A 144,179-nucleotide genomic window follows, 5' to 3' on the forward strand; every position below is an offset into this window, starting at 1 on the left:
GTTGGGGTGCCCTATTTTACCTCTCCTTGTCAGCTGCGGGTGTCAAGACGGGTTGAGGGAGGAGAGCATCTGCACCCCGCTCCAACAAATGGTCAGCAGCGCGGGCTCCTCGGAACGCTCCAGACAACCCGGGCGCCCAGTTCACCCTGGCTTTCCTTGGCTCTGCAACGCGGCCCGCGCGCTCGCGTCCCGGCGGATTGGAGCCATGGAAAGCGCACTGGGCGCCTTTAAATGCTAATGAGAGTCCAGGGCCCGACTCCAGAGCTAAGTTTCCCCACCCTCTCCCCTCGCCCGCCCTTCCCTCCCGGGTCGGTGCGCCGCCTAGAAAAACTTGTGCGGGGCCATTTTTGGGGCAGTAAGATCCAGCGAGGAGCCCAAGAGCGAGCGCGCAGCACGAAGCTCGAGCCGCCTCCGCCGCGCGACCCCACCTCGGCCGCCGCCGCCTGCGCCGCGAGATCCGCCCCGGCCTCCCCGAGAGCGAGCCCCGGCCGCCGCGACCACCAGCCGCGCTAACCGCCGACCAACCGCCACCGAGGCGCCTGAGCGAGAGCAGAGGAGGAGGAGGCATGAGCGAGGCGGGCGAGGCCACCACCACCACCACCACCACCCTCCCGCAGGCTCCGACAGAGGCGGCCACCGCGGCTCCCCAGGACCCCGCGCCCAAGAGCCCGGTGGGCAGCGGTGCGCCCCAGGCCGCGGCCCCGGCGCCCGCCGCCCACGTCGCAGGAAACCCGGGTGGAGACGCGGCCCCAGCAGCCACGGGCGCCGCGGCCGCCGCCTCTTTAGCCACCGCCGCCGGCAGCGAAGACGCGGAGAAAAAAGTTCTCGGTGAGTCAGGCCGGGAAGAGCAGGGGCTGCCGTAGTGGGGCGGGCCCAGCCGGCCGCGGAGCACGTGTGGGCAGCTCGCGCTACATCTCCCACCCGGGCTGGAGACGCTGACAGCACGGGGTCCCCAGGGATCTCCGGGTCCCCAGCGCTGGCCGCCTCCCTTGCGGGCGCTCCCAGGTGAGCGCGCTGCGCCCTGCGCTCCTCGCGGCCGTGTGCACCTCCCTTCTGGTTCCGGGCCAGAAAATTTAGGTCTTAACTTCTGTCTCCCAGACGGGCACTGTCGAGGATTCCCGTGGTGGAAAATGCCTGCGTTTGGAGAGGAAAGGAGAGGCAGTCTGGGAGAGGGGACCTTGGGTAGGGATGGATGTAGGGGAAGGACCGACACGTGTGCCTGGCACTTTGGGGTCCTTGCTTGGGATCTGGGAAAGGAGAGCGTTTCCTTTGGGGAAGAGGAAGGCGCTAGAAGGAGACGGGGAGGGAAAGATAGAAAAGCTTCTTGCCAGGAAGGGTCAGGTGTCTGTCCCTGACGCCCTTCCCACATGGGCATGGGAAAGACGCCATGCTCCTGTTGGCCACATGCCAGCAAAGAGGTGTTGCAATAGTCTCCGGGAAACTTGGGTCTTAGTCCCACGTCCTCCTCCCCCTCTCCGTGCCCACTGCTGCAAACAGCCATTCAGTGTCCACCAATGGCTACACGCTTCCCTCTTCCCGGACTGTGGGAACGCACGTGGTGTAGCAGCTGAAAAAACTTCGTCGGAAGTGGGGGTATGACGTTAGTTCAAAACATTGTTACCTTGGCACTTGTAACCTAGGAAGGGAAACAGGAAGATGAAATGTTGAGATTTGGGGGGGCAGTGGATGGAAAGGGTTTCTGTGATGGTTGTTGGTTTAGTCACACAACTTAAGCGTTCTCTTCGTAAGTAACGCCCCTGTGTGAGTTCTTAAACGCTTGCGAAGCAGGTGGGTGGTGAATAACCTCCCTAAGGGGTGTGTGTCCATATCGTTCGCTCTTATAAACAGGAACGTTAACAGATGGTGTAGGATGCTTCGGAGACAGCTTCACTATTTGGGGTGGGGCATGTTTGTCTCATCTCTCTGAGCCCTACTTCCCCTTTGGGAAGAAAGTTGAGGAAGCAATGTGAGAAAAGTGTAACACCTTTCAATATTCCCCACTTTGAGAGGACTATTTTCTCGTTTTTTTTTCCAGGGCTTTTACTAAGTCCCTACCAAACAACATGCTAATTGTAACCTGTGTAGGTTAAGAAACAAAATAGGCCTGATTTTGCTGGACTAAAAGTTGCTTAAATCTAGTCAGTAGTACATTGTGATGTTGTTTCTAGCAAATATTTCTTGGAACACTTTCTGCCAGATGTCTGAGAGAGACAATCTTGTGTTCTCCAAAGCAGTGTTAAGATAACATGCTTAATGATACCTTATTTTTGTAGAAGGCTTTTGCGGTTTTTCACTTAATCCTGTACTGTTCTGAGATTGGGAAAGCAGATACTATCTTTAAAGATGAAGGAAACAGATAAATGAAGGTTAATTTCCTCAACCAACTGCCTCTGCAGATCCCTGGTGATGAGTCTGATGACTTTTATCTTTCCACTCTTACTGCGTCTCTCTAAAAATGAAGGACAGCCCTTTGTACATGACACCTCAACACTGTTTGTCTCTGTCTGGTGTGTCCTGCCATCCCCTTTCCGTTGCCAAGCAAGCACATGGATGCCTAAGATGTGCCAGGCACGGTGCTGACTAAAATGGGTATGTTCTAGTATTTGCCAGTGGGCCTTAACTTGAGTTTGTAGGCACATAGGCCAGGAAAAATAGTTTTCATGAATGCAAAAAAATTTTCCTTCTGATAAATATTATGGAAATCTATGGTCTTCCTTCCCAACCCCTCCCCTTAGTGTATATGAAGTGGGTTTATGGTTTAAGGCAAGAAGTGGGAATGAATTTGATCATAAGAAGTCCTTGGAGAAGTATTTGTGGAATTACGAAACTTTTTTTAAACTACATTGGAGAGTAAAAATAACCTTCAGCTTGGATTGAGGTTAGACCTGAGAATTATTTATCATCTTTTTCCTTTATTATTAGTATTGCCATTTTAATAATATTATTCCTTCAACAATGCTAAATATTAAAAACAGTTCCAGTCTTTATATTTTCCCAGGTAATTAATTTTTTGGGCAAATGAAAAGAGGCACTAAACGCATATTATTTGGAATATTGCCTGACTTAAATGCATATAATGTATCAAAAACAGGCCTCTTCTGTGTACATTTGCATCTAAAACATCAACTGTTTTTTTCTCCTTTGCCTTGCTGCTCCAATTAGAGTGGCCTGTAACGTAAGATTGCCTGGGTTTGATCTCTCCTTTGGAGAGATGAGAGATCTTTGGAATTAAAGCTGGAGAATGCCTAATCAATGTAGACCGCATAACTTTGGAGATATAAAGACAAGTTTTTTTGTTTTTTTCTTTCCACCCACAAAGAGAGCTAAAGTATTTTCCCAAGTATATCAGTCTAGCAAAATTCAGAACTAACCCTGCCTGCAACAGAGCAAGTCCTAATTACTATTTTAGTTTTGAATTTAAAAGTGAAGCCTTATTGTTTATCCTTGGAAATTATAAACTTTGTATTTTATGGAGAGACAGCATGGATTGATGTTAATAATTAGTTTCATTCTCTACTGAGCCTTTTTTCTTTATTTTTTCTTTAAGGTAATCTATTATCAATTTTCCTGTTTCATTGAGTCTTGATAATTGCTTTTTGCACTTCCTGAATTGAGACAGGGGCATTTCCTAGAAGTACTGAATTTGTCATTCACAACTGATTCCAAAGATCATATTTGAAATAATTGAGATAAATATAAACCTACAAAATACAAGTTACATGAAGTTTTATTTTGTTTAGATTCCTTCTCTTAATTCTGCTAAAATCAGGCATTGTAGAGAAGTGGTCCTGCTCATGAGGTAGACACAACCATCACGGTAAAGAGGGGGACTTTATGGAAAAATGCTTAAGTTTGATTCACACAACTGTAGAGGGCAAGGTAAACAAAGAAACAAGCCCAAATTCATCATGTGGTTTGAAAAGACCTGTTATATCATGTCTCAGGGTGGTAAGTACAGAACTGGATTGAGACAGCAGCAGTTCTGTTATTATTCTTGACTCCTCTGATGGGCTCCCATTTGGCAACTGGACAAGTTGCTTTACGTCTTTGTAGATTGCCTGCTAACAAGGAGCCACCTTGTTTCTCATTAAAGTTTGCCTAATATTTCCAAGTATGAAAGTGATGTGTTAAGGTCTTTCACTCTTTTATTGTAGCTCATCTTTTGAACTTATAAAATTTGTCTAGGTTAAAACTTGGAACATTCATCTTGAACATTCTTTTTTTCCTTCAGTGTTTCTCGATTTTAATGATTACAGAATTGTATAGACTTACAACCACTCCTATCTTGTGACTTTCCTGAAAAGTTGAATAAGGAAGAAAGGTTTAGTCTTCTGAAAAGTATTTCCTTATGAGATCTTGGCTTGCTCCATTTTCTTTTTCTAATGTATTTGGGAATTAAGCTTTTAATGGTTTCTTTAGGTATGTTTAGGCTTTGTCTAATGTTATCAAGATCTTAGTGATATGAGCTTTATCTCTTTGTAGGTCAGGTACTAATTTATCTGCTTAATCCTATTTTAGCCACCAAAGTCCTTGGCACTGTCAAATGGTTCAACGTCAGAAATGGATATGGATTTATAAATCGGTATGTGTGTGTGTATATTTGCATGTTTTAAGTTTATACTTACATTGTGGCACCAGCAGTTATAAATCCCTTAGCCTTCATTAATGGTTTATATAAATTTTTTAGGTTTCTAAGCACTGTAAATATTCTCATTTCTAAGCTACTGGTTGTTAAATATTACTTAAAATACATTTCCAGGACACTAATAAATAACTTATTTCATAAAATCTAGTCATTAAGGAAAAAAAGGAGGGGGAGATAAAATCAGAAATGGGAAGGGCCTTAGGATAAATGAGACCATGTCCATAATTTCACAGATGGAGAAATGGAGTCTTACACTGGTTAAGCAGCTTTCCTAAGGTCACCCAACTAGTGAGTAATTGAGCTGGATCTGTAACCCACTTCTGGTCCAGTCCTATGTAGAAACTGTAAACTGTGGTAACTTTTAACCGTACAGGAATGAGAACACAACTACAAGATGTTGGGAATATTATGAGGTTTTTACATGATATCGGCATTTTCTTTGCTTTCCCACCCTTTCTTAAAAGTTCCTCCAATTTCTTGTCTCCTTTGGTGGGGTGGGGGTGGGGGGCTGTTTTAAGTTTCAGTGTAGGGGGGCTGTTTTAAGTTTCAGTGTAAGGAGAGCCTAGTTCACAGCTGTGCCCTGTCCTTTTAACTGTCTTGCTTTGCTTTTGCTGGGAGGAAATCTAAGGCTCTGATTACACACCATGTGATTCAGAAAGAGACAGAGGAAGGGGATGTTTCTGTATGTTGAGTCTATGAGCTTGGATCTAAGCACTGTGGCAATGTGGAGGAGGAAGGTGGGTGGCGTGTGGGGTTAGAAATGTTCAACAAGGATTGATTTGAGGTGTCTGAATTGAGTGTAGAAAATAAGTGAAAATATGTGTTGTGTTTTGAGGACTTGGGATTTAAATTCATAACACATAGGTTCTTTTAAGTTTTTCCACATACCTACTACCTTTAATTGTGAGCTTTTTGTCTTTCAACAGAAATGACACCAAAGAAGATGTATTTGTACATCAGGTAAGAGGGATTATAAATACTACGTTTGCTATGTGAGGAGGGGGTGTGTAATCTTCTGTCAGCCCTTTCCCAAAAGTAAGTCCTATGGATTATTATTTTAATCTAAACTCTTTCTGTGATTTATTTTGCAACCAGAGCTCAGTTCCACATTTTAAGATTGGCAAATAAGTTCTTCTACCCCATCATATTAACTGTTTTCAAATAGTTTTATTTTTGCAGTTGTATAAAGTGATATTTGGTTAGACCACTTTCTAATTTTTAAAGCCTTTGAGTCCTTAGCAAAAAAAAAAAAAAAAAGTCTATTTCCGTTTTAGCATCCTGTTCTCCCGATGTGGTTCCTCCTTAGTGTTTGCCTAGAGCCAATCTGGCTTCTGCCTGGGTAGGTATTGGTTAAAGCTCCTCTATCAGAGCAGCTCTGAATTGAAGTAAACAGCACAGAGAAGCAGACAGTAAGATGAGAAAACTTCCAGTTCCCAGGGTAGCCCTCACTCTTGTTAAATGAGGCATGTTAGGACATGTCCAGGTCAAAAGCTGCAAATTCCCTTAGATTTGCAGGAAATAGAGGAAATGGGTAAGATATGGAGCTTCTCTGCTATAGGTGCCTCAGTTTCTCTTTGCTTTATTAGCCTAGGGTGTTATTTATTCTGTTACTAATATGTCCTAGACTTCCTTTATAAAATAGGTTAAGAGAAGGAATACTATCCTTAGTGTTCTTTTTGTTTATTTAGTTTTCAGTGAATTGTCTGAAATATGCGTTCTCAGGGTATAACAATAAGGAAGATAGAGCAGCAGGTACTAATGCCAGCCCATTCTCTTGCAATGCAGAAATCCAGAATACATCTGATTTTCTGTGTTTTTGTTTCCTTCTGTTTAGGTTTGTCTGTGTATTGGAGTGACTGTAGGATTTGAAGATAGTGGTATCTAGCTGTGGTTTCTATTGTTTATATTTCTACTTGACTGGATATATCTCAGTTGTATGTAGATAATTTGAGTAGATTTATTTTGTTCAGATACAGTGACTTTTAGGGTCATAATAGTGTTGTTTATAATACTTGGAGGTTTGAGGTTAATAGACCTTTTGGGGTAAGAATTCTGAAGACTGCTAGCGTGAAGGTCCTCAGAAGTTGCTGTATTGGTGGCTGGCTTTATTAGCCTGTGAGTATATGACCCGATTCCAGCCCCCGTGAGGTTGTGTGGTGAGTCACCTCAATGTGTTGAGGCTTGCCCAGTTTAACAGGAAAAAGGGAGCGAGCCAGCAGGGAGGGGCTGTTTTTGGAATGGCTGAATGTTCGTGCTGTGTGCGCATATATCCTGTCCTGAACTGCCTTTTTTCCTCTGTGGGTGAGGTCTCTGCTCTCTTGGCTCACTATTTCTTTTGCCTCCTACTCAAGAGTTAGGGGACGGGCTGGATTATGCATGCTTAATCGCTTTATAAAGTAAGGTTGACCTAGTTCCATAGAAACTCAAGCCCCTTTAACTGTTTAGAGATACCAGCCAAAGAAATGGAAATGCATGGCAGGAATTAACTTTCTGCCTTCATTGATTGAAAAAGAGAGAGCAGCACCTATTCATAAGCAGATATTTAGGTGTAGATGTTTAATAAAGAATAGCATCTTCACTAACCTTTTAATGTATTATCAGTGAACATAGGATTTGTTGAAATATGAATTGTGTGATGGGGGAAATGTTGAATAAATATCATATAGGTAGGGTACAGGGATATGAATTCCCTCTCCTCCACTTCCCCCATCATCCCTGGGGCTGTTATGTTTGTGACTTCAGATAAATCACTTTAACTGTTAGCCTCATATTAACTCATCTGCAAAATGGGAGGAGAGGGGAGGCCAGATTATTACTTATACGTTCTGATTCTTGAGATAATTTTGTTTTACTCTGTCAGAAATATTTATCCCCTTGGCATTTTAATTTGTTTTTCTTTATCACTGCCTCCTTTTCTCCTCCGGAGATTCAGAGAGTCTCCGAAGCTTAATGGTTTGAGGTAATTAATACATCTGATATGATCAGGTGACCAGCCTGCAACAGTAATGTGTAGTCACCGCATACACTGCAATTACAGAAAAAACATGTTCTGTTTAATCCACCTGTCAAGATGAATAGCACAAATCAAGAAAGTAATGTGGAATATAGTTTTATAGTGGTTTCTTGTTGTTGTGTTGGAGATCCAAGTTAGTGGGAGAATGGTGGAAAAATAAGAATTGGTCAACAGTTTCTTCAAGTTCACTCTGGTGTACTTGAAAGCAGTGAAATCTGTGGCCAATATTGAAATATACATCGAATAAAATTTTCTATTGTCTTTCCAGACTGCCATCAAGAAGAATAACCCACGGAAATATCTGCGCAGTGTAGGAGATGGAGAAACTGTGGAGTTTGATGTGGTTGAAGGAGAGAAGGTGAGAGGAAATTGTGGTTGGGTATCAAAGTGCTGGCACATAGTTTTGTTGCACAATAAATTATCTGTCAGCCCCTTATGAATTGACATGACTTTGGAATTTTTGTACAATAGCAGGAAGTGACTTTTAAATGGAATTTTTGTTTTGTTTTATTTTGTTTTGTTTTTTTAGATGGGAGTCTCCCTCTGTTGCCCAGGCTGGAGTACCTTGGCGCGATCTTGGTTCACTGCAACTTCCACCATCCAGGTTCAAGCGATTCCTCTGCCTCAGTCTCCATAGTAGCTGGGATTACAGGCACCCACCACCATGCCCGGCTAATTTTTGTATTTTTAGTAGAGACAGGGTTTCGCCATGTTGGCCAAGGCTGGTCTTGAAACTCCTGACCTTAGGTGATCCACCTGTGTCAGCCTCCCAAAGTACTGGGATTACAGGTGTGAGCCACCACACCCAGCCAGCAGAAATATTTTTGACATTGTCATTATAAACATTCTGCAATAAAGATACTTTAATTTCTTATTTAATAAATGATCAACTCTGATTATGGAAAGAAAAGCTGATTTCTCAATTTAAAGATAACTTATATTTTTATACCAAAGGTACATATTTCGAAATGCAGATTAAAATTTAACTATCTTATCCTTTAACAATATATTAAAACTGCTTTGCAGCTGAGCGTGGTGGCCCACACCTGTAATCCTAGCACTTTGGGAGGCTGAGGTGGGCGGATCTCCTGAGATCGGGAGTTCGATCTCAGGAGATCGAACTGGCCTGGCCAACATGGTGAAACCTGTCTCTACTAAAATTACAAAAATATCTGAGTGTGGTCTCACGCCTGTAATTCCGGCTACTCAGGAGGCTGAGGCAGGAGAATCGTTTGAACCTGGGAGGTGGAGTTTGCAGTGAATTGAGACATTGTACTCCAGCCTGGGCGACAGAGCAAGATTCTGTTTAAAAAAAAAAAAAAAAAAAGAAAAGAAAAAAAACTGCTTTGGGGCAAAAGATTTCTTTTATCAAAGTAAAGTTTTCAGGCTGACTTGTAAGCACTTCTGCCTACAAATAATACATGGTAAAGAATATTTTAATCTCAATAAAAGGAGATTGAAATTGAATATTAATCATTTTGTTTTCTGTTTGGCTTGGATTTTGGGAAGCTGAAGGTACCCTGATAGACCCTAAAATAGCTTTGTTCAGGTGAATTGAATCCAAGAAGTTAAGGGATTATCCTGAAGACTAGCTACAGAAGTTTTTAATACTGTTACATATTTAATTCCGTGTCAGTAATGTCCTTTATGCTGTGTGTTTAGTCTGTTATAGATATTAGTAAAACAATATTGAGTAAGATTAAAAACACACTAAAACTACATATAGCACAACTGCCATGGTAGCTAATCATGGCAGCTGAATTATAAATTAACTGAATGACAGGTTAGCTCCCTGTATGTGCTCCCCCCACATACACGTATACCATTCCATAGTTCATGTTCCCAATGGCTCTCAAAGCATTGTGTTTTCAAAGAAAAACTATTTCATTTGATGCAGAAATTTAAGTGATTATCTTTACCAGTGTGATCCCCAGGGTATCTTGTAAGTCTTTTAGATTTTCAAATCACTCACCAGCACATGCTGGTCTATGAGGATCTCTTGATATCCCATCCAATTTTTAAAAAACCGTTTTGTGTTGATTTTTCTTCTGTATGTTTTCAGAACTCTGGGTTTTACAAATTGATGCAAGGTGTGAAATACACTCTCTGAAATCTTCTTGGTCTACATTTTTTTAACATTTTTGAAACATTTTCCATTTGTCCATATGAGAATAAGAATTCTAAATCTGTTTCAAGGATAATAGGAAAGGCTAACGAAGGACTACATGTGTGGAGAATATTATTCATCAAAGACCCTTTCTTCTTGTTGCTGCCAAAATGGGAGAAGTTTCACTCAGTACCTCTGTGCTGGACAGAGAATCATGTGAGCCCATGAGTAGGGATTGTCCTCTTGGTACCTCCTAGAATAACATAAGTTTCAACACATTCTAGGAAAATAACAGTATCTCAGGTCTTTCCCATTGAGGAATATTCTTCCTGGTCTAGCATTGCTTCTACTTTGACAGTTGTATATTTGCTAATTTATGTTCTTTAAAGAGGTTACACATTGCTTTTGCGATTGACATAACCAGACAAGAAAGCAAAGCTCAGGTTCTGTGAGCAAACCAACCATACACGTTTAAATCAGGATGTGAAGTACCTTGCTCACTTTGTTTAAAACCTAGATCTGTTTTTAAAATCACAGTGGGAATTCTTAGTATGTTCTGCCAGTCTTATACTCTAGCAGTCCAAGGCTGTTTTTTGAGTTAGTTTATGTTCTTTTTAATTTTGAGGCCGTCTTTTTATTTTCTTCTCAGGGTGCAGAAGCTGCCAATGTGACTGGCCCGGATGGAGTTCCTGTGGAAGGGAGTCGTTACGCTGCAGATCGGCGCCGTTACAGACGTGGCTACTATGGAAGGCGCCGTGGCCCTCCCCGGAATGTACGTTGTCTCTGTTACTTGCCAGTGATTGAGAAATTCTTCATGCATGGAATGAAGTGTATGTACTTGGAGCAGATAAATACCTTGTCTTCTCCTGGAGACAAATGATTTAAGTGATTTTTATTTTTTCTTTAGAGGAAATTTTTATCTTTTTTTTAAATGTTCATTATTTATTTCCATAGGTTTTTGGGAAACCGGTGGTGATTAGTTACATGAATAAGTTCTTTAGTGGTGATTTGTGAGATTTTGGTGCACCCATCACTGGAGCAGTGTACACGGTACTCTTAAGGGGAAATTTTAGCGCTCAGAATTTTTCCAGAGCCACTGGTCTCATTAGAAACTTGCCATTCATAAGTTGTATCAGTTAGGATATATTTGGCTACAAGTAATAGACATTTAATTATCTTGTAACAGGAGGACTTAAGGGAGACAGTGCTGAGGTTTTAACAAGGTTTCTCTTCATTTGGCCCTTTTTTCTGGCCAGAACCTAGTCACAGATATTCACTGGCAAAGGGGAATGGATTTCCATCATTGACTTAACCTTGTTCATTCCTTGGTGCCTCTAAGAAAATTAAAATTTGGTTGGTGAAAGAATGGGAAATAACTTGTGAATAGGCAATAAAAGTTCAGGCCACAGAACTATTAACTAATTGCCTTGGTTAAGAGGCTGTTTTATTTAGCATAGCATTTTTCCATTATTTCAAAGTAAAGACACAATAAGTGATTCTGTGGATTTTTAGTTCTTTAGGTTGGTTTCAGTGCAGGGGAAAGAGTTTGTAAGCAAATCTGGCTAGAGCTTTCTTGGGAGGCTCAGTTTATAGGAGTATTCTCAAGGCACCCAAAGTTGACCCAGTATATTTGTGGTCATGAGGATTTTACTAGATTTGAATCAGTTCTTGGTGTGTCTAGAAATAGAACCAGGTATTGGCACATTGAAGAAAACTCCGAATGTTTGTCCACACAGGATTGTGACTACCTATCTCATCCAAAGAAAAACTCATCAGAATTAAATATCTGCAGATCGAGAATGACCTATCTTTATGTTTGATAGATTTATATCTTTCTGTTTACCTAATTGCTTTTCCTCTTTATTCTGCCATCATCACATCCTGCCCAAATTAATTCTATCAGATTCCTTAGGACTTCCCGCTTGTTTCTTTGTTTTTGCTTATTTGATTTTTAATAAACTATGAGAGGGTAACTAGGAATGAGCTGCTGTAGCATTTCCTACATCATGTTCTCTTTCACGTTCATCAGTCACAGAGCTCTAACTGATTATTTTGACTCCCAGGTTAGTTCAAAAGTAAAAGTGGTAGGAAAACATTCAGTGAAAAATTTTTCTTAAAGACTTTTCCCCTCCAAAACCTGAAAATTCTAAAGTCATGCAAATAAAAGATAGTTAGAAACAAAATTGTTTAAATGCTTAAGAAATAAAATTGTTAAAACTCTTAAAATATACATAAATGAACTTTTTTGTTGTAATATCTAAGTCCCAACAACTTGTTCAGTATCTCTCAAAAGAGCGTGTTCAGCAGTGCTGATGCCATTAGTATGCTTTGTAAAACTCTTAAAGATTTGATTGTGTGAAATGCAAAAGAGGAAGATAAGCCCAAGAAGAAAAACAGTTTATGTTGTCTCACACTTAATATTTTGGTAAGCATTTTCTGTGCAAATAAACGTTTACATAATTGTGAATCTCTTCTTTGCTAGAGGCTTTATGAAGAGTAGAATGACTTGATTTTTTTTTTTGAAGTTAGACTAGTTGAGGCTTTTTTGGAGGGGGAGCTTGGTTGCACATGTGGACTTGTTCTGGAAGGGTCCAAAGCTTAAATACACTCCTGTAAGAAAAAATAATGGGTCATTATTTTGCTTTTTTTATTTATTCATTTTTAAAAACTAGTTACTTCCCATTAAAGACATTTGCGTATCCTCTTTAAAGTAAGACTTGAAATCATGTAGTCTTTGTAGGATGTTTGGTTTTTTAAAATGTAAAATGGTCGTATATGATATAATTTAAACAGAAGAAAATATAAAATGAATCAGTAATTTCCTTTGTTAACATTAATAAGGTCTATATTTAGAAACCTCCAGGATCAGGGCTTACTACCATCAAAGTTCGATTAAAGCTTTACTCCTAAATGTATAAAGGGAGTCATGCCATAGGTCAGTGGTTCTCAAACTTCCTGATTTTGGGATCTGTTTATATGCTTACGTGTTATTGAGGATTCTGGAGTTTTCGTCAATGTTTATTTATATTAATATTATATTAGAAAGCAAAATAAAATGTTAATTGATTTAAAATAACTATATGTTCATGAAAATAATAGTTTTTATGGAAAAAAATATTTAAATTGAAAAGACTGGTATTGCTTTATACTTTTGCAGATCTCTGATGTATGGTTTAATAGAAGATAGCTGGATTCTCACAACTGTTTCTGCATTCAGTCTGCTGAGAGACCACATGTCATTGTACCCTTTGGGAGACCCCACCATATACTTCTGAGAGAATGCCTGGGAAAGGCAAATAGCATCTTAGTAATATTATGGCAATAGTTTGACCTCGCAGACCCCCTGGAAGTTTTCAGAGATCCCATCTAAACTTTACAGACTGTTGTAGGAAGAATACCACTGGGGTCAAATACGTTGGTAACGTCATAAAATGTATTCTTTTTTGGCTTTTCCCTGACATTGCCTCAGTGGATGGTAAATGCTGGGAGACACGCATTTGATGGAGCTAAACATTATAAACCTTGCAGATACTGTTCGGGTGGTTGCTTAGCTGATAGCAGTTCTAATTAGATGACTATTGAATTGATTGTAGATTGATTGCTCTTGCTTCTCTGCTTCTTGGTATTTTATCTGCACAGATCTACTCTAATCTTAATGTAGTTTATCCCAGGCAATCACATGATAATCTGGGTTAAATGCATTTTGTCTGTATAATGGAGAGGATTATATTGCTTTGGGGAGATTTTCTTTTGGTGATATCCTAAATGGTGTTCTTTGGTTCTTTCCTTGCTAAAACTTCTGAATCTCTTGTTTCTTTGCTTCGCTAGTACGCTGGGGAGGAGGAGGAGGAAGGGAGCGGCAGCAGTGAAGGATTTGACCCCCCTGCCACTGATAGGCAGTTCTCTGGGGCCCGGAATCAGCTGCGCCGCCCCCAGTATCGCCCTCAGTACCGGCAGCGGCGGTTCCCGCCTTACCACGTGGGACAGACCTTTGACCGTCGCTCACGGGTCTTACCCCATCCCAACAGAATACAGGTAAAATTGCAACTGAGACTTCTCTTCAGCAATCCTCACCCTTCCGTCCTTCTCTGCCTCCTCTTCCTCCTCCTCCTCCAACACCAGCTGCCAGAAACCTTGCTTATGGCTTCCTGATGCTACAAAAGCTGAGGCAAGGCCTTCAGTCTGCTTTTTCAAAGCAGTCATTCCGGTAACATTTCTAAAAGCAAAACCACGTGATCCATGCCTATACTAGGGAACCCTCATGGCTAAAGTTTCTAGTTGATAGAAGAACAGAAGAATTAAGGTAACAAGACAGGTGGAATGTGTAAGAGCTTGGACTCTGAAGTCAGGCTGGATTTGAATCCTGTTTCTGCTACTTATTTGTGAGGTTTTGAGAAAACCAAGTTTTAGATTAAGTTCATCCATTAAATGGGGGCATTAAATGCCTGCACCATACGGTTGTGATGATTAAATATAAAGGATTTAGCAAAAGATGTCTGCAGCATAAATAACGTTTATAAAGTATTGGATTTAAATGAGACAGTGCTGATTTTTAAAGGCAACCTACCAGAACGGAGGTTGTTGATTATTGATTCTCCTTTTTTACTGCAAAATATTAGTACAGCTGTTGTGACTTTGTTTTGTGCTTAATAAACCTTACATCAACTTTGCAGTTCCTAGGGAGCTTGGAAAACTAGGGATAGGTCATCATTTTTGTTATCACTAGCCACAACTTTTTTCTCCTTAGTGTCCTTGGGTATTTCTTTTCTTTCCCCCCACTAGATGTTTTGACTGAACATTATGTTCAGTCTGTTGTTTGCTACCCTTCTCCTGTCCCATCATGCATGACTGTGTTCTTTCTTGTTTTTTTCCTTCTACTCTTCAACAGCTGTCTCTGACAAATGTGCTAAAAATAACAAGTAGACTTACATATATGGAGAGATTGGGTACATGAGACATAGTAGCTTTAGGGCAGCACTCTGGGCTTCTAGGAAACAAGGACAGGAAAAGTCAGTGAGATTGTAATGTGCACTTATTTTTAGTGTCTTAATAGTGCTTTCCTGAAATGCTCCTCCTTAGTGTTTGGCCTATACAACATACATCACGTTTGCTGAAAGCATGATGATTCTTTTTCATATCTTTTGAAATAAAACGTATTTTACCTTAGGAATTGAAGTTGCAGAGCAAAGTCATTCCTTAGTGCCACGTAAAACATCGTATGCAGAAGCTAATCGAAAGCTACTTTTGAACATGTACACTTATTCCTGTAACTTAACTGCATTTAGTTGTTGACTGAATGGCTGACTTTCTTACCTATTCCATGTCAGAAGTAAAAGTTGTCTTGATCCTTTAAACCATATTTTTTAATAATCTTTATAATATCTACTCGTTTCCTAAGTAGTCTGATCAAGCCAGTCAAGAGCATCAAAAGAAAATTCCTAAAGCTCTCATCCATATAACTAAGCTGCTTCAAGGTTGTCAGTGTGCTGTCTTAAAAATATATAGATGGATCTCTAGGATAGTAAAAATTATTGAGATCAAATAGAAAAGTCTTCGCCAACATTTTCTACTATTACAACGCTATGAAATTTATTGGGCAGAATAGAAAAAAAATTAGGAATATATAAGCCAGTGGTGTTTGCCTTATGCACTAAGGACATAATACAGCATGATTTATTAGTGACTGAATGACTTCCATTTTTAAAGAAAATAGTTTTATAGATTTGAGAATTAAGTAGAATCATTCACTGAGCTACTATGTACTTGTTGTCTTTGAGAAAATAATTATATGATGGAGGGAAGGGAGCAACATTGTGGCATCTACCAGGTGACAGATATTTGCAATTGGTTCTTTCTTTAGTTCTCTCTATAGCCTGAGGGAAGCAGCGGTTTCCATAGTTTTTGTTGTTGTCACAAATGAAGGAATTTGATTATTTTTAAAAATCAGCAACTTTTATTTTACATGGACAAGAAGTGGTAGAACTTAATTTCAATTCATTTTGTTCTTGTCATCCAGTCTTTCTGGCAGACTCTCATCCTTTGTACACGTTAATTGCTGTTTCTCTCAGTCTTTTTTTGTGACTCAACAGTTTCTGAGGAAGAAATGGTCGAGCTTACTTAGGAAACTAAAGAGAGGCTCTTGTGATGGGGATGATGTGAGTGAAGCAGGGGAGGGTTTGAGGTGAGATCTCGGGAGGTCAGACATGCTGGTAGACCATTGTAAATACTTGACCTACTGTAAATGTGATGAGAAGCCAGTAAAGGGATCTCAACAGAAGAAAAACATTTAGGAGATTATTGGACTGTTTTGTTGGGACTAGACCACAGGAGGCAAAAGTATAAAAGTAGGGAGAACAGCTGCTATAATCTTTTCAGTAGAGAGATGAACATGGGTTGTATTAGATAAGCTGGCAGTGGAAGGTCTAATTAAATGGTTAGATTTGGAAAATGTTTTAAGCATATAGAGGTGTCGGCATTTCATGATGGATTGAGTGAGGAGTATGAGGAATGGCAATATATTGTATGAGGAGTAAATAATACCTCTGCAGTTTTGATTTAAACAAATACGGGAATACTGAAGAAAGATTGGGTTTGGAGGGAAAGGTGAAAATTCTTTGGAGGTCTTTTTCTCACATTAAATTCACCTACAAGTGGAGGTGTTAAGTAGGCAGAAAAAATAAAGCAGGGGGAGGAGGTAGAAAGTGGCTGGAGGATGGAAGGTGTAGTCTTAGATACAGTGGTTGACAACATTTTTGGGAGTTCATTAAGTTGTATTTGAGAAGACACTTAAATGGAGCAAGGGATCAAGTCCATCAGGTCCCAGGAAAGGCGTGAATGGGAGTTTGAAGGGGAGAAATGGGACTGTAAATAATTATTTGGAGTTATTTATTTATTTATTTATTTTTTGAGACAGAGTCTCGCTGTCGCCCAGGCTGGAGTGCAATGGCACGATCTCGGCTCACTGCAAGCTCCATCTCCTGGGTTCATGCCATTCTCCTGCCTCAGCCTCCTGAGTAGCTGAGACTACAGGCACCCACCACCACGCCCGGCTAGTTTTTTGTATTTTTAGTAGAGACGGGGTTTCACTGTGTTAGCCAGGATGGTCACAATCTCCTGACTTCGTGATCCACCCACTTTGGCCTCCCAGAGTGCTGCGATTGCAGGCGTGAGCCACCGTGCCTGGCTGATTTGGAGTTATAAAACAGGATATTTAAAGCCATAGGGGCAGGATGATATTAACTATAAAGTGAGTGTAGGTGGAAATAGGATCCTAGGATCAAGTTCTGGGACACACCAACGATTAAAAAGTAGGAAGATGAGGATTGTCTAGCAAAGGACAATGAGAAGGAGCAGCCAAGGAGAATGTATTTCAAGAAGGAAATGTGTTAAATGCTTGTTGATAAGTAGAGGAGATTAAGCTGAGAATTGATTATTAGATTTGGTAACTTGGAGGTCAGTGGTTTGGCGAAGACAAGTTTAAATAGAATGAACTTAAGAAACAGCAAAGGGCAGGAAGAGGAGACATATTCCCCATTGAGGTTTCTGTAGTGGTGGTCATGGTATTTGGTTTTTCTTTAGTATGTATGTCTGTAAAGAAATGGGGTAGTAGCTGGAAGAACATAAGGGATCAGAGCAAGATTTTGGCTTGATTTGATTTGCTTTTTACAATGCAGAGTTGCCCCTGGTCTCTCCCTTACCCCTTATCTCAGCAACTACTTCTAAAGTCATTAAATGGGCAGATCAAGGTAGGCATGTGTGTTTGCCATAAACCCACATACATATATATACACACATACATAGACACATATATATGTAACATTGTGTGTGTGTGTTCCATAGTTCTGTCTACTGAAAGGTCCTGAAAGCAGTGATACCTTAGAAATAGCATTGAACATACCTGTCCCCCAATTTTTTGTTTTTAAATAACATGAAACAAAAAGAATTCCCTTTGGAGAAATAGCTGATTTCAGAGCTGGGACAGAGAAAGTACAATATGAGCCTGGAACATCTTCCGTTGTGCCAGAAAGCGAAGTAGTACTCAAAGAATGTGGGAAACACATGAAAAGGATATGAGCCAGCTTGAAGGGGTTCCCATTGGCCAGTAATGATAGTAAGAGATTACAACTCGTTGAATAAAATAGAAAACCATGAGTCCATACAAATATAAATAAATAGACCAATATATTGAAAAATTTGATAAGGAATAGTATATTTACACACTTTGTAAGTACTTCCTCACAAAGTACTCATTAATTACAAAGAAGGAAAGAGTCAACTTACAGTGGAGGACTCTGGTGGCAGATACCACCTTAACCAATTATCAAAGTGAACAGTATCAGTAATGGCACAAATTGAAACTATATGCCACCTGACAGGATGCAGTGAGGAGAATGCAGTGTCACTTTGTTACATCCCCCTGGGGATGCAAAAACAATATCTAATCATTAGTGAACAGCAATAACCCAAGTTGAGGGATATTTTACAAAATAACTGGTTTGTAATCTTTAAAGAAACATCAAGGTCATGAAAACCAACGTGGTGGCTCATGCCTGTAATCCAGCACTTTGGAAGTCTTGAGGTGGGTAGATCACGAGGTCAAGAGATTGAGACCATCCTGGCCAACACGGTGAAACCCTGTCTGTACTAAAAATACAAAATATTAGCTGGGCGTGGTGGCACACGCCTGTAGTCCCAGCTACTTGGGAGGCTGAGGCAGGAGAATCGCTTGAAACAGGGAGGCGGAGGTTGCAGTCAGCTGAGATTGCGCCACTGCACTCCAGCCTGGCGACGGAGTGAGACTCCATCTCAAATACATAATAAAAAAAAATGCTCCAAACAAAAAGATATAACTTACTTCAGTGCATAATTCGAAATGGTGTCTTTGCTATAAAGGGCATCATTGGGACAAATGGTGAAACTTGAATGGGCTCTGAGAATTACATGTAACTTTTCTGTAACTTTGTGCTTATTTCAAAATTTTAAAAAATTGAAAAGGTTGGGTGCTATTTCACTGGGTATATATGCTTGGATGGAAATGATAGAAAAGGTAAAAATATATAGTGAAGGGATAGAGTTAACATGCTGTGTCTAGTTGATGAGAATAGAGAGGCTGTTGGTTTCAGATATAAACTTGGACCACTTATCCAGGGTAATGGGAGAGAAGAAAATTCTAATTTAAATACAGGGAGCTGGGTAGATTTGCTAATGAGAATGTGGAAATTGTCTTCTGACTGTTTCTCTTGATGAAATATGAAGGACAGTATTTGGTTCTTAGGGGGAGGAAGGGATGTTTTGAGAAAAAAGAAAGTTGAGATATGGCTGTATGGTAAAGAATTGCAGACATTGTTGGTGGGTTTTTTTGTTTTTGTTTTTTAAGTTGTTCTTTCTTTCCCCTGGAAGTTGTACAATAAGTTAATTTTATTCCACTGGCTTAAAGTAAGTTTGTTGTAAAGAAAAATAAAAGAGTATTTTATTTAAAGAGATGAATGAAATGTATCCAATTTCAAAATGTAAAATTGATAGGTGAAAATAAAGTTAGGTGCTCTGGGACTAAGCACGTGACTGTTTTAGTCAGACTAGGTTTGTCTTCCTTTTCAGTTGTTCACGAAGATTTACTCATAAACAGTTTGTGTTACAGCTGGGAGTGCCTAGCTCTGTAATGAAGCATTTTGTTTTTTACTTCTAAAAAAATTCTGAGCGTAGCTGTATGCACTGTATCTTATCCCCTGTGCCGTGACACTCACTGTCAGCTCTCATTGCCTCTCCAGGCTGGTGAGATTGGAGAGATAAAGGATGGAGTCCCAGAGGGAGCACAACTTCAGGGACCGGTTCATCGAAATCCAACTTACCGCCCAAGGTACCGTAGGTATGTCGCGTTTTCCACTAATGGCCAGTTAAAGGACTTGTGTGCACAATGATAGAATGAGGACTGTGTGGTTCTGTTTTGTGGATTTATTACATATCTAGAAGATGTGAATGCTTTGACTACATGCCAGAGTTTTCAGGTGGTGGTGTGACATTTCCCACCTACTTAATACTAGAATTTTTAGTTATCTCTGCACCAAAGCATCATTTTGTATTCTGGAATTATAATAAGATGTAAATTAATACTTAATTTTTATCAAAAGAAATCAGATAAATTATTGGTGGGCAATTCCATGGTAATGCTGCAAATGGAGGAAGAATTGAGTGTCAGAGGGTATTTGGGAGAGTGAATATTAATCACCGAGGCAGTCCACTAGAGGGGTTAAATCAGGGTATGATCAAATCGCCTGAATTTATCTTCCTCCTCTATAATTCGTTAGATGTATGTTCTTGGACTGCATTCCAGCCTGCGCAACAGAGTGAGACCCTGTCTGAAAACAAAGAGATATTCTATAGTTGGGGATTAAAAGTACTAATGCAGCTAAGATCATTAGTGTGGTACCTGATAAAATAAAGGCCTCACTATGTATTAGATATTATCACCACCATTGAGGTTAATATTAGTGTGAATGCTGGGTTATTGTATTTGTGCTTTATTCCTTTTGAAGACTGAATTAGGCTAGACACCTTCCATAAGATCCCTTTGAAGCTTTTTATAATATAAACCTGCCCATTCTTTTATCTTACCCTTTGTGGTAAGTGGAAAAACCACAACTTCCTTCCTGAATGATGTTTATGCTATCTTGAAATTTGTCAGTATGGGTTTATTGAAGGATAAAAAGTATATTATATTGGGAAAGGATTCTACCAATATAATTATAAAAGGATTGTATCCTTTTTCTTCACAAGGTTCCCTCCAGCTTTAGGCATAATCACTAATGATTAAGTACTAAGGACTTTCAAAATAAAAGAGACGGCATAGAAATGTCTTACTGGAACAAAAAGGATTCAGTAGCGTGTGTGAGGCTCAGCTTTGTCAGTCTCTGGATATGTGATCTTGGAAAGTCATATTTGACCTTTTTTAACCTATAAAAGCAGCACTTTTATATAGCTCAGCCATATACTTTATCGTCTAAACCTCTTGGTTTTCTTGTTATAAATCTCATCCACAGAATTACCATTCAAATTAAATATTTAATTTTAAAACCGACTAGCACAGGCTCTGGCACATAATAATGTTTCTTCTCATGTTTAATTCCCTTAGTCTCCGCTAAATTCTGTTCATGGAAGGCAGATACCAGACGACTTTTCTTTTCTTTTTTGATTTTCCTATTCTTAGTGCTTATCAAAGGGCCTGATAGGAACAGAGTATGTGTTCGGTATATGTATGTTCCTTACAAATATGTATTCAAATGAAAGGGGAAAATGATGGAAAATTAAGATTTTTTTTTTCATGAAACCTCTATTCCGTTTGTTGCATTGACCTGTGAATAGTTCTAGCAATAAGTACTCATCACTTGGCTTTTTTTTTTTTTTTTTTTTTTTGAGGTGGAGTCTCCCTCTGTCACCCAGCTGGAGTGCAGTGCCAATCTCGGGTTGCTGCAACCTCTGCCTCATGGATTCAAGCAATTCTTATGCCTCAGCCTCCCAAGTAGCTGGGATTACAGGCATGTGCCACCATGCCTGGCTAATTTTTGTATTTTTAGTAGAGATGGAGTTTCACCATGTTGGCCAGGCTGGTCTCGAACTCCTGACCTCAAGTGATCCACCTGTCTTAGCCTCCTGAAGTGCTGGGATTACAGGGGTGAGCCATCATGCCTGGCCCTGATCACTTGACTTTTTAATTTTTAAAAATAAAACCTTATTTTCTGGAGAAGCCCTGTCCCGTTGGCACTTGTTCTATTTTATTCTGTGTTCCCTACAGCAGGGGAGCTCCTCGCCCACGACCTGCCCCAGCAGTTGGAGAGGCTGAAGATAAAGAAAATCAGCAAGCCTCCAGTGGTCCGAACCAGCCGTCTGTTCGCCGTGGATACCGGCGTCCCTACAATTACCGGCGTCGCCCGCGTCCTCCTAACGCTCCTTCACAAGATGGCAAAGAGGTAAATCCAACCAGTCAGGGCAGATGTTGCCAGATTGTCTTTAATCATGTCAAACTTTAGCATTCTAAAAGTGGTTTTATCACATGATAACCTGACACTTAACAAATACAAAAACATTTTGCTCAAGATCCATATATATAGGGTATGCCTTGCACATAACACAGACCACATAGTTGAATCCAGTTAACATTCTCTGAAAGAATGACCCATACTAATGGGGATTCAGAGCTAAAACATTTAGGGTTCTTCAAAGAAGAGAGGCATTTATCGAGAGGAAGCTGCCTCTAAGCATGAGTTGAAAGCAGTTGTATATCACAGACTTTATGGAGAGTAGTGGTATTTGGTTGCCGTTTGTAAGCTGTTCTTCTATGGTACTAATTTTGTTTTGTTTTGTTTTTTGTTTTTGTGGGTTTTGGTTTTGTTTTGTTTTGGTAGAGATGCCAGGGACTGAATATGGTACTAATTTGTGACTCATACATACGAGTAGTTAAATTTTTGCATGCTAATTTTCCTTCACAGGAAAATTCAAACTTTTAAGAACTTTCGGTCTTGAACTTTCCACTGTCATCCGACTTTATCTGATTTATGGCTTTGTTTTGCATTTTAGGCCAAGGCAGGTGAAGCACCAACTGAGAACCCTGCTCCACCCACCCAGCAGAGCAGTGCTGAGTAACACCAGGCTCCCCAGGCACCTTCACCATCGGCAGGTAAGAGCTGGGGCAGCCCAGTCTTGAATTGGTATTTTCTTTTTAGTATCACTGGTTTCTCAACAAGAGTACAAATTAGTCTAAACTAGTTCTGCAGTTCATCTGTGCCATCCCCTTGTCTCTATTGGGATTCTGTAGAAAAAGTGATTTGGTGGTTAAATATTTCTGGGATTGACCTCATTTTGATAAGCTTTGGTAAGGGTATAAGCATTCAGACAGAGTTGATGATACTCAACTTCTTTTTTCTAGACACGCAGTTTTTTATCTACTAGTACCACTTAGGAAAACTGATGCTAAAAGTCCCTAACAAAGGCCTGGTTTTAGTAATCAAACAGTTTCAGAACCTGTTTAGTAATCAGAAACAGTAGAATAAACTGAAGGATTTTTTTTTCCTTCCCTTTTTCTTTGATAATCAACTTTATTTATTTTGAGGCGGTGCAGCATAGTGTATAAGAGCCAAGGTTTTTCTACCCAATGCAGGCTCTGCTGCACCTCTCATTTGCTGGGTGATCTTGAGCAGTTGATCCTCTGTCTCAGTACTGTCTGCCGCTGGTAAAAATTAGGATACTAATTATACTTACTAGGGTTGTGCAAGGATTATTAAGTGAAAAAACAGGAAGTGTTTACAATAGGGTATGGTAAAGAATAACCTCTCATAAAAGGATAGCTTGTTATTTTCTTGTCATTTTCTACTTTTTTCTGTCTTTTAAAGGTCTTGGGCATTTTATTTACATAGAATTATAGCTAGAAAGATCAACTCAATTATAAATTCTGGGTTTTTTGTTTTTTTAACCTATAACCCTTTTAGTTCTTATACTTCTTGGTTATCACCCTTTCCATTGGCTTTTAGTTAAGAGAGAGGTTGTAAACTCAGTGTCAATGCTATTTTTCAAAAATTGTTAAAATTTCATAAATGAAGTTTTGAGATTATTATAAGTTCTTGTGTCTTAAGGCCATCTGCTTTTATATCCAGTGATGTGGGATTTTAATCAGCCGTTAATTAGGTAAGCATTCGCTATGAGGACAATATTCTGTTTTATCTTGGGTAGCATGGACAGTTTGTCACAGAAATAAGTTCCCTATTCAAACTTGGAATTAACTGATTTAGAGTAACATATTAATCATCTAAAAATGGCCATAACCTTTTATGGCGTAACATTATTTCTAGGTATTGTTTCTAAGGAAATAATTTTAAATATTGGGAAAAAATATTTTTACAGTCTGTCTGACATTTGGTAAATAGCTAACTAATTGTGATATATTCATATTAAGAAATAGGGTGCAGCCACTAAAATGATTTTGAGTATTGTTCATTAGTAATGGTACTTTTCTTTTATACAATTTTATAAAATCTTTGCTCTTATGTACTGACTTTTCTGGTTTATAAAAATACTTTATTAAAAAGTGAGAGTTTCCATTTAATTAACATATAGCTTACAGATCTATACAAGATGTGATTGTATTTAGAGCATTTGAAGTACTCTTTTTCTAATTATATGAAAAGCAGATAATTTCTTCCTTTTTATTCTTTAACTCATGGTTACTTTGTCACTCTTTATAAATTTGATTTTAATTTTTCCCAGGTGACCTAAAGAATTAATGACCATTCAGAAATAAAGCAAAAAGCAGGCCACAACCTTACCAACACCAAAGAAACATCCAAGCAATAAAGTGGAAGACTAACCAAGATTTGGACATTGGAATGTTTACTGTTATTCTTTAAGAAACAACTACAAAAAGAAAATGTCAACACATTTTTCCAGCAAGCTGAGAATCTGGGAATTCCTGCACAGAAGACAAGAGAGCAGCGTCCCCAGTTTCAGCAACCGCTAGGTTTATATTTTTTTTCCTGGTTTTTACTGTTTTGGTAATACATATATTGAAACAAGAAATATTAATACCACATGGGGAGAACCCCAACCAAAGAAATCTGAAATATATAGTAAATGCTTTTTTTTCCGTTTTTGTTCATTTTGGATGCTGGTGCTAAACCTCCAAGTGTCATGATTTAAAAAAAAAAAAAAAAAATTTATGTCCTCCTTATTTATTTCTAGGATGAGGGGAGGATAACATTTTTGCTTTCTTATGTGACTCTCTTTGAAAATGTGCGGTAAGAAGTTCCTCAAAAATAAAATTTTTACCCTTCAAAGGACAATGTTTAATGGGAGTGTATTTTTGCCGACCTTAGCGTGTGTTTGTCTTCACCACCACTTCATTTACTTGACTTGATTAATAGTAAATTCAAAGCCAAATGTAAAGTTAAATTAATGCTATTTCACAAATTTAGGCATATAAGCTTGAGATGATAAAAAAATTGGATTTCTGTTGAAATGTACAGCTGGAAATTGACAAGTTCATGTCTGAGTTCAGTAGTAGGCATGAATTATTTGGTACTGTCTCTTTTTGAGTAATCTTCATTCAGTGAGGTGACGTGATGACCTTTAGATTAATGAAGGAGTTAATAGTTCTAACATCCTTAAACTTGAGGGTTTTTACCACTAACTGCTGTGTTGTAGGTATACAAGGGAGCTCTTTACAACTACATTTCTCCCACCTTCCAGCCATGGTGACCCTAAGTTGAGAAAAACTATAGCAGCTCTCAGTGCCGGATAGTTACTTTTCAGATCTGCTGCAACAGTACATATTGAGTCTAGGTTTGTGCTAAACATTATTCTAGTGACTAGGATGGAACAAACCAACAAAATACCATTGTTTCAATGACCAGGCACATACAGAAAATAAACAAATACGGAATTTAATTTAGATGGCAATAAGTGCTATTAAGAAACATAAAACATGGTAGGAGGATAGGGACTGGCATAGGGGATATGTTGATTTTAAATACTGGAGAGGGTCTCCTATTTAAATGGAGTCCTAAGGTGAGGGATCATTAGACATTTGAGTATCTGCAGGAAAGAACACTGCAGGTGGAGGGAGCATTCTTGGCCTAATAAATGGCAAGCAGGTGAATGTGAACTGTTCAAGAACCTTGTATTATCTTGCAAGTTAAAAGGGTTGGTAAAAATTGGTAATAGGCCAAGGCAAAAAAAATCAACTATTTTATTCTATTAAAAAAGGCTCCCGGCCGGGCGTGGTGGCTCACACTTGTAATCCCAGCACTTTGGGAGGCCGAGGCGGGCAGATCACGAGGTCAGGAGATCAAGACCACGGTGAAACCCCGTCTCTACTAAAAATACAAAAAATTAGCCAGGCGTGGTGGCGCCTGTAGTCCCAGCTACTTGGAGAGGCTGAGGCAGGAGAATGGCGTGAACCTGGGAGGCGGAGCTTGCAGTGAGCCGAGGTCGCGCCACCGCACTCCAGCCTGGGTGACAGAGTGAGACTCCGTCTCAAAAAAAAAAAAAAACAAAAAAAACAAAAAAGGCTCCCATCTTGGTTCCAGTTTCCTCCAGGCAACCAGTTAGCATATCTTAAAAATATATCCATTTCACATATTTCATGTGTTTGAGTCTGGTGTGTATGTGCGTGTGTGATTGGCCGACTAATGCAAATTTGAGAAGAGAAAATGAGCTTAAATTGTGCTTATGTTAACAACTTAAAAACAATCATTAGACATATCCGTGTTTAAAATTCTATGGATAGTTCAACTATACTATTTAGCCAGTCTTCTTTTTCCTAACTTCCTTTCTCTGTTCCTGCTCACTTTAAAGCTATTCTAGTATAGAATATTTCAAACATACTTTTTAAAATGTTTTTAAAATGTACCATATACTTTTTGGCACTGATTTTCTTTTTCACCTAGTATTTTTCCTATTATCAACTGTATATGTAGAGTCCTTTCATCATTTGTACTGACTATATAACATTCCATTACATAGCTATCCATAATTGTACTAGCCTTCTATGATGGGATATTGAGGGTATCTTAATTGCCATTGCAAACATTTTGCCTGATATAATCCCAACATCCTTACTTTAAATACTATCATCTGTTTCAGGATGGTAGCTATTTCTGGGAAAAAAAAAAATGGAACGATGAATGCAGAGTTGGGGAAAACACACTGGTTGTAGGTACAGAAGTAATGCAAATTGGATGTGATGTGAGGATGGGTCAAAAGTATGTTATTTTACTGGTGAGGGACCTTGGATTGCTTTATCAAGAAATACAGGCTACCAGGGTGAGACCACAGCCAGAAATTAACTAGAAGGCTATCTGTCATACGGCAATCACAACTTAACTCTGTGGTTGTTCATATTTGATGGCACTGCACCTATCAGAAAATAGCACTGCGCAAATCTGTATTTGTCTCCTACTATGTTTTAAGAGTGATGGGTGCTTTCAGATCACAAGTAAGTCAGCTGTAACAGTGTTATAAGGGCTCTTGTGTTTATTGCAAAGATGCAAGTTTTGAAAGCTTTTTGCTCAGTGGAGTGGATGAATGTGTTTATAAAGACTAATGTTTTGAGATTTTAAAGAAAAATTTTAGAGCTAAATTTGAAGCTAGTTTCGGTTAAAAAATGGAAAACAATCTCAAGATTGATTTTGTATATTATGGCATAAGCATTTTGTTTAATAAGAAAAAGTCTAGAAAGGATACAGGTGCTGATATAAATCTCTGGAAATGTGATCTTGTGCAGTAGCAGAAATAAGAATTCATCAGCTTTGTGATTTTCCCAAAATGCTTTGTGAAAGCATTTCATTTTAACTGATGAGCTAGCTCCAGAATCACCCAGGCTTTCAGAATGGGGATGGTAAGCTCTAATGAATGATCCACACTGGTCAAATAACACAGGGAGCTTAGTTTGCAGATCCCTTCCTGTGCCTCTAGTTTGACAGTATTCTGGTAAGAGAGGTATAGAATAGAGGCATGTGATAAAAGACTAGAAATCACCACTTTGTTGTTGCCATGGTATTGTTCTTTGATGCATTGATCTCATTGTCAGATTCATGAAGGCTTGCACATGAGGGGTTTCAGGCAACGCCCGTGCCTGCCACATGGACTTGGCACCACTGGTGAAAACTCCCTCTTATCAGTTGAGAACAGAATTTCCCGAGTAATAAAAATTGTGGGAAGAAGTTTGTGTGTGTGTGTGTATGTGTGTGTGTGTGTGTGTGTTGTTATTTTAAAAAGTTCCTAAGATGTTTTCCAGAATGGCTGTTAAGGGCCAAATTGTGTCCCCCTAAAACTCAAATGTTGAAGTCCTAACCTCCAGTACCTCAGAATGTAACCATATTGGGAGATAAATTGTTTTAAGGGGTGATAGATGAGTTTAAAATAAGTCCATTTTAGGGTGAGGTCTAATCCAATGTGACTGGCGTCCTTGTGAGGAGCAACACCAGAAGCATGCATGCACAGGGGGATGACCATGTGAAGAAGCTGCAAGAGGAAGGCCATCTGCAGGCCACGGAGAGAGCCCCAGTGAACCAAACCTGCCAGCACCTTGATCTTGGACTTCCAACCTCCAGACCCGAGAAAAGGAATTTCTGTTGTGTAAGCCACTAATCTGTGGTATTTTGTTATGGCAGCCCTAGCAAACTACTACAGAGGCTCTGTCACTTTACGTTCATGGCAGACCTGATTTCTTAACATCTTCATCAGCATTTGGTATTGTTACCGTTATTTGTTTAACTTTTATAGGTGAGGCGATATTTATTGTGGCTTTAGTTTGCATTTCCCTAATAGCTAATGATGAATATATTTTCATGTGCTTATTTACCATCTCTATCATCTTTGGTGAAATGTCTTTTCATGTCTTTTATCAATTTGCTGATTGGGCTGTTTGGTTTTTGTTACTGTTTGAATTTTGGGAGTTCTTTATGTAACCTAGATATGAGTTCTTTGTCAACGATGTGGTTTGTAAACATTTTTCTCCCAGTTTGTAGCCTGTCTTGACTTTTTTTTTTTTTTTTTTTTGAGACAGAGTCTCACTTTGTCGCCAGGCTGGAGTACAGTGGCACAATCTCGGCTCACTGCAACCTCCGCCTCCCAGGTTCAAGCGATTCTCCTGCCTCAGCCTCCCATAGCTGGGATTACAGGCACATGCCACCACGCCTGGCTAATTTTTGTATTTTTAGTAGATACTGGGTTTCACCATATTGGCCCAGATGGTCTCTCTCTCTTGAACTTGTGATCCACCCACCTTGGCCTCCCAAAGTGCTGGGGATTACAGGTGTGAGAACCATGCCTGGCCGTCTTTACCCTTTTAACAGTGTCTTGTGCAGAACAAAAGTTTTTAATTTTGGTGAACTCCAGTTTATTGTTTTGTTTTTTTTTCCTTTATTGATTGTGCTTTTGGTGTTATTTATGTCTAAAAACTCTTTACCTAGCCTCGGTCTTAAAGATATTCTTCCATGTTTTTCTCCATCTTTGTGTCTAAGATAGGAAGTTTAAGTTGTTCTCACCTGTTGTCTGTCTAGTTGTCCCAGCACCATTTGTTGAAAAGACTGTCTTAGTTGAATAGCTTTTCTATACCATTGCCAAAATCAGGTTGGCTCTGCTTGTGTGGGTCTTTTTCTAGGGTCTCTATTCTGTTCCACTGGTCTTGTTTGTTATCCCTCTGCCAATAACACATTGCCATAATTACATAAATCTTAATATCAGGTAAAATCAGAACCTGTGATTATGAGGCAGGAGAACAGGGTCTGAAGGCAGGGAACCTAAGACCGACTGGCTCTGACTTCCTAGAACTGAATCAAAAGGAAAACCCCACCTCTCCACACCTAAGTAACAAAACTATCAGAGGCTACTTCCTTTGCAACTCCCCGCTCCACCCTTTTCTGCCGTTGCAGATGAAAAATGAAAGGACCTCCAATTGGTCCCCTTGTGCAACCAATCAGACTGGTTGCAGGCCAAGTCTTCATGTGTAACTTTGTAACTTCACTTCAGCCTCCGACTGGTCATTTTGCACCACCAGTCAGACTGGTTGCTGGCCACTACTTCATTTACATAGGGTTTAAACCAAGTAACCAACGGGAAACCTCTAGAGAGTATTTGAACCCCAGAAAATTCTGTAACCAGGCTCTTGAGCCACTTGCTCGAACCTGCTCAGTCTGTGGAGTGTACTTTTATTTTAATAAATCTGTGATTTTCTTTCATTGCTTTGTTTGTGCCTTTTGTCCAATTCTTTGTTCAAAACGCCAAGAACCTGGACACCCTGCACCGGTAACAATTATGCTACGTTTAATGGCAAAAGTGACACTGTAGATGTGAATGAGGTTATGGAGCTTCAGAGAAGAAGATTATCCTGTGGGCTCAATCTACTTATCATGTGAGTCCTTAAAGGTGGAGAAACTTTCCAATCTGTGGTCAGAGAGAGAGCAGGACACACAGCAATGACAGAATGGTCACAGAAACACACACCTCATGTGAGGGGACTCAACCAGCCACTGTTGGCTCTGAAGACGGGGGGAACAAAAAGGCTATCAACCAAAGAATATGGGAGACCTTTATAAGCTGGGAAAGGCAAGAAAACATATTCTCCCCAGGAACCTCTAGAAAAGAATACAGCCCTGCTAATACCTTGATTTTAACCCACATAGAATTTTGTTGACTTCTGACTTACAGAACTGTAAAATAAAAAATTTATATTGTTTAGGCCACTAAGTTTGGGTAATGTGTTATGTTACCAATGGAAAACTAATATATAAGGTAAAAAGAAACAACATATACATGGAAGCTTACCAATGATCAATATTCTCTAGGGTATACCAACCAGGGTTAAACATGAGGTCACATGAATAGTGATTTCCCATACTCTGTCGCCACCTTTAGTTGGTTGCAAAACCTCTGTTTTTTCTTAAAAGATCCTTTCCCCAACTGTCCCTGAAGATCCTCAAGATAGTAGAGGACCTCATAAATTTTCACAATCCCAAACCCTAGCTGCTACATAGAACCACTCTTTTTCTTGTCTTAGATTTCCTCTGGTGATGTCTACTGTTCTCTAAATGCCTGGGAACTCCATTTAGATGCCAGGCATTGCTGCAGCAGTGACTCTATCGCTGACCCTGTTTATAGCTTTCATCAAAGTGACTCTGATCCTCTGTACCAGTGCAAGCCTTTCAGGTAAGCCTCAGGCCCATGTGGAGCTACCTCCTACTGATAACCACTGCTTGCCCTTTTGTGAAAGTTGAACTGCATTTCCAGATACAGTTGGAAGAATTCACCTGCTCTGCTTTTGTGTTATATTCCCTTGAAAAAAGTTCCAAAGCAAAGCTACCTTGTGTACACAAGGTCTCATACAGTTTTGTTGTTGCTGTTGTATTTTTCTGTGAAATAACTCTACCTGTTGTACTTAGAGTCCCCTCTCACTAGGACTCTGTTATTTCATAAGGGCTTGGCCAAAGGACATTGAGATGCAGACACATTGCTGAACCCTAAGCTATTCTTGTTAGTGGAAAATACCTTTGTGCTTTGATTTTCCTTTTTCTTATAACGAATGAGTTTCCAGGAATTCCTCCATGCCTTCCGTAAATAGATTCCATCCCACTAAACCAATAGATTCCTTCCTCACAACTGTAGAATCGTACAAGAGGGAATATACTAAGTAACACATGGATGGATGGCTTTAACAGTTTAGAGGAGCGCAGGATCTGGCAGTTAGGATTCATGTAGACTAAACTGGAGAAGGAAGAGACCTCCAGTGTATATTTCAGTGTGACTTCCCACTACTGTTCAGTACTTAATCTGGACAGAGAGATAATGGGCATTCAACCAATTCCTATGGAATTAATAATGAGGCAGAAATAACGATCTGGTAGAAACACTGGGGCCAAAGCATTGTTGACAATGAATTGGAGGCTTATAAATTTGAGACGGAGGTAATAATTGAAATTACAAGGAAATGAAAACTTGAAGAGAAAAGAGAAATAATGGATATTCTAACCATCTTATTAATGAGTATAATGTGTGGGACTAGCTATACATATATACCTCCTTGAGTATGTCTGCTGTTTAACTCAGACTATGTGGTACTTAGTTGTTTCTGTGTCTGGGCATTATCATTTCCAGTGTTTAATCTCAACAAAATTGGAGAGAAAAATTTTGCCTCCCCTTTCTGGATTGTATTTTGGTTTCTTTTTTAATTCTAGAGGTTAAAACTTCTATTTCTATAATAGTAACTAGATTTTAAACAAAATTCTGTGCATCAGAATGAGTATCTAGCAATACACTGCAGAAGTTTTAAAAATGAGTAAACCACTTTATCTGTCACGGAGGAGCATGCTTGGGGAGGTAGAGTAGAAAATTACATAATATGAAGTTCCAATCAGTTCATTTGGATTTGATGTACCACTTATGACATAAAGGATGGAAAGAACAACTAACTGATGGATGTCTTCCTTTCTCCTTTTGAGGTAAAATTCACATAACATAAAACCAACCATTAGCCATTTAAAAATGAACAGTTCAGTGGCATTAAGTACAATTCATCCTGTTTTTAAAAAGCCCTGAAGGAAATGAAAATGCCAATAGAGAAAGCTCTAGAGAATTGACACACCTCAATCTCTAAATATTCCACATTACATTGACCCAAGTTCTTTTTGCTCTAACGACTGTCAGTTTGTGTTTGGTATGCGTTCAATGCTGAATAAATTGGTCACATATTCAAGTTACCTATGACTCATATTTCTTTAATTGAATTTGTATTCGGTGTTAATATCTAACAGAATTCCTTCAGCTATCTATTGTCTTAAGTATTTTATATTATTTTAGTTTCCATGTGGGCAGGTAACATAACTACTTTGTTCACTGTTTCCCCAGAGGAGAACCCAGGACATAATGGGATATATATATATATATGCGAATGTGTGTGTGTGTGTGTGTGTGCGCGCGCGCGCGCTCTAAATGAATGATCTATTACGTAATCTCGGGATTTTAATTCTCATTAATTCCTTATAGGTTCCCCCACGTCTCCGCAGTGGTCAGTACTTTTCTTTTTCTTTTTTTTCTTTTTCTTTTTTTTTTTTTTTTTTTGAGACGGAGTCTTGCTCTGTCGCCCAGGCTGCAATGCAGTGGCACAATCTCGGCTCTATGCGATCTCCGCCTCCTGGGTTCAAGCGATTCTCTTGCTTCAGCCTCCTGAGTAGCTGGGATTATAGGCGCCGGCCATCACGCCCGGCTAATTTTTGTATTTTTAGTAGAGACGGGGTTTCGCCACGTTGGCCAGGCTGGTCTCGAACTGCTGACCTCAGGTGATCCACCCGCCTTGGCCTCTCCAAGGGATTCTGGGATTACAGGCGTGAGCCACCACTCCCGTCCCGTCAGTATTATCTTGTTAACACCCTGGCAAAGCCTTCAGGTGGAGAATGTTCCTGGCGCGGAATAATCCCCCTGAATGTGAATCCTGACCGTTTTTAGGCGCCCATGGAGGCCGCTGCTATGGCGCCGGCCGTGAGGTGGCGCTGTTGCCCTGTATCGTGACTCCGTTTTCACCTGGACTGGAGTCACCGTGATACCTGACATTTAGCGATCACTAGAGTAGGAAATGAGTATAGATCAGCAACAAGTCCAGCCTTCACAGTTGCAGGAGAGGTTTCCTGTGGCTCGAGTGTGGCGAGTCCCGGAAACCTCGGAGCCCGCAGACTTCCCTTCGCGGGAGCCCGCCCGAACTCCATCCTTTGCCGGCAGCCACGCCCAGCAGTGGGAAGGAGGGACTGAAAAGCATTTCCTTGAGGCTGGCACACCTTGCCCTACCCAACCCGGTCATTCTTTCGCCTCCGACTGGGCCGGTCCCATCTGAAACCGGAGTGACCAGAGGAGGGACACGGTAGTGAACGGGGTATGGGGGGCGGGCGCGGCGGGGAGGGTAAAGAACGGGGGAGGGGAATGGCAGCGAGGCAGCTGGGGGTAGACTGTGCAGTTGGGGAGGGAGAAAAAGGGAAAAGGCTGGGAGCGGAACGGTTGTGATCTGCTGTTTGTGTTTATGTGAGCAAACAGAAATCACCAAGTGAATTAACCTGTGTTTCTTCGGAACAAGCATCTTGTGGGTTTGGCTTCTGTGTTTCTGTATGATAAGGGACTAAACCTGCCTCAGCAGATTTGGTGCAGAGGGAAACATGAGAAAACCCAGGAATGGGGGACCTCTGTTTATTCCTGGAGAGGGGGCCATCAGGAGAGGGAGGAGGGAAAGAATGAGGTTACAGGAATTACTTGTCAGAGGACTGCATAGCCTTTCAGACCACGGACTCATTGCTTTTAGCTTCGGCTTCCTCATCTGCAAAGCATAAATACGGTAATTACTTTCCAGGGTTGTTGCGATATTTAAATGAGATATCAATAACCATGCTTTAAAAGTGTACAGCGTGATGTGCTATCCCTTGTTGACCAAATCTCTGTTTTCTTTCTTTCTTTGTTTTGGCGAGGGGGGGGGGAATGGGGGGCGAATGGGGGAGGGAGTCTTGCTCTGTCACCCAGGCTGGAGTGCAATGGCGCGATCTCAGCTCACTGCAACCTCCGCCTCCCAGGCTCAAGCGATTCTCCTGCCTCAGCCTCCCAAGTAGCTGGGATTACAGGCTCCCACCACCACGGCCGGCTATTTTTTTTTTTTTTTTGTATTTTTAGTAGAGATGGGGTTTCACCATGTTGGCCTCTGTTTTCTTTTTAATGTCCTTTTTCCTTTTTCATTTTTCTCTATCAACCCTTCATCCCGCCTCTGTCTCATTTCTTTCTTTCATTTATGCGATTGTTGCTTCCTTCTGTAATGGGTCCTCTCCACATTGGAGTTTCTTATACCTGTGAGACCACACTTCCTTCCCACTGGGTGGGAAGTAGTTGTAGCAATAAAGGAGTCTAGTTATTGTAACGTGCAGCACAGCTCAACTGAAATACACCTGGAAACGGAACTCTGTGCTGTCTACCTGGTTTTTCCCCCTCAATGCACCGGAATCTCCACTGACAGCTAGCTAGGGGACAGCTAGGTCTTTCAATGAGACATCATGAAGTATTTGCTTCAATGAAAATCATATACTTTTTCTTTCAGTGCCTCTATTACTGTGTGAGTTTGCTAGGGCTGCTGTAACAAGGTACCACAAACTGCATGGATTTTGGCACCAGGCATCAGGGACTGATTTTGTGGAAGACAATTGTTTTCACAGATGCGGATGAGGTTGGTGGAAGATGGTTTCAGAATGAAACTGTTCCACCTCACGTCATCAGGCATTAGTCTCATAAGGAATTTGCAACCTATATCTCTCACATGAGCAGTTCACAATAGGGTTCACGCTCCTATGAGAATCTAATGCCTGTGGGCACGGTGGTTCACACCTGTAATCACACCACTTTAGGAGGAGTTGGTGGGTGGATCACCCTGAGTTCAGGAGTTTGAGACCAGCCTGGGCAACTTGGCGAAACCCGTCTCTACCAAAAATACAAAAGGAAGAAAAAGAAAGAAAATCTAATGTTGTAGCTTATCTGACAGGAGGAGGAGGTCAGGTGGCAATGACAGCGATGATGAGTGGCTGTAAATACAGATGAAGCTTTGCTGGCTCACCTGCCTCTCATTTCCTGCTGTGCACCCTGTACCAGTCGGCGCCTCGGGTGTTGGTGACCTCTGGCTTAAACAACGAAATGATTGTCTCACAGTGCAGTAGGCTAGCTATCCAAAACTAAGGTGCTATGAAGCCTGCATCTATTCCAGGCCTCTTTCTTTGGCTTGTAGATGGCTGTCTTGATGTTTATGTGGTGTTCTCCCTGTATATATGTCTCTGAATTTCCCCTTTTTATAAGGACACTAGTCTTATTGGATTAGGGTCCATCCTAATTACCTCATTGTAATTGATTATCTCTGCACTATCATCTCCCAGTAAAGTTACATTATGAGTTACTGGTGGTTAGAATGTCAGCATATGAATTTTGAGAGGGTGTACAGTTCAACCTTTTAACAACTAATGTCTTTAATTATGCACAAGTTAGTTGAGCATTGCATCTATTTCAGTTTTCTCTGGCAGAAACTATTTCCCACCTTTCCCAAACCCTCACACCCAGTCCCAACCAACATGTGCTCCGAAGATCTGCCAGGAGTTATGTGATTCTGCAGCTCCGTTTTCTTTTAACCTGAGTGTGTATATTTCCTGTTGCCACTGTAATAAATTGCCACAAAGGTGGTGGCTTTAAACAACGTAAAGTTTTATCTTACAGTTCTGGAGGTCAGAAGTAAAAATGGATGGGCAGGTCTCCAGATGGATGGTTGCTTTTGGAGGCTGTAAGGGAGAATCAATTTCCTTGCTTCCTCCAGTCTCTAGAGGCTGCTACAATCCTTGGCTCATGGACCCTTCCTCTATCTTCAAAGCCAGCAATGGCCGGTCAAGTGTTTCTCATGTCTTCTCATGCTGACACTCACTTTTGCCTTTCTCACACTTAAGGATTCTTGTAATTGCACTGGACTCACTGAGTATTCCAGGGTAATCTTTCTATTTTAAGGTCAGTTGATTCATTCCATCTGTAATCTTAATTCCCCTTTGCTGTTTCAACACTATTAAAAATCAACATATTCATAGGTCCTGGAGATTAGGACATGGACATCTTTGGGAGGCCATTATTCTGCCTACCATACCTGAGCTTTCCCAACTGGGTATTCTTTATTTTTGTTATATATATATTTTAAATTTATGTTTAATTTTAAAAAATTAAAAATTATATATATATTTATCATATACATGTTGTTTTGAAATATGTATATATTGTGGAATGGTTAAATTAAGCTAATTAACATAGTATTATTTCACATATTTTTGTGGTGAGAACACTGAACATCTACTGTCTTAGCAATTTTAAAGAATACAATATATAATTATTAACTATAGCCACCACGTTGTACAATAGATCTCTTGACCTTTTTCCTCCTTGTTAGGAGGAATAAGGTCATATCCTTTCATATCCTTCAACATCTTTCCAACCCCTCTAATTCCCCCAACCTCTGGTAACCACTTTTCTATTCTCTACTTTTATGAGTTCAACTTTTTTAGATTCTACATGTAAGTGAGATACTGTGATATTTTTCTTTTTGTGCCTAGCTTATTTCACTTAACATAATATCTCCTGGGTTCATCCATGTTGTCAATTTCCATTTTTCAAAAGGCTGAATAATATTTCATTGTGTTTATACTGTATGTATTTATACTCTTTTCATTTCTCCATTGATGGACATTTACATTGATTCCATCTCTTGGGTATTGTGAACAATGCTGCAATAAACATGGCGTGCAGACAGCAGCCTGTCTGAAATCAGACACACTGATTTCATTTTCTTGCCATCTATACACAGAAGGCAAAACATTGAGCCTTCAGAATAAAAGTAACATAATATATTCAATAAAGAACACCATATACAAAAGTCAAATCACTATTGGATGTATACCCAATAGTGGGATTCCTGGATCATATAGCAGTTTACTTTTAATTTTTTGAGGAACTTTCATACTGTTTTCCCTAATGGTTGTACTAATTTACATTCCCACCAACAGTGTGCAAGCGTTCCCCTTTCTCTATATCCTCTCCAACACTTATTTTTCATCTTTTTGATAATAGCTATTCTAACAGGTATGAGGTAATAGCTCATTTTGGTTTTAACTTGCATTTTCCCTGATGATCAGTGACGTTTTTTCACATATGTGTTGGTCATTTGTGTGTCTTCTTTTGAGAAATGTCTATTCAGATCCTTTGTTCATTTTTAGTACAGTTATTTGTTTTCCCCCTATTGTTTTAGTTCCCCATGTATTTTAGATATTAATCACTTACCAGATATTAATCACTTCTCAGATATTTTTCCCATTCCATGGGTTATGTCACTCTGTTGATTTTTTCCTTGGTTGTGCAGAAATTTTGTAGTTTGATGTAACCCCATTTGTCTATTTTTGCTTTTGTTGCCTGTGCTTTTGGGTTTATGTCCAAACAAACATTGCCTAGCCTAATATGATGGAGCTTTTCTCTATGTTCTCTTCTAGTACTTTTACAGTGTCAGATCTTACATTTAAGTCTTTAATCCATTTTGAGTTGATTTTTGTATATGGTGTTCTTTATTGAGTATATTGTCTTATTTTTATTCTGAAGTCTCAATGTTTTGCCTGCTGTGTATAGACAGCAAAGAACTTTAAATCTTTTTTCTGAAGGAAAACAACCTGCTTAATGATGGAACAAAAAATGTGTCCCTATTGAACAGAAACCTGGGTACCATGTACTTGCTATATACACTGTTAAAAATTACTCCCCATTCCCCCTTGTACTTTTAGTATTACAGTTTAATCCTTTATGCCCCATTAGTTTCTATAGGTTATTTTTCTATAAAAACGTCTTGCAGATCCAATGCTATTTTCATAGATGAATTAGGTACTTATTTATTCAACAATCATATGAATTCTGATATATGCCAGACAATGCTTTTGGTGCTAGGGATACAGCAATGAACAAAATAGCTGGTCCCTAAATTTTTATTCTCATGAAGGTTTCATGCTTTTTCTTCTTCCTTTGCCACTTCATTTTTGTCCTCCCCACCAGCCCAGGCTCAGCCAGTCTCTAGTTCTCCAACATGCTTTCTGAATTTAGATGTGGCTACTGTTCTGTGCCTACTTCTGGGCTGGGCTAATGAGGGACCTAAAGAAGCTGACTGTGCTCTCCAGGAAATCACAGTCTTGTTGGGAAGGAACAGATAATCATAGGCAAACTGGTTAAGTACTGAATAAGTAGGTTGGGTATTAGCATATCATGTCTTGGCATAGTTTCTAACTGGAGAAAGTGAAAGTAGGAGGAAATGAATATGCACAAAGGTAAAGAAGCTCATTACGGTCGGGTGCAGTGGCTCACGCCTGTAATCCCAGCACTCTGGGAGGCCGAGGCAGGCGTATCAACTGAGGTCAGGAGTTCGAGAGCAGCTTTGCCAACATGGTGAAACCCCACCTCTACTAAATACACACACACACAAAAAAAAAAAAAACCAGGCGTGGTGGCAGGTGCCTATAATCCCAGCTACTCGGGAGGCTGAGGCAGGAGATTAGCTTGAACCTGGGAGGCAGAGGTTGCAGTGAGCTGATTGTGCCACTGCACTCCAGCCTAGGCAACAAGAGTGAAACTGTTAAAAAAAAAAAAAAAAAAAAAAGAAGAAGAAGAAGTAGAAGAAAAAGCAGCAGCAGTAGCAGCAGTAGCAGCAGCAGCAAATTACACAGACATCAGTGTAGAGTGGACAGCGTCCTCTCTCAGTCGGGGGGACCTGAAATCTGTTTTAAGCTCTGGTTCTCTCTTTGTGAGCAAACAACAAGGCACCTACCTCAGGGGTCCTTAATTGTTTTATTATTATTTTTATTCCTTTTGAAAACTGAAGGGTAGAGGTTGACTGGGAAATTGCTGGAGTTTCTTCCAGGTTAAGAAAAAAAAAGTCTTTTATTGTTGAACTTCTCAGAATTTCTTTGAGATTGCTAACCAGAATAATAATAAGATAGCTTAGAGTTTAGAGGAGACAGTCACCTCTGGATACAGAAAGGATAATGGGGATGGAGTAAGGGGTTTCTATCCATCCGTTGGCTTAAAGCCTCATTTCCTGCAGTTGTTCTCACCTCCTCAGCCCAGGTGTCCTTCTTCACTAGCTTTTCCTCTCTATACCTTCCGCTGAATTGGGCAGTTAGAGTTCAGCCCTATCATAGTGTGAATACTACCTCCTAAGTGTGAGTCTTCAGGAAACACAAACATTTCCTGATGCTCACTCTTTCCTTAGCCCCGAGCAGTTTAAGTCGTATCCAAGCCTCTGAGCATTATGTGCTTCCCTGAAAGCCATCTCAATCGGTTTTCTCATATTTCTCATTCATAATAACCCTTCTTGGCATAGTGACAACAAGGAATATCAACAGTTAATTTGTTTTGTTTTGTTTTTTGAGATGGAGTCTTACTCTGTTGCCCAGGCTGGAGTGCAGTGGGATGATCACAGCTTGCTGCAGCCTTGACCTCTCAGGCTCAAATGGTCCTCCCATCTCAACCTCCCCAGTAGCTGAGACTACAGGTGTGCACCACCACGTCCAGCTAAATTTGTTTTTTTTTTTTTTTTTTTTAAAGAGACAGCGTATTGCTAAAGACCCTGGCTAACCAGGCTAGCCTGGAACTCCTGGCCTCAAGTGATCCTCATGCCTTCATCTTCCAAAGTGCTGGGATTACAGAAATCAGCCATGGAGGTCAGCTGACAGCTAATTCTTAACAATTGCCATGGTCAGAGCAAATCGAAGGTAGTGTTTTAACTTTTATGACCCGAAATTTATATTTTTATGCTTTAAATTACTGGCTAAAATAAAAAATGAAAAGGAAACCTGTTTTAGTTCTTTCCTCTGTAGCTGTTAACCTTTTATAACCTCAATAACTGGCCCCATCTTTATACATTTAAGGGTATTTTTAAAAATCGTTAGATAACAATATATACGAATATGGTATTTTTAGAATATTGATCTAAATTAAAATTATTATATGTATATTATTCTAGGCTAAGTTAGAATTCTAGTAAGACACAGTAGTAGATGCCAAAGGTTTAAGGGAAAAAACGTGTTTCAAACTATACATTGTGGTTATAGAAAAATCTCAGTAATACACATGTGTATTAGTCCTTTCTCACACTGCTATAAAGAACTGCCCAAGACTGGGTAATTTATAAAGAAAAGAGGTTTAACTGACTTATAGTTCCTCATGGCTGAGGAGGCCTCAGGAAACCTATAACCATGGCAGAAGAGGAAGCAGGCACGTCTTACATGGTGGAGGTGAGAGAAAGCATGTGAAGGAAACAAAGGGGGGAAGAACCCCTTATAAAACCATCAGATCTTGTGAGAACTTATTCACTATCACGAGAACAGCATGGAGGAAACCACCCCCATGATCCAATCACCTCCCACCCGGTCCCTCCCTCGACATGGGGGATTACGGGGATTACAATTTGAGATGACATCTGTGTGGGGACACAGAGCCAAATCATATCAACATGTAATATCCATATATGAAGTCAGGTGCCTTTCTGGAAAAAGCCTTGAAAGGATTGGTTTTAGTTGTACACTCAGACATTGAATGATTTAACCAAATGTACTGTGCTGTGGGAGATGAATGCAGGGTTTGTGTTGGACAACTTTAGGAGACAGGATTATGTTTTGTTCATATTATGCTACCGAATAAGTGGTGAAAAATATTTGCCAAAGGTGCTAATTTTGTGTTTAGAGAAGTTGATCTCAAGTACTTATTTTTTCTGACAATAGTCAGCTATCAGGACCAATTGTATGTTAAGTCACCCCTAGTTTGTGTCAGTGAAAAAAGGCTTAAAATCAACTTCTCCAAAGTCTCTGTTAAGTCAGATCAGGCTGGCTTCACCTAGACAGGAAAAGCTCCTGGTTGACCCTCACCTACATGCTCTTTGACACCTCTTCAGCCTGGGCCCAACTTTAGTACCACTTCTGGCCAGTTAGAAGCTATAACAGCAAGAAAGGACTTGTTTAGTAGTAGAATTAACAGGTTTGGCTTAAGGAAGGAGGAGAGAGGCAAACGGAATGCTGAAAATTGATCCTGACTTCCCTGTGGTCAGATTTATTCTATAACACTTATTCGCAGATTCCACAAATCCAGCCCATCTGATGTGAAACCACATGGCTTCCCTGATTCCTACTTCTGTGGTCTTTCCTCACAGGGCTCAAGGCCTGACTCCTTTAACTTACCTTGGGGCTGATATCTTAGTATAAGTCAGAGTGAGTTCTGGCTGAGGAAGAAAAAAAGAAGCAGAGTATTAATTAGAATATTCTTAAAGCTCCATCGGTGAAAACACAACTGGGATATAAATATTGTAGCCTTCATGTATCTGGTAGAGATTAGCAGAGGCTAGTCTGGACAGATGTGCATCTCAAAGTCCCAGAAGAAACTGTGAAAGTGTATGCACATTGTGAATTGCAAGGGCCAGGATCTTCTTCCTTGTTCTCATCCCTACAAAACTCAATCGAAAAAAATAGATGGAATATCCAGTCGGCCTTATGAAGGGTGGGAAACTAGTGGGAAGAGCATCAGATGGAGATTCAACACACAATGCTTAGGTACTAATTAACTGTTGGGAGGTATCTGAACTCTGTGCCTTAGTTCCTCCACCAGTAAATTTGGAAGTTAGGTTTTTGTTGTTGCTTTCAAAGCACCCTTCTTATTGTACACATAAGGCATTCTGTGGCATTTGTGAAGCATGTGCTGCATTTCATAGTGTATTTGTTAAAGAGATCAAGAAATAGACAACAGGGTTGCTGTTCTTATGTTTTTTTTGTTTCTGTAACAGGGAGGTGTGATTATAGTGGTATAGAAAGTATGGGATGGTTATCTCACTTACAGTGTGTGAACGGCATGGCTTTCTGACACTGAGAGTTGAACCTGCTGTGTTTGCATTCTTTCTTGAAGCCCAAGCAGCTCCCATAACACCAAGTGACCTTGATTTCACTCTCTGTCTCTTTTCCTCACCCATGTTTCATACTTAGGGACAGTCTAATAATGGATTCATGATTGGAAGTCCCCACATCTGATTAGATCTCTGATTCATTTTCTGACTTATGCAAGTCACCTTTTCACTTAAACTTGGTTTCCACATGCAATATGAAGTTGGTAAAATAGCCATGAATTATTGTGAAATGGTTTTCTATTACAAAGATGGGGATAATTTTGAAAAATATTCCAGTTTTGCAGCATTAGAAAAAAAGGAATGTAGGTAAACCAAATGTGATTTATAACTACAATTATAATCTCCCCTCCCACACCAAAATCATTTTTCTAAGTCTGCTTTTATGGGGGCTAACATTAAAACAAATTATTCTTAATTTGCTGAGTTAACATTTACTAGGAAATAGAGACAGGCTCACTTGAACTAAGGTCATAAAAGTGTGACCTTAGGATATCTACAAACGGACGGACAATAAAGATTTGACAGTATAACTAGTGACAGGTTGTGGGTTTATAAATATTCAGATAGTGTGTGAGATAGATTGCTCACAAAAAGAAGTTCATTGATCCTTGGCATAGAACTCTCTGTTCTGTGCTAGATGTACTAACATCTTTACACCTGAGTTTAGGGTTTAGAGGTGATATTGGGGGCTGCATCTTTGTGGGCTTTTACTTAAATCTCAGTCAGACATATTTTGGGGGCCTAGGGAGCAGTGATCTCTGTAGGAGCATGGATAAATAGAAGTATTTATGTTAACAGGAAGTTAGGGATGCGGATTCTTTGGACACACTCTCTTGTCCCTGCAATTCATGACAACCTGAGAAATTTAGATCATCCCCTGTGGGCTGTCAGGGGAAAATGAGCTGGGTTCTGACACCAAGACAACTACAGAATGTAGTGCCCTATATTTTGTCTACTTATCCAGGTATGAGAAGGATCAATAGTGGCCTTGTATTACACCATGCTGCTTCACATAGAATGCATTTCTGGCTAGTCTCTGGGACTGGGAGGCATTTGTTGCCTGACCTGTTCTAGGACAGATTCTTTCAGAGACAGAACATTCTGTGGTCTCACCAAATCACACACAAATTCTGGTTTAACCTTTAAAGGCCATGGAACTATAAAGTTTATTATCAGCAAATGTTACTTGTACACCAAAAACTACAAAATATCCCACGTATCCTTGAAAGAAGCTAAAGAAGACCTAAATGAATGGAAAGACATATTGTTTTCTTAAATGGGATGACTTAATACTGTTAAGATAGTGGTCCCCAAATTGATCTACATACTCAACATAATTGCTGTCAAAATTCCAGCCGTTTTTTTGTTTTGTTTTGTTTTGTTTCCGAAATGGTCAAAGTGATTCTAAAATTTATGAGAACACAAGGGACTCAGAATAGCCAAAACAGTCTTGAAAAAGAACAAAGTTGGAGGAATCACACTTAATTATTATTATTATTATTTTATTTATTTTTTTTTTTGAGGCAGAGTCTCGCTCCGTCGCCCAGGCTGGAGTGCAGTGGTGCCATCTCGGCTCACTGCAAGCTCCGTCTCCCGGGTTCACGCCATTCTCCTGCCTCAGCCTCCCGAGTAGCTGGGACTACAGGCGCCCGTCACCGCGCCTGGCTACTTTTTTGTATTTTTAGTAGAGACGCGTTTCACTGTGGTCTCGATCTCCTGACCTCGTGATCCGCCTGCCTCGGCCTCCCAAAGTGCTGGGATTACAGGCGTGAGTCACCGTGCCCGGCCACACTTGATGATTTTAAGACTTACTACAAATCTACAGTAATCAAGATTGTGTGAGCTGCGTGCTGTGGCACACGCCTGTAATCCCAGCTACTTGGGAGGCTGAGGCAGGGGGATCCCTTGAGTCCAGAGCCTGCGGCTGCAATGAGCTCTGATCACACCATTGCACTCCAGCCAGGGTGACAAAGTGAGACATTATCTCTAATAATAATAAGGCTGAAAAAGACTATCTTTAATAATAATAAAGAGCAGAAAAAGAGTGTCTTTAACAAATTGTGCTGGGACAATTGGATATTCACATGCAAAAGAATGAAGTTGGACCTTTACCTCTAATTCAAAATGAACCAAAGGCCTGAATATAAGAACTAAAACTATGAAATTCTTAGGAAAAACGTTTAAGTGTAAATCTTTGTGATATTGGTTAGGCAATGGTTTCTTAGACAGACATCAAAAGCACTAGCAATCAAACACACAACTGTCAAAATTAGAAACTATTATGCTTCAAAGGACATTATCAAAAGTGAAAAGACAACATACAGAATGGAAGAAAATATTGCATATGATATATCTAATAAGGGTTTAGTTTCTGGACTATATACTGGGTACTTACACAATAAAAAGACAATAAAAAAATGGTAAAGGATTTGAATGTACATTTCTGCAAAGAAGATGTACAAATGGCCAATGAGCACATGAAAAGATGTTCAGCATTATTTATCATCAGGGAAATGCAAATCAAAACCACAATGAGATGTCATTTCACACCAACTATTTGGGCTGCAGTAAAAAAGACAAAAATCAAGAAGTGTTTGTCAAGGATGTGGAGACACTGGATTCCTTATAAATTACTGGTGGGAGTATAAAGTGATGCAGTCACTTTAAAACACAGTTGTCCGTTCCTCAGAATTTAAACATAGAGTTACCATATCAGCAATTTCACTCCTACATATATACCAAAGAAAAAGTAAACATGGCCACACGGAAACTTGTATGTGAATGTCCACAGCAGCATTTTTTATAAATGTGAAAAAATGAAAACGATCCAAATGCCCACCCACTAATAAATGGCTAAACAAAATCTCTGTGTATAGCCATACAATGCAATATTATTTAGCCTCAAAAAGGAATGAAGTACTCATTCATGCTACAACATGGATCATCCTTGAAAACATTTGCAAGTAAAAGAAGCCAGCCAGATACAAAAGTCCACATACTGTATGAGTCAATTTATATGAAATGTCCTGAATAGGCGAATCCATAAAGACAGAAAATAATTCATGATTGCCAGGGGCTGGGGAAGGGAGCAGAGTAGGGAATGACTGCTATTGGGTAGGAGTTTCTTTCTGGGGTAATGGAAATATTGTAAAATAAGATAGTGGTGATGGTTGCATATTTTTGTGACTATAATAAAACCACTAAATTGCACACTTTAAAAAGGTAAGTTTCATGGTATATGAATTCTATCTTAATTTAAAAAACACAAGTAATATTAAAGGTAATTCTAATTTTCCAAAAATATACTGGTTTTTGAGAATTTACTGGACAAACAGTATAGGACAGATTTTTTTTTTTTTTTTTTTAAAGATGATAAGACAGACTTTATTCAAAGGGGTCCATGGCCATAGGTATAGGAGCACTGCAACAGGTCCTGGCAGTGGGGGAGACATTGGACTCAACTCTGATTCCAACAAGGTCAAGTGGGGATTTATAAACAAGGAGTTGGGTGGGGCCAGGGGATGGAAAATCACAAAGAAGAAACATCAAGGATTAGCGGTTTCTGGCTACCCAGACTTAATGGGATTACTGTTGAAGGCAGGCCAGGCTGGTCAGACAGCAAGGATGGGTGATTTTCACTAAACTGACTTAGCAGGATGCTTACTTAAACTGGATCTACAAGGACAGAGAGGGAAGCCCAAGGACAGACCCAATCAAGCAGAGGCTTCAGAGGAGCCTGACGACGTTTTGGTTTAAGTCAAGTCTTGTCCCTAACTGTACTGTTGTCTTTTTTTGTTTTGTTTTGTTTTGTTTTGTTTTCTTGAGACAGAGTCTCGCTCTGTCACCCAGGCTGGAGTCTGATGGTGTGATCTTGGCTCACTGCAACCTCCACCTCCAGGGTTCAAGCAGTTCTCCTGCCTCAGCCTCCCGAGTAGCTGGGATTCCAGGCACGTGCACCCGGCTATTTTTTGCATTTTTAGTAGAGACGGGGTTTTGCCATAGGACAGATTTTTAAGCCAAATGATCTGGGTTGGAACCCATCTTCGCTGCTTACTAGCTGTGTGATCTGGAGCAACTTACTTAAGCTCTCTGTGCCCCAGTTTCTTCATCTGGTAGAATTAAATGACTAAATATTTGTGAAGTGCTTGGAAGAGTGCCTAACACATGACTACCACTATATAAATGTTTGCTGTTATAACCGTGTGCAATAAACTGTAATAGTGGGAATCAAAACCAGTATTAAGGAAGTTTGTATTAAACACAAATACCAGTTAAGGAAGAGCAGAACAGGGTGGATTCCAAAGCAGATTGCTTCACTTGGTTTATTGGCTGGACTCCGCTCCATGCCGATGTGTGAAAAGAGTCTGGGTTTTGTGCAAGAGGAGGAAGAGATGATATGGATCGAGAATATAACATCTACATTTTGCCATCTTACTTGGGTCCTGGGAAAAGGTTCAAAAATATGTTAGAGGGGACATATGGAGGAGTAGCAAGGAATGGTTAACAGCACTTAATATATATTTGTTGTTTAATGTAAATAAAAATTAGGCAAAAACTTTTTAGGATTTTCCTCTGGAATTTTGGTCATAAACTCATGATGTTTCTTCTCCTGTTCTGATTTGAAGATTACTTTTTTCTTGAGATGTTTTTAGTACTTCATTTCAAAAAGTAAAGGTCAGACTGTTACCGGAAAGGGGTCCCAATTCAGACCCCAACAGAGGGTTCTTTGACTTCACTCAAGAAAGAATTCAGTGCTAGTCCATACAGTAAAGTGAAAGTAAGTTTACTAAGAAAGTAAAGGAATAAATGAATACTCTCCATAGGCAGAGCAGAGGCGTGGGCTACTTGACTGAGTATACTTATAGTTATTTATTGATTATATGCTAAACAAGCAGTGGACTGTTCATGAGTTTTCTGGGAAAGGGGTGGGCAAATCCCAGAACTGAGGGTTTCTCCCGTTTTTAGACCATATAGCGTAACTTCCTGATGTTGCCATGGCATTTGTAAACTGTCATGACCCTGGTGGGAGTGTCTCTTAGCATGCTAATGCATTATAATTAGTGTATAATGAGCAATGAGGACGACCAGAGGTCACTTTTGTGGCCATCTTGGTTTAGGTGGGTTTTGACTGGCTTCTTTATCACATTCTGTTTTATCAGAAAGGTCATTGTGACCTGTATCTTGGGCTGACCTCCCATCTCACTCTATAACTAAGAATGCCTAACCTCCTGGGAATGCAGCCCAGTAGGTCTCAGCCTCATTTTACCCAGTTGCTATTCAAGATGGAGCTGCTTTGGTTCAAATTCCTCTAACATATTTTCCTCCTCCCCTTTACAAGGGGACCCTTAATCCTAAGGGTTGTAGAGGGATGATGATCCATCTTCTGTAACTTCTTCTGGCTGAATAGTGGCAATGATATTGATGCCTAACTATTAGTGTCTTTTGTATTCAGGGTAGAGAGAAGCTTGGTCAGAAAGTATCAGTATGGAGAGGGCCATTCATAACTCTTGATTTCCCACAAAAGATAATATCTGGAAGATTAATAAGTGTTCAATTTAAGAAAACATTCAGTAAGCTTATACTGCATTCCTACACAAAGGGTACAAAGCAATATATTCCGCAAGAGTAGAGCAAAATAAGCAAAACTATCCTAAGTAAACTAACAAGGCTTTTTGTGAAGTGGGCAACTGTTAGAACCAAGATGATATGGGGTCACTAACTAATTCCAGTACTTGCCCAGAATTAGAATACTGATCCAGATTTTTATATTACCCATCCATCTTGTTTCTTCTGAGCTGCATTCAGAGCTCACTGGTTGATTCACAGGAATAAGCAGGGTCAGTCTAAATTGCAGAAAAAAAACTAAAAACTGATGGGACTAGAATCTAACAACAGGTGTACTATAGTTCTTGAAACATAATTTTTCTATCTCCTCATTTTTACTAAAGACAAATCATAATAGAACTGATTTGTTTGCAAAAATAAGCTTTAGTATTATACTTGGCCTGATTATTTATATGAAGTTCAGCAAGAATAATTATTTTTCACATAGGTTCTTTTTAAATTAGCTCTGATGAAACTTTATTCCATAAGTAATTTCAGATAAGACTTTTTAAAAACTCTTTGATCTCAGCCATGGTTTTGTACCATAAAATACCTAGGAGTTGGATAAATTCCCCTCCTCTTGAGGTCCCAAGATAACTTGGGGCTCCTGGGCCCATCAGAAAATGATATTCTTCACTTACAGGAACCCTGTACAGGGACTACATAGACAAGGTATGAGGCCAGTTTTCCCAAGGAGCTTTTATTAGCTCTAAAAGTCAAGTTTGATTCCTTAAAGGAAAGCACTCTATTCCAGTCAAAGACTTGGTAATAAAAACAGTTTATCCAATTGTGTCCTGTTGCAAAAGAAAGCATTCTTTTTGCACTTATGCAAGTAACTATATTGCCGTATGTTAAGCATACTCACAAATAGTTTCCAAATTCTGGAGAAATAAGATAGAGAGAAATATGCTTTAAAATTTTGTTTACAGGAGTACTGCCACAAGCTACAGATAACTCAAAAATGTTCTTGACTCTGAAAAACAAAGCAAAGAATTAGCAATGTTTTAAGCAAAAAGTCATAAAAGGATTATTTCAGTCTTTCATTAGTTCAGTCCATGCAGTTAACTCCTGTTCTGTTTGATATTCAAGAACATTTCAGCTCTCCATGAGGATCATGAAAGTTTTCTCCTCTATCCTAATGTCACAATCTCCAAAGTCATCAGAAACCTGCATTCAAGAGCACCTGTCAAAGTCCTAGAGCTGATTATAAGGCACCTTTAAAAGAGGATCAAAACAAGACAACAGTTGTCTGTGAATGACAAAAAGTCTTAGGGCAGCCACAGTCAGACATGATTGACAAGGAAATGTGGTTACCTCTGTGGCACACAATAATATTATGTAACAATTATAATTACTAATAACACACTAAGTCATATTAGAATTCTAGGAGTTTCCCATAATTTTGGAACACATAACCAAGAACATATTTATTCAAATATAGCCCAAAGAAAGCCAAACACAATTTTGTATTTTATAATGCTTCGTGTATGATTTCTACAGATTTCTATACCACATTAAGCCAAATACATCTCTCTTGGACTTTAGGGGACCTAATATGAAAAGATTAATTAGGTCAGAAAAGACATAATTTATCATTTGATTTTGGAAAGTTTGTCAAATATTGAAGGTTTAAGCACTTGATTATTACAAACATAGAATCTCAGGTCACCGTAAGTCATTCATTTAGCCAAAACAATAACTCAAAAATTTTAAAAAGACAAAAAACTCTACTCATTAATAGAGGGAAGACAGCTTTCCACACAATGTCTCTTTCCTTCCTTTCTTTTTCTTATAGTTTATTCAAAAGGCAAACAAAATTTCATTTTTAAAAATATTACACAAAAATCTTATTCAAGAGAGAAAGCCAGATTTTACAGTGTACTGTTAACATCAAGTCCAATTCTTAATAAAACATTATAGACAAATCTATTCAATCTTAAGCAGTTAGACCAAAAGGTAAGATTCCCATAAACCTTTTTAAACTCCTTACAAATTTTTGTTAAGGAGCAGATCAGTGCTCTAAGAACACCCTGTTGTGCTTTTATTCCAATGTTCAGTTTACAGAAAAGCTGAGTAAGACCCCTTTAACTTTAGCCAATATGTTCACAAGAATTTCCTTCACAAGATTAATTTTTCACAAATCTTCCACAATTTGCTCAAACCTTCAGCTTTATCCTAACTTTTAAGTTAGGATAACTTAACTTAGAACCCCTTAGCCTTCTAAACTAGGCTAAAAAAATTCACATTCCCATGCCTTCTTATAATCTTTTACCAAAAACACATTTCACTTTCCTTACACACCTTGCATGTTAAAACTTTTTCCAGTAGTCTCAATTATATGTTACAATGTTAACTCTTAGCAACTTTTATTTTTGGTGAAAAACCTGGTAAGTAAGTGATTTTAATTAGGTACTAGATGTGAAGCCTAGGATACCAGACAGAAGTACAAGATAAGGTCTGATTCTTCCCAGCATAGCCAGGGGGCATGGCTAATTCTACATATCCCCAGGCCTTATCTAGAATCTAATGGCTCTAAAGCAGGTATACCAATTCTCAAAAGTCAAATAAGCAGTTTATGACCTTATAGCATTTAGCAAATCTATTATCTGATCTGCCTAATTTAAACCAAATCTCTAAATTTGGAAGACATTTTTATTTTACCAATAATCTTTAAAACTGTCTTTATTTCCCAAAGCTTACTAAAGTCACATGAACTAAAAAGCATTATAGTTTTTATTTTTCTGACAAAATATTTGATTTAATTGCTTATTATTTTTAAACCAATTAATCAGAGCTCTTTCATATATAAACGTTACACATACAACACATATGAATACACAACAGACAGAAATCCAGTAGTTGTAGGATTTTTCATTTGCCAATTTTTAAGTTTCTTAATTGAATTACTGTCTTCAGGGAGGAGCCCTTTGAGGAACAGGGCCAGGAAAGCATGCAATTTCTAGAGCCTAATAGGCAGGCACAGCTGGAAGGCAAAACAGATTTCAAAAAATTAAGGGCCCCATTTTTATACCAGATCTTGGATCCCAAAAAAGAGGAAATCAGCCCACCTCCTATGGGACTCTTATCTCTCAGTGTGGCAATGGGGACACTTCCATATCTTCCAGGTGGCCAAGGATATGCCTCTCTGATCCATACATGCAAACAGCTGAGTATCCCCCCATAACTTCCATTAGCCATCCCTAAAAATATGTTTCTTACCTAGTTATTACAAACTGAAGCTCTCTCATAATGAGAAGTAATTTCTGATACCCACAAAAGTCAAAACCATCAGATAACACAATACAAAATGAAACACAGCATTAGATTTTGAGAGGGATTTATTTATCCCCTTTCAATTCCAGTGGTTTCATAAGGAAAACAGAGGCTTTTTTCCAAAACAGGATCTGTGGCAACTCCTCTATTTTTCCCAAGGAGTCCCAGGCTGTTAGAAATTGTCTTAGATCCCCTCATGTGTATCAAGAGTGGCAAGAAGACAAAATGGAGAAAAACAATTGTATTCATACAGTTTTTTTTCTTTTTTCTTTTTTCTTCTCTTTCTTTTTTTTTTTTTTTTTTTTAGGATGGAGTCTTACTCTGTTGCCCAGGCTGGAGTGCAGTGACACGATCTCGGCTCACTGCAAGCTCCACCTCCCGGGTTCACGCCATTCTCCTGCCTCAGCCTCCCGAGTAGCTGGGACTACAGGTACCCGCCACCATGCCCGGCTAATTTTTTTGTGTTTTTAGTGGAGACAGAGTTTCACTGTGTTAGCCAGGATGGTCTCTATCTCTTGACCTTGTGATCCGCCTGCCTCATCTCCCAAAGTGCTGGGATTACAGGCATGAGCCACCATGCCTGGCCCTGTATTCATCCATTTTCACCGCTGCTGATAAAGACATACCTGACTGGGAGGCCGAGGTGGGTGGATCACAAGGTCAGGAGATCGAGACCATCCTGGCTAACATGATGAAACCCTGTCTCTACTAAAAATACAAAAAAATTAGCTGGACGTGCTGGTGAGTGCCTGTAGTCCCAGCTACTCTGGAGGCTGAGGCAGGAGAATGGCATGAACCCAGGAGGCGGAGCTTGCAGTGAGCCAAGATCATGCCACTGCACTCCAGCCTGGGCAACAGAGTGAGACTCCGTCTCAAAAGAAAAAAAAAAGAAAGAAAAGATATGTTAATTGACTTGCCAAAGGTCACACAGGAAGTCATTGACCCAGTGTCATAACTGAGATCTCCTGACTCCTTTTCCTATTTCAGGAGAAGTTTCTTCCTTTTCACCAAGCATTTCTCCTAGAACTTTCTATTGAGAAATAATTTAGGTGAGGAAAACAAGACGAATTTCAGAGCAGAAGGAAGTTGAAGCCAAAGTGAAGATTACTGTCAGGACCTCATCGTACTGGAGACCATATCGGTGCAAATATAGCATTATTTTAAAGTTCATTTATCTTAGGTTTTTTCCAGAGTGCATCTCATATTGCCTCTCCTTAGACTCGTTAACCATTTTTCTCTCTAAGAACTATAATAGTGATACAAGACAAGATAAAAAGTGTGGTCAACAAATGATACGGCCTTGAGTAAAGTTGGCTTAAAAGTCTGTGAAAAAAATACCAAAGCCTTAAGGATTTAACAGATCCTCAAGTTATTCACCATAGAAGAGCTTTACTTCAGGAAGCAAGGGTACTTCAGAAGAGATGGCCTTGCGCATGTCTACATGACAGGAGAGGGAAGGATGTGGGGAATATGATATTTCCACCTTGGATTTCTGAAATACTTATATTCTAAAACTTTAAAGTACTTTCACATGTTTTATCTCATTTGTGCTGTCAAAACATCTCTGATTACATTGCGCAAGACTATGACCCGTTATTTTACAGATTAGGAATTAAAACCCAGGGAAGTGATCCAACTTGCTGAAGATTACATACAAATGAGGGAGAAATGAATGAAGGGAGGAGGGGGAGAGAAAGAATGTGTGAGAGAGAGAGAGAGAGAACTAGAATAGTGGCTGCCAATGTAGAATCTTATCTAATAAATTAGAGTCTGGTGAATTTTCTCTGGATTAATTAAGAAAAGGAGATAACAAGGGTTTAAGGCGGGGTTCCCAAACTTGGCCGCATATTGCAATTACCTTAGGAGCTTTACATAAATCTCAATACCTGGTTCCTGTTCCCAGAGTCTGATTCTGATTTAATTGGTTTGAGAAACATCTCAGGCAATGGGATTTTTAAAAAGCTCCTCAAGTAGCACCACTGGCTTAAGTCTTGGTTGTTAGAACCTAGGAAAAGAATAGCATGAAATCTGCTACATCCACTTTAATACTCATATGACCTTTTAAATTTGAACACCATGAAGCAATTTACAAAAAAAGAATAGAACAATTGACAATTTAAGATTTAAAAAAGTAGATACATTGCAGAAAAATGGTAAGAAAACTGTATGGAAGCATAAGTAAGATTTTCTGTAAATTCAGGTGTCAGGAAATAATTATCTTATTCCTGTGGAATATACAGAAATGTGAGTGGTATTATGTCATCATATTGATGTTACATAGAATGAAGTTCTTACCCACAAGGAGAGGTCGTTCAAAAATGTCTTAATTTGAGGAATAATAATAATGATATGGTAATTATTATAGGAATATTCTTATTATTATAGCTATCATAGGAATAATTAGTAACAGCTACTGCTTACTATGAACTAGGTATTGTTCTGAGTGCATTATCATGTAAAATTGTTTAATTATTACAATGGCTCTTTGTGTTAGATAATATTGCAAACCCAATTTACAGATGAGAAAACTGAGGATTAGGAGCGATTAAGTAATTTGCTCAAGAGTACAAAGCTAATTATAACAGTAGGAGAGATGGGTATACTGGATTTCAGAAACGGGCTGGGCTATGCTTCTGAGACTTGTAAGAAAACTGGAAACTGAGCAAAAACATAGGAGTCTGAATAATAAATATGCCTTTATCATGGCAGATATAAAAGACCATAAGGAAAGAAGTGAGTGAGCCCAGAATTACACTCACGCATTCAAGTTCAGAGCAGGAAAAGTGCAGGAGCAAGGCAGGAGGCTGTTGGGCTCCAGCGTGGTCCTCTTAAAATAACAAGCTAGCTGCAGTAGAACTGCAGACTTCAACTTAGGAAAATACACACCCCTGCATACACACCTCACACACCCAAAACCACACTTGCACACACACTGCTCCTGCCCTTTTTTTTCTTTTTTTGAGATGGACTCTCGCTCTGTCACCCAGGCTCGAGTGCAATGGCACGATCTCGGCTCACTGCAACCTCCGCCTCCTGGGTTCAAGTGATTCTCTTGCCTCAGCCTCCTGAGTAGCTGAGACTATAGGTGTGTGCCACCATGCCTGGCTAATTTTTGTATTTTTTTTTTAGTAGAGACGGGGTTTCGCCATGTTGGCCAGGCTGGTCTCAAACTCCTGACCTCAGGTGATCCACCTGCCTCCACCTCCCAAAGTGCTGGGATTACAGGCGTGAACCACTGTGCCTGGCCCTGCTCCTATACTTTCTGTTGACTGAATTGGTTTCCCAAATTTACTTAACATTTAGCAAGTCTTTGGGCACTCTCATTTTATTGTGCCTGTGGTAAGAAGGAAGAAATTTTAGCTCCATTTACGCTAATGCATTGAAGGAAAGCCATACTCTCTTCAGAGCATCGTGGTGGAGCAGTAGTAATCAAAAAGGGAACCTTGATCGGGAGCACAATGTTGGAACCACTGGTCTGAAAAGTAATTATGTTATACAAATAAATTCTTGCTAGAAGAGGCACTTTTAGCTACTATCACTGAAGAACAATTTTACATTCTTATTAATTCTCACTAGAATCCTCTGATGTAAGCAGGCAGAATTATCTCAGCTGTATAGGTTAGTAAACGAAGGCTTCAACAGATGAAGATAAATCCACCCCTAACTCTGACACTGGTTCTTTTATTCTTTCTCCTTTACTACAGTTGGATGAGATGATACATTAACTTTGTTCCTGGGAGTTCCAACTTGGCTTTCTCCCAGGTCGGCAAGATAATGCCTTTAGCAAGCAACAATGAAGCTTGTTAAACTCCAGATCTTCACCTTGACTTTAGGCCAGGAGAGCCCTCTTTGAAGCCATTAATCTTGATTTAACGATTGTACTTCGTCTTTAATTCTAAACACTAGTTCTTTAGGAAGATTGTTTTCCCTCTTGGTCTTTTTTTGTTATCCTCAGCCAATTTTCTCTTTTGTAATTCTGCTATCAAACTTTTCTGCCCTGTAGACTTTCTTCCTTTGGATGTTCTTATTATAAAATAACTAAGGCTTAATTCATTCCATTTGGAAAACAGAAAATAGAGGAAAAAATTATTCATAGTAACCATCATCACTGTTTCTGTAACATTCTAATATATTTCTCTTTGGGATTCCCCTACACAGGTGTTTTTCCCGGTCAATTTCATTGTACTCTTGCGGTATATACATCATTAAAATGTGCCTTTTTACTTAACCCACTAACATTACAAATTGCCGTTTATTAAAAATTTTTGTGAACATAAATTTAATAAATGTGTAGTATTCCATGGTCCAACTATATAAAAATAATTTGAAACATCCCTCCTTTTGATGAAAATTTAAGTTATTTTTTCTAGTTTAAATTTTTTTTCCAGAAAATTTCAAATATATACAAAAGCAGCAAAAATAGTAGAATGACTTCCCATGTATATCCCCTGAATCTGGCAATCTTGAACACATGGTTTTTTTTTATATTTACATCTCCACCTATTTCTCCTCTTTCAAGTCCATGAATTATATTTTGAAGCAAATCCCTATTTATATTTTCAAAAAAATTAAATAAGTGTCACAGATTTTTTTTGTGTGTTCAGAAACATCTTCCATTTTTAAAAAACATACATATAATTGACACTTGGGAGAGAAATTACGGAGTCAAAATTATGAATGCCATTCAGGCTTTCAATTTTCATAGTGCCAAGTTATTTTTCATAAATGTAGACATTTAGATTCTATGTCAATCTTATAAGAGTGGTCTTTTTAAAGAAAACTCTTTAGAGCATAAACATTAGTTTTCAAATCTTCTTTTTTGCTGGGTGTGGTGGCTCACACTTATAACCTCAGCACTTTGGGAGGCTGAGGTGGGAGGATCACTCAAAGCCAGGAATTTCAGATTAGCCTGGGCAACCTGGCAAGTCCCCATCTCTACAAAAAAAATTAAAAATTAGCCACATGTGGTGGCAACTGCCTGTGATCCCAGCTACTCAGGAAGCTCAGGTGGGAGGATCACTTGAGCCCGGGAGATCAAGGCTGCAGTGAGCCAAGATCACACCACTGCACTCTAGCCTGGACAACAGAGCGAGGCCCCAGCTTAAAAATAAATAAATAAATAAATAAATAAATAAATAAATAAATAAATAAATAAAGTTTTTTCTTAAATGGATTGGCAAAAAATGTATCTTGTTTCACTTTGAAGTATTTTTTAAATTACTAGTTAAGATAAAAATCTTTCATCTTAGTTCACCATGCTTCCATATTTGTTAAACATTTTGTTTCGGTGAACCAGTTTTCTTTTGTTTTTCACGTTCCTTGACTATTTATTTACTGGCATATTAGTGGTTTTCTTATTACTATGAAAGTACTATGTTTTTATTTGTTTATTGATTCATGTTTCCATTGTGATTTTTTTTTCTGTTGGAAGAAAGTTTTTTGTTTAAGCTTAGGAAGTTATCACAAACCCAATATAATTTATAATGTCAATTTTTTATGTCTCTTAAAACATCTAGCTTTTTTCCCAAAATTTATTTCATGTACAGGTGAATCAAAAATATAATTTTTGTTATCAAACAAGTATTCCATTGCCTAAATTCCATTTGATGAATAATCTATCTTAGTAGTTCTCAACCCCAGCTGTACGTTAGTATCTCCTGAGAAGCATTTTCCTTGATTGAAGCTGATATCTGAAGTCATAATCTATGGGGTTTATAATCCTCATAATCTCTAAGAGGAGTGGTGTATTAGTCCGTTTTTATGCTGCTGATAAAGACATACCTGAGACTGGGCAATTTACAAAAGAAAGAGGTTTAATGGACTTACAGTTCTGAGTGGCTGGGGAGGCCTTACAATCATGGCAGAAGACAAGGAAGAGCAAGTCACATCTTATGTGAATGATGGCAGGCAAAGAGAGAGAACTCTCTTGTGCAGGGAAACTCCCCTTTATAAAACCATCAGATCTCGTGAGACTTATTCACTCTCACAAGCACAGGAAAGACCTGCCCCCATGTTTCAATTACCTGCCACTTGGTCCCTCCCACAACACATGGGAATTTAAGATAAGATTTGGGTGGGGACACAGCCAAACTGTATCATTTTACCCCTGGCCCTTCCCGAATCTCATGTCTTCACATTTCAAAACCAATATTGCCTTCCCAGCCATCCTCCAAAATCTTAACTCATTTCAGCATTAACTCAAAAGTCCACAGTTCAACATTTCATCTGAGACAAAGCAAGTCACTTCCACCTATAAGCCTGTAAAATCAAAAGCAAGTTAGTTATTTCTTAGATACAATGGGGATATAGACATTGGGTAAATACAGCTGTTCCACAGGAAGACATTGGCCAAAACAAAGGGGCTACAGGTCTCATGCAAGTCTGAAATCCAGCAGAGCAGTCAAGTCTTAAAGCTCCAAAATGAACTTCTTTGACTCCATGTCTCACATCCAGGTCATGGTGATTCAAGATGGGGGTTCCCATGGTCTTGGGCAGCTCTGCTGCTGAGACTTGACAGGGTATAGCCCCATTCCTGGCTGCTTTCATGGGCTGGTCTTGAGTATCTGCAGCTTGACCAGGCACATGGTGCAAGCTGTTGGTGGATCTACCATTCTGGGGTTTGGAGGATGGTGGCCCTCTTCTCATAGCTCCACTAGGTGGTGCCCCAATAGGGACATTGTGTGGGGGCTCCAACTCCACATTTCCCTTCTGCACTGCCCTAGCAGAGGTTCTCCATGAGGGTCCTGCCCCTGCAGCAAACTTTTGCGTGGGCATCCAGGCATTTCCATACATCCTCTGAAATCTAGGCAGAGGTTCCCAAGCCTTAATTCTTGACTTCTGTGTACCCACAGGTTCAACACCACACAGAAGCTGCCAAGGCTTGGGGCTCTCACCCTCTGAAGCAACAGCCCAAGCTGTACCTTGGCCCTTTTAATCACAGCTGGAGCAGCTGGGACACAGGGCACCAAGTCCCTAGATTGCACATAGCAGAGGGACCCTGCACCCAGCCCATGAAACCATTTTTTCCTCCTAAACCTCTGGGTCTGTGATGGAAGGGGCTGCCTCAAAGTTCTCTGACATGCCCTGGAGACATTTTCCTCATTGTCTTGGTGATTAACATTCGGCTCCTTGTTACTTATGCAAATTTCTGCAGCTGGCTAGAATTTCTCCTCAGAAAATGGGATTTTCTATTCTATCACATTGTCAGGCTGCAAATTTTCCAAACTTTTATGTGCTGTTTCTCTTTTAAAACTGAATGCCTTTAACAGCACCCAAGTCACCTCTTGAATGCTTTGCTGCTGAGAAATTTCTTTGCCAGATACCCTAAATCATCTCCCTCAAGTTCAAAGTTCTACAGATCTCTAGGGCAGGGGCAAATGCCACCAGTCTCTTTGCTAAAACATAACAAGAGTCACTTTTGCTCCAGTTCCCAACAAGTTTCTCATCTCCATCTGAGACCACTTCAGTCTGGATTTCATTGTTCATATCATTATCAGCTTTTTGGTCAAAGTCATTCAACAAGTCTCTAGGGAGTTTCAAACTTTCCTACAGTTTCCTGTCTTCTTCTGAACCCTCCTAACTGTTCCAACTTCTGCCTGTTACCCAGTTCCAAAATCACTTCCACGTTTTGGGCTGTCTTTTCAGTAGCACCCCACTCCTGTTACCAATTTACTGTATTAATCTGTTTTCATGCTGCTGATAAAGACATACATGAAACTGGGCAATTTACAAAAGAAAGAGGTTTAATGGACTTACAGTTCCAAGTGACTGGGGAGGCCTCCCAATCATGGTGGAAGGCAAGGAGGAACAAGTCACATCTTACGTGGATGGTGGCAGGCAGAGAGACCTTGTGCAGGGAAACTCCCCCTTATAAAACCATCAGATCTCATGAGACTTATTCATTATTATGAGAACAACATGGGAAAGACCTGGCCCTATGATTCAGTTACCTCCCACTGGGTCCCTCCCACAACACATGGGAATTCAAGATGATATTTGGGTGGCAACACAGCCAAACCATATCAAGTGGGAAATGACACACCACAATTTATATTTTTTAAAAACGCCTCCTAGGAGATTCTAATGTGCTCTCTGGTTTGAGAACCACTGATCTGCTTATTTTGATTCATGCTGACTTCTTTATATTAAAGTCCTAAATGTATGTCTTTTTTTCTGGGTTATTTATGTGTTTTATTAATCTATCTCTCTGTTTTTCAGTGTGTGTGGGGGGGGGGAGGGGTGTTTAGGCTTTGTAAAACATTTATGCCTGATACAGGCCTCTCCATACCAAACTTTGCTTTGTTTTTTTAGAACGAGAGATTACTGCATGTTGGAGTATTACCAGTTCCCTTTCTCATCTTGCTGGGGCCCTAAGTTTTCAAAATCAACTACAAAATCTCTCTCTGAACTCCTCTTTTCAGTCCTCTCATTCATATAGGTCTCAAAGATCATAGAAGAGCCCCCTAAACACATTTTCTCCACATCCTCACCACCCATTCATTCCCAGAACCACCCTGCCCTCTGGCCACTACACTATAGCTATTCTTTCTATGACGAGTGACCTCCATGTTTCCCATATCTGCTACGTATTTTTTTCCTGACTTCTCATCAGATTTTAGCCCAGCTGTTGTCCATGCCCCTCTCCTTTGCTTCCACAACAGCACAAACTCTTGGTTCCCCTTTTACTTCTCTAGTTTTTCCTTCTTAGGCCCTCTTTGAGTTTCCTCCTGGACCCCAATTCCTCTTCTTTCATGTAGCCGTTACCCATTGGAACTCCATGCATTCTTTCCTAGGCCCTCTTTTCCTCTCTTCTTTTTTTCCTTTTTGTTCATTTTTTCCTCTTTCTCTCTTATTCACTTTCAAGCTTTCAATATTATCTAATGACTCCCAAATATTTATCTCTGGTCCAGACTTCCCTTATGAGTCCTAAGAAGTGTACAACCAAATGCTTATTTCTAATATTCTACTTAAAAGTCACACTGGCATCTCAAATCAAAATGTCCAGAACAACTCATCATCTCCTCTTGATTTCTCCTTCTCCTTCTTACCTTCTACAACCACTGTGTCCTGTTGGTTCAATCTCCTCAAGGTTTCCAATACATTTTTTTTCTTTTTTTTACTGTCACTACTGTAATCCAAAAAATGATTATGAAATTATTAGTTTCACAATTGATATTCTCATATGTATTTATTATCACCTGCAATTTATTACTCAATGGCTGCAAAAATAATACTAGTTTTTACTTTTCAATTTGAAATGATTAGAAGTTCACAAGTAGTTCCAAAAATAGTGTAGAATCCAATGTAACAATTACCAATTTTCCGAATGGGAACATGTAAATAACTGTAGCAAATTATCCAAATGATAAAACTGACAATGGCACAGTATAATTAACTAGAATGTAGAGCTTCCTGGGATTTCAGTTTTTGCATTCACACATTATCTTTTTCCTCTCTGTGCATAGTTCTTTGATATTTTATCACATGTATAGACTCATATAATTATCACCACAGTCAAGATACAGAATTGTCTGTCACCATAAAGGAACTCCCTCATGATACCCCTTCAAAGTCACACCTTCTCCCTGTTCCTACTAGTAAACACTGATCTATTTTGTGTCTCTCTAATTTTGCCATTTTGGAAATATTATACAGATGGAACCACACAGCATGTAACCTTTTGAGACAGGCTTTTTCCACTCAGCATAAAGTCCTTAAGTTCCATCTAAGTGTTGCATGTAGCAATAATTTGTTCCTTCTTATTGCTAAGTAGTATTCCAAATAATGTTTTTTTCTAAAATACAAAATGGACCATGTCACTCTACTTAAAGCACTTCAGTGATACTTAGAATAAAACAAACAATGTTTGGCATGGCCTAAAGGCTCATTATGATCTGCCTCTCGCCTACCTGCACAGTGCCATCTCTTCATGTTTTCTCCTCTCTTGTTACTATCCAGGCCCACTGACCTTCCAGTTCTGAGAATGTATCAAGCTCTGTTCTCATCTAAGGCCTGGATATTCCTCCTCTCTTGCCTTGTGCCTGTGCCCACCTTTATCTAGTCAGCTGCTACTCATCATTTGCTTAAATACTGTTTACTTAGAGAAACTTTTTTTGACTTCCTTCCTATTGCACTTTTTTTATAGCACCCTAAACTTCTTCTTCATAGCAAAACATATTTAATAATTTTTATGATTAATTATTTAGCGTCTGGGTGAATGACTTGGAAAAAGGCTTGCCCCCCTCAAGGAATGATGTGTTAACTAGATTGTAGAAGTGGAAGAAGTAGAGCTGTCTCGAATGGACAGTTCAGTCACAGAGTAAAATTCAGGCAAGAATTAGCAACTCAGGTCTTCTGTGTGGTCGGCAGAACATAAAGGCAGTGGGTTCAGGGGTGTGAATGAAGTAGGAATGAAGTAGAGTGGAGCAGGATGATGGTCAGTAAAGAGGCTTTCGACCTTTGTGGTTGCATTTATCTGGGAGGCTTTTATATTAGTAGCAAGAGCTCAGTAATCAGAGTATAAAGCAAAATTTCAGTCTCACTTAGGATTGATTTAGGCAAAGAGAGGACAACAAGGCTCCATTGACTTGTGTGGCATTCAGATGAGGGGTCCAGATTTGAGAGGGTTTTGTTAATAGGCATGAGTAAGTGGGCAGATTTGGGGAAGTGGATAAAGGCTACATCTTCCCCAAATTGGGGAGTATGTAAGATAAATAGAATGAAGAGGACTGAGACTGCTGATCTCCGTAATGCCCCCATCAGAATTGGTTCAGGAACTGGGTGGAAATTAGCCAGCATATAAGTGATATCAGTGGAACCAGTACAAGGAGCTGAAAAATTTAGAGACAGAAGAAATCAGGCAGGTGCTGATACATTTTCCCTGATAAGTACCATACCACTATGTAGCATTCTTTCCATTTCTATACCTTACTTTATAGCATTATGCTATTTGATTTATCGGTTTAAATCTCTCTTTCTCAACATGATTGTTAAATTCAGATATCTACTGGCAGCTGTACTATTTCTGCTGTCAAATGACACCTAGTTGAAGTATAAGAAGTTTTAAATCCTGCATTAACTTTTTGATTAACTCCCTCTCTGTACATAGAGTATACTTACATCTACAAATATTACAAATATTTAGATGAAAGATTTTTTGTTTCATTTTGTTACTTTTGGTTATACATGTTTACCTGATTGATACAGCTATGTGACTGTTTCCCAACTGGAAAGGCAGATGAAGAAGGAAGGGAGGAAGAGGGAGACTAACACATATTGATGGTCTGCAACGGCTCTGGTAATGTTCTAGGTATTTTACAGAAATTATGCTGTATAGCTCTCAACAACCCTGGTAGGTAGATATCATCAGCAGCACTTTACATAAGGGAAAACACCTTCACAAAGTTAAAATACCTTATACAAAGTCATAATGAATGATAGGAATGAGATTCAAACGGAAGCCAAACTCTAAAGTCCCTTGTCTTACCATGATAGCACAGGAAATTGTATGCAGGGTAAGGGTAGGAATAGATACCTATCAGATTCCAGGGCTGCCATGATATGGGAGGAAAATGCGGATGAAAGGAAGCCTCCAAAATTTGGGAGCTCTTGCAGGCACAAGGAGAGGTAGCATAACTGGCTGAGGGTACTTATTGATTGGCATGCCCGTTTTCCAGTTGATAAACTTCCTACTGCTCTCTGCAGTTCTTTATTACCCTGAGGAGACATGCACGTTTCCTGCTCCCTAAACTAGGAAGGCAAGGAATAGCAAGGTCAGGTGACATGCTTCCGGATGCTGAATGAATCACCCACCAAACCAGAACTAGAACTTCCAACCTCTCACTTTGTTATTACAGCACTAAGTCAGGGCTGACTCCACTTCCCTTAATTCCTGGACTGCTCAGCTCTGAACCATGCTGACCCACTCCCTAGGGAGGGGAAACTGCCCTTGGATCCTGGCTGTGCAGAATGAGGCAGGAGGTTATGTGTTCCCAGAGGTGTCTTTTTCCTCTTGCCAGGAGTTTGTTATTGTTTACCTGGAATTACATTCTACATATAGAACTTTTATAGTGACACACTGTATGGCACAGCACTGAGGTAAACAGGAGCTGAGTTAGCTTTCTGATGGTGAAACCTCATGTCCACATCTCTCTGTCTGCCTGGGCCTGGGACTCATTTATCAGAGAATGAGAAAGTGTGTGTATGTATATATGCGCCCCTACAGCCTGTTGTAGCCTGTCCTCCTTCAGTCCTCCTCAGCTTGGGCCCTCCTCTGCCAGAGGGCAGTGTGTTAGACACGCTGGAAGAGTGGCCAGAAAACAAAACAGATCTCCTCACTTACTGGGGGAGACTTGCAAGAGAGTTTTAGAGAACCCAAAATCTTCCTTAGAAGGAAAAACCCAGCAGGCTGAATACCAAAGAAGAGGGCTGATCCTTGGAAATGCAGGTCACTGACAACAGTAGGAACAAGGTATTTGAAAGCAGCCCCAGCCCGTCTTCTGGCGCATTAATCAGGTAGGAAAAGGAGACACAGATGGATCAGAGATAATCCTGTGCTGAGTGGGGGTGGCGTTCTGAGTTCTCGGCTTTTCCCTCTCACTGATAGCCCTTATTCTAAGCTGGGGAATCTGAGGAGCTGGGAAAATTGTTATTGATCAGGAATCCCAGGAAGAGAAAATAATCAGCAGGAGAATATTTAATTTAAGATATGCTATTTCTGGGCTTTTGTTTGAAACCGGTAGGTGAAGGATTATGGAATTGGGCACATACAAAATAGCAAGATAATTATAATAAAAATAAGCTGTTTTGAATTTGTATAATACCTCCAAGGAAATAAAATGTGTTTATCCATGAAACCATATTTAAAATTTGATGCTGTTTGTAAGTATCTGTGAGCACTGCATTTCTTACCTAGATGTTATGGGGCCTGTCTTGCAATCAGTTTGCTCCTCTACAAAGTAAACTTTTGTGAGGTACCAGGATATAGATTAAGCTTCCTCATCTCAACTGTATATCACATATGTTTCAGGAATCTCTAGAGACAGGTAAAAATAGAAGCAAGAAAAACTGATAGCCCTCAGATTTCATAATCTGGTGAGTACCAGTGAGTCAAAAGATCTGTTGAAACAGGCTCAGGACTCGTAGGCACCATGGTGGAAAGGGGTTCCCCTTTGAGAACCCATTTGAAACACTTTCTCTAGGGTTTCAAACTTCATTTTGATCCCTGGGTCTCTAGGAAGTGGGAGAGGGCAAAGATCAGAATAAGCACAATTTCTCAATATCTGAGAAGAGTGAGAGGACGAGATAACCTCTCTTAGGTAACCTCCTCCCTGCCCCACCCACACTAAGAGATATCACAGGGCATAAGGCAAGTTATCTACACAAATACGCTTCTCTGGATTTAAAAATAATCACCTCTCCATTGTGCCCTTCCATGCACTCTGTGTCCTCTTGCTGGTTTGTTTCCCTAGAAAGGTAGAGCCTGGGGCACTGAGAGAGACAGCACGAAGACCCTAATTCCTAAGCCAGTGCCCTGTCCCCTGCAATTTCTGGCCTCTTCCTGACCCTCATGCTCACAGTGAAAGATGGCTAGTCCTAAGAACCAGGCGTTTTTACTCAAAAAGCGGAAGATAGAAATAGGATTGGGGATCAGACCCAGGAAAATGAACAAAGAAAACAACCCAAGATGGTATAATCTGGTGAATACTAGGAAAAAAATTCTGATTCTACTTCTATTTTCAGAATATACTTTAAAGACAGACATGCAGATGTCATCTATGTTCCTATGAGGTTCCTGTATGGACACCCTTACAGGCAGATTCAATTCATCCATTCTTTCCAAATTAGAGTGTATTTGTTAGTAAAATTTGGTTTCAGCCTTGTGGTTTCCATGATTCTTTTGGATTCTAATGTAATTCCTTCTTGACTTTGTTGGTCTTGCTCATTTGAAAGACAAGTATATATGCACAACGAAGTAGTATAAAGGACATTGGGTTTGTAAGTAAAAGACCTGGGTGTGCAACCTTGCTCTGCCTTTTTTTAAAAAAGTGGCTAATTTGGTGGGGTACGGTGGCTCATGCCTGTAATCCCAGCACGTTGGGAGGCCAAGTCAGGTGGATAACCTGAGGTCAGGAGTTTGAGACCAGCCTGGCCAACATGGTGAAACCCCATCTCTACTAAAAATACGAAAATTAGCTGGGTGTGGTGGCATGCACCTGTAATCCCAGCTATTTGGGAGGCTGAGGCAGGAGAATTGCTGGAACCTGGGAGGCGGAGGTTGCAGTGAGCCGAGATCACGCCGTTGCACTCCAGCCTGGGCCGACAACAGCGAGACTCCATCTCAAAAAAAAAAAAAAAAAAGTGGCCAATTTATAACTTAATCACTGATTCATAACTTAATCTCTCAGTTTCTGCCTTGCCTTCTTTGTATGAAAGTGCCTAGCACAATACCTGGCACACCGTAGTTGCTAAACACAGGTTTATTAGATCTGAAAACAGGAAGCTTGTTTTATAGGATGTTGGTAACAAGTAATTCTCAGATTCCCTAGATCTGAGCATTGTTCTCTATCTCACTTCCAAATTAATATATTCAGCCCATTAAACATGTTTTTTGTTTGTTTTGGTTTTGTTTTTTGTTTTTGTTTTTTTTCCAGATAGCTCAAGGGTAAGGGTGAAAGACTAACTATACAAGAAGGCAGACTGTTTCAGGCTAGGGGCTGCTACCTCCATATATTTTACCCTCCTCACTTTTAGTCTTTGAGTCCTCTGCCCCATAGCCCAAAGCCATTAATAACTTCCTTGACCCATATGGCAGCCACCTGGGAGAGTGGATCACTTGTCTATCTAAAAAGAACATGGCTGGAAGATCCACATGTGTTGATAAGCAAGCAGTAAGGTTGCAGGTGAGGCTGGCACAACAGATTTAACTGTACCTTACTGGAACAGGGCCAGATGTTATACTGAATTCAACCATGGAATTTTTTATCACACATAAGCAAGCAGAGTGTAGGAAATCTGATTTTAGAAGTCTTATATCTAGGTATATTTTGGTAAGAAGAGTTTACTCTGGAAAGTCATGGGTAAATTGCAGATTGTGTCCAGGAGACTGTATTGTGCTAACTGAAAAGAAATGCCACTTAATAAGAGTTGTGTTATGGCTGCAAATAGAATATAGTGTGAACTAAAATAGATGCCTAAATGCAGTGTGACACTATGCTTGTACTGTATGTGTAAAAGTTTAGAGAATTAATATTACTATTTAGTTCAATTTTGTTATAGTTATATTCATGAGCTTTTATGGTCTTCAGACTATAGTCTTGTAAAGATTTAGCGTGGACTTTACTCCTCATTTCACTTTCATTCTCCTCCCCTTTGTATCTCCTTCATTGCACTGTTTCTCCTCAGGATTCTCAATGAAAGAGGGGAGTTAAACCTTTAACATGCTAAGAGAAAGTGTGAAGCAACTGATAAGAGAAAAATTAAGGAATGATAACTACAAGTGAGGCAATATTATTGTTCTAATTAGAACCCTGCCTGAAGAGATTTGGCTCTGTAGATATAGGATTATGTAAACTAGAGGCAAAGTATATACAAACATATTTTACAACTATCAAACATATTTATCAGAATAAAGTATATTGCAATTTCACTAGACCCTTGATTCCAATGCCATGGATTTCATTATTCATAACATTAAATAGAGAACTGTGGATAATGCTTTACATTGTTAAGAATTTTACAGTTCAGCTAAGAGAAGAAGCAGTAGTCTACATATTTTTTTTTACATAGTGGGAAAAGTATTTAGATATAATGAAAGGGAGTGGAGTATTGGTCAGATTGAACAGGAATCTTGGCCAGAAGTATCCTTCTAGTAGTCAGGTGGGCCAGAGTTGAACCCATGGGAAAAGTCATCCTAGAGGGTTTTGGCATTAAGGCATGCCTTTTCTCAGCTTGACAGAGTGGGCAGGCCAAGCCATGTGGTTTCTGAGTATGAATTTCAAGCTAAAAAGTGATCTAGAGAGGAATATTGCTGTTACAAGTAAATATAAGCATCCTCTGATGTATGAGTTTTGGTGGCCTCTGTGTGGTGAGGTTTCCCACATTAGCTTTCATGGATATGTGGGTATGCCCAGTGTGTATGCCTTAAAAATCCTAGAATCAGCCGGGTGCGGTGGCTCAGGCCTGTAATCCCAGCACTTTGGGAGGCCGAGGCAGGTGGATCACAAGGTCAGGAGATCGAGACCATCCTGGCTAACACAGTGAAACCCCCTCTCTACTAAAAATACAGAAAATTAGCCGGGTGTGCGTGTTGGTGGGCGCCTGTAGTCCCAGCTACTTGGGAGGCTGAGGCAGGAGAATGGTGTGAACCTGGGAGGCGGAGCTTGCAGTAAACAGAGATCATGCCACTGCACTCCAGCTGGGTGACAGAGCGAGACCCCGTCTCAAAAAAAAAAAAAAAAAAAATTCCTAGACTCATCTGGTACACTCCATATGCCTCTACCTAAACTGTAACCATTAGAAAGGGCTTATTGTATACACATATGGAAAGCAATTTCATTGAGTGGGCCTCATCATTCTATACATTTATCTCCTTGCTCTAGCATCCAATTTCATTGGGCTGCGAGATATCAATAAGCCTTGCCTCTTTAAACTACTTATGTACAAATAAAAGTGATGGTGAGAACCTGGCTCAGGAAATGCAGTAGCAGGCCATATTGCATCCAAAGGTGAGTGCTGTGTAATAGGTGTGATAGTTAGTGTAAGGGTATAAGCATGAGTTTGAGTTATCAGGGATCGGTGTGTTTGGCCTGGTGCCTATAGTTGAGTATGGATGGCCCTCTATGAGCAGTTCACTGTATCCATGTGGGGGTACACGTACACATGGCTTCAAACGACTCCCTTCAGTATGTATTAGTGGGTGTGTAGTTTGTTTTCTGGGCAGAGCTCACGAGTCTGTGCTAGCTGCTGACTGACCCTTTTTTCCACCTGTGCTGTGGTAAGAGAATGTGCTGAGAACCTCCTCCTCAGAAAGCCAAACTGGTTAAACTGGCTGCTCCCTGAATGAAAACAATTACTTCTGATAATCCACTAAAAAGGAAGCAAAGGAAAGGAAAATAAGAATGACAATAGCAGTGATAACTTTTCTAATAGCCTTCCTGAATTCACCCTGCTGATCCAACGTTTTATTTTTCAGAATTTCTCCTTTGTGCCACTCTTTTAAGGTCTGTTTTTTGAAAGTTTCATCGCTAGTGCTAGTCCTTCCATATGGCCTCGTGAATTGTGGAAGCTTTCTCAGCCACATTTCTCCTTGCCTTTTTGGTTTACACACTGGATACAGAGGACTTTGCTATCTAACTATTCATCGACTTCTTAGATCCCAGTCTAAGAATAAGAATAAGGATAAGAATTTCCCTCTTCTGTGCCGATTTTCCACCTGCTGGCTACTTTGCTGTCTACCTGGGCTTCAGTCAACCAACCACACAGTTTTGTTTCTCTTGAGTTGTAAGGGAATTGTTTAACTATTGAACCCATATACGAGTTCATGGTGCTCCAGGAAGAGTGGAAAACAGGTAAGGCAGCATCTGGGAGACTTCTTTACATAGGTCTTTCAGGCACTGAGAGATTCTGCCTCAGTAAGTAATGCTGTGGTTATTAGTATCAGTAATAAAAACAATGCATAATGTAATGATAGAGGACAGCATAATATGGCTAATGTAATACCTGTACAACACAGTAGCATATTATATAAGCTATACTTCTGATTTTTGTTTTATGTTTTTATCAAGTCACTACAAAACTGGATCACATATTTAGACTTATTTAGCAGAAAATCACCATATTTTCTTTCAAGTTAATCAGAATTAAAGAAGTAGGCTTTGTTGACTATAGAACCATGGGAGTGTCTTGTCAAGCAAAGGCAAAATATACATTTAGGAGAAGGTATGGGACAGTGGTAAACATGAGCTCTCTTTGGAAAGAAAGAACCAAGTTTCTGGCGGTGTTATCTGAAATATGTACTGATTATATTATATAGACTTAACAGTGATACACGTAAAGAATCCCTTGCCAGACAAACAAGAAACTAATCACTAGAGTCTACTTGGAGGAGACTGGAGGAGAGTTAAGAACTGGATAAATGGAGAAGAATGGGGTAGGAGAAAGATTTTTATGCTATACAATTTTACATTTCTATTTTTTAATCATATGAATGTATTTTCTTTTTATTTAAAAGAGAAAGAGAAGGTGGCTTGGTACTGATATTTCCTTTATAGCCTGGTAGCAATGAGTGTCCGTGTCTATATCTGATATGAGCAGAGGAAGCACCTTGAAGCTCTGAGGGATGAGGAATTAAATAGTTTTTATTCATAAATGCTGTCTGTTCATTGCTTGTGAGGGTGTGGATATTTCAGAGAAATAAAGCAAATATGTAACTCATATCCTTTGACCTTTGTCAATTTTTTATTCGTTATCTGAATTAACTGTGTGTAAAAATGAAATTAAATGTTTTCTTTAGAGCTAGACATGGTAGCTCATGCCTGCAATTCCAGAGACTCTGGAGGCTGAGGCAGGAGGATTAATTGAACCCAAGAGTTTGAGAATTAAATGAGCCGTGATCACACCACTGCACTCAAGCCTGGACTACAGAGCAAGAGCCCAACTTCGAAAAATGTTTTGCTTAAAAAATGTGATGCACAGCTAAAAAAATATATTAGACATGCTGAATACTGTAGGGGAGGTAGATCATGCCCACATAACCCATGGATCACAGTTCAGATGGATGTTGTGAATCTGTACTTGATCATGGGAGCAGAAGTCTCGGGTGGGAGGAGAGACTTTAAAATAATTTCAATAACAGTTGAATGAAAGGACAAGAGCAGATCAGAGCTGTCTTTGCTGTATAATAGAGAAAAGAGAAATGCTGAGAGGAAGAGAAGGTTGGGAGGGTTCTTCCAACCTGAATATGAGCTAGGTAGATAGAGATAAACGGATGACTCAAAGAGGCAGCCATTTACTTAACTAGTGATCTGTAGAGGCGGTTTAAAATTCTCTGTGTAGTTCATTTATTTTTTTCATTCATTTTATTTTATTTTTTTCAAAAACCACTCAATCCTTAGGAATTACTCACAGCTGTGCTGTGTGCATTCTCTGTGGGCCTAGCAAGGAAGGGGACAGCCCTGTGGCAATGGGCATGACACGGATGCTCCTGGAATGCAGTCTCAGTGACAAGTTGTGTGGTAAGTACAGATTCCACAGATGTCTATCCCCTGATTTTAGAATTATGAAGGCTAAGGTCCGGATAGATTCTAGAAGGAGGATGATTTGATTTCCAGTAGAAATGAAGACAGCGGTGATAAAAGGATGGGGGCTAGAGGCCACTGTCTTTTTGAGGAGAGGGTAAGTGCTAATCAGTGATCCAGATGCTGCATCTTCAATCTTGGTGAGAAACTTCCAGAAGCAACATCATGCACATTTGATGGGCTAAGAAACAGAGTCACTGGGGTTTCTGATTGGAGAGTTGCTCCCAGCAGTGTTTCTGTTGAATGGAAGTAGAGGAGATGGTAGAAGAGATGACCTTGTCATGTATGATGAGCTGAGAGCTGGCGGGTGGGGGAAATTGCATGAACACCAGGTTAGGCTTCTTCTTCATTCTCTTCTCTTCCTGTGTGATCGCCTACCCAGTCATCCAGGAGAAGCAGTATGAAGTGATTATCGTCCCAACTTTGTTGGTTACTATCTTCCTCATCCTTCTTGGGGTCATCCTGTGGCTTTTTATCAGAGAACAAAGAACTCAACAGCAGCGTCCTGGACCTCGAGGTAAAGCTCAAACTTTGGGACTGGGCAGGGGCTTAAAGAAGATGGAGATTAGGAAAAAGTATGGTCTAAGTTTCAATGAGCCCATGTCTAGGAGTCTAGGTACCTGCAATGAGAAAGGCATGGGTTCCCTCCCATGGAGTTGAGAGGGGGATGATCTCTTTTCTAGGAAGTCCCGAGTTGGAATTCAACACGTGCTTACTGACTGAAAAAAGAGTGTGCAAGAAAAACCTCATATAACCTGTTTCTATTCCCACTGGACTATCAAAACTTTGACTGTATGAGTGCCTAAGGACCTAGGAGAAAGACCTAAGGGGGCAAAGTCTAAGGCTTTATTAACATCCTAGGAGGATGACATATCACCCTATGATACATTCCATTCCTAATCTTTGCCTCCAGGATATATGATGGAAAGGAGGGGCCTTCATATTATAATAGTCTTTGAAGTGCTAAGTGGATGATAACAGTCTGTTCTGGAGTTCCACTGAGCATATAATAAAAGGGAATCAGTTCATAGATGAAACTCAGGGTAAAAAAAAGGAAAAAGAAAACTCTCATAATGATATGAAACTCTATAGTGGCTAATCCTTAGTTTTTCTTTAAATTCTATCCCAATTGTCTTATACTTCACTTTTATAGAAAACTTCTCAAACAAGTTGTTTAAACTCACTCCTACTACTTCTACTCATCACATTCTCTTTTGAACCCACTAAAATAAGGTTTTTATCTCTACCACTTCGCCAAAACAAGTCTTTCCAAGGTCATCAATGACAGCTGCGTTGACAAGTCCAATGATCAATTCTTAGTCTTCGTCTTACTTGATCTGTCAAAAGCATTTGAAACAATTTTGAACTTTCTCTTTCTTGAAATACTTAAAACAACTAAAGCCACTTCCTAAATGCTATAATTTTTAGTCTTATGGATTCAAATACGTTTTCTATTCCAATGATAGTCCCTTGAACTCGATTCTCATATTAAACCACCTACTGCACAGTTTCAATAGAATACAAATCTCATATGTAATATGACCAAAACAAAGGTCCTGAAATTCTCTCACAAACGTCCTCCCCAAATAGTTTTGCCTGTCTTAGTAAATGGCAAGTCCTGTCTTCTGTTTTCAGTCTCAAACCTTGAAGATATCCTTCACTCCCTTCTTTCTCTCACAGTCCATATCTAATCTATAAGTAAACACTTTAACCCTATTTTCAAAATAAACCCAAGTTACTCTCACATCTCACAGATCACTGCAACACACTCTTAACATTCCCTGCTTCTGCCCCTACTCCTTTATAGAAAGGCCAGAATGAGTCTTTTAATACAATCAGTCCTGTTAGTTATCTGCTTGAAATCTCTCTTCCACACACACACATGCAGTAGGCTCCCACCTTGCTCAGAATGAAAAATGACAAAATTCTTTCCATGGCCTTACATGATCTGGGCCTCCCTGGCCTTATCTCCTACTACCCTCCGATGATCCCACTTGGTTCCAGCTACACTGGCTTCCTTGCTATTTCTCAACTATTCCAGGTATGCTCCCTGCTTAATGCTTTTGCAATTTTTGCTTCCTTTGCCTACAATACTCTCCCTAACACACCAGCATGGTTTGCTCCCTAGTTGTTTCCAGGCCTTTCTCAAAGGTTATCTCATCAGAAAGGCCTTTCTTGACCTTCATATATAACACAGGTGACTGATTCACTGATGATTCTTCTCCCTACCGCCTTTTTTTTTTTTTTTAAAGAGATGGAGTCTCGCTATGTTGCTCAGGCTGAATGCTAATTCCTGGGCTCAGGAGATCCTCCTGCCTTGGCCTCCCCAATAGCTAGGATTACAGGCTCATGGCACCACACTCAGCTTTTTCTCCATCTTTTGTTTTCCTCCACAACATTAATTGCTTGATATATTATTACCTGCTTCCTCTCCCCTACCAGTAGAAAGTAATCTTCATGTGAATCTGGACTTTCCCTGTTCCCAACACTTAGAACAGTACCTGGCATGTAATAGGTGATGTTTGTTGAATAAATGAATAAATGTAGATGTAATAAGAAGGATAAACCTCTCTTTTTTGCTGGCCAAGGGAGGGAGAGGGTACCAGAAGACTTTTTTGACCAAGACTCAAGGAAATATGAAATAACTTGACTTTTGGGGTAACTCGAAGGAGGAAGAATAACCATAGCTTAAAGCTGATTAATTATCCATACCTTTCCTCCAACTTCGAAAGCCATTTGTCTGATTTAAATGACAGTTCTCACTGGCAGTTACCTCCACCTTTAGGCATCTGTGGTTTGGATACCGATTCAGGAACTTCCCTAATTGTCTCCATACCACACTCATGGGAAGTACTTAATTGTAACCCAAAGGAAGGAAGGCAGAAAGGAAGTGTCATGACCGCTTTCCTGGGGTCCTTCTTGAGTTGTCCTAAGAAGTAATGGGGATTATTATAAAGGTTCTACAAACCTGGCATTGATACTGATTTGTAGAGAAGCATCAGAAGACAACTCCACATTGGCCAAAGAGAAAACTGCTGAAGGAACCTCCTTGCCAATTTGTTTCAGGGTCTGCTTCCCGGGAATCCCCAGGGCAGGGAAAAACTGGTTGACGTCATCTCTCTGTTCTAGACATTGCCCCTGTCCCTCCACCTAGGGACCTAAGCTGGGAAGCAGGACATGGAGGAAATGTGGCTTTGCCACTTAAGGAGACATCTGTGGAAAACTTTCTGGGAGTTACCACACCTGCCCTGGCTAAGCTGCAGGTGCCACGGGAGCAACTCTCTGAAGTTCTGGAGCAGATTTGCAATGGTAGCTGTGGGCCCATCTTTCGAGCCAATATGAACACTGGGGACCCTTCTAAGCCCAAGAGTGTTATTCTCAAGGCTTTAAAAGGTAAAACAAGAAGTGTTTGACTCCCCTTCCCCTAACAGTAAATATTAACAGGATTTGCAAACATTGAGATGTTAACTAACAGATAGTTGTGATCACAACTGTGTACAGAAGAAGGAAATAGAGTGGAAACTTGAGACAGAAATGTTTTTCTTGGTGTCTTTTTTTTAATTACACAAATTGTTTATTTGTGAATCCTTACCAAATCTCCAAATAATAACTAAAATGACTACCACAAATAAGTATAACGTTATGATGAGTAAGATGTTAGCTGTGGGTTTTCACACAGCCTTTATTGTGTTGAGGTACATTCCTTCCGTACTTAGTTTGTGTAGTGTTTTTATCATGAAAGGATATTGGATTTTATCAAATGCCTTTTTTGCATTGATTGAAATGATCATATGATGTTTATCCTTTATTCTGTTAATGGGGTATGTTACTGAATTGATTTGCATATGTTAAAACATCTTTGCATCCTAGGTTCCCTAGCTCTTCTTTGCCGATTGAGGCTGTTAAAACAGATTTTTTCACAATGGATGTTACTTGGACTAGGATTCTGAGGTTGTTTCCTCATTTTAGTTTATTCTTTGATACCCTTTCCTAATATTATATTTCTTTTTTTTTTTTGAGACAGAGTGTTGCTGTTGTCACCAGGCTGGAGTGCAATGGTGCCATCTGGGCTCCCTGCAACCTCCGCCTCCAAGGTTTAAGTGATTCTCCTGCCTCAGCCTCCCAAGTAGCTGGGATTACAGCCGTGTGCCACCATGGCCAGCTAATTTTTGTATTATTAGTAGAAACGGGGTTTCACCATATTGGCCAGGCCAGTCTCGAACTCCTGACCTCAGGTGATCTACCAGCCTCAACCTCCCAAAGTGCTGGGATTACAGGTGTGAGCCATCACGCCCAGCTTACATTATATTTCTTTCTCTCAATCTCTCTCTCTCCTCTTCATGATATGGGCCAGTAATTGTGGATACATAGAACAAGGATAAGACAAGCAAGGATATTAATCCAAAGGACTAGACAGTGATAACTTCTTAATGCAAACAGACTATCTATTTAGGCAGATGAAAGCCTATCCAGTTCTAATAATTATGATTCTGTGTTACCTTTGATAAAAGATCAGTGACATTAAGCATCATCTTCTTCTAATCGGTCCCCTTTGTGCTTATTTTTGCCTGCATTCACTCCCATGTGGGGAGAATTACCGTCTTAAGTTGCCTCCTGCTCCCTGCCTCCCACTCATCAAGGATGCACTGACTGCTCACTGCCTGGCTCTTTCGTCCTCTACAGAACCAGCTGGGCTCCATGAGGTACAAGATTTCTTAGGGCGAATCCAATTCCATCATTACCTGGGGAAACACAAGAACCTGGTGCAGCTGGAAGGCTGCTGCACTGAGGAGCTGCCACTCTATATGGTGTTGGAGGATGTGGCCCATGGGGACCTGCTCAGCTTTCTCTGGACCTGTCGGCGGGTGAGCAGTAGGGCAGAGGTATTAGGAGGTTAAGGCTCGACCTTGTTGCTTAGCTTTTCACATGTCAGTTAGTGTGACAAATGACAAAATGCAGAAACATTAGAATAGCATGACAGAATAATGGAGTATGACCATATAATAGAACTTTTTGTAATTATAGAAATGTTCTGGCCGGGCGCGGTGGCTCACACTTGTAATCCCAGCACTTTGGGAGGCCGAGGCGGGCGAATCACGAGGTCAGGAGATCGAGACCACGATGAAACCCCGTCTCTACTAAAAATACAAAAAATTAGCCGGGCGTGGTGGCGGGCGCCTGTAGTCCCAGCTACTCGGAGAGGCTGAGGCTGGAGAATGGCGTGAACCTGGGAGGCGGAGCTTGCAGTGAGCCGAGATTGCGCCACTTCACTCCAGCCTGGGAGACAGAGCAAGACTCCGTCTCAAAAAAAAAAAAAAAAAAAAAAAAAAAGAAATGTTCTATAACTGCTCCATCCAATATGATAAGCCACTAATCACAGATGGCTTCTAGACACTTGAAGTGTGGCTGATGTGATGGAGAAACTAAATTTTAAATCTTATTTAATTTTAAGTAATATAAGTTATAATAGCCACATGTGGCTACTGAGCACAGAGTGGACAGTACAAGTTTAGAGCATGGACTTTAGGCTTCACCTCCTACTAGTTATGTGACTTTGAGCAAGTCACGTTTCTGATCCTGAGTTTTCTGAATCTGTAAAACAGGAGTAATAATTATTATAAAAAATACAAGAAATTGTGTATGTGAAAACATACCAGTGGTTGGTACAGAGTAAGCACTCAAAATGGTAGCTGTTATAAGAATAATTATATAACAACATGAGTATTTTTGGTAATGATTATAATTTTGTTGTGGTTATTAAGTGTGTTTTCCATTCTGTAACACCACCGTAATATGTTGGGCAAAGTTAGGGAGAAATTTAGCTTGTAAAGCTTTTGTAGCTCAAATTCATGTTTTTTCAAATTAAAACGTTCAGAAATTTTTAGCCTCAAATGGACGTTCTTTTCCTTAAAATTTCCCTTGTTCTATATTCCTCTTTCAGAAGTGCTACCTGTTTCCCTAGTTTCTCACTTGCTAGTGAGCAAGTTTAATATTCTTTGAACCTCCTTCATATGCTGATTATTGTACAACTGAATGTGTATGAGAAAGGGACCCTGTTATTGTCTTCCATCCTGTATTGTCAATAGGACAATTGCAAGTATTTAGTATTTTTAAACTTTTTAAAGAGGTCACTCATCTAAAACTTGTTTTGTCCTCCAACTGCACTAGCTTCTTTCCATTTTTAAAAAATACCACGCGTCTCTATTTCAGATTATCTTTATATGTTTTTCTTGTTCCACCAAACTTCTCTCTTCTCTTCTTTTCGTAGTTAATGTCCACTCATCCTTCAGATCTCATCAATTTCCCTGTCCCTGCAACTCAATCAACTCTCTTCTGCCCATCATCATATGCTTTCTTAGCACTTTGTACATTTCCTTTATGGCATTTACAGATATGTAACCATTTATTTATGTGTAATTATTTGATTCTGATTCACATGTGCCTGTCACACAATAAGCTCCAGAAGGCAGCAGCCATGCTATTTTACTCATGCTTGTATTCCAAGTTCCTAACATGGAATAAGGGACATTTCAGGCATTCAATAAAGATGCATTCAGTTCATGTGCTAAATTAATCATGAACACATGTGTGCTCACATGTGCATACACACACAAGCACACACACAGAGCCCTAGAAAAATTGCTGCTTTATTCAGTGGGTAGTCTTATTTATACTTGTCTTACCTGCTATTCATCTATATCTGTCATTGTTTTTCCAGTCCAATGGATCATTTTATTTATCTGCCTATCTGAAAATCTCCCACATCAGCCTCACTTTGAACACTAGTCCTTATATTTTTCTTAGCTTTGATAACTGCGTTTCAGAGTATCTCTGCCCAACTTTCTTTCTTTTCCAAATCTGTGAGTGCTATTTTGATATAATGGCATTTTTTCCCTGTCTCTTTAGGATGTGATGACTATGGATGGTCTTCTCTATGATCTCACAGAAAAACAAGTATATCACATCGGAAAGCAGGTCCTTTTGGCGCTGGTAAGACGAGGCAAAATGACAACTGATGGTGTGACATTTCCTTGTTAGCCTTGTTTTTGATGCCATATTTCTCATATTAATATTCTCAAGTGGTGTATATGTTTTAAAGAGAATTAGATAGAAGTTGGGGGCAGAAACTCAAGCATGGATAAATTGTTTTTAGTCCTTTCTTTAGGGATTTATCTAGATAACTTACTACACTATTGATAATTTCAGGAAGAAAGTAGTCAACTTAGGGTTTATACAAGGAACAAGAAGGATTTTAAAGATTTTTCAGTCTTAAAAGTCAACAGCCACAGCCAAGAGGTATACGCCCATTTACCTGATACTTTTACATCCCTGTATGCACTAATAATAGAATTAAAAGAGACAGATAGGGAAGCATGTAGGGAGAAGATACAGAAAGAGAAACTGAATGGGTGAAAGGTGACAGAACCAGAAGGAAATATGCAATTTTATACCTGAAAAACAAAAAAACTAGTTCAGAACATGTTTGGTTGGAGACTTGCTTTGATACTGAATGTGACGGGGAGTACATATATAATTATAAAATGATTAAGGAACAAGTGGAAAAGGATGAATGAGAAGAGCAACAGTTGGATAATTCCTTTATTTTAAAACAACTTAAATATTTGTTTATTTATTTATTTATTTTTTTGAGACGGAGTCTTGCTCAGTTGCCCAGGCTGGAGTGCAGTGGCACTATCTCAGCTCACTGGAAGCTCCACCTCCTGGGTTCACACCATTCTCCTGCCTCAGCCTCCCGAGTAGCTGGGACCACAGGCATGGGCCAACACGCCCGGCTAATTTTTTCGTATTTTTAGTAGAGAGGGAGTTTCACTGTGTTAGCCAGGATGGTCTCAATCTCCTGACCTCGTGATCCGCCCACCTCGGCCTCCCAAAGTGCTGGGATTACAGGCTTGAGCCACCATGCCCGGCCTAAAACAACTTAAATAACGAGATAAGAGAAAGAACTCAGGGTTTAAGATAAAAAATTTACCTTTACCAGAATTACCCAGGAAGTTTATATGTCTATTTCTATGAAATTATTTAAATAGTTGTGTTTAAAATTAACATTTGCTATGGAAAACCGGGGCTCTGTGAAGCTACTGTTTTAAGTATTTGATATATCTTGCTACTTTGAGGTGTGAAATATAGGGATCTAAGTGGAGTCAGGAAAAGGTTAGAAAAAAAGGATTAAGGTGGATAAAGAGTAATAGTTATGGTTGAAGCTCCCATGGGACAAGGGAGAGTACACATCATATATGTGAATATTGTCTACGGTGTTTGGATGGCCTCGTTGATATGTTCCCTTGATAAAGGGTGTCAGGATACAGCCTACCCTGTATTCAGAACCACAATTGCAGAGGTGCCGTACAGGGATGAATTGGTCAAATTGGTGCATTCATCAGGACCCTATGCTACCTGTTACAAGGCAATATCATACTATTTTTTTCTTACTTTTAACAAGCTCAAAGTCAGTTATATTCTTTAATTCTTATCATGGCAGTATAATTTCTTATTTTAAAGCTTCACTGGGCACAGAAAACTGCTAGTTTTCTTTGTCATCAGTGACTGGAAATTATCACCTTTGCCTTTTAATTTTCTATACCATCCTTGTTTAGTAATCACAGCCCTCAATCTCTAGGTCTTCAGTCATGTATAGTTTTGCAAGTTTCTTCTTATGCCTTGAATAGTTTGATGCCATTGGAAATGACTCCAAAAATCAATTATCATAGGGTGCCATGACTCTCCGATGCTCTGTTGGCTGTACTAGAATTTGATACTTCTTAACAATGTAGGTTAACAGGTCTTTCTTCCTATATTTTGGTTTAGTAAATCTGGGGTGAAAATCTTATGTTTAAAAAGCTCTCAGTCAATTCTTCCAATATGCAGACTGACTTGAAAATTTTTAGTAGAGTTTATATAGTACATCCTATGAATTATAATACCTGGTTCTGGTCACTACCACCTAGTAACTCTGTGGCCTTTTGTAATCATTGAGATTTATCTAAAAGAAAATTTCTGAATTCAACTCATGCAGTTATTTTAGGGGAAAAAGTGAGATATGTATATAAATTTTTCATTATGATACTCAGTTTTGGTATGTATTACATTGTTTTGAGGACCACTGCTAGAAACTTGGAATTAGGCCGGGTGCGGTGGCTCACGCCTGCAATCCCAGCACTTTGGGAAGCCGAAGAGGGCGGATCACGAGGTCAGGAGATCGAGACCATCCTGGCTAACACGGTGAAATGTGTCTCTACTAAAAATACAAAAAATTAGCCAGGCGTAGTGGTGGATGCCTGTAGTCCCAGCTACTCGGGAGGCTGAGGCAGGAGAATGGTGTGAACCCAGGAGGCGGAGCTTGCAGTGAGCTGAGATCCCGCCACCGCACTCCAGCCTGAGCGACAGAGCGAGACTCTGTCTCAAACAAAAAAAAAAAAAAAAAGAAAGAAACTTGGAATCTACTCCCTTTTCCAGTGTCTAGCTGGGTCCTTTCTCACGGGAAAGGAAAATCAAGCAGGGGTCAGTGTTTGACACAGAGATGATTATGTTTTCAAAATCCAGTATTAATGTCATTTGAATTATTTGCTCAATTTGGTAATCCTAAACACAATGCAGAAATGTGCAATTCATTAGCATGCTTCGGAAGTGACATATCATTATTAGTGAGACTTGTTCAGAGTAGAAAATGTCCTTGTGTTTTTGAAGATTCCTAGGACTGCCTCTCCTTGTCTGTGACCCAAGCTGTCATCTCAGACAGCTGATCATATTTGATTTTATCTTGACAGGAATTCCTGCAGGATAAGCATTTGTTCCATGGGGATGTGGCAGCCAGGAATATCCTGATCCAAAGTGATCTCACTGCTAAGCTCTGTGGATTGGGCCTGGCTTATGAAGTTTACACCCGAGGGGCCATCTCTTCTACTCAAACCATACCTCTCAAGTGGCTTGCCCCAGAACGGCTTCTCCTGAGACCTGCTAGCATCAGATCAGATGTGTACGGTTTATTCCTGGACTCTGAGTTTGCTTTCAGCATGACTTGGGTGTTGTGCCAATTCTGTCTACAAATACAATCTCTACTTAGAAATCAGACATACTCTCAAGCAGAAATGTTATGTGACAGAGTTCATGTTTGTCATCTGTCTGCAATCCTTTTTGGTACTTTTGCAACTTTTTCTTTTCTTTTCTAAGACAGGATCTCACTGTGTTGCCCAGGCTGAAGTGAAGTGGCATGATCACAGCTCACTGCAGCCTCCACCTCCCAGGCTCAAGCGATCCTCCCACCTCAACCTCCCTAGAAGCTAGGACCACAGGCATGCAGCACCCTACTTGGCTAATTTTTTTTTCTTTTTTTTTTTTAGAGACAAGGTTTACCATATTGTCTAGGCTGGTCTAGAACTTCTGGGCTCAAGTGATCCTCTCACCTTGGCCTCCCAAAGTGCTGGGATTACAGGCATGAGCAACCATGCTCAGCCTCAAGTATTTCTTCTATATTAGATTAGCAGCCTTAATTAGAAAAAGAGAAAAAGTAAAAAGATTATTCACATCGGTAGCTGAGGACTTAATCTAGTAAAGTCTCTTTTATCTGAAGAAGGTAGGTCCACATAACCAAAAGGCCAGTTAACCCATACATTGTTAAAATAAAAAGAAATATACATACCTTCAATAACTTATTTTAACATAAAACTTATAAATGTACATTATCTGTTTTTTTCAAACAGGGGCAAGGCTTCTTTTTATAAGGATAAGTTTCCCAAATGAAGTTATATGTTGTTCTTTTAGTGTAAATAGTATCTTTTAGTGTAAATAAAAATGATTTATTTTTGAGTTCCAGTTCAGAATGATTTTAGGTAGCATGAGAAACCTGAAAATAATTGTGAAATTGTTTGACTACAGACTTTTGATGTTACTTTTCCCAATTTTCTACAGTTGTCTCCCTCACACAATTTGACAACATTTTCTTTTTCAGCAGTTTATTTTTATAAATAATTTTCAAAACATTCAACTTAGTTTGAAGGAAGATAACACTTTTTTGCATTTAATCAGTATATAAAATATCTAATTGATTATATAACTACATATAATTGTAATTACATGTAAAATTGGCATTAACAGGATCATAAAGAATCACAATTGACTTTTGGTAGCCATATAACTCAATTGCTTGGAGAAGTGCATAGATGTAATGTAGAATATCCTGCTAGCCGTGAATGCCATGAGCAGCAGAGGAACTTAACTGTAAAATATTAATCATTCAATAATGATATTACAGAATAGTGAACTATACACCTCTCAAGTCCTATCGCTTAGGCAAATACCTATTTCAACTATGTATAAAGCTTACTCTGTTACTATTTTTCCTAGGTTTGGGCAATTAAATCTACTGAGAAAATAGAGACTAAATGATAAAACTTGGTTGGATTTGCGCTAAGAATAAAGGGTGGAATTTCAGCAGAGAGGGATGGAAAGGAAGAAGGAGACACAGGGAATATTTTTAGGTAAATGTGCTTTTGTGATTGAGGTAAATGTGTTTGTGTGATTACATGCACACACATTTGCAAATAATAAACATCTATTAATTTAAAATACAGGAGAGTAAATAGAGATATAGCTTCAATCCTAAAAGAGATTCAAACCTATGAAAATTGAGCAGAAATGCTTTCTAATGGCCGTTATTTTGTTTTTCAGACACTCATCCTTGATTCTCCTTCATTGCCTTTTTTATGGGGCTCTTACTAAAGGCTTCTGACACTTAAATGAGCTCTTTAGAGAAAAAGAAATAGAAATAAAGTAGATGGCTTTGTTTCTTTTACAGCTGGTCTTTTGGGATCCTGCTCTATGAGATGGTGACTCTAGGTAAGGATGAGCCCCAAAATAGTGTGTGCCTGTATGCAAATATGCAAGCATGTTTATTTAAGGGGTGGATGATGTGTATGCTTTCTGAAAGGGTTTCAGTACAGTGCGGAAGCTTGAAATGGACTGACATGTTATCTAAGCCTGATTCCTGTGACAGTCATATAAAGTGATTATTTTCTCCTTGCCCCAGTCCCTTCTTCCCTGTCCTTTTTTACTTTTCTTTTGCTCTCTTCCTCTTTATTTTCCCCAAAATATTACCAAATCCAAGGGATGTTTTCAAATCCCAAGGATAATTCCCAGAGTGGTCTTGCATAAACATAAAAATGTTTACTCCAGACTTATTAATTCATTTGATTGAGAAACTGCACACTTTCCCATGTATGGAGAGTAGAGGACAGGTCTTATGTCTTACCTTGTCTTATTTGATCACTTTCTTAGAGATTCAAGATTCTCCTAACTTATCAGGTTTTTTTTCCCAAAACACCTTTCCCCTCAATTCACTAAATTATATCCATATTTGATCACCAGGGAGCAACTGAATTGTATGTAGTATTTTTCCTATGGCTATATCTTTTGCAAGCAACCAACCTAAGTGGATGAAGAATGGTGTTAGTTACAGTTCATATTTTAGAGGACCCTAAAGTTCTCATTATTTTCATAATGACAGGGGCACCACCGTATCCTGAAGTCCCTCCTACCAGCATCCTAGAGCATCTCCAAAGAAGGAAAATCATGAAGAGACCCAATAGCTGCACACATACCATGTAAGTGGTTTTTAAAGGCCTGCTCTTCTCTCATTCCAAATGTTGTTTAGCCCTCTATCAATCGTGTCCTTTTCAAAGTGCTCAGATGATCCTCACCTGTGTGTATGTACCAAAGTACAGCTTTTAACCAAAGCCATGCAGTAAAATATACCTATCTCATATATTACATATGCATATATATTATATATTCATATACATACACACACACTCACACATACACACATACCCCACCACACACTGAGAACTATATTAGGAATCTAATTTTGTTATAGTTTAGTTCCATGGAGAGCTTCTAAAATAGGTAACAAGTAAACTAAACCCAATGCAAGTATAGTTGTGTTTAGTCTAAATGTCAGTCTTCTGCCAGCCACAGTTCAGACAGCTGTCGTAAAACCCATTGCACTAGAGTTACTCAATCAGAGTATAGCAGTTCTTATTTAGTATTTAACTTTTAAATGATTGTCTCCCTGTTTTTCCAACTCTCAGTGTGATAGAAGCCAACCAGAGGAAGGGGAGATAAGAAGAAATTAGAAAGGCAGAAGGAGGATCCAGTGTTGTCAGCAGACAGGGACAGTTAGTGAACCAACCTAGAGGCAGGAAATGGAAAAATAAAAAATTACACAGACTGTTATTACCAATGAAGTTGAAAAAGGAACTGCTATAGAATGTAATAAAAGGTTAAATTGTGTATAAGTAGGCAGCAGAGAATATATTAATGTTTTTATTAGAATTGTTGGTATTTTGTAAGTTTTTCATCATTGAATGGGTAAATTTACAGCACTTGGTTTTCCTTATGATAAATAATTACTGCATCGAGCAGATTAAATTTAAATATCTTAATTATATATGAGTATACACACACACACACCCATGCACAGAATATAGTGATGGAGCTAGGTACAATAGAAAGAAATTGATGACAAACATTTCTATGTGTTAAAGGCTGGTCTTAATACTGGGAGAGACACCTAACTGACAAAATACCTGACCTGGTACCACAACCTCGGGTACTTGTAACACAGCCTTGTCATCTGCAATTCTAGCAGCAGCTTCTAGGCACAAGTATTAAAGAACATAACATTTTGATGAGGAGATATCTGAAACATGAAAATCAACCTAAAGTATGCAGCAGTATATATGATTAAAAGCTCTGTCTCATATCAGAGTAAAAATGACATGTGTTCAGTTCTACTCAGCCCTGTTACTTTACTGCACATTGCTTACAATGTTACAGCAAACAATGTCTAGTGATAAAACTGTCCTGTCATACCCTAGTTTGGAAAATATTAAGTCATTCCTATTATACAAGAGCACTTGTTGAGAAAGTGCTATTAAGAGACTCGATATAAAAAGGTTGAGAAGGAATATCACTCTCTGGGAAGAATATGAGTAACAGGGCAAACAAGACAATTAAAGAATTGCAGAGTTGTTTGTTAAACTTTGTGAGGAGAGGACACATGCTCCCCATACATTTGCCTTGTCAAGGAAGTCAGTTTCTCTTATTTCCCTCTCAGGTACAGTATTATGAAGTCCTGCTGGCACTGGCGTGAGGCTGGCCGCCCCTCACCTAGAGAGCTGCGCTTGCGCCTAGAAGCTGCCATTAAAACTGCAGATGACAAGGCTGTGTTACAAGTACCAGAATTGGTGGTACCTGAACTGTATGCAGCTGTGGCCGGCATCAGAGTGGAGAGCCTCTTCTACAACTATAGCATGCTTTGAAGAGTCCCGGGCAAGAAACATTCATGCATGATTATATGTTCTTGGAATCAATTCCTCTAAGAACAGAGAATGGTCTTTCCAAGGGACACAAAGGAAGAAATGGGACATGGATTCTTGATCTTCCTTTACACATTTCTCGGGAAATCTGAAATGATGCTGGATGAGACTCTACACATCCTGAGCTAAGACATACTGTCAGTCTCACTTCTGCTGTCCCAGTCCTAGAAATCCTGGGTAGAAGTGGTGGACGTGTGCAAAGGACGTTTTAGAACTCTGCAGTATTTGTTGGGGCATGGCACAAATAAGCTCATCCCTCCTGTCCTAGGCTAGTTTCCTCTGGAACCACATTTTTATCTAGATGAAAATTTGGAATGAAATGAAGGAATAGAAATCCAACAAAAGAGTTGAAGAGAAAGAAAATTTAAGGTTCTTCTTGCTCAGGATTACAGATGTGGACCAACACCTCCTTCAAGAAAAGGTGGTAGGACACAAAGTTCTTCAGTCCTGAGCCCTACAGGTAGGGTTGGAGGAGAACTATAACGGGAAAACCTCTGAGTTTCACCTTAGGTATAGATAAAAGAAAGATGGCCCCTTTTTATGATTCTGAGACAGGTAAATTCTGTCTGTTACTACGTTTAATTAGAAGGTGGAGGAGTCATTTCATGATTAAGAACATTCAACATGTATTGTTCATTAAGCCAGCTTCCTAGTTCCGATTAGACTAAGGAGACTAAGCCTAGAGAGTCAATGTTAGAACAGCGATAAGAATGCTGTGTGGGTGTGGGTGTGTGTGCACAATAAATAGGAAGTGTAGAAACCAAGCAAGCAGGCTTAGTAGCTCAGTCTTTAACAAGGGCTAGAAAAGAATGTAATCTGATATGGAAGGATAGCAGCTTCTAATTTTCAATCATCTGTTGATATACTGTGAAACTTTTTTTATTAAATTAATATTTATTAAATGGAAATATGCTTTTCTGGTTTATAACTGCTAAAAATATCATAGGGAGGATAAAAGTAAATAAATGAAAGTTAATGTCAATAGAAAAATTCAAGAGATAATGTACAATGTCAGAAAAGGGATTCTTTATGTGTAAATGGGGATAATACCTATTTCACAAGGTTGTTCTGAGGATTGATACGTTTTGAGTACGTATTTGTACACTCTCTGGCACGTATGTGCTCAATAAATGTGTTTCTCCTTTTCTTTTGCCCTTCCTAACCCAGGACCTTTCATATATTTTTCATTTAAAATCTACTGTGGCCAAGAAGAGAACCTCAGTCTGTAACACTGAGGCAGGACATGCCTAAAGATGATGATATGGCACAAGTAGTGATATTATATATGTGCAATGATGAAGTCATCATTTTTGTACGCTTTTGGATGATGATAGTGAACTCATACTATTTCAAAATATTGAAAACATCATCATGAGGGCAATTCTGTTGAACATGGTGGTCTGCAATTTTAAAAAACACTTTGGGTACCCTGGAAGGGACATCTAAGGCTGCCATAAGAAAGATGACTGGCAGCTAAAAATGTTGTAGAAGTTGGAATCCTGGTGGAATCATAATGAGTCAGCTAAAGGAATAATGATTCTTGCCGCTGTGAGACTATCACAATGACTAGTCAGGATTTAAATGGGTAGCAAGTTGCAGTAGGGAGAAGGGCGGAAAAGCGGCTTCACACAAAATTACAAACTCCTATGGAATCCCATTGTTGCCTCTCAGCTGTTCATTTAAGTCAACATTACAAATATTTACTTATTTATCTGATCACTTAAAAATATTGAGTGTTAAGGCTTGCTGTGCCAGACACTTGGCTAGGTGTAGGATAAAAGGAATAGGGAGCTTTTGATTACATTCTAGAAGGTGAAACACATTATACATTTATTTGTGTGGGTATCTGGTAAGTGCAAAGTGTTAAGCGCTATGAAGAAAAAGCATAGGGTAGTAGAAGGGAGTTTAAAAGGAACACTTCCCTGAACAGAAATGGGCTACAAACTGAGACCTTAGGGATGGGTAAGTAACCCAGGCCGAATAAGAAGAGTCTCCCAAGGAGGACATGTGTGTGTGAAAATTCTGAGGCAAGGAACTGCAAGAAAGCATATGGGTTGCAGCACGGTGAGCTAAGGGAAAGTGGAACACAGTGAAATGGAAGGTTGCTTTGTTGTACTGTCATATTTGTTTTAGTAGGAGGGAAAGAAGCAGACAATTGATATTTAAATTTTTAACCCCCAATTTTATTTGTTTCTCCACCCCGGAAAACTGGATACAGTAATTTTTACTCTAAGAAAACTGGGTCTTTCTCTCACTTGGCCAGGCTTCTTCCAGAAGGAGGATGATATTTCTGGCATCATTGACCTTTCAGCCAAACTAGGTGTTTCCAAGCTAATGAATGAAAAAAAGAATCAAAATAGTTATCATTTAATCCGGTTGACTCTAGATAGATTTTGTTGTATTGTTTTGATTGCCTTCTCTTCCAGTCTTGCTTTTCCAATCTATGCTTTACTGTTAAAACAAATTCCAACACTTAGGAACAAAGCAAACACCCACCTAGATACAGTGTCTAAGGGAAACGTGGCAATGTCATTTAAAATAGAATAGTCTAAACCAGTAGTTCTTAAATTATGCTCATGGAGCACACTATGTTTTTTATGCCAGATTTAGGTATTCTGTTATTAAAATCAAATAATAGTAGTGGGGGTTTTTTTTAGCATTTTAAAACAAAAAAGTAAGTTAATTAAGATTTCTTAATCTTAACTTTGTTGCAATAATTTTTTTTTAATTTTGCTTTAACACTCTCATTGAAATAAATAAACAAGTAGCAAATACAGTGGAAGACTGGAAGATATCCTATTACCCTTAATTTGGCATACTGTGTTTACCCGTTTTGGGCAAAAGAATTAGAGATTATGCTATGTGTTTGAAGCTATAATATTGTCATATGCTGGAAAAAATTTTAGATTGAACAATCGAATTAAATATATCATGTCATGATAATCTTGAAGTAGCTCCAAGTGCTCGCCATATATGAACATATGTGATAACGAATGGTGTGGAAAGTTTGGTGTTTCTGCGTGATCGTGATTCTCTTATTTAAAAAGTTAATACCACTAAGTGGTAAAAAGACACGTAAGGCTAAAGTCCACAGGGAAGTCTATTATGGAAAAGAGAAGAGCAAGGTGGGTGGATGAATTAAAAATTAAAATACTACCTCATTCTGAGTATTTTTTAAAATTTAAACCACATTATGCACTTACTCTTGACTTACTACTCTGATCCATTTATTAATAACTGAATGAGATAGCCCTGACATCTTTTGTTCTGTAAATACAAAATCAAATGAATCAGACGTTATTCATAAATTAAAAACATGAGACTATAATATCTAGTGCTTATCACAATAAACATGGAACATGTTTCTGAAAATTGGAAGTCAGAATGGAAATAAAACCTTTATTTCTTACCTACTTCACTTTGTGCTTTGAAATTTACCGCTGTGTTAGCAAAGGTGGCAACAGTATTTTGGCTTCACTTAAGCAGCTCAAACATTTATTTTCATAAGTAAACTGTGTTGATATCAGTAAGTATGTCCTAATTTGGAGCCTACAACAAGCGATTTGAAAATGTTCACAATTTTTTTTTTTTTTTTTGCTATTTCTAGCCCAGCTAAAAGTGTATGAAAAGATTCTAACTGTGCTGACCAACACAGTAGCTTCTAGCCACACGTGTTTATTTAAATGTTAATCTAAATTAATCACAATTAAGAATTCAGTTTGAAGTCACACTAGTCACATTTCAAGTGCTCAGCAGCCATACAGAAGAACATTCCACATCACTGTTGTGTACCATCCAAGAATACAACACAACGCAAATGCTTTATCACTTTGTAATTCTTGCTTCAATACAAAAGGTTCAAATTTTGGCTTAAAATATAAAGAGTTAAGTAAATATAGTTTCATATTTTATCTTACAAACAGGTAGGATTATAGTCTTGAACCCCTATGTCATTTTTGGAAATCAAGACAGTAACTGGCCCACTTAACAAAGATGTTAATACTTTGTGCATTCTGCAACCTCTATTTACATAGTTACACATTCTGGTATCCATAGTTCTATTTAGGTAAACATGAAGATGAACATTGGCACATGTGCCAAAAACCTGAAGGAAAGACATTAGGGAATCTAAGATATTGAATGAGGCTTTCCATATAATTCAACAAAATGGATTACAGCTGATATTTCCAGAGATACTACGGAATAGAGTGCTCAAATTTCTGTGAATCATTCTCGTGGTAAGTGTGGTGACCAACCCATCTCAGTTTGCCTGGGTGTTTCCAGGTATGGAAAGTCCCATTTCCCAGTAAACTCCACAGTCCGGGTCAAACTGGAATGGCTAGTCACCCTAGGGATAAAACATGGTGCTTCCTGTTTCTTACGTACTTTCCAAAATGGTGGCCTATTGTAGGGACTGATTCATTCTTCTATATTAATAGTTATATAACTACTAATATGGACTCAAGGAAACGTCGCCCAATTTGCCTTTTTAGTCATTCTACTTGAACCTTATGCTCTAGCTATACCGAATTTCTTAGTGTTCCCCAAACATGCAATTTCACACCACTGTCTTTGCTCGGGTCGTTTTCTGCCTGGAATGCTTTTTCATCCCACTGAACATACATAGAACTTACTTCTCAAGGTCGAATTGAAATACTTCCGTTGACAGGCCTTTTCCAATACTCTTTTTTCAAATTTCCCTACTCTGCAATAGAATGCTCTTGCTTCCTCTGCTGTACTACCAGCATGTTCTGCACACTATTTTTTTTTTTTTTTGGCGAAGTTTCACTCTTGTCACCCAGGCTGGAGTGCAATGGCGTGATCTCCGCCTCCCGGGTTCAAGCGATTCTCCTGCCTCAGCCTCCTGAGTAGCTAGGATTACAGGCGTGTGCCACCAAACCTGGCTAATTTTTGTATTTTTAGTAAAGACAGGGTTTTGCCATGTTGGCCAGGCTGGTCTTGAACTCCTGACCTCGGGTGATTTGCCCCCTTTGGCAAATCCCCGCAAAGTGCTGGGATTACAAGCAGGGGCCACCGCGCATGGCCACATATATTCTTTTTTTTTTTTTTTGAGACAGAGTTTCGCCTTGTTGCCCAGGCTGGAGTGCAGTGGCACGATCTCAGCTCACCGCACCCTCTGCCTCCCGGGTTCAAGCGATTCTCCCGCCTCAGCCGCCAGCGTATCTGGTACTACAGGCACGCGCCACCACGCCCAGCTAATTTTTTTGTATTTTTAGTAGAGACGGGGTTTCACCATGTTGGCCAGGATGGCACATATATTCTTAATTATAGCAATTGCTCCTCTGTGCTGATATTTGCCTTACATGTTTGCTTTCTTTTCTAGACTACCAGTGCAAACGGCTTTTTATTTCTAGTTTCAAACTGTCATATAGGAAATGTTTGTTAAAACTAATGTTTTATAAAATTTAAAACTTATTTTACATATTATCTCATTTGATCTCTCAAGAATTCTGTGAGCTTGGCAATGTAGATTGCTGTATATGCATTAGGCTGATGAACAAACAGGCTTAGAGATAGTCACCTGCCCAAGGTTAGGTAGCTGTTAAGTGTTGGGAATGAATCCCAGGTCTTCTTACCACCACTTTCTACTAAAAATCACTGAAGGTTGTCAACCGACAGACAGGACTACTCTGTGTGTTAATAACAAAAGAGTGATCAATAATATTTAAAAAGCAGACTTTGTGTAAAAGTCTTTCCCTTACCTTAAAAACTACGCCACACTGGAGCATTCTTACATTCCCCCAATTTAATTCTATCTGGAGAGAAAGAATAACGGGCTAAACCATTATTGTATCTTAAGTCAAATTGCCAAAACTTCACAGGCTACTAAAAGTTAACCCTTATTGAATGAATTAAGAACCTTAGAAGTTCTGCTGTTAAAAAAGAGCACGGTGACTGTCAGGATTTTTCAGGTGTGGGGGGGGTGTGTGTGTTTTAAGACTTCAGTTCTTTCCTATGATGGATTCCTTTGACTTTGTCTCTATTATTATAGGCTTATAGGTCCCAGGTAACTACCCATCGTTATCCAAAAGGGAAAGCACCCTGTTAGAAATTAAGTAAGAAAAATGGTTTATATTCCCGGTCTGCCATTTCGATTCTAAGCTTTACCTTTATTTAGCTCACAGTTAAAGGGGGCACAGAGCCACACCCACCTCACAAACGCCGCGAGGATTGGGAGACCAGAAAAGTAAAAGCGACTTGCAAACCTTTAGCTCTAAGTCCATAAAAAAGACTATCATAGGCTCACATTTCTAATCTTTGCTAATATAATGTAATCTTTATTTTGAAAATAATGTGCCTCCATTCCTAGTAAAGCGAAAGTCACGGCGCTGCGACCCTCCCTTCAGCGCCTCCGGGACTCTCACGCGATACTCAGCTTTCACGCTTTAGTCTAGCGCTGCACGGCAGGCGGAAGAGAAGCGCCTGTGGTGACGCACTTATTCCGCGCGATGACGTCACTGCAAGGCGCCGGGGGACACGTTGGCTGCGTTTTCGGCGGGCTTCTCGGGGACAAAAATGGCTATGGCTAGCGATTTCTACCTGCGCTACTACGTAGGGCACAAGGGCAAGTTTGGGCACGAGTTTCTGGAGTTCGAATTTCGGCCGGACGGTGAGAAGAGGCCCACGGCACGCGGTGCTGGGAAAGGGGAGCGAGACCGAGAGGCCGGGTGGTGTGGAGGGTACAAGGGGCGGAGGCCACTGCTTCCCTCGAAGGAAACAGGAGCTTAAGAATAGAGGAGGCATAAGTTGGTTTTGTAAATGAAAGAGAATTAATTGCAATAAATTAAAGCTAATCCTGTCACAAACTGAAAAGTTGAACCTACAGTAATCAGAATTCTGTAACAGTGCACCAGAAGGGACTCTGTAGATTGTCGCCCTGATTAAAAATGCTAGCACTTCTTTGAAAACACCCCCACCAGCGGGTGGTCCAATGGATGAATAAAATCTTATGGTGACCAGTACCTCTTCTTCATTCAGCCTGTGTGTTTTCTTTGAAGGGGAGGAGCCTGACGTGTTAACAAATGAGAATAATAATATGTTTTAGGTGTTTACGTGTAATTGTTCACGATAGGACGCATGAAGAGTACCAAAAAAGAGGGGAGAGGTAAAGTTCCACAGGAAGGAGTCAGGAAAATCTTCCTAGAGAACGACACTCTTGAGATGAGTCTGGAAATGGGAGACTTGGCCTTTGAGAGAAAAAAACAGACTTCCAGAGCAGTCTGAGCAGAGGATGAGGTGAAACTGCTACCCAAGTAGTGTGCAACAATTCGTTTTCTGACAGCGCTATCCTTAGAGAATGTTACATTGATCTTGCCTACCTGCAACAAGAAAGTTCATTTGGATATATATTTTTTGGGTTTTTTTGAATTCACGTTTTGTGCTGGACAACAAGCAAATACAAAATTTGAAGGTACACTAATGAGTAAGACAAATTTAACTGAAGGAGATTTGTCTTGGTGGGAGACACATTTAACTGTAAAGCAGTATGCATATTAAGTCCTATAAGCAGGCTTTGGACAATGTTCTGTGAGAGCAAGAATAAAAAATTAGAGAAGGAATGTATATTAGGAAAGGAGAAGAGTATCAAGCATTTCAGGCAGAACTCACGTTAACTACAGTACTGCAATTATTATTATTATTTTGAAACAAGGTCTCACTCTGTCACCCAGATCTGAGTGCAGTGGCACGATCTCAGCTCACTGCAACCTCCGCCTCCCTAGTGTAAGTGATCCCTCACCTCAGCCTCCTGAGGTGCTGGGAATACAGGCCCGTGCCACCTCGTCCTGCTAATTTTTTAATTTAATTTAATTTAATTTAATTTTATGTTATTTTTTTGTAGAGATGGGTTTCCCCATGTTGCCCAGGCTGGCCTCAAACCCCTGAGGTCAAGGGATCCACCCGCGTCAGCCGCCCACACTCCTGGGATTACAAGCCTGAGCCACCGGGCCAGACCTGCAATTGTTTAGAAACTTTAATCACTGTATTTAACCTTACTCTCCCCATAAATTCACTAAATTTACCTGAATCCATCTATTCTTTATGTAGTAGCATTTTCAGTTCCTCTGCCTGTGAACACCATCAAGCTTGTCCCTATCACTTTTAGCAGGTCACATGAATTAAGTACCTGAATATTATCAGGGAAGTTTTATGCTAGAACAGTGGTTCTAATCAGTGTATCTGCCACTACACTGTTCCACATACTTCCATTGGTAATATTGAGCCTCCTGAGGACTGGCATTTCTTTTCCTTCTTTTTTCTTTTTTGAGACGGAGTCTTGCTCTGTCGTCCAGGCTGCAGTGCAGTGGTGCGATCTCGGCTCACTGCAGCCTCTGCCTCCTGGATTGAAGCGATTCTCCTGCTTCAGCCTCCCGAGTAGCTTGGATTGCAGGCATGTGCCACCACGCCCGGCTAATTTTTCGTATTTTTAGTTGAGACGGGATTTCTCCATGTTGGCCAGCTGGTCTCAAACTGCTGACCTCAGGTGATCCACCCATCTCAGTCTCCCAAATTGCTGGGATTACAGGCGTGAGCCACTGCGCCTGGCGCCAAGCCATCAAAGATTGGCATTTCTATCATTTTAGAGTACCTGCTGCACATTATAGCTGTGCCTGGGCAAATGACTAGCCGTAAGGGGAAGCATACCTCAGAATAGAAAAATCATGATGGATTAAAATTAAATATAAACTAACAAACTCATCAACTTTGATCCAGAAGCATCCTTTGTATGCTACTTAGTCACAATTCTAAAATGTCTGCATTATAATTGTATGCATACATTTGAAGGAAAAAAATTTTTAAAAGAACATTTTGGTGTAGTGGGGAAAGCCTGAGTATTGAAATAAAGTAGATCTAGATCTGAATCTTGTGTGACCCTGGTTAAGTTACTTAACTTTGTTTTCTCTCCTATAAATAGGTGAGAGAATAAAACCCGATTTTTAGGGTTGTTTTACAGATTAGATTAAATGCTCTGGGTGAGGCACTTAGCACCAATACGGACATATAGCAAACTTGAAAGGAATGTTAGTGCTTTTTGCAGATTCTCTTTCTAGTTCATGATGTAACTTAAAAAAATAGGCCTTAAAAATGACCCAATATATATTGTAGGCGTGGGCTATTTAAATATTTGGCTAGCTTCAACTTCAGTAAACGTGACCAGCAAACATTGTCTACATGTCTAGCAATGATTTTACACAAGGAGGGAGGAAATATTAATAAAAATAGTAGTATATGATGTGGTTAATTTTTTTAGCAGCTTTTGCTATTATAAATTGATTTTTTCCACTTCCCACAGGAAAGCTTAGATATGCCAACAACAGCAATTACAAAAATGATGTCATGATCAGAAAAGAGGTAAGTGCTATTTGAATGTCTTTTTTTTTTTTTTTGCATTTAGCCCATTTTCTTCAAGTCTGTGTTGAATTTAAAATACTACATCTAAGGCTATATTGTAAAGAAGAAGGCAATTTATAGATTGAAAGAGTTTCCGTTTAAATTAGATACAATGGTTGCGTCCATAGGAATGAGAAAGTTCAGAGAACTAACCTTGATGTGAACTACACTTGCATTTATTGATGTATTGATTTAGAGACAGAGTCTCGCTCTGTTACCCAAGCTGGAGTGCAGTGGCTTGATCTCAGCTCACTGCAACCTCTGCCTCCCAGGCTCAAGCAATGCTCCTGCTTCAGTATACTTGTATTTATTATAGTTCACCTTATAGATCTTGTGATGACACAAGTTAACCACTTGTGGGTATTTGGATCTCAGTGTTGCAAAGGCAGAATACAGTGTTTCAAAGATGGGTAATGATGAGAAGAGGGAAAAAATGTAAGTGAAAGGAAAGGGCAAGAGATGAAGAAAAGTAATACAACAAGGATGATTCTGTCTCCTCTACTTTTGGAATCAATTAAATTTTTCTATATTCCTCTATTTGAATATTCAGGGTTTGTAACTCATTTCTTTCTGAGTTGAGGGGTAACATAGGTAGGCATTATCACATTTTATTATGATTAATTTTAGGCTTATGTGCACAAGAGTGTAATGGAAGAACTGAAGAGAATTATTGATGACAGTGAAATTACAAAAGAAGATGATGCTTTGTGGCCTCCCCCTGATAGGGTTGGCCGACAGGTTTGTATTTAGTGATTCTTTAAGTGCATAAATATTAAAAATTGATAATACTATTATGTTTCCCCTTATTTATTTGGAATGAGTCTAAGTTGATTCTTTGGCTTTCTATTTAATAGGCACCTGGTAAATTCTCTTTAATTTTATCTCTTAGTTCCGTTTTTCTGTGCTACCTCCTAGTAGTGAAGGAGTCAGTGCATAGCTCTAAATTTAGACATCTTTCTCTGTAGTCACCCCAGCCAGCGTTAGGATGTTTTCACAGTGCGGTGTTATGAATAATTTCTGTTGTGTGTTAATCACTTTTATTAAGAATATGACTATGTAAAATTTACTTTTGCCAAATCATAACTTTTAAAATTCTTATTTGCATCTCTATACCGCAGAGAGAGACTTGATTGGTGGTTTCTTTGTTAAAACTGATGATTGCATTTGCCTCTCATATTCCTTTAGAATAATTGATGTTTCTCAAAAGGCTTCTGAAGAACTCTGAAGGCCTAATTTCACTCTGTAAAAAGAACGTTTGGTTTCTGAATTGGGTCTTTTCAACTCTTGGAGAAATGAGATACAACCCCTGGAAGAAGAAACATTTAATTTCACTTTTGTATATCCCTGAGGATTGTACTTTATATCACCTTCTTTGAATAGAAGAAAATGTGGAGAAATCTAACACGTGCTGACACTCTGTAGGAGTAGCTTAACTCTTCTCTTTAAAGAAACATTTAGAAAAGCAAAGGTAATAGTTAACAGTATTTATTTTAAGCATCGTATCACTTTTAAAAAGTAAATTTAGGCCTCAGTTTGTTTTATGCAGATATACATATGTACTAAAAAGCAAACCACAGCAGCTAACCTTTTATATCATTTAGATTCAGGGAGAGCCTAGTATTTTATCTACTCGCTTAAGGATGTGTTCATGGGTTTTGGTTAGTGGGGAGGAGTAGGCATGCTTCAGAAATTGCCTTTTGTATCAAGTCAAAGGTTTTATGGCTGTTAGAGCGTCTTAGCTAATTCTCCATTTCGTGTGTGTCATAAACTGCATAATTAGGCCTCTGGTTAAATAAATAGCTAGGATTGTCTTCAATAGTGTCTGTTAACTTGAAAATTCGTTACAGATATATAGCTTTTTAATTATTGGTTTTAGGCCTGCAGATAAACAATATAGGGAAAATCTATACAGTAATTACAGCACACTAGGAACATCTGCATTATGTTGTATTTTTTTTTTTACTAGTTCTTAATTTTAGTTATTTTGTGGAGTATTAGTTTTGAAGTCTTACAGTCTTGAGATCAGATATAAGTACCATCATTGTTAGTGGTTATAAATATCAACAAGTGTTTTCCTCTGCTTTATGAATTTTGGATTACACATTTGTAAAATAAGTTAATAAGGTTATTTTCAAGATTACAGAGAGTATAAATTCCCTAGCACTAGGGCCTGACATATAGTAGGTGCTAAATTGGTGGTGGTTATTAATATTATTCATTTTATTTGTAGAATCTCCCAGAAAGAAAAACTGTGTATTTATCATATTAAAAATGGACTTATACTCCTATCATTTTTACAACATGTGCTTCAAAGTGATGTCTTTAGTTTTTACTGACATTGTAAGAAATATTTCTTTGTCATTTTGTTTCATAGTGTCTTCTTTATGTCTCTGGAAAGCAATTGTTTATTGGTCCTAAACTTGGGGGTAGTGCTTGTGAGCAGTTTTTATTTTAAGGATATAGTTTATATCTAATAAACCACGTTTCTTCCCCCCACGACCCCACTCCCTCTGTTGGCTGCTAGAAAACTTGCAATTAAAATTGGAATCTGTTTGTAGCAAGAATACAGATACCTCTGGGATAGATTTTTATATTAACTACATTTTTCTGCTATATTTTTTAGGAGCTTGAAATTGTAATTGGAGATGAGCACATATCTTTTACCACATCAAAAATAGGTTCTCTTATTGATGTAAATCAGTCAAAGTAAGTATGTTAAAGCGTTTTGGCTAAGTTGTCATTTTTACAGAGGCTCATTTTAGAACTATAGTCAGTTTGTTAGCCAAGATAATTTCAGTGGCATCCTATCAGTTTATTATGCAGATGTAGTTCTGATTTTTATGTCATTAAAGGCTTATTATCTTGTCTCTCAGTAGAAGTTAGCAGAGTATTTCATTGATTGTCCAAAAAATTTTAATCCAACAGATGTATATAATAATGCCCAAGTTGTATTAGCTATTTTGTATAAAAATGTGGATATAGTATCAGAAAATCCAGACAAAAGAAATCCTTATTGGATTATATCAGCCTCATTAGGCCTATATCATCTCACTTTCCTCCTTGGGCTCAATACTTGGGAAAAAGATGGAAAAAATCCAGTATGGCCTAAGTATCGTTTAGCTAACGATGTCTTCCCAAGATCTGTCTCTCCTCTGCCCCAGGGTTTTGTAGCACATCCCATTTTCTTGGTCTGATCCTAGCCACTTATTTTTATTTGTGCCCATTCCCCTCAAAGTGTCCCCATAGTGCTCTTACTTTTTTCTGTCACCCTAAATTGTAATAACCTATTTGTCTGCTTTACTGGTTTGAATGTAAGCTCCATGAGAACCTTGCTGTATCCAAAAAGTTAGCATAGTGCCCTGCACATAATAGACGCTTTCAATAAATATTTGTTAGAGGAAAAGAGAAAGGAATGAATGCATAATAACTATTGGACACAAAAATCTGTGTTCACAAAGACCATCCAAATGCTTTTAAACTATCAAATTTCTTTTCCTACATTTGGTAAGGATGTGGCATTGATACCCTATTGGGATTATAAATTGGTAGTGGTTTTTGGAAAGCAATTTGGTAATATGCATCAAAAACTTGACATTTTTCATTCACCTTTGGCCTAGTTTCATTTCTGAGCATCTCTTCTATGGAACTATTCCTAAATATTGGAAAAGCTTTATTATGCATGAAGATGCTTATTGAAATATTATTTATAATAGGAAATTAACCCCAGTGTCTAACAAGGAGATAATTATTAAATTAATTAAAAATTACTAGGGAATTTTTTTTTTTTTTTTTTTTTTTGAGACGCAGTTTTGCTCTGTCGCCCAGGCTGGAGTGCAGTGGTGCGATCTCGGCTCACTGCAAGCTCTGCCTCCTGGGTTCACGCCATCATCCTGCCTCAGCCTCCCAAGTAGCTGGGACTACAGGTGCCCACCACCACGCCTGGCTAATTTTTGTATTTTTAGTAGAGATGGGGTTTCACCATGTTAGCCAGGATGGTCTCGATCTTCTGACCTCAGGATCCGCCCGCCTCGGCCTCCCAAAGTGCTGGCATTACAGGCTTGAGCCACTGTGCCTGGCCCCTTTAGTTATTAAAAAATAGAGAAACATCAAAATGTTTATAGTTATTCTGTGAAATGGTGGCATTACAGTATTATTTTTTCTGCCTTATTAGACATTTTTATGATGCAGTATTACATTCATAAGGAGATGAACTCTTTAAATACTAAAATGAATACTGATGAAGAAACTATTTTTTTCTTATAGAAAAGATACTCATTGTATGTTCATTTTAGTTGTCAGCAAAATCTTTCCTTTCTCCTAAATTTTTTTAACTTAATTGTTACAAGATTTTGATTTTGTTTTGTTTTAGGAATTTAAAGAATTGTTGTATCCTAGGAAGAAAAAGTAACTTTTACCTTTTTAAATTTTAGGGATCCTGAAGGCCTTCGAGTATTTTACTATTTGGTACAAGACTTGAAATGTTTAGTTTTCAGTCTTATTGGATTACACTTCAAGATTAAACCAATTTAAATTGGATGCATTCAAGCTGTTTGTATATTTAATTAAGGGATGGGAGGGGTTATTTGTCATTTACAATATTGGGGTTTTTATGAATGTGAAGCAAACAAAAAAAAATTTGTATGTAAACTGAAAATAAGAAAATACATTAGCAAGCTTAATGGTTATCCTTACTTGAGTCCTCATGGGTTGGACAGTACCCACACACATTAAATTCTGTAAATAAAAGCCACCTTTTGTTAAAAATTTGCTCTAATAAAACATACCAAATCCTGGTTGCAGAGTAGTTTTTTGTTTTTCCCAGGAGGCTGTGTCTCTAATTCACTTTAGAGATAATAAGAAATTGTTCTGGTAGATATATCCTGTGACAGAAGATACTTTAGGTGGAAATATGTAGCCAGTTCCCACCCATGAAAGGCAAGTGTAGATCTTCCCTTATTTCCTTCATACATGATTGGATTTAATTTTGGGGGCTTACACAAGTTCTAGTTTTTTTTACAGTTATCAAACCCCTCAGGGATTATTCACATTTAAATATTTTCGATTATAAGCGGTGAGGTCCTAAAGTGTTACAAGAGTAAAGTCTACCCCATGTTAGGCATATCTTTGATTATGTCCTTGTTCCTTAGTTCACAATGTATTTGGTGTGTAGGGGAGGGGGGAGAACTAAATGAGTTTTCAGCTTTATAAATTATTAAACATTTAGACAAACGCACGTATGAATGTACATAAATATGTTTAACTCCTATTGACCATGGGTGTCACTTAAGTTTCCCAGTTCCTTTCAACCTTTTTCTGAATAGATTTCCTCTTTCATTACTTTTAGTAACCATGTCCCTTGTTTCCTTTTATTCTCCCATCTGAACCCCCACTCTTAAAAAGTTGCGCTGTTCCAGTAGTTACAATCCATTTGCCCTAGGAACAAGTTAGCACTGAATTTTGGGTGGAATAATTAGTTTCTGAAGGCTTGCCAGGACTTCTGAGCAGCTGGGCTCTAAAGTTGGGCTGTCCAATAACTTTTTTGCAATAACGGAAATGTTCTATGTTCAGTCCAATAGGGTAGCCACTGGCCAAATGAGGCCTAGTGATTACTTGAGGTGTGCCTCGTATAACTGAATTTATGGTGCTATTTAAACAATTTTTTTCTAATGTGAAAAGGATAAGACATACAAAACTCTTGAGAACTATAAAGTGAACACCTATATGGCAACCTAGATTCTATACTTAACATCTTTTTTACTGTAATATCTCTATTATAATAAATCTTGGTTTTTCACTTAAATGGTGTAATTGGTGCCAGTAAACTATGTTTTTCTTGTAGTGCTATTTAATTTTGATTAAATTTAGATAGCCAGATGTGTCTAGTGGCTACCCTTTGGACAGTATAGCTCTAGAGCATGGCTTGGTAACCTGTTTGCCATGGAGCACTAGATGGTCCTTTTCACTGTTCAAAATACATGCCCATTGTCTTCAGGTTTGCCATGGAAAGTCAGATGATTTCCACTTCATTATGCAAGTACACTATCATCTTCAGGTCTTTTGTATGTAAAATGTTTCTGTTCCAGTTGTAGACCTTGATGATTGTGCAGTACGAAATCGTATTATAATTTTGTTGCATTTAGATGTCACCCTCAAGCAGAAACAGGAACAATTGCCTTTTGAACTTCCAGTGGGCCCACAGTTTTTGGTTGTTCCTCAAAATAACCATTCTGTGGCTCCTGTTGAATAAGATGATCCGTTAAAAATTGAACAAGGTTGAGGAGAAATAGTGCTTACGTTGAAAAATCTTTAAGTCTGTCCCCATTCTCTAACTTCCTTATGTTTTGGTTATTTAGCTCTGTCCCCACTATCTACTAGAATTTCTCGTATTTAAACCAAGATGGGAGACTAGGTCTTTAGGAAAATATTATCGCCTACCATTTTCTTGTACTTTGATCTGTCGTTTATTTGATTGTAAGCTGCTGATGGACAGTGATCATTAGAAACTGACTTTTGTATAGTACTAGTTTTATATGAAACTAGACTTGTATTGCACTCAGGTTATGTTCCTTTTACCTCCTTCCTTAATAAAGAGACCACTTGAAATAATCAAACTTTCCAAGTACTGTTTCTGCACCTCATCCCACCTCTTCCCCATTCATGAGATAGTGCAGAACCCTAGCACAGTCTTTTCCATACAGCAGGTGTTTTTTAAGTTTGTTGAATTGGTTGCTGTCTTGCCCTGTCCTTAGATTATTTGCCTTTAGATTATTTATCTTTGGTATTTCATTGGTATCAGGCTGAGTCTATTTGTATGGATATTTTTAATGTAAATATAAATGTAACTCAGATGATTTATATATTCTATTGTTAGACTGTTTTGATTTGAAATGTGTGAACCTGTGAGCATGGACTGTGCTGTAAGTTTAACCACTGACCCCTTTAATTAATAACTGGATTCCTAGCATGAATGGATAATGAAGTAGAATAGAAAATTTTAAAAATTTAATAAAGATAAACAACAAAGATAAATGAAGGATTTGAGGGTGAGTTCAGAATCTGCCTTGGCTGACTTCCATATGATGAACTGTAAAGGTGGATAACTACCACTCAAAATCTCTGGCATCTACCTTGTCCTAATTTGAACTGTGTGATGTGGTGGAGAGAATACTAATTTAAGAATCAGAAGTCTTAATTACAGATCAGCTTAACTATTTTCCCTTAAATCGCCATCGGGAATCCTTTTTTTGCCATTATGTCATCATAGTTAACTTAATTCCTGAGGTGGCCCTCTTGTTTGGTTTCTCAGAAAAAAGAGGAAGGATAGTTACTGTTTGATCGATTACTAGAGGTTCAGTTGGGACAATGTATTTTAAACTTAGAGCATTTGAATATATTTTACTGTAAAGACAAGAAGGACAAAAAGGGTGATTAGGGAAACAGAAAATCTCAAGCTAGAGATTTTTTTTTTTTTTTATTTGAGATGGAGTCTCGCTCTGTCACCCAGGCTGGAGTGCAGTGGCGCGACCTCGGTTCACTGCAAGCTCTGCCTCCGGGGTTCACGCTATTTCCTTGCCTCAGCCTCCCGAGTAGCTGGGACTACAGGCGCCCGGCTAATTTTTTGTATTTTTTTAGTAGAGACAGGGTTTCACTGTGTTAACCAGGATGGTCTCTATCTCCTGACCTCGTGATCCGCCTGCTTTGGCCTCTTTTTATCTTTTTCTTTACTGTAAGAGCCAGGAAATTCAGTGTCATGCAGTGGGATAAAAGTTAGGCATTAGAACAAATAAAAAAGGAGATGGGAACTTGTCTGGGTGAAGTTAGTCCTCCCAATGAAGTGATTCAGACCACCTTCCCTGCATGCTAGGGGTTTTGCCAGACATCCTTCATTTTGGTCTGGGGCAGGAAGAACAGTGTGCTGCTGTGAAATGTTAAACCATTGAGGTTTGACAGTGTGACCCGAAGGTTTGAAGGTGTGACTAGAAGCTGTGTGCTAAGTTTCTAGCTAACAGTATGGTCAGAAAGGAGTGAGTAAAATGTGTGGTTTCCCAAATAAAAAAGGCTTTTGCAGGAAGGGAGCCAGAAAATAAGCAAATTAATACTTCATATATTCATATTTGTGTGTAATGTGCATGTTTTGCACAAAAGTGAATTTGGAAGACAAAGTACCAGAGCATTCAAAACTCTTCGTATTTCTCTTCTTTCTGTTTTATTAACTGGTTGTGATAAAGTTTAATACTTCCAACTTTGTGCCTCTGTAATCAAAAGGCCAGGGAGGGAGTTTCAATCTCATTTGAAGTTACTGTTATCTTCTAGTGCTTGTTGTGTTATCCTTTAAAAGAGAAATTTGCCTTTTCCAGCAATTCAGAGCTTGGTAATAAAGAGAAAACAGAAGGAGCAGCTAGAAAATTTGGCTTTCCCATCGTCAGTTTCATTCTGCCTCTTTTCAAAACTATGAACAAATCTAGATTTTATAGTCAGTTCCTTTTAACTTGATCCACTTTGTTCATCAAGTGCACTTGGAGGCATCTTGCCTCTTATGTGTGCTGCAGTTTCAATGATGAATAAGACAGACTTGTGGACTTTATATTATGATAGAGGAGACAATATGTAAAAGGTATAAAAAATTGTGCTCTGCACTTGTCTAGTCTCCATCCTGAGAACTATTCACCTTCTCCCCAGCTATGTGGATGTAAATCAAAACAGAAAAATGCCTCAATGTAACCAGTATCTATCTGAATGGGGCAGTAAGATATGCAGCCACGGAATGGTTTCTCTAGAGTGATGGTGGCACTGGCACTCCAAGCCTCATGGCAGGATAGAGAACCTGGCTCAGTATGATGTCAGGATTTCTGCACTGCAGTCCTGGTGTTTCCCCATTAGAACCTTAGGGGAAGATAAACAAACAAGAAAACAGTTACTTATTTTGAAGTGTAAGAAATCCTGTCTGTAGTGCTAACATTTAATTAGTCCTAGCCTATGAAGCGTGTGATACTTTTATTGAACCTATGAGAAAAGTGAGGCTTGAGGATTTGGTTGACTTGTTCAAATTTTTATAGATAAGAACGATTTGAATCTTGGACTTCAAGTAACAATTTTTAACATTTTATGAGAGCCCACCATATATATGCCAGGTTGTAGTTAGGCACTTTGAGATGGATCTTATCTCATTTAACCCTCATAGCAACCTTGGATGGCAAAAAATATCACTATTTTACTGTGGTGAATACAAGACTTAGAGAATTAACTTGCCTGAAGTCACACATGGGAGCTAGGGGCTAGCATTTCAAGCCAGATTTGCCTGGTTCCAGGATTCATGCTTTGTGGCAAGAGCCTTGTTGGAAGCCTGGGTCCTTCTGAATTCACGGTTCATTGTGCTCTGTCTTCAGTCAGGCCTGATTTTAAACAGGAATGAAGAATTAGCAATAATGTTTCCTTATGCAAGTCAATGAACTTCTTCACTTTAGTTTCCTCATTTGTAAAATGGAGACAATAATAAATACTTGTCAATGTTGGGAGGTTTTAATATGTTTATATGCACAAGAGGTACTCCAATACGTGACAGTATCTCTGTCACCTTTTCAACATCTGCTATTAATACACCCCAGCTCCTGCCCCCGTCACCCACTTCCTATCTTCTCTTACAGAACTAACTTTATTATTTTGACATTGAGATAAAGGGATACAGACCATCTTTACTCTGATTTGGGATTGACAAAGCCAATCCAGGATGGAGGGAAAGAAGAAAATGCCCAGCAGCAAGTATTCCTGAAGTGTCCAGGCTCCACGCATGAAACTTTGCCTACATTATTGAGTAAAATTAGCCTCTGGGAGACGTTTCATCTGACCGCCTGCGCATGATGATGTGGCCGACCTCACAGACTACATGTCCCTGTATCAGCAATTTCCCCTGCTGTTCTTTGCCTCTATCCCACACTCCTTATTAACCACTATCACCTAATTTGAAGAACAATTTAAATTGGTTTCCTAGAACTGTAATCAGAAGATTGAAAAAGACTGAATCCAATAAAAGCGAAAGTCAATGAGAGATCTGAGTACATTCTGGCAGGGTCTGCCTCATGGTAGAGTGATAAAAATGAATTTTTTTAAGTCTTCAATATAGGTGAAAATGTGAGGCCTTGCTGGAAGGTTTTAGGGGCAGATTTATGAAGTGAGATTTCGTGGGCAAAACTCAAGTAGAGAGATAATTTGCCAGCATCTTTTTCTTAAAAAATCAAATGTGAACATTTTCACACAACTGATGGAACATCAATGGGGACATCTTTTCTGGAGGGCATTTGGTGATATAGATTAGAGTTCTTTAAATACATATACCCTTTGACATATAATTTTATGCTTAAAAAGTTTCCCTAACAAAATATTCAAAAGTACAGACCAAATACATTTTACAGTGGCAAAAAATTGAAACCAATTTAAGTATCCAACAGTAGGGGATTGCCTAAATAAATGGTGGCTTATCCCCGTGAGTAATATTTTTAAAATAACATTTCAGATGAATTTCTTTAAAATAATGGAATACATATTATTTATTAGAAAATAATAAATCAAAAATACTGTGTAAGGAATGATACCAACCTTGATAGTAAACACAACATTCAGAGAAAAAAAACTGGAAGAATATATGCCACAATTTTATAGTGGAATTACAGATGTTTTAAAGTAATTTAAAAAATACATTTACCTGAAATATAGATAGAAAAAGGAACTTTTAAAAAATAGTGACATATAGGAGAACATTTCTAACAGACACTATTATTTAAACTAAGAGCTAAATAGTTTAATCATTACATTTCTTTTATATGTCTATATTTTTATACATAGACATTTTAGTCATCTCTTTTATCAGCAGTTTCTCTAAAGTATGTTAGTTTTTTGTTAATGATATTAGTTTTATTTTCTCCAAAGATGTGTACAAAATTTGATCTTTTCAGCCCTCAAATACTGATTTTGAACATTATTTTGCAAAGAGTACTAAGTGGTTGGTTAGTTGAGATAGAGGAATATACAGCTCTTGACCATCTTTCCTTTCCCGTCAGTACCAGCTTTCATCATACAATTTCCTCTTATCACTTTGGTCAAGAGGTGGGGCAGAAAATTTAGAGTTAGAGTATCATTTGAAGACAATTTATTTCTGCCTTTCATGTTATAGCCGCTAAGGGATCTAGGACTGGAAAGGCCAGCTTCTCCCTCATTTTGAAATCAGTTTTATCCACCTGCACCACTGCATAGCACAGATACAGGTAATATCGGCTTTTATTTTCTCAGATCTTTCTACCAGATTATCCTTAGTCTTACTAATTCTAGAAATATGGCATTTAATTACAAATGACTTAGCATTATAACAGGAATGATAGGAAAGCATTCACTACGGATTATATTAGAGCTGCATTACTCTGAAGGATATTGTAGTTCAGTATTAACAAAAAGTTACGTTCTCTTTCTCAATATGCTATGATTTTTGCTTTGTTATCAAAATAAAGAATAGAGATTTGAGGGGTTAATTACTTTTTACTTAAGTCTAATGATTTACATATTTTATCCATCTTGGATGACTCTATAATAGAAAATACTTCTTTTTCTTAGGAAATTAGGGAAAATGTGACTAGGTTAGAAAATTTTGTAAATTAAAAAAATTTAGAAAAGAATATCGTTACATGTGCAATTTGTTTTTTCATATTTCTCGTTTCTTGGATATCATCTTTTTATATTGACTAACATAAGAAGTAAATTTTAGGTATTTACTATTTAATTATTCTTTTCTATAATGACATTCATTAATAAATTGAATCTTTTATGGACATTAATGACTGCCTGTTGACAACTTTTATTTTCACATAGGCTTCTCTGGCAATATATTGGAAGATTATTTCTAAAGTTTTAATGTACATGGAATCATTTGAGATTATAAATACATTTATCTGGGCTCCAACCGAAGTGATTTTTATTTAGTACATCTTGCAAAAGGCACTGAATCTGGAATGTTAACCAATTTGCAGTATTAACCCTCAAGTAATTCTTTTGTAGAGGGTATATGTGATACATTTTGGAAAGCACTCTGGTAGAGTCAAGTATAGTTGAAAAGAATGCAAGAACTTTGTTGCATTTATATGTGTATTAGAATAAATGTAAGTTTTTAAAAGCCGAGATATTTTTATTTTTTTAGAATTTAGATTTTTTGTTTGTTGAACTGATAGTTTTAAAGTGTTTCAGTGATTTACGGTGGTATCAATTTTACCTAACATTTGTATATGTATGTTGAATATTTTGAGCAAAATTGGCTGGATGAATAGAACAATAATCTACTGGTAGATTTTTGTTCTCATCATTTCTGTATTTTCTAATTATCATGGCTGTGATCACTAGAAGTATAAATGACTTTAACAAAAATATTGAAAGATTTTTCGTGTCTTCTATAAGTGAGGCTCACTCTACATGCTTTAGGCACTTAGTTAAACACACACCAACAGACACACACACAGACACACATACATCTCTCAGCATCAAATCCTGGTGTGTTCCTATTGGCTGACATTTTAATTTTTCTTTCAACAGAAACCATCCTATTGCAGGATTTGAATGCAAAACTTATCTTCTGACTCTAAAGATGAATGATCAGGGAGAGACTTATGCAACCCTGAGATTTTCGCAGTCTCCGTCAGAGTCACAGAATAGATTAAGGCCTGATGATACTCAAAGGCCTGGGAAAACTGATGACAAAGGTATGCATTTTAAGCATCTACATTCACCTGTTTCTTATGGATTGTCAAACTTTTGACATTTGAAAAAAGACTCCTATCTGTACTTCTGGTTCTTGGCTGGTAATAAGAAACTATAATGGAGTAGAGTAGTAGAAGTATTTTTGTTTTAAGCTGTGAGAATGGAGAAATGAGTGAATTCTTTTTAATTTGAGAAACTAGTAGAATGTTTTTATTTAAATGTGGTCAAGAAGAATTTGTGAGGCCTTGATAACAAAGGACAGACTAGATCTGAAGAAAACTTGACATTTCCTAGAGACACAAAAGTATGAGAGAATGTGTAAGAAATGAAAAATCAATGTTAAAAACAACATTTTTATGCAGATAGAAGATATTTTATGTGCCTTAAGTGTTTATCAAATCTTAATGGCAATGATGCAGTAACAATGTTTGAATCAAAAGGGGCATTTTAATTTTTCTATGCTCTCTCTCTCTCTCCCTTCAAATGTGGTCGTTGTTAAACTCTGCATTGAGAAAAACTTTTGCTGCTTTAATATAGAGATAATCAGAGATACAACTTTCAGACACTGAGGATCTCAAAAGCTAAAGGATAAATATAGCATTGTTTAGAGAAAAATAGAATTGATGAAAAAGAAAGAAAAGTTGGTTTCTAGAAACTCCCTCAAAGATGGACCCATCCACATTTGTGGCTTCAGAATATCTGCTATTGACTACTAATTTCTTAGCATTATTGACTGCTTTTTCCTTTCTCTTCATGATTAGTTGTGATCACAGGCAGGAGCACACACGTTAGCTTAGATTTTGCTACATGTTTTGTGTCTACTGCTATTGGTGTTTTTATGTGGGATGGACTTTTTAAATCCTATAGAACTATTCCTGTGTGTGGGATTTCTACAATGTATGCATGTAATTTCCAGATTACAAATTTAAATATACTTGTGTGATATATTTTTGTCAAAGTTTTAGAGAAGATTGTCTCTTTGTTTCAAATGGTTTCTCAGGTCAAGGTTAGTAGTGAGCCGAGCTCTTCCTCTGGTGATTATTTTCCTTATTTTTGTATTTAAAGAATTTTCAGTGCCCTGGCGTCTCATTGCAGTGACTCTTGGGATCCTCTGTTTACTTCTTCTGATGATAGTCACAGTGTTGGTGACAAAAAGTGAGTAATAAAATACAGCTTTCTTGTCCGAGTAGCAGCAGTAACCACTGATTGTACAGATAATAACCATGCTCCATCCATTGTTCCCCGTCTGTAATCACAGAATGTCCCAGGTGGCTCTGGCCTTTGTTGGTAATTTTTTTCTGGGCATATCACAGTGTCATTTTTAATTTACTTAACCTTGACTCTGAATCTGTGATGAGCTGTCTCACTGTGTATAATACATAGTAATATTCCTTCTCATAGAGGATTTAGTAATACACGTATTCTGCCATTTGGGTTTGATTATTGTGAATCTGAGATAAACATTCTTTGAGAGACAACTGTTCAAAAGAAATTATGGCTTTCTCTTGACGTTTCTCAAAGTATGTAATGACGAAATGGTTTAGTGAAAGAAAGAATCTACACATGCTGTTATATAATATTAAATTCAAGCTTTATCTTTTGTTTGAATTCCTTCATATCTTTCAAAAAATCACTGATATTTTATATTCAGATAAAATTACATATCTGGATCTTACTCTCTTTTCTGCTGTGGATAGTCTATCTGCCCCAATAATAATTGTGCTATCACTTCATGTTTCTTAGTTCAGATTTTTATATGCAGAAGATATGTGGTTAAATGTTGGCAAACTGACTTTTTAGTGCTTGTTTGTAAACGATGAGTTATTAAAAATGAACTAAACTGAGAAGTAGGGTGTCACCTTCATAATTTTATTCAGATATTTTATTTATCCTACACTTAAATTGCTAATGGTGAGAAATTTATGTTTCTGTTTTTATGGTCAGTTCATTGAGGTGTTACTTTCTAAATGTCAAATTACTAATCAAAGAATGACTAATTAAAGTAATGATTAATGGTTGTCAGAGTGAAATTTTTTCTTTTGTCTTAAATTTCAATATTTAATTATTATGAGTACTTACTTGTATTATATCTGTGCTATTAATTTTAGTCTTTCAGTGTATTCAAGAAAAACATCAGCAGCAGGAAATTCTAAGAAACTGTAGTGAAAAGTACATCATGCAAAATGACAACTACTTAAAAGAGCAGCTTTTGACAAATAAGACTTTAAACTATGACATTCTCAAAAATGACAGCTTTCAGCAGAAAAAGGAACTGGATTCACTCCTTATACAAAAGAACAGATGTCGTAGAGAAAATGAGATCATTTTTAATGAGATCCTTTTAAAAGTTTTGCAAAATACAGGTACGAAGGAAATCTTGAATGAAAGATTGCATTATTTTGTATTATTTCTTCCCCTCCAGAATCCTTGAAGCCTAATAAACAGGCTTCTGATATGTATTAGTGACCTCTGAGGTCTACTGGGCAACTTTTAATCTGTGCCTCTTAGATATAGTGTGGGTATCTTGGAGGCTTGCTTGTTTCAAATATGGGATTGGGACCCCAGGACCCATGTGTGGATTAGTAAAAGCCTACAATTCCCAAAATTCATTGGCACATCTTACATTATTAATGCTCCCAAAAGGTGAACTAGTATGTAAACTCCCCTGAAAATTCTGATCATTTTGGTCCTGTGAGCAAATTAAAGACTTCCACTTTTTGCTGAAATAGAATATGGAGGTTTTCAGTAAAAATATATTTGTGCTAAAATGGGCACAAGGGCTTTTATTTGGATGCTGTTATAAAGATAATTGTGTGTGTCATGCACGTATGTGTGTTTGCATTCTGCCTTGATTTCACATATTTGGTCTATTTGTGACCAGTATGTACTCCTTGCAGCACATCTGCAAGATTTGCCATAGTGTTAATGTTTGTGTGACTCGCTGTGATGATACCATTGAAAGCACCTAAGATATAAAAATATTAAATCTCATACAGTAAACTCTATTATCTTGCATAATGACGGAATTAATTGACCTGGTTAATTAACAACTACTAAATATTTGTTTAGGATTTAGAGTTTACAAGGAGTTTTTGTATATTTAATCTCATTTAGGTATGGTAATTAGTAGAAATTTACCATCTCTATTTTTAAAGGCTGAGTACTATTTTAAAATTTTAGTACAGTATAAAATATAGGAGGAAAAGAAAAAGTTTATAAAAATTTCTTTTATTTAGAAAACATTCTAGAATCATTTTTAAAAACTTAATTCAATTTTATTATTTTTAGACAATTTTATTGAGGTATTATTGATATACAAAAATGCATATTTTTAATGTTTTCAATTTGACAAATTTGGACAGAAATGAAACCATCACCACGATCAGAGTAATAGATATATCCATCATCTCCAAAAGTTTCCTCATGTCCTTTCATTTGTTTATGTATTTGCGGTAACAACACAACATGAGATCTACCATCTTAATAAGTTTTTAAGTGTACAATACAGTATCATTAACTATTGGCACTACGCTGTACAGCAGATCTCTAGAACCTAGTTATCTTGCATGACTGAAACTTTATACCACTGAACTTCCCTCCAACCCTGGGCAACCACCATTCTATGCCTCTGTGAGTTTAACTATTTTAGATCCCTCATATAATTGGAATAATAAAGTATTTGTTCTTCTGTGACTGGCTTATTTCACTGAGCATTATGTCCTCAAGGTTCATCCATGTTGTCATATATAGCAGGATTTACTTCTTTTAGAAGCTGAATAATATTCCGTTTTGTGTATATAACACATTTTCTTTAGCCATTCGTCCATCAGTGGACATTTAGGTTGTTTCCATAGCTTGGCTATTGTGAATAATGCTGCATTGGACACGGGAGTGAAGGTATCTCTTGTATTCCAGAATCTTGAACCTTGTATTATAATTATTGATTGCTATTGGGATTTTATTTAGTTATGGTGGGCTGATAAACATATTGCTGTGGTTAACAGAATACCAGATGACAAGAAGTTTGATGATTACCTTATATATTGTAGGCAAATTCTCTGAAGACCACTGGTCCTGTTGTGGAGTAAACTGTTATTATTTTACCATGCAGAAGAAAGACTGGAAGGGATGTAAACAGATTTGTCAACATTGTAGATCATCCCTTTTGAAGATAGATGACACAGATGAACTGGTATTTTACATTCACTTTTATTCTCTTGGACTCTGTCTCTCAATGTTGGACCTAAGATATTGAAGACAGGCTGGAGTCCAGAATGAGAGACTTCAACTATTCTTTGTGTGTGTCTGTCGTGTGAGCAAAAATGGTATAGTTAAGAAGCTCCCAGGAAACAATGCCTGCTAATGGTCATATAATTCTACTACTTACTAAATATTCAATACATTATCTATTATGATGACCATTATTATTAAGGATGCTGTTTGGGTCTTTGAAAATCATCATCCTGTGAGTGGTTATACAGCAGACTCCTTAGAAAGGGAGATGGATGACCTCTAGTATTTATTTAACCTCTCTGAGCCTATCTTCAAAATGGAGATAATAATGAGGAACATAAAAGTGATAACAGCTTTACAAATTAGCCTCAATAGTGATTTTCATTGCATTCACAGGTAACTTCACTTAACATTCTTTCTTTTTTTTTAACATTCTTATATATTATCTCAAGATGTGTATCTTTAAAACAGAGTTGTAAAAAGAGAAAATGTAGTGATATGGTTTAACAATACGGAATAATAGTGATAACAATATTGAATATAACAATACTGAATTTTAAAACAATTATGTTTAAAATTTTTAAAAAGTGTTACTAATAAAAGTTATCCAAATACTCAAAATATGTTTTTATAGAGATATGTTTGCAAAGATTAGCCTGAAACTTTTATTTATTGTTTAGGAAAACAACACAAAATATATATGCAAATCTAATGAATGTTTAAAAAATCATAGCGTAAAAGAATTCATGATATCAAGTTATGAAATAATTTCATATGATACAGTAAAACAATTACATTTAAACCTATATTTTAAACTATCTTTAGTCATTTAATCAGACATTATGTAATATGTCACTTTGATATATTACATTTTAGACATAGTAAATACTTCCAAATACTTCACCTATTCCAACTATGGAATTATAGCAAGGCTTCCTCTTATGGGGCTTAAGATTTTGCTGTGCCCCTATCATATACACACCTTTTTATTTTAATAGATTTGTTTTGAGGATTCCTTTTTTCACTTAAGATTAAGTGAAGATCAATTTTCTACATCCTAAATATTCTTCTGGAGTGTGATTTTGGATAGTTTCTTAAAGCATTATAAAATATTTAACAACTTTCCTATTGGTAGATATTTGGATTTTAAACTTTTCCATGTTTTAAATAGTGATACTGACAGTCATTATTCAACGTAAGTGAATAATGTATTAATATGAGGGGAAAATTACTTTGGGAAATGGAAAGGCAGTGATCTAGGGAAGAGAGGTTTTTCTTTTTTTTTTTTCCTTTTTTTCTTTTTTATTATTATACTTTAGGTTTTAGGGTACATGTGCACAATGTGCAGGTTTGTTACATATGTATCCATGTGCCATGTTGTTTTGCTGCACCCATTAACTCTTCATTTAGCATTAGGTATATCTCCTAATGCTGTCCCTCCCCCGTCCCCCCACCCCACAACAGTCCCCCGAGTGTGATGTTCCCCTTCCTGTGTCCATGAGTTCTCATTGTTCAATTCCCACCTATGAGTGAGAACATGCGGTGTTTGGTTTTTTGTCCTTGCGATAGTTTACTGAGAATGATGTTTTCCAGTTTCATCCATGTCCCTACAAAGGACATGAACTCATCATTTTTTATGGCTACATAGTATTCCATGGTGTATATGTGCCACATTTTCTTAATCCAGTCTATCATTGTTGGACATTTGGGTTGGTTCCAACTCTTTGCTATTGTGAATAGTGCCGCAATAAACATACGTGTGCATGTGTCTTTATAGCAGCATGATTCATAGTCCTTTGGGTATATACCCAGTAATGGGATGGCTGGGTCAAATGGTATTTCTAGTTCTAGATCCCTGAGGAATCACCACACTGACTTCCACAATGGTTGAACTAGTTTACAGTCCCACCAACAGTGTAAAAGTGTTCCTATTTCTCCACATCCTCTCCAGCACCTGCTGTTTCCTGACTTTTTAAACACAAAGGGCTAATATCCAGAATCTACAATGAACTCAAACAAATTAACAAGAAAAAAACAAACAACCCCATCAAAAAGTGGGCAAAGGACATGAACAGATACTTCTCAAAAGAAGACAGTTATGCAGCCAAAAAACACATGAAAAAATGCTCATCATCACTGGCCATCAGAGAAATGCAAATCAAAACCACAGTGAGATACCATCTCACACCAGTTAGAATGGCCATCATTAAAAGGTCGGGAAGAGAGGTTTTTCTAGGGAAAAGGGATGAAGGATGATGTGGAGAGTAGCAGAGTACTGGTCGTAGAAACAGTCGGCCCCTTGACCTGTCCTTGTTCTCACTCATTGAACAGATGGGAATTTAGTCACGTAATATGTTTTGTTTCTATTGTAGGCCTTCATTCAATCTCAGATTTATGAAAATAATTACTGGATTGGATTATCATATGATGAAAGGGAAAGTAAGTGGAAATGGATTGGTAATGGCACATCTCCTGGAATGTAAGTGTCTGGAATGCATTCAAACTGTAACATTGGTGTGAGGCAGGGAGTGAAATGATTGTGTCTAAAGAGAATTTTTTCTCATTTCACACAGTTTAACTCATTTTTAAGCAGGAGTCTTTAGTAACAATTAGAACAATGGGTAAGAGTGTTTTAGGAAGTATAGGTAGAAAAGGAAGAGAAGAGCCATAAAGAGTTATTAATAATAATTTTAAAAGTATCATGCTAAACACATGCTCAGAAATATGTATTATGAGGTACATAAAATGAAACAAAATCATAAAGGAAGGTGGGTGGTGTGAAGTGATTGGACCATCCTAAGTCAGCCATAATGATCCCTCCCACAACCACAAATGAGTATCCTGAGTATCCAAAAAATTTATTTTGAGTTATTTTATATAATTAGTTTATACATACATAGCATATAAAACATATGTATTATATATACACACACACACACACTCCTTCACTTTAGACCTTCTATTTTGAAGTACATTATTAGTAAACTCTTGGGTTTACATTTAGTTCTAATCTGGTTAAACTATTCACTGACTTTTAAAAAAATCTCAATTATTATAATTTTAAGTGTGGGTTCTGCAAGTATTGTAGTTCTGGGCTGCAAACCTGCAAAACATGTCATGCAGAGGGAATTACCTTGATTTAATCATACCCTTCAAGCACACTCCCAGGCAAACTATTCCAGAGGTCACAGAACAGAAAGGCTCACAGGCCAAATAAAGATGATCAAATCACAGTTGGTTAAACCAATGTAAAACCCATAGCACAGTTCAAAGGGAAAGAGATAGGATAATTGTTGCACTTGGGATAAGGTGCAGGGTGAAAGGATCACCTGAATCTTGGGTTATGCAGTCTTCATACGACCTGACTCTCTCTGCTGCATAATCCTCCCCGATGATGATATGGGGCCATCTTGTGGTGTGAGTAAGGGGTCCCAACAGACACGAAGTGTTTTTGGCCAGCACACACGTTTTTCTACAGGGAAGATTCTCTCTTAAAGGAATGTGTAAGCCTGGCCACAGCTGTAAGTTTCCAGTTAACATGATGAGCAGCTGTGGATTTAATTTGTGTTTCTTGGGCAGAGGCCAGAATGGGTATCACCAATGGGTGGTGAATTTAAGACCTCATGAATGTTGAGGGTGTATGAGCCTCATGTATATTTTGTGTATGTTTAGTGTCTATTTGGTCCCTTCTTTTTTTGTCTATGTTCAATGCACATATACTTTACTTACTGTATCTATATGTAACATCTCATATGTTACTGATTTTACCTGTTCACACCTAACACATCTTGTGAGTTCTACCTATGCCTCACAAGCTACTTGGTTTCATTTATCTTCCTTCCATGTTTCTTTATTTTCCTGTAGCAGATTTGAACTTTCTCAAGTAATACAGCAAATGCAAACATATGAGGGATGCTTTTTGATTTTGAGTTCTTAAGTGGGATTATCATTTTTCTTTTCTGCTTAGATCCAAGGTTCAAGACAATTCTAGGTGGTTTATACTGAATGTACCTCCCTTTGGGTTCTCAGTCCTATGTAGCTTATCTTCTACTTAGACTCTCCATCTTGAGTGGAATTCATTTCAGCCTACTACATCCATTAAGGGAAAAACGATCTTCAGTGCTTCACTTGCCCTTCTGCAATCCCACCTTTACTTAATATTCAGCCTGAGTATGAATCTGCTTCTTATCAGTTTATGAAGTTATTCAAGAAGGCTTAACATATTTTTTATTCAGTATTTTAAATTGTTTTTAATAGGAAGGTCGTTCTGGCACTTAACCATTTTGCTAAAATAGAAGTCATGCTTTAGATATTTTTCAAAGAATTGTCATTAGCTAATAACTCTTAGCTATAGGGTGGGGGAGGAAAGGAGACAAAACACGATCAAACAATCTCACCTGTGACTATATTCCAATTCTTCCCTTTTCTTCTTACAATATATATACATGAGCCCTGGTTATCTATGTTACAGATATTCAATTCCTCTCTCTTTCTCTCTTTTTTAAAAATTGTTTTAGAGGCAGGATTTCACTTTGTCACCAGGCTGGAGTGCAGTGGCATGATCTCAGCTCACTGTAGCCCCGACCTCCCGGGCTCAAGTGATCCTCCTGCCTCAGTCTCCTGAGTAGCTGGGACTACAGGCGTGTGCCACCACACCCTGATAATCTGGTAATTTTTGTATTTTTTGGTAGAGATGGGATCTCACTATGTTGCCCAGGCTGGTCTTGAACTCCTGGGCTCCAGTGATCAGCCCGTTTCAGCCTTCCAAAGTGCTGGGGCTTCAGGTATGTACCTGGCCACCTTCTTTTTTTTTAATCTCTCACTTTTATTGAAAAAATTAGCACAAGAAAGCAATATATCATAATTTCATTGCAATATTGCAAGGTACTTTTGCCTTCTGACCAAAAATTGTCAGTGTGGAATAAAATGGGAGATTGTGGGTGTGATTAAGAGGTCATGATTCTATTTAATGGACTAAGAGCAAAAGAAAATATTTTAGTGATGAAGTTATGATAAACATTTCCATATTCTAGACATTTCGGCAGCAGAATTTTTAAAAATCATGATTTATGTAATTGTAAGCTTTGGAATTAAACAGTTGACTACATATGTTTTCTGTTCTGCAGTAATTCTACAATAATGCATTTTTCTTCTGGGAGAGGAGAATGTGCATTTTTGACCTCAACAAGAATGGCAACTATTGATTGCATTCAAACGTACAATTGTATATGTGAGAAGAGAACTGACTCTATTTTCTCTGATTCAGTGTGCACTAAGAAGAAAAGGTGAAAAAGGAATGTTTTCTTTTTTTGTTTCCTATAATAATTTGTGATTATAAATCATTGCTTTTAACTGCAGGACTTAGTTAATTCTTCAAACAATAAAGATGAACAGGAAAAAAAAATTATTTTGAACTATGACTTTAAAGATCAGATGCCATCTTTCTTCCTGGAGAAGAGGAGATTTTCTCTTTTGAGAGTGGTTGCTCCTTCCTTTAATGTCCCTGAAGAATTATTCATTCTTTCTAATTCTCGGAACTACCTATACAACCAGTTAGAGAACTCTGATATTATATCCTGGGTCTTTTTCTTATCAATAGGATAAATCATTCCAACATCTTCTGGTTTTGATAGCAGTTGTGAACTAGAATGTAGTCATTTTCTTCCCATCTAGAAGTTACCTCATTTTTTAAAACATTTGTTTTGCTTCAAAATATAACTTCAAACTTACTGAAAGTTGCAAGCATAGTACAAGGAACTTCTATATAACCTTTACTCATACTTACTAGTTGTTTATATTTTGCTCTGCTCTATATTTCTCTCTCTCTTTCTATCTTCCACTTAATAATAAATTGAGGACTTCATGTCCCTTTGTCTAAATATTTTTCAAGATCAAGGGCTTTGTTTTATATAATCACAGTGCAATTATCAAATTCAGGAAATTTAGCATTAGTACAGTACTATGATCTAATCTGTAATCCATGTTCAAATTTTGTCAATTGTCCCAATAATGCCATTTATACGTATTTCTTAAAAATCCATGTTCAGGATAATGCAATGCATTTGATTGTAATGTCTCTTTAGTCTCCTTTAATCTGAAACAGTTCTTTAGGCTTTTTCTTGACCTTGACATTTTAAAAATTAACTTTATTGAGTTATACTTTTCATGCAATAAAATGCACTCACTTTAAGTCATGAGGAATATGGGTTTTAACATATATATGTATATACACACACACACACACACATATATATCTTACACAGTATGAAATCAAGATATAGAATACTTTCATCATCTCTAAAAGTTCCTTTCTGCCCTTCGCCACCCACTTTGCCCCAGGCAACCAGTGATATGCTTTCTATCTGCAGATTAGTTTACCCTAGTCTAGAATTTAATGCATCATGTACTCTTCTGTATCTGGCTTATTTTCACTCAGCATGTTTTTGAATTTTATCTATATTTTGTGTATCAGTATTTCGTTCTTTTTCTTACTAGGTAGTATTCTATTGTACACATATACCACAGTTTGTTTCTTCATTCACCTGTGGACATTTGATGTGTTTCCAGTTTTTGGCTATTGTGAATAAAGGTGCCATGAACATTTGTGTGCAAGTATCTGTGTGGACATGTTTTAATTTCTTTTTAGTAAATACCTGGGAGTCCGATTGCTGGGCCCTCTGGTAAGTGTATGTTTACTTTTATTTATTTATTTTTTTATAAATGGGGTTTCCCTATGTTTCCCAGGCTGGTCTCAAACTCCTGGCCTCAAGCAATATTCTAACCTTGGCCTCCCAAAGTGTTGTCATTACAGGCATAAGACACCTTACCTGGCCTACTTTTATAAAAAAACTTCTAAACTATTTTCCAATGTGGTTGCATCATTTTACTTTCTCAGTTGCAACATATGAAGATTACATTTGCTCCTCATCATTTTCAACACTTGATATTGTGTCTTCTTAATTGTAGCCATTATAGTAGCTATCTAGTGGTATCTCATTGTCATTTTTAATTTGCATTTCCTTGAAGACTAATGATACTGAGCATCTTTTTATGGGTTTATTGGCCATATGTATATTTGTAAAACATTCATATGCCCACTTAAAAAAAATGGGTTCATCTGTCTTCTGATAATAGAGTTGTAAGAGTTCCTTATATAATTTGGATACAAATCCTTTGTTAGATGTAGATAATGTGAATATTTTCTCCCAGGCTATGCCTTGTCTTTTTATTTTCTTAATGGTGTCTTTCAAGAAGCAGAAGTGTTAAAATTTTAGCTCAGGAGATGGCTGCATCAAAACCTCACAAATCATCACTGAAGAACTTACTCATGTAACCAAATACCACGTGTTCCCCAATAACCTATGGAAAAATAAATAAATAAAAATTTAATGAAGCCTAACATCATTTTTTCCTTATTCATGCTTTTTAATTTCTAGCTAAGAAATCTTTGCCTATATTAAGAGCACAGAGATTTTCTCATATAGTTGCTCTAGAAGCTTGATAGTTTTATGTTTAGCTTCTATCCATTTCAAGTTAATTTTCCTATATAAGTGAGAAAAAGTTGAGGTTCACTATTATTCCATATGGATATCCAGGTGTTTTTGCACTAGCTGTTAAAAAGACTTTCCTTTTCTTCATGAGCTACTTTGGTGCCTTTGTAGAAAATTAATTTACCTACCTGTGTGGGTCAATTTCTGGATTCTCTATTCGGTCTCAGCATTCTATATGCCTATTCTTATAATAGTACCATAATGTCTCAATTACAGTAGCTTTATAGTAGCCCTTGAAATCAAATGTTCCAATTCTCCAAATCCATTCTCTTTCAAAAGTATACTGGCTATTCCAGGTTCTTGCATTTTCTCAAAATCTCTTCAAAAATGCCTAATGGGATTTTGGCCGGGATTGCGTTGACTCTAGAGATTAATCTGAGAGAATTGACGTCTTAATAATATTGAGTGTTAGAATTAATGAACATGATTTATCTCTCATTTAGTTCTCATTTCTTTAATTTCTCTGAGCAATGTGGTACTTTTTGGAATATATTACACAGTTTTTTTTTGTCTTTTTGAGATGGAGTCTTACTCTGTCACCCAGGCTGGAGTAGAGTGGCACCATCTCGTCTCACTGCAACCTCCACCTCTCAGGTTCAAGCGATTCTGCTGCCTCAGCCTCCCGAGTAGTTGGGATTACAGGCACGCACCACCATGCCCAGCTAAATTTTTTTTTGAATTTTTAGTAGAGATGGGGTTTCACCATGTTGGCCAGGCTGGTCTCAAACTTCTGACCTCCTGTGATCCACCTGGCTTGGCCTCCCAAAGTGCAGGGATTACAGGTGTCAGCCACCGCACCTGGCTAGAATACATTACACATATTTTGTAAAATTTATTTTTCGGTCATATTTTAAATGGAATTTAAAATATTTTTCAAAGTATTTGTTGTTAGTTTATAGAAATAAAATTGAGTTTGTAAATTAACCTCGTATCTTATCACTTTGCTAAGTGTACTTCTTATTTCTAGCAATTTTTTTTGTAGATTCCTTAAGAGTTTTCTTTCTATGTTCACAATCATGTCCTATAAGAATATGGAAGGTATTACTTTTCCTTTCCTTCTTTTCTTTCTCTTGTTTCATTGTACTGGCTAGGACCTCCACAACCAAGTTAAAGAGAATTGATTCTAGTAGGCTTTCGTTCCTTGTTCCCAGTCTTATAGAGAAAAGTATTTAGTTTTTCACTGTGATGTATGAGGTCAGCTGTTGGTTTTTCATAGATTCTCTAGATCATTTTGAGGCAGTTTTCTTCTGTTCTTAGTATATTAAGAGTTTTATCATGAATGAGAGTTGATTTTTTATACATTTTTTCTGTATCTATTGAGATAATTACGTAGCCTTTCTCATTTTGTCACTTAATATGGTGAATTGCATTGATTGATTTCCGCATGTTAAACAAAACTTGCACTTCTCGGATAAATCTCATGTGGTTGCAGGATATTATATTCCTTATATGTTGCCAGAATTAACTGGGTAATTTTTTAAGGACTTTTGTGTTTATATTCATAAGAGATATTGGTCTAATTTTTTTTTTTTTTTTTGAGACCGAGTTTCGCTCTTGTTGCCCAGGCTGAAGTGCAGTGGTGCAATCTTGGCTCACCGCAACCTCCACCTCCCGGGTTCAAGTGATTCTCCTGCCCAGCCTCCCGAGTAGCTGGGATTACAAGCACCACCATGCCCGGCTAATTTTTTTGTATTTTTTGTAGGGACAGGGTTTCTCCATGTTGGTCAGGCTGGTCTTGAACTCCCAACCTCAGGTGATCCGCCCGCCTCAGCCTCCCAAAATGCTGGGATTACAGGCGTGAGCCACCACGCCCGGCCCGAGATATTGGTCTATTTTTAAAAAAATTTTAATGTTTACAGTATAGGGAAGACACTGGTCTTATATATTCATTTGGGATATTTTTGAATATGCTTCTATTTTTGAAATATTTTTTTCAGAATTTGTATTTTTCTTTCCTTGTATGTTTGATCTAATTTATCAGTGAGATAATCTAGGCCTGAGGTTTTCTCTGGGAGAATGTATTTAATTAGGAATACTATTTCTTTAATAGGGCTATTTAGACATTCTGTCTCTTCTGTCAATTTTGTTAATCTTTGTCTTTTAAGAAACTTGTTTCATTTGTCTACATTGTCAAATTTATTGGCATATTGTTTTTCATAGTCATATTAGTTTCCTAGGGCTACTGTAAAAAAGTACCAGAAATTTGGTGGCTTAAAACAATAGAGATTTATTCTCTCACTGTTCTGGAGGGCAGGAGTCCAAAATTAAGGTGTTAACAGGAACATGCTCTCTCTGAGACTCTGGATGGAATTTTCCTTGCCTCTTCCTAGCATCCAGTGGTGGCTGTCAGTACCTGGTGTTACTGCACTTTCAGCTTCTTCCTCAATTTCTGACTCTGTCATCACATGAATTTCTCCCTGTGTATCTCTGCCTTCACATGTGGTTTTCTCTTTTTATAAGGACACTAGTCATATTGGATTAGGGCCCACCCTAATGATCTCATGTTAACATGATTACATCTGCAAAACAACCCTGTTACCAAATAAGGTCACGTTCACAAGTATGGGGGTTATGATTTAAACATATACTTTTGGAGGACATAGTTCAACCCATAACAATAATACTCCTTTATTATCTATGTATTTACTGTCTGCAAGACCTGTAGTTATATTCTTTCTTTTCTGATATTGTTGTATTTATTTGTCTTCCTTGATCAGTCTAGCTAGAGATTTGTATCCATTTTATTAACCTTTTCAATGAACAGTCTTTTTATTTCTTGTTTTTTGTTCTTTTTCTTATATATTTTATCTTTTATTATTTCCTTTCTTCTACTATTTTGAGTTTAACTGCTTTTATTATGTTGACTTCATAAGTGAAAGCCTCTTTTCATATATAACTATTTGAAGCTATAAATTTCCCTTCAAGTGCTATTTTCCTGCATACCACAAATTTTGTTAGGTAAATGTTTTTGGCTCATGTCTTAAAAGCATGTTGTTTAGGCGGGGTGCAGTGACTCACACCTGTAATCCCAGCACTTTGGGAGGCTGAGGTTGGTGGATCACTTGAGGCCAGGAGTTGGAGACCAGCCTGGCCAACATGGTGAAACCCCGTCTCTACTAAAATAAAAAAAGATAGCCGGACAACAGAGCGAGACTGTCTCAAAAAAAAAAAAAAAAAAAAAAGTTGCTTAATTTCCAAATATTTCAGGATTTTCCAGATACAATTTTGTTACTGATTTCTAATTTAATTTCTGTGTGGCCAGAAAATATACTATATCATTATAGTACTTTAAAATATGTCAATACTTGTTATATGTCCTAGTATATGGTCCCATCATGATAAATGTTCCATATATACTTGAAAACAATGTGCGTTTTGCTCTATTGGAATGGAGTGTTCTATAAATGTCAGTTGGGTGAAGGTGATTGGTAGCTTTGTTCAGATCTTCTCTTGTCCTAATGATTTTTTGGTCTAATTATCAATTATTGAAAGAATGGCTACTTACCTGTTTAGTAATTTTTTTTTGCTTCACGTATTTTAAAGTTTTGTTCTGTCTCATCCACTAGTCTGTATGTTCTACTAAACCTTAAAATTGATCTTTGTTTTTTATATGTTGTATCCACAGTGCATTAAAGGGTCTTTTCCTCAGTAGTTACTAAATAAATATTTGATGAATGAATGAATTATACCCATGGCATGGTCCTGGGAACTAAAATATCAATTTCTTGGTACCTAGTTGTTTTAGTCTGTTTGGGAGGCTATAACAAAATACCATAAACTGGGTAGCTTATGAACAACAGAAATTTATTTCTTACAGTTCTGGAGGCTAGGAAGTCCAAGATCAAAGTGCTAACAAATTCAGTACCTGGTGAGGGCCTGCTTTGTGCTTCACATATGGCCATCTTTGCTGTGTTCTCTAGTGGAGGGAGAGGCAAGGGAGCTCTCTAGAATCTCTTTTATAAGGACACTAATCCCATTCATGAGGGCATGACCCCCATGACCTAATCACCTCCCAAAGTCTCTATCTCCAAATAGCATCACATTGGGGATAAGGTTTCAATAAATGAATTTTTGAGGGGCATAAATATTCAGTATATAGCAGTAGAGAAGAGTTTTTCAGTGTCCATAGAAATGAAATTCTATCATTAAAGAATTTTAATAAATTTGTAACTCAAGATTAGATTTTCTTATTTGAATAGAGTAGGATGTGGTGATGATCTCATCTCAGCATGAAACAGGAAAGGGTGAAGCATCGAAAATGGATTAAAAAATACACAGTGGTAATGTTTCCTTTTCATCTTTGATTTTATTCATTTCAATCTTCTCTTTTTTCTTAGTCTAGCAAGAAGTTTGTTCATTTTATCTTTTCAGAAAACTAACACTTTGTTTTGTTGATCTTTTGTATTTCTTAGTCTCCTTTTTCACGTCTGCTTTAACGTTTATATTTCTTTTTTTTTTAAAAAGTATTAAGTTCTGGGATACGTGTGCAGAACGTGCAGGTTTGTTACATAGGTATACATGTGCCATGGTGGTTTGCTGCACCCATCAACCCGTCATCTAGGTTTTAAGCCCTGTGTGCATTAGGTATTTGTCCTAAGGCTCTCCCTCCCCTTGCCCTCCACCCCCCAACAGGCCCCAGTGTGTGATGTTCCCCTCCCTGGGTCCATGTATTCTCATTGTTCAACTCCCACTTATGAGTGAGAACATGGAATATTTGGTTTTCTGTTCCTGTGTTAGTTTGCTGAGAATGATGGTTTCCAGCTTCATCCATGCCCCTGCAAAGGACGTAAACTCATTCCTTTTTATGGCTGCATAGTATTCCATGGTGTGTATGTGCCACATTTTTTTGATCTTTATATGTCGTTCCTTTTAATTTTGGATTTAGTTCTTGTTTATTCTGATTCCTTGAGGTGCAATGTTTGGTTTATTTGAGATCTAATTTTTTGATGTAGGCTATAAATTTCCTTCTTAGAACTCCTTTTATTGTATCCCATAGGTTTTGATATATTGTGTTTCCATTTTTGTTTGTCCCAATATATTTTTAATTTCCTTTTAAATATATTTATTGACCCATTTGTTCTTCAAGTTCCTCTTGTTACTAATTTCTACTTCATTCCATTGTGGTCAGAAAAGACACTTGATATGATTTTGATATTTAAAAGAAATTGTTGAGACCTGTTTTGTGTTCTAACATATAATACATCCTGGAGAAAGTTCCAAGTGCTAGTGAGAAGAATGTGTATTCTGCAGCTGTTGGTTGGACTGTTTTGTACATATCTGTTAGGTCCATTTGATCTAGAGTACAGTTTAAACCTGATGGGTTTATTTTGGTTGATTTTCTGTGTGGATGATCTGTCTGTTTTAGGAAGTGGGATGTTGAAGTCTGCTACTATTACTGTTTTGCAGTCTATCTCTCCCATTAGATCTAATAATATTTGCTTTATATATTTAGGTGTTCCATTGTTGAGTGCATATATATAGTTGTTTCTCAGTATCACTGGGGAATTGTTTCCAGAAATCCTTGTGTGTCCGGGATTGGTAACTTCCGATGGGTTCTTGGTCTCGCTGACTTCAAGAATGAAGCCGTGGACCCTCGTGGTGAGTGTAACAGTTCTTAAAGATGGTGTGTCCGGAGTTTGTTCCTTCAGATGTTCAGATGTGTCTGGAGTTTCTTCCTTCTGGTAGGTTCGTGGTCTCGCTTGACTTTGCAGTTAGTGTTACAGCTCTTAAAGGTGGCCTGTCCAGAGTTGTTTGTTCCTCCCAGTGGGTTTGTGGTCTTGCTGACTTCAGGAGTCAAGCTGCAGAACTTCACAGCTCATAAAGGTAATGCGGACCCAAAGAGTGAGCAGCAGCAAGATTTATTGTGAAGAGCAAAAGAACTAAGCTTCCATGGCGTGGAAGGGGACCTGAGCTGGTTGCTGCTGCTGGCTAGGATGGCAAGCTTTTATTCCCTTATTTGGCCCCGCCCATGTCCTGCTGATTGGTCCATTTTACAGAGTGCTGATTGGTCTGTTTTTACAGAGTGCTGATTGGTGTGTTTACAAACCTTTAGCTAGACACAGAGCACTCATTGGTGCATTTTTACACAGTACTGATTGGTGCATTTACAAACCTTTAGCTAGACACAGAGCGCTGATTGGTGTGTTTTTACAGAGTGCTGATTGGTGCGTTTACAAACCTTTAGCTAGACACAGAGCAGTGATTGGTGCGTTTTTACAGAGTGCTGATTGGTGTGTTTACAAACCTTTAGCTAGACACAGAGCACTCATTGGTGCATTTTTACACAGTACTGATTGGTGCATTTACAAACCTTTAGCTAGACACAGAGCGCTGATTGGTGTGTTTTTACAGAGTGCTGATTGGTGCGTTTACAAACCTTTAGCTAGACACAGAGCAGTGATTGGTGCGTTTTTACAGAGTGCTGATTGGTGCGTTTACAAACCTTTAGCTAGACAGAGAGCACTGATTGGCACCAGACAGAAAAGTTCTTCAAGTCCCCACGCCACCCAGGAAGTCCAGCTGGCTTCACCTCTTACTTGCATCTACCAAAATTCATTGATGCTCAAGTACCTGAAATAAAATGGCATAGAATTTGTATAAACTTATGTACATCCTTCTGTATGCATTAAATCATCTCTAGATTACTTATAAACATAATACAATGTAAAATATTTGGTATAATTTATTGTTTAGGGAATAATGACAATAATAAAAACTATATATATTCAGTACAGATTGGATTTTTTAAAAAAATATTTTCTGTAGTTCGTTGAGTCTATGGATGTAGAACTCATGAATACAGAGGGCCAGCTGTATTTATATAATTGTTATATCCTCTTGCTGAATTGACCTCTTTATAATTACATAATGACCATTTTTGTCTCTTTTTATAGTTTTTCAATTATAGCCTAGTTAACTGATATAAATATAGCTGCTCCTGTCTTCATTTGGTCTCCATTTGGGATATCATTCTCATCCTTTTACTTTCAGTATATTGTGTCCTTACAGGTGAAGTGCTTCTCTTACAGGTGAAGTACTTCTTTTGCAGGAAGCATAAAGTTAGGTCATTCTTTAAAAAATCAATTTAGCACTCTATATCTTTTAATTGGAGAACTTAATATATTTACATTCAGGGTTATTATTGATAGATGAGGATTTAGTCCTGACATTCTATTATTATTTTTATTTTCTAAGTTCTGGGGTACATATCCAGGATGTGCAGGTTTGTTACATGGGTAAACATGTGTCATGGTGGTTTGCTGCACCTGTCTACCCATGACCTAGGTGTTAAGCCCACCATGTATTAGCATTCTATTATTCCTTTCTGGTTGTTTTATAGATTATTTGGTCCTTTCTTTGTCTCTTGTTTACCCTGTGATTGGATAGTTTTCCGTGGTGAATCTGATTCCCATCTCCCTAATGTTCAGTGATGCTGAGCCTCCCTCTACCTGCCCATAGTAGAAATCTTGAGCAAAAAGACATTACCTAACTTCAAAGTATACCACAAAGTTATAGTAACCAAAACAGCATGGTAGCATAAAAATAGACACATAGACCAATGGAACAGAATGAAGAACATAGAAATAAATCCACAAACTTACAGCCAACTGATCTTCAACAAAGGCACTGAGAACACACATTGGGGAAGGGACTGTATCCTCAATAAATGGTGCTGGGAAAATTTTATATCCACATGTACAATGAAAGTAGATCCCCACCTTTCACCATATACTTAAATCAACTCAAAATGGATTAAAGTCTAAAAGGTAAGACCAAATGACTAGAAGAAAACATAGTGGAAATACATCATAATATTGGTCTGGGCAATGATTTTTTGGTTAAGACTTTGAAAGCACAGGCAACAAAAGCAAAAGTAGACAAGTGGGAATACATCAGAAAAGCTGCACAGCAAATCAAATAATCAAGAGTGAAGAGACAACATGCAGAATGGGAGAAAATACTTACAAACTATGCATCTGAGAAGGGGTTAATATCCAAATATATAAGAAACTCCAGCAACTCAATTAAAAAATGGACGAAAGATCTGAATAGGCATCTCTTAAAAAGACAATGGGAATAGGTATATGCATAAATACTCAACATTACTAATCATCAGGGAAATGCAAATCAAAACCACAATGAGTTATCACTTCATGCCTATTAGAATAATTATTATGAAAAAGAGAAAAAAAAATGCTGCCTTGGCATGGATGTAGAAAAGTGGGAACTCTTAAACACTGTTGGTGGAGATGTAAATTAGTTCAGTCATTATGGAAAACAATATGGAGATGCCTCAAAAAATTAAAAATGATCCTACAATCCCACTACTGGGTATTTATCCAAAGGAAATGAAATCAGTATGTCAAAGAGATATCTGCAGCACTATTCACAATAGCCAAAATATGGGATCAGCCTAAGTGCTCATCAATGAATTAATGGATTAAAAAATGTGGCATATAGGCCAGGCGTGGTGGCTCATGCCTGGAATCCCAGCACTTTGGGATGCCGAGGTAGGCGGATCATTTGAGGTCAGGAGTTCAAGAGCAACCTACCAACATAGCAAAACCCCATCTCTACTAAAAATACAAAAATTAGCTGGGCATGGTGGTGCACGCCTGTAATCCCAGCTACTTGGGAGGCTGAGGTGGGAGAATCGCCTGAACCTGGGAGGCAGAGATTGCAGTGAGCTGAGATCGCATCACTGCACTCTAGCCTGTGTGACAGAGCGAAACTCCACCTTAAAAAAAAAACAAACAATGGTATATATAGACAATGAAAAGCATTCAGTCATAAAAAAAAATAAAATCCTGTCATTTGCATTAATTTAGATGAACCTGGAGAACATTATGTTAAGTGAAATGAACCAGGCACAGAAACAAATACTACATGGTTTCACTCTTTGTGGAATTTTAAAAGGTTGGTATCATGGGAGTACAGAGTAGAATAGTGGTTACCAGAATCTGGGGAGGGCAGAGGGAGGAAGGAATGGAGAGAGATTGGTCAACAGGTACAAAATTACAGATAGAAGGAATAAGTTCTGGTGTTCTATTGCAAAGTAGGATGACTATCATTAATGATATTGTAGAGTCTATTTTAAAATAACTAGAAGAGAGAATTTGGAATGTCCTCACCACAAAGCAATGATAAATAGAATATCCACCATGTGGTAGGTGCTCCAAAAACTCAGGTTGAAGAGATGAATTAATGAGCATTGTTTGAGTTTGTAATCTTCATTTTATATGGCTCATGATAACTTTTAGAAATCCAAACAGCAAGAATGCTTTCTGAAAATGTGTAAGACTTGTGCTATTTGCCATCACCTTATAAATTTAATTTTGCTCATTACAGTTTTCAAAAGGCTTTTCACTTCTGATTCTGTAATTTTGTACTATGGCCACCAGATGGCATCACCACATAAACCAAGCTCTAAAATCAAGGCTTATTTGAAAATTAGTCTTGCTGGTCAGAATGAAGTAATAACTATATTCTCATAGACTGCTGTAGCAAATGTTAGTTAGTAAATAAATACTGCACACAAATTTGGCAAAATATATTGGTAACCTTAAAAAATGGTAGTACTTTTTGAGCCAATGAGTCTACTAGAAATCTATCTTCAGAAAAGAACGTGGACAAAATGGAACACACTCAAGATTTTACCTTAGCATTATTGGAATTGTCAAATACCAGGTAAAATTTTGTGTCCAGCAATAATGAAAGGGTTAGTATATATGATACAATCATACAATTAAAAAACATGCAGACTTTCAAATGACTTTTATGAAGTATTCAATGACATGAGAAATGCTTCTGGCATAATGCTAATTTATGAATTGGATTGCAAAATAATGTATGATTCCAAGTATGTTGCATACAAATTACAGAAAGGAAACATATTAATGTAATTTATAAGGAAGTGTTTTTTCTCTTCATATTTCTCCTTGTTACTCCAATTTTCAACAATGACTCATTAGAACCTCATATGTTAATAAGAAAAAATCAAGTTAACAATAACATAACATTAGTTTTTTATGGCTGGGCACGGTGGCTCACGCCTGTAATCCCAGCCCTTTGGGAGGCTGAGGCAGGTGGATCACTTGATATCAGGAGTTCGAGACCAGCCTGGCCAACATGATGAAACCCCATCTCTACCAAAAAATACAAAAATTAGCTGTGTGTGGTGGCACACACCTGTAGTCCCAGCTTACTCAGGAGGCTGAGGCAGCAGAATCCCTTCAACTTGAGAGGCTGAGATTGCAGTGAGCCAAGAAGGCACCACTGCACTCCAGCCTGGGCCACAGAGCAAGACTCTGTGTCAAATAAATTAAAAGCTTTTTAGTACTTATAATTTAAAATTTTTGTCTTCTACTATTTTAAACCATAAAAATATGCATTCGTTCAGCCAGGCATGGTGGTTCATGCCTATAATTTCAGCACTTTGAGAGGCCAACGTGGGAAGATCGTTTGAGGCTAGGAGTTTGAGTCCAGCCTGGGCGACAAAGCAAGACCCTGTCTCTACGAAAAGGGAAAAATTTTAAAAATTAGCTGGGCATGGTGGCACATGCCCATAGTTCTTGCTACTCAGGGAGCTGAGATGGGAGGATTGCCTGAGCCCCAGAGACAATTCAAAGTAGAGGCTGCAGCGAGCTATGATCAGGCTACTACACTGCGGCCTGGGCAACAGAGTGAAACCCTGTCCCAAACGAAAAACAAAAATCAAAGAAAAAGCATTCATTCAGTAATTATTTATCTAGTGGTTTTTATATGCCAGACATTGCACTGTATGTTGATGGTTCAAAAGTGAGTAACACAATTTCTGCATTCCCCGAATGTATGATAAACTTGGATTGAAAGCTATATAAACAGATATTTTGTAAAATAACAAGTACAATGCTAAAGACTAATGATGGTAGAATAAATTTTCTTTATCCAATTTAATAGTTGCAACTCTTCCAATTTGAATTATTCTACAATATTTGGTTTATGTGACATACTGAACTTTGTACATATTTTTCATTGTATAATGATTTCCAACAGCAAATATGGCACATGAGTAAAAAATATTTGCATTGGTTACGGGTATTTCACTGTTGGAAAAGATATCATCTACCTGTGAGAAAAGGATTATTGGTGCTGTTATTAAGGTAGATTATGGTAGAATATATTGTTAATAAAATATCTTGGTTGTTTGATTTTTCCAACATTTGAATTGTGAGGCTGAGATGATTTTTTAATAATATAGATTTCCACAAGATCCCCCTCTTCTCTAGAACTCAGCGTTTTAACACAACAGAATTTATATGTGAAGAGGGAGAACATGTATAGGCAGCTCTTTTTGGAGAGGAGGAGTTATCTTTGGAAAGCGGCCTTTTAAAGATGGTTTTCCTCAACACCATCTGTACTAAAATACAAAAATTAGCCAGGCGTGGTGGTGTGTGCCTCTAGTCCCAGCTACTCAGGAGGCTGGGGCAGGAGAATCACTTGAACCCGGGAGGTAGAGATTGCAGTGAGCCGAGATGGCACCACTGACTCCAGCCTGGGTGACAGAGCGAGACTTCATCTCAAAAAACAAAACAGAACAAAACAAAAAAACCAACACTTGTGTGTGATATTCCTTGAATGTAAAAAACAAAGTGATTTTTTGGAAAGGCCTTTTTAAAAAAAATTTGACAAACATTTTCTATAATTAATTACAGAAAAGTAGGGTGAGAATGATCACATAATTTATCCTCTTCTTCCTACGTATGTGAGCATAAGCGAGGATTAAAATAGACTACCTAAAATATAGATGTACATTTGTCAATCGAATGTCCTTTTGTGAGTCATCTAATGCCCCTAATTTTTCATCTCTAAAACATGGATATCATTTTGGAGAATTAGATGATACATGTTAAACAGCAACAATAACAACAACAAAAAAACCTAATCCCCCAAAAACTGTATTTGACACGTCTTTTCTAGATATTGGTTTGATTCAGCTAGTAAACCATGGAATATGAATGACAGCACAAAGAATTAGCCAATGCTTATTTTTGAAGAGTCAATAATAATAAAGGAATTATTAATTTTCTCACTTTTAATAAATAAACCCAACAAAGCAAATACTTTACAAAAATATGGAATCTAAGGTAAAGTATGACTATAAGAAATCATAAAAAAAAAAAAAGAAGGAAAACTCCCAAAAAGACAAAAAACAAAAATCACCAATCTGGGTCCAAACATTCTATTTTCAATCATCAGACTCTTTAGTATAATATCACATTCTCATGTGAATGTATCTTACGGTAAATCCATACTCAAGAGGCCAAATTTAAAGCAAGCCAAGGATTTAAAGGCACATCTTAAATCCCTGTTATTTTAAGAATTAGCAGGCCAGGCGCGGTGGCTCACGCCTGTAATCCCAGCACTTTGGGAGGCTGAGGCGGGTGGATCACGAGGTCAGGAGACCAAGACCATCTTGGCTAACGCGGTGAAACCCCGTCTCTACTAAAAATACAAAAAATAAGCCGGGCGTGGTGGTAGGTGCCTGTAGTCCCAGCTACTCGGGAGGCTGAGGCACAAGAATGGCGTGAACTCAGAAGGTGGAGCTTGCAATGAGCCGAGATCGCGCCACTGCCCTCCAGCCTGGGCGACAGAGCGAGGGACTCCGCCTAAAAAAAAAAAAAAAAAAAAAAAGAATTCGCTTTTTGCCTTGTTCCTAGACCTTGGATGAAAGCTGGAGAAGAGAAGGGGTCTTGTAAGCGTCACCCTGGGCCTCCTGGTACATAGTAAGTGAGCCCCTGTGTTTGAGGCTTCCTGTGTGGTTTTAGCTCACAGAGCCCAGGTAGCTACAGCTGCAGCTCTTCCTCTGGTGGGCTAGATGTTGTTAACCTCTCAGGAAGTATCTGGGTCTATTTTATGCTGTGTTTTCATAGTGTCTTTGATAATGGATTTTCAATTCTTATGAGGTTGGAGGATTGAGTTGGCATGGTGATCTAGAACTCACTTATGTGTTATTTAATTATATATTTTATATACTATTTATTATTTACTATAATATTTCCATTATTATTTACTGTTAGATATTATTTATGTATTATTTACTTTTGGTTTGACTGTGCTTTGACAAGATGATATAACATTGGCTGAGTTTTAACCAATGGATGACCAGTGAAAGTGGGCCGAAAAGGTGAGGTACTAGGAAGAACCTAGATGAGCATGAAAAATGCCAGTGTAAATCCACTAGGTAAGGAGTAATTGGAATGAATTCCTGAGAATGTGTTTAGAGCTATGTGTCTAGGCTATAAATTGACCCCCTAGAGGCACTGCGCCTGCTCTTGGTGTTATTACCACTGGGCAAGATGCAATGCTTTATTAGGTTCGACCTGGAGATTATCATTTTCAGGTATCAAAAATTGGGAAGAGGAAAGAAACATAATGCATAATTCAGTCTAGTTTTTATTCTATAAATATATAAGGAAATCCTGCTATTTGTGACAACATGGATAAACTTAGAGGACATTATTCTAAGTGAAATAAGCCAGACACCAAAACACAAACATTGCATGATCTCACTTGTATGTGGAATCTAAAAAAGTTGAAGACACAGTAACAGAGTAGAGTGGTGGTTACCAGGGGTTGGGGGAGAAGTTAGTCAAACTTTTAGTTAGAATATGAGCAAGGTCTGGAGACCTAACATACAGCATGGTGACTATAGTTAATAATAATGTCCTGTACACTTGACATTTGCTAAGAGTAGGTCTTAAGGGTTTTTACCACACACACACCAAATGGTGGCTAAGTGAGGTCATGGTTGTGTTAGCTTCATTGCTGTAATTGTTTCACAATGTATATGTATATCAAAACATCATGTACATTTTAAATATATACAATTTTTGTGAATCATATCTCAATTAAGCTGGAAAAAACCAATGAAATGCTATATAAATGATTAAACATTCCCATTTTGTATTTAGGCTAAGAAAGAATTTTATATTCAGGTATATCCTTACTTTTGAACTATAGTCAACCGCTGATCATTTAACTTTTTAGTTTCTCATTTTTATTTATCCCACCCAGGGGATTAATGGTAGGGATTCTTCACAGCTGTGACTCATTTGCTTCCAGTGCTAGCACCAGGGGATTTCAAACTTTAGTTGGCATAAGAATCACCTGGAGAGCTTGTTAAGCTACTGATTATTGGGTCCCATTTCAGAGCTTCTGATTCAGTGATTCTGGTGGAGAGCCCAAGAATTTGCATTTTTAACAGTTCCCAGGTGATGTTTCAGTTGCTGATCCTGGAACCACACCTGGGGAACTTTTGCTCTAGTTTATTTTCAATTATTTCCAACTGAAAGTACTAATGATGCTGACCAATACTCTTTGGTCAATCTGAAAATTCCTTCCTTGGACTTGCTTTCTCTGGAGGAAAAATACTCTGTTATTTCTTCAGACAAAGCCCCAATTGGCCTTTTCTTTCCAGAGCCTTATTTTCTGATTAAATGTTTTTTTCCCCTAATAGAATCTGTTTTCTTCCCTCATTAAGGTTCACCTCTTCCTGTTGTGGGTAGTGACAGACGGTCCCTGCTTTCCTGCCTCTTATGAGAATCCCACTTGTGAATGAAGAGTTCCGTTCAGTTCTATCTGTCCCTTTGTGATTCTCAATCCCACACAGGGTGTCCAAGTTTCCTATCTTCTCCTCAGGGGAGCTTAAAAGTGTCCAGAACTGTTGAAGTGGCAAGTTGTCCACAGGTGACAGATAGTAGAAAATGCATGACCTTATTTCTGTCCCATCGTGTTCAAAGGTTCTCTTGTTGGCAGCCACTACCACTTCATTTTGCACTCTGCTTTTCTGCCTTCCCCTTCCCAATGCCTGGGGGAAAGAAAACATCGGGTTCAACAAGTGAACTTTTACTTCAGACTCTTCATATTATTTTCTTTGCAAATTATCGAAAAAGAGTGCCCGGCTGCAGTATGAATGAGAGGGAGGGAAAAACCCTGAGAATAAGAAAACAACTGGGCTGTTATCCCTGTAACTCTCTCTAGATTTGGATATTAATTAATACATATATATGTTCATTCATACCTTCATTCTTTCTACAAATATTTATTGAGCCCTGCGTGCCTTTTGCTAACACTAACCACCACTTTTTAAGAGATCGATTTCCCTCTACATATACTATTTTCTAATTAAATTCAAATGATATACATTATATATTAAACATATATGCATATTAAACATATATTTAAATGTGCACTAGTATAATTTATATGTAAGGAGTGTGTTTAGCATGTATGTGTTTTAGATTTTACTTCTAATCTCCAATCAAAGATGATGTAGAATTGATCTATGATACAAATATACAGGTGTTTTTTTTGTTTGTTTTTATCTCAGAATCGCCAAGAGTTAAAATACCTTTTTTTTTTTTGCTTTGAGGTGCTATATTTTATTGAACACATTTCTGGAGTTTCTCTACAATGTTCTCCAGTTATTGTGTGCTCTTCTTTATGCATCTACTTGATAATACATATGACACATGAAATTTTACAAATGTGTTTGTCCAATATTCTCAAAGGCATGACAATGTGCAGATTAAGTATCTGGAAGCCAGAATGAAATATTATTAGAAATTGTTACATAAAAGCACAAAGAAGACAAATTTCACCATTTATAATTAAAAATTCTTTTAAAGAATACTTAAAATTATTTTAAACACCCTTCCAGTCATTTTTAAATTTAAGAAAGCTTGTTTAATTAAACTAAAAATTGGTTCTTAAAATACATTATAGATTCTATACTAAAAATTGCAGATAATTATAAGGAAAAAAAAATTTTTAATCCAAAATGTTATATGTAACCAAGAAATAGTCATTGTGATTATACAATCTATGAATGTATTATAGTTGGATATATATACAGATGAATAAGTAGAATATTAAGACAGAAATGCATTTAATAAAATAGGATTATACTATACATATTATGCTTTAATTGTAAAAAAAAGTATTAAATTTTATGTTAGCAGGATCTAGTAGAAAATAAGACAAAATTAAACTAAATGAATTAATATTTAGAATTAATGTTTCTTTAACATAAGGCACTATTTCCTAAGTTTTCCCTTTTAAGATTAAGAGAAATACTATTTTTACAAAGGTTTTGAAGTCACTAGACTTTTATTCTTTTAAAAATATGTTTTACTTGCAGTAAAGATTGTTTCTCTGGTATGAAAATGTGAAGACTTAAACACTTTCATGTCTCTTTCCTCAATTTCCAAATTTATTAATTTTATCATTATTTTTATTGTCTTTATGTGGATATTCACATAAAGTTATATAGTCATTTTCAGATTAATAGTATCAATTGTATTTAAATCAATTTAAGATAATCACTATTAATTTTCTACACCTGATTTTATTTTGATTCAATTTTTAAGTTAAAAGGTGTCATGGATTCTTATTATTTTATAAGCATATGAAATAAAATTATATAAAGTATAGCCTACAATTCACTTAGTAGAGTGCCCTCATTGAAAATCATCCAGAAATATATTTTTACAAAGGACTTTATTCCAGCAAAGCAATATTATAATGCTAACTCGAAAATAATGTATTAACAGAAACTGAACCAGTTAAGTTAAAAAAAAATAATCTTGCACGGACTTGTGCTTAGAAAACAAAAAGCCACAGAGATAATCGCTCTCACCTGACAACAAGAAAAATTCAGATAATGTATAAAATTATAACTTTATTTGAGGACATCAGAGTGCTGAGGTCACAAGGCAACCACTTAAATTGAACTCCAACGGGGACATGCACCACTAAGGAGAGATGGGACTCATAGACGGTTTCATTTTTGGCAGAGCATAAGAGGAAAAGATGGCAGCCATAAAAGTAAAATAAAAACGCTAAATTTTGAACAAAGTCTTAAGCTCAGTTGGGCTTTCATGTGTCACTGAGAGTCCTAGCTGCAAGGGGAGTCTCCAGGTCTTTTCCACAGGCCTCAAGTGGGAGCTCATTACAAGGCCTGGGGCAGGGCAGAGCCAGAGAAAGCCCCTTAGCCATGGCGATGTCCAGGCATGAAACCTCAGCATTTCCCAGTGCCTTTTCTCACTTGAAGCAAAACCTTTAAGATACTTAGGGAGGGCCAACAAACCCTCCTGCTCCCAGGAATCAGGCAAAGTTTGAGTGCTTTTAGAGAAGCAGTATAAGCAAAAGTTCTCTGCCCTTGGGGGAGGGGTAGGATAAACCTCTCTCCTTCTCCTGGTCTTACAGAACGTAACGTGATGCAAAAAGAAAGCTAAAAGCAAAATTTCTTTGTAGCAGAGAAAAGAGGAGGAAACCACCATACCTCCCACCACAAGCCTTGCACCAAGCAACACACAACAGTCTACTGCTTGAAGAGGGGTAGAAAACTCCCCCATTACTGCTCCTAGACAAAAACACTATTGAAGGAAGGGGAGAAGAAAAAAGATGTTCACACTGAGAGAGGAGCAGGAAACCCTCTGGGGTCAAGGATCCCACAGTGACACAAGGCAGAGATCTGCTATGCCAGCAGAGGAGAAATTCTTTCCTGCCCAAGACTCCCCACAGATACAAGAAGAGCTTGGTTGCTGAGGAGGACGATGAGGAATGCTGAGGAAACCACACTCCTGAGGCCAAGGCACATAGGGCCTTGCCCAAGACTGGGAATAGGCCAAAATAAATTAGAATTTCTATTTCTCCCAACATTGGCGTTATTTTCACGTAACAAGCCACAAGAGAGGAGGGGCAACAGTTTAGAGAGAGAACCTCTTCACACTGCAGGTGTGCAGGGCGTGCTGAAATCAGAACAGAACACTAAGAAAAACCTCCCGCTCCCCAGACCCTGCACGAAGTGTAAGGTAGTGGCAGTACATCACTGGGAGCATTTGAAGTCTGTGGTGTACTAAAGGTGACCACAGGAACAATGAAACATAAACTAGCTCAACACCTCAACTTTACAGATTTACAGAAGAGGTATCGCCATGCTGGCCTGACATACAGTGTTTGCCGTTCAATAAAATTATAAGCAACAAACGTGCAAAAAGCAAGAAAAGGACCCATTGCCAAAAAAAATACTAGCTGATAAAACTCAAGATATGTGTGTTCCAGATGTTGAAATTATCGGTGAGAAACTTAAAATAATTTTTTAATACGTCAAAGAAACAGTGGAAATTTTAAAAACATGCATTGATATATGATGAAATTTTTCAGAGATGAAAACTCTTTTTAAAAAGAGTCAAATGGAAATGCCAAGGATAAAACTATGATATCAGAAATAAAGAATTCCTTCCATGCACTTCTTAGAAAACTGAACACAGGATAGGGAAAGAAAAATCAAGTGAACTTGAAGATAGATTAACAGAAATTATCCCAACTAAACTACCAAAAATAAGAAAAGAGTAAGAAAATAACATAACAGGTCATCCAAGAGTTTAGAGACAATACGAATTATAATTTCACATCTGAAACTTTGCAGATCGGAAGATGATGAAGTGGCATTTTTGTTACACTGAAAGAAAATTCTGTCAATTACTACAACAGAGATAAAGAATATTGCATAATGTTGATGAGATCAAAAGCAATAAGATGACATACAACTCTAAATGTATATACACCTAATAACAGATCTGAAGATACAAAGAACCTTGTATCTTTACTGGTGGAGGCTGTCCAGATTCTTGGCATTTTGAACAAACAATGGATGAAATGCACAAACAAAACAATGAAAAAAAAAAAGCACAGATTTATTGAAACGAATGTACACTCCACAGAGTGAAAGCAGGCCAAGCAAGCAGCTCAAGAGGCTGGTTATAGAATTTTCTGGACTTTAAATACCCTCTAGATGTTTCCAATTGGTTACTTGGTTTACACCTTATGTAACTGAATAGTGGCCTGTGATCAGTCTGATTGGTTGCAGAAGGTGACCAATAGGAAGCTGAAGTAAAGTTACAAGGTTACACATGAAGACTTGGCCTGTAATCAGTCTGATTGGTTTCAGGAGGGAACCAATGAAAGATACTTTCATTTTTCATCTTCAATGAAGAAAAGAGGTGGGGGATGTTGCAAAGCGAGTAGCCCCTGATCCTTTTGTTACTTGGGTATAGAGAGGTGGGGTTTTCCTTTTGATTCCGTTCTAGGAAGTCAGCGTGAATCAATCTTAGGTTCCCTGTCTCCTGACCATATTCTCCTGCATCAAAACTGCCAGGACTGAAAGAAGAAATAGGCAAGTCCTCAGTTATAGTCAAACATGTCAACACACCTCTCTCAGTGGTTACTGGAATATTTAGAGAAAAATCAGTAAGGATATAAAAAGTCTGGAAGAGCACCATCAACCAAATTGAAATAACTGTCATATATAGAATACCCTACTCAACAATAGAAAAAAATACTCAACTGCACATAGAACTGTCACCAGGATAGACCATATTTTGGGCCAAAAGAGCCCATATGTTTAAAATGAATTATACATAGCATGTTCTGTGACCACAAATAAATCTAAAAATTCAATAGCAGAAAGATATTTGGAACATTCCCAAATATGGTAAAATTTTAAAAAGCACTTATAAATAACACATAGGTTAAAGAAGAAATTATAGTCGAAATTAGCAAATACTTTGAACTGAATGAAAATAAACGTGCAACATAGCAAAATTTCTGCTACTATTGGAGTACTCCTTGGAGGGAAGTTATAAAATGCTATTTAGAAAAGAGAGGTCTAAAATCAGTTATCCAAGATTCCAACTTTGGAATTTAAAAAATAAGGAAAATTAATTCCAAATCCTACAGAAGAAAGGAAATAATAAAGATAAGAGCAGAAATCCATGAAATAGAAAATAGAAAGGCAATAGAGAAAAATAAACCAAAAGCTGATTCTTTTAACATGTCAACAAAATGGATTATTCCCCAAAACTGTAAGAAGACACAAATTACCAATATCAGGAATAAAAGTAGGAAAAGTAATACAGATGCTACAGATATTTAAAGGATAATAAGTGAATATTAAGTATTTTTCTGCTCATTAATTCAATAACATGTAAAGTGTACAAATTTCTTGAAAGACACAATTCCACGATCCACTTAAGAGGGAAGAGTTAACCTAACTAGCTCTATATCTATTAAAGTAATTCAATTTGCAGTTAAAAAACCTTTCCACAAAGAAAACCCACACTTTCTTTTTCTTTTTTTTTTTTTTTTTGGAGATGGAGTTTCGCTCTTGTTGCCCAGGCTGGAGTGCAATGGCGTGATCTCGGCTCACCGCAACCTCCGCCTCCCAGGTTCAAGCAATTCTCCTACCTCAGCCTCTGGAATAGCTGGGATTACAGGCATGCACCACCACACCCAGCTAATTTTGTATTTTTAGTAGAGACGGAGTTTCTCCATGTTGAGGCTGGTCTCGAACTCTTGACCTCAGGTGATCCGCCCACCTCGGCCTCCCAAAGTGCTGGGATTACAGGTGTGAGCCACTGCGCCCGGCGAAAACCCACACTTTCATGGTAAATTCTACCAAACATTTAAGGACAATGTAACACCTATTCCACTTAAACTCTTCCAGAAATTAGATGAGGAAGGAGCATTTCCCAACTCATTTGATGAGACCAGAATTACTCTAATATAAAAATTAGGCATGTTGAGGAAAGAAAACTGCAGACGAATATCCTCCCTGAATAGAAATAATTTTTTTAAACAAAATATCAGCAAATCAAATTCAGCAATGCTCGCAGGGTGGGCTTTGGCAGGAGGCGAGCATGCGCGGATCCTGCAGGGCGCCCGAGCGCCGCCGCGCCAGTCAGGCCTAGAGGCAGGATTGAAGCCAGGAGGCGGCTGAGCAGGACCTGAGGGCATTAGCCTCCTCCAACAAGTGGTGGCCTCAGGCAGCAGTCACCTCCATCTCCAGGACACCCGTGGACGTGGTGAAGGTCCGCCTGCGCTCTCAGCGCCCTGCTGTGACTGACGCCTAGCTCCGGACTCTGGACCTCTCCTAAGCCGAATCGCCCTCCTCCCTCCGAGCCACAGGGCAGGGCCTCCTGTGCTGCAGCGGTGTCCTGGAGCCCCTGCACCTGTCTCCAGATAGTATCCGCTGTGCCACCAGGACCCGCTTCACTGGCACCATGGGTGCCTTTGTGAAGATTGTGAGGCACTAGGACAACTGGGGAGCAGCCTCCTAGCTACCCTGGTGATGAACCTGCCAGCCACCACCATCTACTTCACTGGCTTACGACAAACTCCAGGCCGTCCTGTGTGACAGAGCCCTGACCTCTGATCTCTACGCACCGGGAGCTTGTGGAGACACAGCTGCAGGCTCAGCACGTGGCCTGCCATCAGCTCGGCACCTGTGTCTGCCTGTGGTAGCTCAGGGCGGCTGGCGCTCCCTGTGGCAGGGTTGGGCTCCACTGCCCTTCAAGATGTGCCCTTCTCAACCCTGCACTGGTCCAACTCTGAGCTGGAGAAGAGCTGGTTGAATGCCAAAGGAGTAGAGGTAAGCAGGCCTCAGCTTTGTGGCTGGTGGAGTCTCAGGGATGGTGACTGTGGCCCTGACACTACCCTTTGACGTGGTGAAGACTCACTGGCAGGCTGCCCTGGGAGTGGTGGAGGCTGTGATAGTGATGTCCCGCCCATCACACCGACTCCACCAGGCCCAGTGGGGCACCAGGGAACTCTGCAGATTTCCTCCCGAGGATCTTCTAGGCTGCCCTGTCCTGTGCCGTAATGATCAGCCTTTATGAGTTCTGCAAAAACTTTTTCCAGAGGATCAACCAGGAATGGCCTCTGGGCCATGGAAAGAGGTGAGGAGAGGAGGACCCCATCTCTTCACGGGAGGGAAGTGGGGCAGGAGACTGAGCCAAATGCCTTTTCCTTAGCACTGAGGGGAGGGTCCTTGATTTGCTTCCCTCCCAACTGCCAGCCTCAGGGCTACGGCTGCCCCTCGCGGCCACCCAGGCCTCCTTCTGGAGGATCCTCACTTTCCCACCCCCCAAGTTCAAGACCAAAGCTCTTAGAAAACTATAAATAAAGATAATTAAAAATGATTACATTATTCGTATAGATACTTCACCAGAGAAGATATGCAGATGTCAAAACAACAGTATAAAAGTTATTGGTTATTAGGAGAATGAAATTAAAATCACAAGGACATACTATACACCCAATCAGACTGGCTAAAATTAAAAAGATGGACAATACCAAGTGCCACGAGCATGTAGAACCTGTAAAAAGCTCATTCTTAGCTACTCATATGAAAATGAATGCAAAATGGTACAGCCACTTCATAAAACAATTGGCTATTACTTATGAAGTTAAATATATACTTAATATATGACCCAGAAATCACGACTGGGTATCTACCCAGAGAAATGAAAACATATATACACACAATCCATATAATGTAAATGTTATGACTTCCTTATTCATGGTTACCAAAAATCATAAGCAACTCAAATGTCCACCAACTGGTGAATGAATAACAATTCAGACAACGGAACAATTCTCAGCTGTTAAAAGGAATGAACTACTGATACCCAAAACATTTATAAATCTCAAAAGCATTCTAATAAGAGAAAGAATTCATAATTAAACACCTGTATATCGTATGACTCCATTCATATGACCTTGCAGAAGGGCAAACAGAGAGAAATTATATTAGTGGTTGCCAGTGGTTGCCAGGGAAACGGGTGATGTGAGAGGATTGTCTACAAAGGGGCATGAGGTAACTTTTTGGGAATGGAAACATTCTATATCTCGATTATGCGTGTGGATACCGACTGTATACATTTGTTAAAATTCATCCAACTGTACTCTTAAGGTGAAAACTACTATATGTAAATTACAAATCGATAAAATATTTCATTTATGGAGAAGCTTGAAACTTTATATCAACATTTCTATTAACTTTCTAGATTTAACCTTGATATCATATAGGTAAAGGTCTCAGTTGGACAAGAGGGCCTATTTCAGTAGAAAGAGTCTAAGAACTTAGCTTCCTGTTCATATTTTGCTGTGATGTTGAGTAAGCTTTTTAATTTCTCTCAGCTCAAATATAAAATCCCTTACCTACTTCACAGTCTTTATAAAAACAAATAAGTCAATTTATTATTTATTAGATAATTCAACACATATTTATTCAATGTTTAAAATGCGTCAGATACTATGATTGGCAGCAATAGATTAATGAGCTAGATAGGTCTCAAGTCTCATGGGTCATGTAATGTAATAGAAAGTGAGTAATAACATTATTGCGTAATATTTTTAGGATAGGGAACACTTGGAATAATGGGAACATATAGCTGATTGTAATCTGGTTTAAGAATCAATGAAACTTTCCTAAATAAATGATTTTTTTTTTTTCATTCAAGACCTGAAAGACTGTTTAACTAGCTGTGGTTTGGGAAGAGGGAAGAGAGAGGAGTGGAATTGACAACTGGGACAAGGGGGTAGACTCAAGCCAAGACGATGGATTCAATAAAATGAATGCAATTCGATTACATGATTAGAGAAAAAACAGAGAGGATAGCTAGACAAGGAACAGGGGCCTAAGAAATGACTTATAGAGTGATAAAGAACTCATAGACTTTAAAATGCTTTCTTTGTTATAAAACAAATTATCCGTATGTATTTTGATCTATTTCTCTGTAATTTTGGTTTTTTTCTTGTATATCAAACAATTTATTGACAAAATAAGACACATATGTTGTCTAAATGTATCCAGTAAATTATTATTTATATGATAGTGAATAATAAGATATTCAAAGCTGTGGCAGGTGGGGCCCAACCCTGCCACAGGGAGGTCCAGCAGCCCTGAACCACCAGAGGCAGACACGGGTGCCGAGCTCATGGCAGCACAATTTTATTTATTGGCAAAATAAGACACATATGTTGTCTAAATGTATTCAGTAAATTATTACTTATATATACTGAATAATAAGATATGGCTTCTGGCCTGATGGACTTAGCAATCTATATTTAGATTCATGATCTCTTCTCATATCTTTTTGGATTTTACGGAAATATCTCCTTCTCAAGTAAAGTCTCATATTACCAGCCCTGCACTTCCTATCATCTCTTTCCCAATATGTTTTTCTTCTTAGCTTTTATCACAGTTGAACATAGTATACACTTGACTTGTTTGTTTATTGTTTTCCACCCTACTGTAATATGAACTTCATGGGCATGGAGATATTTACTTTCTGTATTTGTTGACTGCTATATTCCTAACTTCTACCACATAGCCTGGTATAAAATTACATAATCAGTAAATATATATAAAATGAATAAATTAATTACTGTATTGGTTTAATAAAGAAGGAAAAATAATTTTAAGACCTATCTACTAGAATTCTACTTTTTAAGTTAAAAAATCCCTTAAGGCTGGGTGCGGTGGCTAACGCCTGTAATCCCAGCACTTTGGGAGGCCGAGGTGGGCAGATCATGAGGTCAGGAATTAGAGACCAGCCTGGCTAATATGGTGAAACTCCGTCTCTACTACAAATACAAAAATTAGCCAGGCATGGTGGTGTGCGCCTGCAGTCCCAGCTATTCAGGAGGCTGAGGCAGAAGAATCACTAGAACACAGGAGGCAGAGGTTGCAGTGAGCCGAGATCACGCCCCTGCACTCCAGCCTGGGCGACAGAGCGAGATTCTATCTCAAAAAGAAAAAGAAAAACAAACAAAAAAACTCTAAAAATGCATGTCTTTATTCTTAAAAGTGGGCAGAGTTATGAGTAAAATATAAGTTTTCTCCATGTGGTTATTATTAATTATTAACCTGAATGAAAAAGACAGTCACTCATCATGCTTAAAAATAACAAGTGAGGGAAACCATGTCAGTTTCCAGAAATTAGATTTAATGGAAGAATACAAAGACCTGCACAGTCATAAAACCAGTATTTGAATTTACATATATATATATATATGCATATATTTTTTGAGACAGCATCTCACTGTGTTGTCCAGGCTGGAGTGTCATGGTGTGATCATGGCTCACTGCCGCCTTGATCTCTTGGGCTTAGCTGATCCTCCCAGCTCAGCCTCCTGAGTTAGCTGAATTGCAGTCGCCCGCCACCACACCGAGCTAGGTTCTTTTTTTTGTTTTTTTGGTTTTTTTGGTATTTTTGGTAGAGACAGGGTTTTGCCATGTTGCCCAGGCTTGTCCTGAACTCTCAGACTCAAGCGATCTGCCTGCCTCAGCCTCCCAAAGTGCTGGGATTACAGGTGAGAGCCACTGCACCTGGCCTTATAAAATATTTTTAATAATTATTTACTAAGGGATTTTTTTGGTTATTACTTATCTCTCAAACAATATGCAGGGAACATCCTGTTTCAAAAAGGATAGTTTGACTTGACTCTCAAAAAATATCAGTTTCATGTGATCAGTTCGTTGAGCATAAACAGTTATATAAATGGTATAGATACCTAGGATTAAAATCTGAAAATGAGAACTCAGAAGACATCATTATTGCCTTTAATCTCTTTGTGATATACTAATTTCATCTCTTTTAACATCTTTATTAAATTGGTAAATTGGAATTATAGAATATTATATTGACAGACAAATTGAAAAACTCATTCTTAGCTACCCATATGATGTAATAGGAGATACTTAATAAGTTCTTTTTGTTGTTGTTGTTGAGATGAAGTTTCGCTCTGTCTCCCAGGTTGGAGTGCATTGGCACGATCTCGGCTCACTGCAACTTCTGCCTCCCGGGTTGAAGTGATTCTCCTGCCTCAGCCTCCCAAATATCTGGGACTACAGGCACATGACACCACACCCGGCTAATTTTTGTATTTTTAGTAGAGACAGGGTTTCACTATGTTGGCCAGGCTAGTCTCGAACTCCTGACCTCGTGATCCGCCCACCTCAGCCTCCCAAAGTGCTGGGATTACAGGAGTGAGCCACCGTGCCTGGCCCTTAATAAGTTCTTATTTG

At 38.4% G+C, this 144,179-nt stretch overlaps 4 protein-coding genes and 1 pseudogene across 10 annotated transcripts; all 5 read left to right on the forward strand.

Annotated features, from left to right (window-relative positions):
* The first annotated feature begins 301 nt into the window (after positions 1-301).
* YBX3 (Y-box binding protein 3) lies at positions 302-24,590 on the forward strand. Of its 4 annotated transcripts, none has more exons than XM_055280652.2 (10): positions 302-828; positions 4,519-4,582; positions 5,572-5,605; positions 7,927-8,016; positions 10,415-10,537; positions 13,594-13,800; positions 19,533-19,630; positions 21,554-21,728; positions 22,336-22,435; positions 24,019-24,590. In XM_055280652.2, exons 1-9 carry the CDS (start codon positions 567-569, stop codon positions 22,399-22,401), a joined length of 1,119 nt encoding a protein of 372 aa, XP_055136627.2. In that variant the 5' UTR covers positions 302-566; the 3' UTR covers positions 22,402-22,435; positions 24,019-24,590. The 4 variants fall into 4 exon arrangements, with proteins under 4 accessions (XP_055136627.2, XP_055136629.2, XP_055136631.2 ...); XM_055280654.2 differs by having other exon boundaries at positions 307-828; positions 21,557-21,728; XM_055280656.2 differs by lacking the exon at positions 13,594-13,800 and having other exon boundaries at positions 307-828.
* Positions 24,591-32,950: 8,360 nt separating this feature from the next.
* STYK1 (serine/threonine/tyrosine kinase 1) lies at positions 32,951-85,497 on the forward strand. 2 transcript variants are annotated; one of them, XM_063640782.1, is made up of 11 exons: positions 32,957-33,157; positions 68,679-68,795; positions 69,760-69,879; positions 70,325-70,459; positions 73,072-73,335; positions 74,626-74,807; positions 76,849-76,932; positions 79,728-79,936; positions 81,755-81,795; positions 82,463-82,559; positions 84,074-85,497. In XM_063640782.1, the coding sequence occupies exons 3-11, from the start codon at positions 69,828-69,830 to the stop codon at positions 84,276-84,278; spliced, it is 1,269 nt and encodes a 422-aa protein (XP_063496852.1). In that variant the 5' UTR covers positions 32,957-33,157; positions 68,679-68,795; positions 69,760-69,827; the 3' UTR covers positions 84,279-85,497. The 2 variants fall into 2 exon arrangements, with proteins under 2 accessions (XP_055132975.2, XP_063496852.1); XM_055277000.2 differs by lacking the exon at positions 68,679-68,795 and having other exon boundaries at positions 32,951-33,157.
* Positions 85,498-90,793: 5,296 nt separating this feature from the next.
* On the forward strand, positions 90,794-98,539 carry MAGOHB (mago homolog B, exon junction complex subunit). 2 transcript variants are annotated; one of them, XM_055280671.2, is made up of 5 exons: positions 90,794-90,966; positions 93,649-93,707; positions 94,374-94,484; positions 96,370-96,452; positions 98,177-98,539. In XM_055280671.2, exons 1-5 carry the CDS (start codon positions 90,873-90,875, stop codon positions 98,274-98,276), a joined length of 447 nt encoding a protein of 148 aa, XP_055136646.1. In that variant the 5' UTR covers positions 90,794-90,872; the 3' UTR covers positions 98,277-98,539. The 2 variants fall into 2 exon arrangements, with proteins under 2 accessions (XP_055136646.1, XP_055136647.1); XM_055280672.2 differs by having other exon boundaries at positions 90,798-90,921.
* Positions 98,540-100,663: 2,124 nt separating this feature from the next.
* LOC129483366 (killer cell lectin-like receptor 2) lies at positions 100,664-117,329 on the forward strand. Of its 2 annotated transcripts, XM_055280660.2 has the most exons (7): positions 100,664-105,004; positions 106,317-106,483; positions 107,547-107,636; positions 108,590-108,844; positions 110,531-110,673; positions 113,087-113,193; positions 115,841-117,329. In XM_055280660.2, exons 2-7 carry the CDS (start codon positions 106,369-106,371, stop codon positions 116,001-116,003), a joined length of 873 nt encoding a protein of 290 aa, XP_055136635.2. In that variant the 5' UTR covers positions 100,664-105,004; positions 106,317-106,368; the 3' UTR covers positions 116,004-117,329. The 2 variants fall into 2 exon arrangements, with proteins under 2 accessions (XP_055136635.2, XP_063496853.1); XM_063640783.1 differs by having other exon boundaries at positions 100,664-106,483.
* Positions 117,330-139,005: 21,676 nt separating this feature from the next.
* On the forward strand, positions 139,006-139,719 carry LOC129481683 (probable mitochondrial glutathione transporter SLC25A39; annotated as a pseudogene).
* Positions 139,720-144,179: the final 4,460 nt, after the last annotated feature.

This window comes from Symphalangus syndactylus, chromosome 5 (assembly GCF_028878055.3).
Source record: "Symphalangus syndactylus isolate Jambi chromosome 5, NHGRI_mSymSyn1-v2.1_pri, whole genome shotgun sequence".
In the NCBI taxonomy this organism is placed as follows: Eukaryota; Metazoa; Chordata; class Mammalia; order Primates; family Hylobatidae; genus Symphalangus; species Symphalangus syndactylus.

Coding starts and splice junctions, on each gene's coding strand:
- LOC129483366 (XM_063640783.1), top strand. CDS start 106,369: ATGAATGATCAGGGAGAGACTTATGCAACCCTGAGATTTTCGCAGTCT. Junction 108,845..110,530: donor AAAAGTTTTGCAAAATACAG/GTACGAAGGAAA, acceptor TATATATTGTAG/GCAAATTCTCTGAAGACCAC. Junction 113,194..115,840: donor AATGGCACATCTCCTGGAAT/GTAAGTGTCTGG, acceptor TCTGTTCTGCAG/TAATTCTACAATAATGCATT.
- STYK1 (XM_055277000.2), top strand. CDS start 69,828: ATGGGCATGACACGGATGCTCCTGGAATGCAGTCTCAGTGACAAGTTG. Junction 70,460..73,071: donor GCAGCGTCCTGGACCTCGAG/GTAAAGCTCAAA, acceptor TCTCTGTTCTAG/ACATTGCCCCTGTCCCTCCA. Junction 74,808..76,848: donor TTCTCTGGACCTGTCGGCGG/GTGAGCAGTAGG, acceptor CTGTCTCTTTAG/GATGTGATGACTATGGATGG.
- MAGOHB (XM_055280671.2), top strand. CDS start 90,873: ATGGCTATGGCTAGCGATTTCTACCTGCGCTACTACGTAGGGCACAAG. Junction 93,708..94,373: donor ATGTCATGATCAGAAAAGAG/GTAAGTGCTATT, acceptor GATTAATTTTAG/GCTTATGTGCACAAGAGTGT. Junction 96,453..98,176: donor ATTGATGTAAATCAGTCAAA/GTAAGTATGTTA, acceptor TTTAAATTTTAG/GGATCCTGAAGGCCTTCGAG.
- YBX3 (XM_055280652.2), top strand. CDS start 567: ATGAGCGAGGCGGGCGAGGCCACCACCACCACCACCACCACCCTCCCG. Junction 4,583..5,571: donor GGATATGGATTTATAAATCG/GTATGTGTGTGT, acceptor GTCTTTCAACAG/AAATGACACCAAAGAAGATG. Junction 13,801..19,532: donor CCCATCCCAACAGAATACAG/GTAAAATTGCAA, acceptor TTGCCTCTCCAG/GCTGGTGAGATTGGAGAGAT.